At 42.1% G+C, this 121,896-nt stretch overlaps 4 protein-coding genes, 4 long non-coding RNA genes and 1 pseudogene across 12 annotated transcripts in view; 6 read left to right on the top strand and 3 right to left on the bottom strand.

The window, feature by feature from the left end:
* Window positions 1–11,872: 11,872 nt before the first annotated feature.
* Window positions 11,873–13,827, bottom strand: LOC310905259 (uncharacterized protein C6orf52). The gene is made up of 3 exons (XM_083851306.1): window positions 13,704–13,827; window positions 13,129–13,174; window positions 11,873–12,310 (listed from the first exon to the last, which is right to left on the bottom strand). Exons 1-3 carry the CDS (start codon window positions 13,761–13,763, stop codon window positions 12,174–12,176), a joined length of 243 nt encoding a protein of 80 aa, XP_083707432.1. The 5' UTR covers window positions 13,764–13,827; the 3' UTR covers window positions 11,873–12,173.
* Window positions 13,828–13,853: 26 nt separating this feature from the next.
* Window positions 13,854–42,748, bottom strand: LOC310905325 (nuclear pore complex protein Nup153-like; annotated as a pseudogene). The gene is made up of 10 exons: window positions 42,593–42,748; window positions 39,911–40,124; window positions 37,853–38,101; window positions 36,510–36,649; window positions 36,302–36,427; window positions 34,067–34,123; window positions 20,391–20,982; window positions 18,793–18,987; window positions 17,930–18,278; window positions 13,854–13,899 (listed from the first exon to the last, which is right to left on the bottom strand). The product of its transcript is annotated as a nuclear pore complex protein Nup153-like (transcript).
* Window positions 42,749–43,501: 753 nt separating this feature from the next.
* Window positions 43,502–58,226, top strand: LOC310905367. Its single transcript, XR_014588973.1, has 4 exons — window positions 43,502–43,624; window positions 53,092–53,144; window positions 56,368–56,438; window positions 57,766–58,226. It is a non-coding gene; the product is annotated as an uncharacterized lncRNA (long non-coding RNA).
* Window positions 48,172–50,045, bottom strand: LOC310905622 (uncharacterized protein C6orf52). Its single transcript, XM_083852144.1, has 3 exons — window positions 49,922–50,045; window positions 49,350–49,395; window positions 48,172–48,531 (listed from the first exon to the last, which is right to left on the bottom strand). The coding sequence occupies exons 1-3, from the start codon at window positions 49,979–49,981 to the stop codon at window positions 48,395–48,397; spliced, it is 243 nt and encodes an 80-aa protein (XP_083708270.1). The 5' UTR covers window positions 49,982–50,045; the 3' UTR covers window positions 48,172–48,394.
* A 1,271-nt stretch (window positions 58,227–59,497) lies between the features above and the next one.
* On the top strand, window positions 59,498–62,937 carry LOC310905369. 2 transcript variants are annotated; one of them, XR_014588975.1, is made up of 3 exons: window positions 59,498–59,583; window positions 59,819–59,909; window positions 61,907–62,937. It is a non-coding gene; the product is annotated as an uncharacterized lncRNA (long non-coding RNA). The 2 variants fall into 2 exon arrangements; XR_014588976.1 differs by lacking the exon at window positions 61,907–62,937 and adding an exon at window positions 60,251–60,307.
* An 870-nt stretch (window positions 62,938–63,807) lies between these two features.
* On the top strand, window positions 63,808–69,106 carry LOC310905368. The gene is made up of 3 exons (XR_014588974.1): window positions 63,808–64,119; window positions 67,885–67,946; window positions 69,026–69,106. It is a non-coding gene; the product is annotated as an uncharacterized lncRNA (long non-coding RNA).
* A 13,658-nt stretch (window positions 69,107–82,764) lies between these two features.
* LOC310905264 (nuclear pore complex protein Nup153-like) lies at window positions 82,765–94,917 on the top strand. Its single transcript, XM_083851311.1, has 8 exons — window positions 82,765–82,834; window positions 85,016–85,126; window positions 85,264–85,302; window positions 85,403–85,456; window positions 88,257–88,415; window positions 89,511–89,563; window positions 92,245–92,371; window positions 94,002–94,917. The coding sequence occupies exons 2-8, from the start codon at window positions 85,100–85,102 to the stop codon at window positions 94,569–94,571; spliced, it is 1,029 nt and encodes a 342-aa protein (XP_083707437.1). The 5' UTR covers window positions 82,765–82,834; window positions 85,016–85,099; the 3' UTR covers window positions 94,572–94,917.
* Window positions 94,918–100,139: 5,222 nt separating this feature from the next.
* On the top strand, window positions 100,140–105,807 carry LOC310879964. The gene is made up of 4 exons (XR_014571286.1): window positions 100,140–100,341; window positions 100,856–101,009; window positions 105,040–105,235; window positions 105,762–105,807. It is a non-coding gene; the product is annotated as an uncharacterized lncRNA (long non-coding RNA).
* A 14,451-nt stretch (window positions 105,808–120,258) lies between these two features.
* LOC310905266 (nuclear pore complex protein Nup153-like) overlaps window positions 120,259–121,896 on the top strand; it is a 13,660-nt gene continuing 12,022 nt past the window's right edge. For all 3 annotated transcript variants that reach the window (XM_083851314.1, XM_083851313.1, XM_083851315.1), the window contains exons 1-2: window positions 120,259–120,293; window positions 120,569–120,622. In XM_083851314.1, coding sequence (XP_083707440.1) covers window positions 120,267–120,293; window positions 120,569–120,622 — 81 coding nt within the window. In that variant the 5' untranslated portion in view covers window positions 120,259–120,266. The remainder of the gene's footprint in view (window positions 120,294–120,568; window positions 120,623–121,896) is intronic.

Genomic DNA, 121,896 nt, shown 5'->3' with positions numbered 1-121,896 from the left:
GCTGATTATCCTTAAACGTTATCTTTACTATCTTAAACATTGTCTTTGTCTTTATCTTGAAAGACAATTCTAGTCCCAGCCTTCTAATATACAAATTCCCAAAAGTTGGAGTTGTGAGGCTCAAAATTTTAGAGGACTAAATACCTCACTAAAATTAGTAGATCTAATAGCTTATTACACTTAGCTTAAAATACATTTTATTAGCCATTTCACGTGAAGTTTTTTTGCGTGCATGCCTCAGATTTGATACTTGGACTTACCAGGCTTTTATTTTCAGATCCACAGCTCTACTTGGATGTTGATGAAATGAACAGACAATTCACGGAGACAAGCGAAGAACTCTACGATTCACTCATGAATTGTCACTGGCAACCTCTGGATACGGTCACTTCTGAAATCCCCTCTGCTATTTAAGCGTCTTCTAGAGCATGACCGTTAGGACCAAAGTGCTAAAACTACATTTCTTCTACATTATTCTAGCTCATAAGTTTTAAAGCACAATGATAGGTTGGGTTTTTTTTGCTATGCTTTTGACAGTTTCTGTAATCTTTTTGTTCATCACTCTCTTGGAGCACCATGAAGTCATGTAAATATTCGAGAAATGTAAAGAGGTAAATGGGGTCTAAAGATAGACTTGCCTGTGTAAATAAAAAATTTGTTTCTGCAAACCTGCCAGCAAGGGATTTTACTTGTACCTGTGTGCAGCACGTTCTCTTCCGGCTTATGGAATTTAACAAGGTAGTAAGGGTATTTCATCTGTCTTTATTTTTATATGGGCATTAGGACACAAGCAAAATCTAGCTTCCCCTTGTTTTCCTGGTTCCTTAGGTAAGCGACAAGCCAAGCCTTTCATGTGCTTGCTTAGACTGGAAGTATGTATGGGAGACACTCACAGGCCTTGCTATGGAAACACCTGTGCCCACTTTTTCCTGCAGGCTGCTGGCTCTAACTGTACTACTGATACATGCTAGGTCAGCTAAAATCGGCTTATAAATAGGGTATGTTAAGCATATGGAAGTGTAGACTTCAACTGCCATAGCTACAAACATCCCGTGGAATGAGGATGATGTCTGCTGGCACTCTCTGCATCAGCATTCAGTTTTCCCTTGCCCTTCTTACTGTTAGACTTCTCAGCTGACGCTTTACAGCGAAGAAATTGCTACAACATAATCCGTGTTCTTAAACCTAAAAAAAAAAAATCTTGGAGAAAACAACTTGCTGGTTTTCCCTCCTTGCTGGCAAGGAGAAAAATAGTCCACCAGGAACAACAAAAAAATCCTAGTAACAGCTCCTTAAGTTATACCCTCTGCTACCCTCTCTAATTGCTCTGGTCTTCCTTCATTCGCGGTAATGAAGTTTTAAAGCTCTGGTAGAAGGATGACAGTACTCAAGTCAAAGGAGATGAGAGCAATGAGGAAAGCTTTGCTTTAAGCTAGAGCAGTCTTGCGAGTTGCTGCCTTTATGCTGTTCTTATCTTGAAGGGTACAGAGTCTTTTCCAGTCATAGGGACTCCATAACCCTATGAATATGGAGAAATAGTTGCTAATTAACAGTGTGTATAATAAGTAAGTGAGGCTGGAAACAAAAGAATATTCCTCCAAGAAAAAAAAGGAAGCAGAAATTACTGTACTTAATAGCTGGGGAAGCTGTTAAAGCTAGTTGACACAGTTCTGGTACTGCCGTGTGTGTTTTGGGGGCAACATAAACCATAATTGCTGTGATGGCAGGTAAGAATCCAGTTCTTTTTTATGGCTTAGTGTAGTCAGTGAAAGCAGTGGTCCTAAGCTGCATGCTGTTCTTAAATGTAATGCAAATTCTCTTTTGTGACTCCTCAGTACTTCCAGGTTACTTGTAGCTGATCACCAGCAACTGCTTCTGTTAGCTATTAGCTGTTGGGTTTTTGCTAGGAATACTTTCAGTCCTGAATTGAAATGATGACATCCTGAAACAGAAGAGGCTCTTGGAGTATTGTAGGAAGCACATTCTTCCTGGTTCTAGTGCAGGTGTACACGTAGGAGGAGACAGAAGGCAAAGAACCTCACATAGGTGGAGGGGGTGAGGTGGCATCACAGTTAGAGCTGTTGCAGTTAACTCTTCCCAAAGCATGAAAGCAACGTGGCTGGGAACGGGGATTTGTTGGGTTGCTTCTTTGTGTGAGCCAGGGAGTCTTTTGAGGGGCAGATTAATAAGAATATGACACAAGGTAGAGGTGGAATAGATGAAGCAAAGAATCTGGGTGGGAAAAGGGTTGCTTGTACGTGTCTATGGAATTGTTTCAGGGGACTGAGCTGGGGCAAATTCAAGATAATAGATGCAGCCTCCTTGAATTTGGATGGCAGTGCTGAAGCTTCAAAACCTTACAAGGTTTGATGCCACTTCAATTGCAGTGCATAGCTGTGGTACTTGAGCTCAGAAGTGCAAACTGCACAGGATTTTTTTATCTATTTTCTTCAACGTGAGCAGCAAAACATCTTCCAGGAATGTGCCTGGGTGCTACGCTGCTTTGACACGGCTTGCTTTGCATCACCAAACACAGTAGTTAGGTTGCATCGAGTACTTTGTGGAAACATTCATTGTGTTGTCACCCAGAAATGGGATGCTACAGATGTGTGTTGGCCCGGCAGTATCAGTGCTGGTTTTTGGCCTTTGAGAGGTTGGTCCATAACATGTGACCTGTGTAACGAGAGGCCCACATAGATTGGTGACTTCATTAAGTCTGATGCTGTGGTGGTGTGTGACCCAAGGCCCTGAACGTCAGAAAATCAGGCTGTGGCCACCTATTTTATGCAGACTTTGCCTATTAACAAGGTCTCTACACTGTACGTTAGAGACGTGCGCCTCCTTTTCCGGACTAGATAGCGAAAATACCAGTTTTGTAGTTCAGTGAATGAGATTGGTTGGGCTGTTTGTTCTCCAGAGCTGAAAAATGTTGGGAGTGTATTCTCTTGGAGTCCACAGAAATGAAAATGATGAGAGGAAGAGAACGTTGGTTGCAGCCCGCGTGCTGCTGTTATAAAGTAGTTCTCTGATGTCTTTTTCCCTCTGCTGAGACTTATCAGCCTATCGTCCTTTCCTGTTAGGAGCGCATACCTGGCTTGGGATGGTGTGCGCAGGGCAGATTCTTTACCGTAAGAGCACAGTGAATGCCAGACTTCTTCCTGTACTGCCGTGTTAACCGTGAGTCACAAATTCAGGAAGCAGTGATTGCATCGGAACTGCTAGAATGCTTTGCGGAGTCTTTTTACTGGGTAAACTTCACAGCTGCAGTTACAACTTCCAGCCTGTGTTAGCTGAACACATCGTACTGGTGCCCGCCATCAGTTTGACAAAGATGGGATTGCAGTAGGAACTTGCTTTTTTCCTTCTTTTTAATTAAACAAGTCTTTGAAGCAACTTTTCCAACACCACCAGACTTCACTTCTTCCAGTTATTTTCTGTTTTACTTAGCTGAAATGTTTTTTTTTCTTCCAAGCTTGAGGAAGTTTTCTACAAGAATGTCCCGTAATGATTTCATAAACTCTTTTCGTTGTACCTAGCTGCAATAGAGAGTGCTTTTATTCAAAAACCTGCTGGTTTTCTCTTCCAAGAAGTAGTGGGGTTTTTCCTATCTCTTCACTGATGGGAAAGGCTGTAGGACAGTAGCTTGAGGGGCTGCTAATGCTGTCATCAGTGAGCCGGGAAAAGGCAGGAGTCCGAAACGGGTAAAAAGTACTTAAAAGGATACCAAAAGAGTAAACGGTACTTAAGCCGTGGATGTTTCTTTTTGCAGGGATGCTCTGGACCAACCGCTTCTTTCTAGCGCTACCTCAAAGTAACTTGCAGATAGAACTCACAGGGAAGGTTGATCAAATGGTGATGATCGCTGTCATTCTGCTGGACACGCAGATACTTGCCTTTCGTTTTGGCTCATTTTTAATACCAATTAACTTCAGTGCCTCGCGTTAATAGACACCGTTTGACTGCATCGGCAAATGTTTCTGAGTCGTGAGTGTCGTTAAAGGCCTGTCACCTGTTGTGGTTTAACCCGGCTGGCAGCTAAACACCACACAGCCGTTCGCTCACCCTCCCCCCTCCCTCTCTGGGATGGGGGAGAGAAACGGGAAAGTGAAGCCGGTGAGTTGAGATAAAGACAGTTTATTAAGACAGGAATATAATAATAACAATAATAGTAATAATAGTGATAATGATAATAGTATTAATAATAATAATATGTAAGAAAACAAGTGATGCACAACGCAATTGCTCACCACCCGCTGACCGATGCCCAGCCTATCCCCGAGCAGCCGGCCCCCCACCCCAGCCAGCCACCCCTATGTATTGTTTAGCATGACGCCAGATGGTATGGAATACCCCTTTGGCCAGTTTGGGTCAGCTGTCCTGGGTCTGTCCCCTCCCAGCTCCTGCTGCACCCCCAGCCTGCTCGCTGGCAGGACAGAGCGAGAAGCCGAAAAGTCCTTGGCCTGGTGTAAACACTGCTCTGCAACAATTAAAACATCAGCATGTTATCAGCGCTCTTCTCATCCTAATCCAAAACATAGCACCCTACCAGCTACTATGAGGGAAAATTAACTCTGTCCTAACTGGAACCAGGACAAACTGCTTCAGCACTTTTGATCTTTTACAAACTCAGCTAAATTATTTAAGTTCTACTTTGGGCACCGTGTTCCTTCATCAGCCAGGATTTTGTGGATAGAGTTGAGTCTTCTTATCACGCGAGGCCAATAAAACAACTGAGTAATTTAAACCTTTGTGGCTGCTCCCACCCCCAACACTTTCCCATTCCCATGACGACTTCTCATCCCCCAAATGACTTCTCACCCCCAGGTCTCACTCGGGGACCCACCACCCGCAGCCGCTCCCCATCAGGAGCAGACATCCCCAAACCAATTGGCGACGCGGGCAGCGGCAGAGGGCTGCGTTCAGCCCCCACCCCCCCCACCCCCCCCCGCAGGAAATAAGTGCAGGCAGAGGCTTTGCAGGGTGGAACAGTTTGTAATTTATTCCCGGGGTAATTAATTGTGGCTGCCACCCCCAGCCCGTCCCCAGGTGAGGCCCGGCCGCCTGCTCAGGCGGGGGGCCCGGCCTGCCGGCCCGTGCGGTCTCCGGCCCCCGGCTCCTCCTGCCTGACCCTATGCAGCCAGGACGTGTCCCCGACGTCGTCGTCCTGCTGGGACCTTGGCAGTCTGCGCCCCACCTGCCCCGCGTGCCAGGAGAAGCTCCTGACGAGCTCTCCTGCCATGGAGGGGCTGCGCTCCCTGCGCCGGGGCGAGACGCTGCGGGAGCGGTAGCTGGAGGGGCTCGTCTGGCGCTGCTGCTGCTGCTGCCGCTGCCCCAGCCGTGCGTTGCGCTGGAACCTCCTGCGTGGTCGTCGGGCCAGGCGCACGATGCCAATGATGTGCCCGCGGCACAGCGGGCAGGTGTCTCTTTCGGCAGCCCAGACGTGGACACACTCCAGGCAGAAGATGTGCCTGCAGGGGTCGATGCGAGCCGCGCTGGACATGCGCTCCAAACAGATGGGGCACGTCTCCTCCTCGGGGGCCTCCTCTGGCTGCCGCCGTGGCCGCCAGCTCATGATGCCTGTGGCCGCCGCAACGTGGAGCTGGTTTTCGTCTGGGGGAGGCTGCCCTGGTGCCAGGCACTTAGCAGCAGCCTGGGGTCTTCAGCACCCCCCGGGTCGCCGGCAGGACCTCGATGCCTTGCGTGTCGCTGTCTGGATCTCGACGCTTGGCGTGACACCAGCAGGACTACTGCAGATAGGAGCAGGAAGAAAACATTGCAGCAGCAAAGAGACATCAGCTTTCTAGGTTCAACCAATTGTCTAGAGTACTGTAGCGGTAACTGTTCTGTGTATGGATTGCAGACATTGCCGTTAGAATGGCAAATCTGCTTGTGGTAGGTTATACATGGCAAGACCGCGCTTAGGACAGATGAGGCAGATAGATGTCTATAGATTTGAGAACATTACCGAAGGACCTCGATGGCTCGGGTGCAACAGCAATGGCTTCGCGTGTGCCTCTCGGCACACCTCCGCCTCTCTCTTTCCTTCCAGCCTTAGGACCTCGAGCTTTCGATACCGCCAGCTGGACTGGCCGCAGGCGCGCCGCTCAGGGCATTTATAGCCAGCCACCTCTTGTGAGGCAATAGGGTGACATCACCAGGGTCTCGGGGTGCCCATCAAGCACTGACTTGATGGGAGTCTCACGTATTTGAACGTATTTGAAGTGACACTTTATTCTTGATACCTTAGGGCCCACTCCTTGGCCCACTCTTGGGTTCGGTCTCTTCCGAGATGGCTTTTCTTAATTAGCCTAATACCGCTCTCCTTGCTTGGCTTCTGTCAGCATGGAGCAGCCATCTCACATCAGCATTTTCTCGCAACAGTCAGGTGATCTCTGTCAGTGCTGCCAACAGGGGCACCCCGAGACCCTGGTGATGTCACCCTATTGCCTCACAAGAGGTGGCTGGCTATAAATGCCCTGAGCGGCGCGCCTGCGGCCAGTCCAGCTGGCGGTATCGAAAGCTCGAGGTCCTAAGGCTGGAAGGAAAGAGAGAGGCGGAGGTGTGCCGAGAGGCACACGCGAAGCCATTGCTGTTGCACCCGAGCCATCGAGGTCCTTCGGTAATGTTCTCAAATCTATAGACATCTATCTGCCTCATCTGTCCTAAGCGCGGTCTTGCCATGTATAACCTACCACAAGCAGATTTGCCATTCTAACGGCATTGTCTGCAATCCATACACAGAACAGTTACCGCTACAGTACTCTAGACAATTGGTTGAACCTAGAAAGCTGATGTCTCTTTGCTGCTGCAATGTTTTCTTCCTGCTCCTATCTGCAGTAGTCCTGCTGGTGTCACGCCAAGCGTCGAGATCCAGACAGCGACACGCAAGGCATCGAGGTCCTGCCGGCGACCCGGGGGGTGCTGAAGACCCCAGGCTGCTGCTAAGTGCCTGGCACCAGGGCAGCCTCCCCCAGACGAAAACCAGCTCCACGTTGCGGCGGCCACAGGCATCATGAGCTGGCGGCCACGGCGGCAGCCAGAGGAGGCCCCCGAGGAGGAGACGTGCCCCATCTGTTTGGAGCGCATGTCCAGCGCGGCTCGCATCGACCCCTGCAGGCACATCTTCTGCCTGGAGTGTGTCCACGTCTGGGCTGCCGAAAGAGACACCTGCCCGCTGTGCCGCGGGCACATCATTGGCATCGTGCGCCTGGCCCGACGACCACGCAGGAGGTTCCAGCGCAACGCACGGCTGGGGCAGCGGCAGCAGCAGCAGCAGCGCCAGACGAGCCCCTCCAGCTACCGCTCCCGCAGCGTCTCGCCCCGGCGCAGGGAGCGCAGCCCCTCCATGGCAGGAGAGCTCGTCAGGAGCTTCTCCTGGCACGCGGGGCAGGTGGGGCGCAGACTGCCAAGGTCCCAGCAGGACGACGACGTCGGGGACACGTCCTGGCTGCATAGGGTCAGGCAGGAGGAGCCGGGGGCCGGAGACCGCACGGGCCGGCAGGCCGGGCCCCCCGCCTGAGCAGGCGGCCGGGCCTCACCTGGGGACGGGCTGGGGGTGGCAGCCACAATTAATTACCCCGGGAATAAATTACAAACTGTTCCACCCTGCAAAGCCTCTGCCTGCACTTATTTCCTGCGGGGGGGGGTGGGGGGGGTGGGGGCTGAACGCAGCCCTCTGCCGCTGCCCGCGTCGCCAATTGGTTTGGGGATGTCTGCTCCTGATGGGGAGCGGCTGCGGGTGGTGGGTCCCCGAGTGAGACCTGGGGGTGAGAAGTCATTTGGGGGATGAGAAGTCGTCATGGGAATGGGAAAGTGTTGGGGGTGGGAGCAGCCACAAAGGTTTAAATTACTCAGTTGTTTTATTGGCCTCGCGTGATAAGAAGACTCAACTCTATCCACAAAATCCTGGCTGATGAAGGAACACGGTGCCCAAAGTAGAACTTAAATAATTTAGCTGAGTTTGTAAAAGATCAAAAGTGCTGAAGCAGTTTGTCCTGGTTCCAGTTAGGACAGAGTTAATTTTCCCTCATAGTAGCTGGTAGGGTGCTATGTTTTGGATTAGGATGAGAAGAGCGCTGATAACATGCTGATGTTTTAATTGTTGCAGAGCAGTGTTTACACCAGGCCAAGGACTTTTCGGCTTCTCGCTCTGTCCTGCCAGCGAGCAGGCTGGGGGTGCAGCAGGAGCTGGGAGGGGACAGACCCAGGACAGCTGACCCAAACTGGCCAAAGGGGTATTCCATACCATCTGGCGTCATGCTAAACAATACATAGGGGTGGCTGGCTGGGGTGGGGGGCCGGCTGCTCGGGGATAGGCTGGGCATCGGTCAGCGGGTGGTGAGCAATTGCGTTGTGCATCACTTGTTTTCTTACATATTATTATTATTAATACTATTATCATTATCACTATTATTACTATTATTGTTATTATTATATTCCTGTCTTAATAAACTGTCTTTATCTCAACTCACCGGCTTCACTTTCCCGTTTCTCTCCCCCATCCCAGAGAGGGAGGGGGGAGGGTGAGCGAACGGCTGTGTGGTGTTTAGCTGCCAGCCGGGTTAAACCACAACAGGTGACAGGCCTTTAACGACACTCACGACTCAGAAACATTTGCCGATGCAGTCAAACGGTGTCTATTAACGCGAGGCACTGAAGTTAATTGGTATTAAAAATGAGCCAAAACGAAAGGCAAGTATCTGCGTGTCCAGCAGAATGACAGCGATCATCACCATTTGATCAACCTTCCCTGTGAGTTCTATCTGCAAGTTACTTTGAGGTAGCGCTAGAAAGAAGCGGTTGGTCCAGAGCATCCCTGCAAAAAGAAACATCCACGGCTTAAGTACCGTTTACTCTTTTGGTATCCTTTTAAGTACTTTTTACCCGTTTCGGACTCCTGCCTTTTCCCGGCTCACTGATGACAGCATTAGCAGCCCCTCAAGCTACTGTCCTACAGCCTTTCCCATCAGTGAAGAGATAGGAAAAACCCCACTACTTCTTGGAAGAGAAAACCAGCAGGTTTTTGAATAAAAGCACTCTCTATTGCAGCTAGGTACAACGAAAAGAGTTTATGAAATCATTACGGGACATTCTTGTAGAAAACTTCCTCAAGCTTGGAAGAAAAAAAAACATTTCAGCTAAGTAAAACAGAAAATAACTGGAAGAAGTGAAGTCTGGTGGTGTTGGAAAAGTTGCTTCAAAGACTTGTTTAATTAAAAAGAAGGAAAAAAGCAAGTTCCTACTGCAATCCCATCTTTGTCAAACTGATGGCGGGCACCAGTACGATGTGTTCAGCTAACACAGGCTGGAAGTTGTAACTGCAGCTGTGAAGTTTACCCAGTAAAAAGACTCCGCAAAGCATTCTAGCAGTTCCGATGCAATCACTGCTTCCTGAATTTGTGACTCACGGTTAACACGGCAGTACAGGAAGAAGTCTGGCATTCACTGTGCTCTTACGGTAAAGAATCTGCCCTGCGCACACCATCCCAAGCCAGGTATGCGCTCCTAACAGGAAAGGACGATAGGCTGATAAGTCTCAGCAGAGGGAAAAAGACATCAGAGAACTACTTTATAACAGCAGCACGCGGGCTGCAACCAACGTTCTCTTCCTCTCATCATTTTCATTTCTGTGGACTCCAAGAGAATACACTCCCAACATTTTTCAGCTCTGGAGAACAAACAGCCCAACCAATCTCATTCACTGAACTACAAAACTGGTATTTTCGCTATCTAGTCCGGAAAAGGAGGCGCACGTCTCTAACGTACAGTGTAGAGACCTTGTTAATAGGCAAAGTCTGCATAAAATAGGTGGCCACAGCCTGATTTTCTGACGTTCAGGGCCTTGGGTCACACACCACCACAGCATCAGACTTAATGAAGTCACCAATCTATGTGGGCCTCTCGTTACACAGGTCACATGTTATGGACCAACCTCTCAAAGGCCAAAAACCAGCACTGATACTGCCGGGCCAACACATATCTGTAGCATCCCATTTCTGGGTGACAACACAATGAATGTTTCCACAAAGTACTCGATGCAACCTAACTACTGTGTTTGGTGATGCAAAGCAAGCCGTGTCAAAGCAGCGTAGCACCCAGGCACATTCCTGGAAGATGTTTTGCTGCTCACGTTGAAGAAAATAGATAAAAAAATCCTGTGCAGTTTGCACTTCTGAGCTCAAGTACCACAGCTATGCACTACAATTGAAGTGGCATCAAACCTTGTAAGGTTTTGAAGCTTCAGCACTGCCATCCAAATTCAAGGAGGCTGCATCTATTATCTTGAATTTGCCCCAGCTCAGTCCCCTGAAACAATTCCATAGACACGTACAAGCAACCCTTTTCCCACCCAGATTCTTTGCTTCATCTATTCCACCTCTACCTTGTGTCATATTCTTATTAATCTGCCCCTCAAAAGACTCCCTGGCTCACACAAAGAAGCAACCCAACAAATCCCTGTTCCCAGCCACGTTGCTTTCATGCTTTGGGAAGAGTTAACTGCAACAGCTCTAACTGTGATGCCACCTCACCCCCTCCACCTATGTGAGGTTCTTTGCCTTCTGTCTCCTCCTACGTGTACACCTGCACTAGAACCAGGAAGAATGTGCTTCCTACAATACTCCAAGAGCCTCTTCTGTTTCAGGATGTCATCATTTCAATTCAGGACTGAAAGTATTCCTAGCAAAAACCCAACAGCTAATAGCTAACAGAAGCAGTTGCTGGTGATCAGCTACAAGTAACCTGGAAGTACTGAGGAGTCACAAAAGAGAATTTGCATTACATTTAAGAACAGCATGCAGCTTAGGACCACTGCTTTCACTGACTACACTAAGCCATAAAAAAGAACTGGATTCTTACCTGCCATCACAGCAATTATGGTTTATGTTGCCCCCAAAACACACACGGCAGTACCAGAACTGTGTCAACTAGCTTTAACAGCTTCCCCAACTATTAAGTACAGTAATTTCTGCTTCCTTTTTTTTCTTGGAGGAATATTCTTTTGTTTCCAGCCTCACTTACTTATTATACACACTGTTAATTAGCAACTATTTCTCCATATTCATAGGGTTATGGAGTCCCTATGACTGGAAAAGACTCTGTACCCTTCAAGATAAGAACAGCATAAAGGCAGCAACTCGCAAGACTGCTCTAGCTTAAAGCAAAGCTTTCCTCATTGCTCTCATCTCCTTTGACTTGAGTACTGTCATCCTTCTATCAGAGCTTTAAAACTTCATTACCGTGAATGAAGGAAGACCAGAGCAATCAGAGAGGGTAGCAGAGGGTATAACTTAAGGAGCTGTTACTAGGATTTTTTTGTTGTTCCTGGTGGACTATTTTTCTCCTTGCCAGCAAGGAGGGAAAACCAGCAAGTTGTTTTCTCCAAGATTTTTTTTTTTTAGGTTTAAGAACACGGATTATGTTGTAGCAATTTCTTCGCTGTAAAGCGTCAGCTGAGAAGTCTAACAGTAAGAAGGGCAAGGGAAAACTGAATGCTGATGCAGAGAGTGCCAGCAGACATCATCCTCATTCCACGGGATGTTTGTAGCTATGGCAGTTGAAGTCTACACTTCCATATGCTTAACATACCCTATTTATAAGCCGATTTTAGCTGACCTAGCATGTATCAGTAGTACAGTTAGAGCCAGCAGCCTGCAGGAAAAAGTGGGCACAGGTGTTTCCATAGCAAGGCCTGTGAGTGTCTCCCATACATACTTCCAGTCTAAGCAAGCACATGAAAGGCTTGGCTTGTCGCTTACCTAAGGAACCAGGAAAACAAGGGGAAGCTAGATTTTGCTTGTGTCCTAATGCCCATATAAAAATAAAGACAGATGAAATACCCTTACTACCTTGTTAAATTCCATAAGCCGGAAGAGAACGTGCTGCACACAGGTACAAGTAAAATCCCTTGCTGGCAGGTTTGCAGAAACAAATTTTTTATTTACACAGGCAAGTCTATCTTTAGACCCCATTTACCTCTTTACATTTCTCGAATATTTACATGACTTCATGGTGCTCCAAGAAGGGAGTGATGAACAAAAAGATTACAGAAACTGTCAAAAGCATAGCAAAAAAAACCCAACCTATCATTGTGCTTTAAAACTTATGAGCTAGAATAATGTAGAAGAAATGTAGTTTTAGCACTTTGGTCCTAACGGTCATGCTCTAGAAGACACTTAAATAGCAGAGGGGATTTCAGAAGTGACCGTATCCAGAGGTTGCCAGTGACAATTCATGAGTGAATCGTAGAGTTCTTCGCTTGTCTCCGTGAATTGTCTGTTCATTTCATCAACATCCAAGTAGAGCTGTGGATCTGAAAATAAAAGCCTGGTAAGTCCAAGTATCAAATCTGAGGCATGCGCACAAAAAAACTTCACGTGAAATGGCTAATAAAATGTATTTTAAGCTAAGTGTAATAAGCTATTAGATCTACTAATTTTAGTGAGGTATTTAGTCCTCTAAAATTTTGAGCCTCACAACTCCAACTTTTGGGAATTTGTATATTAGAAGGCTGGGACTAGAACTGTCTTTCAAGATAAAGACAAAGACAATGTTTAAGATAGTAAAGATAACGTTTACGGATAATCAGCCATGAAACCCTCCCAAGAGTCATTTAATTCACTTCTACGGCAATACACGTTACATAGGATAGTTTCTAAACACTAACACAAAATGCCTCCACGTGAGGAACTTTGCAAACCTTCCAGGACACAAATATGTTTTGTACCGTATTTGTAAGTGCAAGCTGAATCCTCCTTTTGGAATCTGCAACATAAGCTTTTACCTCAGGGTGGAGAACAAAGCTTTTGCATATTACTGAGCTTCTAATATAAAATCTGTTTAGCGGAACCAATACAAAGAACAAAATTCTGTCTTAGACCATTTTCAAATGGGAATGAAGGCACAGGTACAAGAAACCTGCTGCGAAGCATTGACAGTGTCCCGTTTTACTTGATGCGGTCAGTGTATGCTGTATCAGCTTTAAAACCCCAGCTGATTGCAGATCAACCCCACAGAGGTTTGACCTCAGCTGAATTTTCAAGATGTTCTTCATCCAGTAGAGGTTGGCTTGTATTGTTAAAAGGCACAAGGATGGCTAAACTCAAGTGACAATGATAGAACCCTTATTACCGTCAGTAATTAGGTCATCACCGATTGCAGTCATAACTGAAGATTCCTGAAAGACAGAAAAGGCTAAGTTTAATCATAACTCATTTCAGAAAGCATCACAGATTCAAAGTGCTGCAGTCTCAACCCATTCCTTCTTCCTACAACTACAAGGATAGATGGCATTTTATCTATTTATTTTTAGAAGAAAGCCAATATTACAGTACAGGTTGGAAGGGACCTCCGGAGGTCACAACTAATAAATTGACCACTTACATAAGACCACTTACAACAACTGTTTAATTTGCTTTAAGCAAAGCAAATCAGAAGAACAGGAACAGAAGAAGCGTACGCAATTATGCTGTCAAAACCATTCTTTGGTATGCGTGAACAAATAATGGTGTATAAATCACTAATTCTATGGATTTACTATTTAAGCACTTAAATACAAACACCTCTGAATGGAATCTGCTCTTTTAACTTCACACTAAGCAGAAAGCATGTTTTCAACTTCGGATTCTTTTTGCTGATTCACACAAATCTGTACAACGTATTATCTGTGAAATATTTTCTTTACAGCAAGCGTGCACTATCTTTACCTCAAAAACAGCTGGAGCCATTAAAGAATCTCCTAAAGAGCAGTCTCCAACAGCTTGCATGCTGTCACAGGGAGCATAGGAGCTGTAGTTGTAGTCAGCGTAAGCATCTTAACTCCTCTGCGAGTAGTAGTTCTGGTAATCTTGGCAATAATCATTATGGTTGTATGACTGGTACCGCTGCAATTCTGCTTTCAGTCTGAAACATGAGAAGTTGCATACAGTCAGAGAACAAGAGACTGTAAACCCAGTTCTGAACTTAAACAATTTGTCAGCTTACATACTTCAAAGCTTAAAAGGAAGCTTTCCTAAACAGTCACCTAAGTGACAGCTTAAGTCACAGCTCAAAACCTCATTTCTATAGAAGCAAGCATCCTCACCTTTGCCAATACCAGAAGGAATTGTTCTCATGGATTAACTCCAGAGCCTTGACATGGTTACCTGTACACATCAAGTATTTTTAGCGTTGGCATAAGCAAGCTGCTGCTATGTCTCTGTGCTTTGCTAAAGATTGATTTAAGACCAGAGACATTTATCAAGCACAGCTGCTTTAAAGATGCAGTCTTAACCCTTCTATCTTTTGTTTGGTTAATTACTAGATCTTATTTCCAGAAAGAAGTGAATGGAGTCAGATTATCCATTTCAAAGAAGCATCTGACGCTGCCTGTCAGTTTGCCATGTCTACCTCCACCTGCTCAGTTTTTTTGTTTGTTTAAAGTCCATTAAACATTCAACAGCTGCCAACTATACCACTCAGGTGAAGTCAGTCTTGCTTAACAACACAATCGCGATTCTTCAGCATGACGCCTTATTATTAGTGGGAGCATTACAAAATACACTGGTTCTTAAGAAGAAAGGGCCAGCTGATTAGCTTTCACTACTTTCCCTTTCAAGATTTTCTCAGGGGCAGCTTCAGACTAATGACAAGAACCAAGACAAGTGCTATCTGTACTAAAACTGAGGTACACTGCATAAAGAACATTCAGATAACCCAGCTGCATATTCAAAAAAATCCGCTGTTTAGACTTGTCTTCACTGATTCTGTACAGGCAGACCTCCTGTGGTTGCAGTGCCCAGTTTCTCTGACTTGAATTGGGGATGCAGAGAAGTGAGTTCTATGCTTTTGGGGAAGAATACAAGCTGAAGGCATTCTGAAATAGCTTCCAAACTAAGCAAACATGAGGGACAAACTAATCCAATGGCTGGGTATTTCAATGCTAAGAGAGCACGGTACTCAGCCATTCAGAAACGTATTACTGATGTGTATTTTAATACCTACATTTGTTTCAATACTGCAAAGCTACACAAGTTCTAATAAAGAGGTAATCCATTGTCTTGTTACTGTAGTAAACAAACAGAAGATACATCATCTTACGTCTTCTGCTTCCAACTGCACTCTTCCTACATACAGTTGTGTAGGGAAGGAAAATCTGAAAATACTGTTGACGTTCTTCTGGATAGCCGAAGCAAGAAAACATGTTTGTGGCTTATTCTTGTTTTCAAAATAAAACAATATTAATTTAATCAAAAAATTTTGGCAAAGAAGTTTGGACAGTGCTCTCTTGGAGAAGAGCATTTCCATTCTAAAGCAGAAGGAGGCAACATTTGCAGAATTATGCTAGGTAAACAGAAACAGAAGTGTCATTTTTTACTATTTAACAGAACACACAAGCTAACCTCATGAACATACTGAAATTGTTTATATGAAGTCCTGTTTTGTCAGTATCCTGGATCAAAGTTCATCAAATTTGGTATCAATTCTTTAACCGTTCAGAGACCTGAATTGCCTTAAATAAGTGATAGAACTGAGCCGGTAGAGTAAGAAACCCTCTCAGGAAGTGCTAAGCTTTAAACTCCCCATTGCCCTAAGCTCATGAAAAGCAAAAAATAGCATTCTAAACCTGTTCTAGTAATAACGCCTTTGGCTATCTCCCTGCGTTCCCATTTTTTCCCCCCACTTCTTTCCTGTCAACCCACTGTAAAACTAGTTATGTGCTTCTCTCAAACTAGAGGGAAAGCTCTAAGAACAAGAACTCCCTAGCATATAAAACCACTTGTTGTCCCTTCTACCTTATGCAGGCCCAAACCTGAAAATATTTACCAATGCATTCAGCTTTGCTACTGTTGAGAAACAAGGCTGGTTACAATGGCAGCTAAGCCCAAGCTGCGCTGTCTGGCTAGACTTAACAGTTGGATTCCCCCAGCCATCCTGAAGCAGGTTGATGAATCCAGGGAGTCAAAACATAGGACTTCTGCATTTCTGGTTTTGTAGACTGCATCCTGTGTGCAGCCACTACAGCAAGGGCCACAGACTTTCCAAAGGCAGAGCTACAAGAATCTGATTATTTAGAATAACTGTATCAATGCACAACTCCTTGGTTACCTTTTAGAAATTCCTATGCTCAGCCGGATTCCTTTTCCCCCCAGACCTGGTGCGTTCTGGCAGTCTTGCAGTGCCCTCATCTGATCACCTTGCTCACCAAATCTGACATAGGCATACCCTCTACTATTTTCAAAAGGGAGAAAACCAATTCTAGTATGCATAACAGTTACAAAGCTAACGAATTCAGTTTCTGTCTTCTACAAAAAACAGAAGATAGCAGCTACTATAGCTTCTATTACTTAAGCAACCTCTCTGGCATGTGCACGTGCACAGAAAAGGCTTTCACCAAATTAAAAAACTTGGGCCAGAAGCAAAAAGCTTATTCCTTGGTAGCATTAAGATGCAACTCACTGAGAGCCAGCAAAACAATACATTTTAAGTGCTCTCTGCATAAGTAATCAGATTCCATATTTCTGCATATACAGCAGTTAATCAGTTAGCACTAACCCACTCCTTTTGGAGCCACAAACTTTATTGGTCACAAACACCAAGAGCTGGCTGTAATTATCTGAACCAGTATTAACCGGTACCTCTGAACTCTTCAAACAAAAATATCTTTCAGGTGCTCTTAGAAGAACAACATCAATTGCCTGCAACAATTTGATGGCTTTGCTAAACGGAGCACTGAAAAGCACAGTGGTACAGTTTCTTTTGTAGCCTGTTCAGAAATTATAGCCCCATGCCTACAGCTTCAAATCAGGCCAAGCTTACCAGCCCAACTCTTACAGCTTAAGTTCACTGCACTCGAATGCCTTCAAGACGTGCTTTTAGGAGCCATGGAGAAGAACCCTCTGGTAAGACCACCATTATAAAGTACTGAGTGTTGTTTTACACTTAAAATAGAACTATCTGTTACAGTCATTCATCAGCTTTCCCTAGGCTGCTGCTCTCTCACTACTGAATGTGATCCTGCTCTCAGTTTCCCACTAACTTTTTCCCCCAGCGGTTATGGCCTCTTTTCATCTATGACACTTTTAAGGGACTACACCGTGTTGAAAAATGCTGGTTAACATTTCCTTTTACACAAGGTGCCTCATCGAATTTTCCTGACTAAACCAGACCCCAGAACCTTAACTAGAAGAGGAAGCACACAAACACACACGCCTCCCTGGCCACCATATCTCCCCAAAACATATCTGTTCAGTAACAGACCAACTGTAAGAATACTGCGATTAAAATCAGTATAGCTCTATACACTGCTTTTGTTCGGGATTACTAGCTAATGTCCTTCCCCTTACCCCTTCTGGAATTAATACTGAATTCTGTACTCCAAAACGCGGTTCTTAAGTCATACAAATGACATTTAACAATCAGAATTTTTCCACACAGTGATCCTCAATAAAAACTTCAATCCTCTACTGCAGTCTTTCAACAAATTAAAGGAATACAAAACTGGCTAATAACTGTTCAGTGATTTTTGGACCTTTGTAGCACTAGAGTAACAGCAGTACACTCTGCAGCATAGTTGCAAGTATGTGGGAATAATCTCTTTTTTTCTCTGAAAAGTGTGAGGCCTCTATTTCACCCTACTAAAGATTTTACCACCAACTGTACTGCTAGCATTGAGACACTGCAACTTCTGTGCTTGTATGAGATGCAGGACAGGTTCCTTAAGGTGTCGCAATTTTTTGTCTAAACCTAGTGTTGAGATCAAAAAAGGGATTGCTACTAATTTCGTACGTATCAATAACCAGGACAGAAGACATGCTGCATATAGGAATTAAACTTTTTCTAAAGCTCTAGTACATGAACATATCAAATCCCGCAGATTTTTTCTAGTATGGTTTCAGAGGTCTTACTTGATGGACATAAGCGCACAAGTGAAGACAAAAGATACTCTGTTTACCTGAAGTACTGGTTTGGACCCCAAATGAAAAAGCTGGCTTTGCTTGCTAAGGTTCCTTCTCTGATGGTTTAACGAAACTGAAGTTGAACATAGGTTTTGCTGTGCTCTCTTCTTTTGTACGCTCGGACTTCCCAACTGAAAAGATAGGCTGTGTCTTTGACTCTTCAGTGTCAGCTTTCTTTCCAAACACTAACGGAGCAGCAGTAGTGACAGAATCCTGCTTCTCTTCTGTCCTTCCCAAAATAAACTGTGAGGCAGCTGCAGACTCTGCACCTGAACACTCTGAGTGAACACCGAATGTAAATGATGGCAAGGCAGCATTTTGTGGACGCAGTCGCAGTACCAAAACCTGCAGAAATAAGTGAATGTCAAGTCCGTAACCCACGGTGTATCTGCAGTACGTGAAGGTTTGAACTACATTCTAGTCCTGATCTTTCCAGTCAAAACTGTTTAACAAACAACCAACCAAACAGTAAAACAAACAAGAAAACCCCATGCTTCCTCTCTACATAAAACTTTTCACAATTGTGTTTTCTGCCCACCACCTGGCTTTAAAAAGTATACGAACTTCTTTGAAAGATCATGTTTTTAGTCTGAACTCCAAATGAACAACGTGTAGGGCATGTAAAGAACAAGCACGTCATTAATGAAAGCTTTTCTCTAAAAAGGATAAACTTATTCTTGGGGAAAAGTGTGGAAACAGAAGTTATCTAGGCAATATTCCTACAGGAAAAACGAATAATTTTGCCACACCTCAAAGGAAAAAATAATTGTGCTTAACAGGTAAGAAAATAAAAAAAATCAGAGCAAACCAAAAAATAAATCACAGAATATGCATCCTCGTTTTAATCATTAAGTATTACCTCTGAGCTCTGCTTTGGTGCTTGGCTTTGCACTTTCACAGGCTACACACTTCGTGGCCTCTGCTTTGTTTTGAACCAAGCAGGTCTCCCAATCCCAGCTTCCTTCAGGCTTCTTAAATTTGTCTAAATCCAGAAATTCTCCAGAAGGAGCAGAAAATGCAGATGCACTGCTACTGGTCACAGGTGTTGGACCCTCTGTGAGACAAACAAGACAGTTAACCATCCTGTTTGAACATGAACTATAAAATGAGCATTAACTTTTAAATTTGATTTGTCAAATCCCACAGAAATGTTCAAAACTACTCCGCAACTCCCCCCCCCCCGCCCCTGAAAAAAATAAAAGCCACCAAAAACCCACAAAGAAACAAAGAAACAAACAAAAAAACCAGAGTGGAACTCAAAGCTTCCAAACAACACACAACTCTGTTCAGCACACAAGCTTCTGCTGCTGTTGACGACAGTGTAACCTCCATAAAGAGGCCTGACAGGTGCCTTTTAAAAAAAAAGGTGCCTTTTAAGAGAGAAGCAGAAGATAACGCTTCAAATTCAAAACCGGAAAGACAAGAATGGCTCTTCCCTTCCACGGCACACGCAGAAAACTTTTATCCTAGTATTACTTGCATCGCTCTTCCTCCTGACAAGTGCAACGTAACCGTGCAATTCACTGCACCATGGTCACAGTAAACCCCTCATTTCCAAAATTCCTCCTTGCAATGGCAAGAGCCTCAGACAAAGATGCCGACTGACCGCTCAGAGGTTGGAAGTCCAAGAGAATCAACTCTGTCTGAAATCCATTATCTTACCTCATGAAATTTCAGTCTTACCGCACAGGATGATTACAAAAGCCCGGTCTAGTCCACCTTAATTTGTTTCTTCCAGGATATATTTGCACAGGTGTTTTTCGATGTAATGGCATGTTAAATGACATTTAGAGTCAAAGTTAGAATTAGAATCGTATTTTAAAAACAATACAACCACGCTCAAAATCAATTACGGTCACACACAATGGGAAACAACCCAGTACTGCCCTGAAGAAGTTACCCAGCGGGTCACTCGCTTTCTTGAAGCCTACCACTGACCTTCATAGGCATCTCTCTGCTTTAGCTTAAGACTAGTTAAGACTACACTGTCTTGAAATCTGGCTTCACATCTCCCCTCAATTACATACAAACGGTGAGTAGAGGCATTTTGGACACATTCTGTAATTTTTTTTACTTATTTTTTGAAAGAGAAAAACGCAGTCATTTTTAACTCTTTCTATGGAGTTCTCATTTTCGCCAGTGAAAAATCACTATGTTGTTTTTAAATTAAGTCACTCACTTCAGCCACCTTCCCTCACCAGCTGCAAAGCCGGGGGTATCTGCATTGATCCAGCTCCGTACTAATACATTTCACAATCAGTTCAATTTATGCGACAGGCTGGAACCTGGGCTGAGACCTCTGAAGTGCCTGTAAACCAATCCTGCAGACAGCCGCTAACCCATCAACCGTACCTGGGAATCGTGTTGCTTAAAATATTCCATATATGCAACGTACTTTTATTCTGTACAAGATTCACAGAGGCTAGGATGGAAACAACAGGAAAAAAAGGACCATACCTGGTTTCTCAGACTGACAGGCTACACATTTGTTATCTTCCGTCTTATTTGGTACAAGGCATATTCCACAGTCCCAAGAGCCTTTCGCCTTCTTAAATTTGTCTCCAAAGCCCAGAGTGGCTGTTGTGTCAGTGCTGCTCGAGGAGGATGTCACTGTCACCGAGCTGTCTGTGACCACTGGTCATGTCAGAGCAGGCATTACTCCCGTTCCAGGTTTTGGTGTCTCACATGCTATACATTTTGTAGCTTCCGGTTTGTTTTGGACAAGACATGTATCACAATCCCACGTTCCAGGTACTGTTTTGAATTTGTCTCCAAAGCCCAGCATCCCTGCTGGGGGCGCTGCTGGCTTTGAGGTGTCGCATTGACTTGAACTTACTGTCTGTTTCATACTCTCAACTGTTGAGGCTTTAGTAGCTTGACAAGTTACACATTTGTCCTTTATGTCTTTGTTTTGCAGAAAAGGGTCACATGTATCAGATTGCCAGTACGATGCTTGTTTAGAAGTCTCTTTACCTGCAGAAAAAGTTGTTATTGCAGGCCTAGTATAAACCACTGTGCTTGTTGTAGGTTGTGCAGACGTAGAAGAGCGTGTTTTCAACAATCCAAAGTCTAGGAAGCAAGAAAAAAAAGTCTTCCTGTTAGCGCAGCACCTCACTACATGTAACTAAGTGACTTTACTAGAGGGCAAAAATTTCAGCTCAGGTGCCAATGGTTACAACTAGACATTCAGACCGAGCGCAACAGGAAGTCCCCAGAAATCTTATCTAAACGGATGAAATTTCATCTGCTGCACTGGGTCACAACAGAACATTTCGTTAAAGCTTCATTTAACTCTTTGTTTCCAAGCAAGCTTTAAATCAACATTTTCACTGGTCGATACAAGTACAAACAGACAGTAGCTGACTGAAATCTGACAGTCCAACGTGGAATGGAAATAATACAATTTGATTAAGACGCGATGCCCAATCGAATCAAATTTCTAAAGCTCCTCCTTCCGTAGCAGATGACTCAAATCTACTCCAGTAACTGTACAGAAGTTTGTACTCGGAGCAGCAATCCATGCGGTATTTTCCCACAGATGCTGAATATTAATTAAATAATAAAAACTCAAGACAATTGAACAACTGTCTAATTTTCTATAATCTTTTTCAAAATGCATCGGACACAGGACAACTCCTTATTTAAAAGGTGGCAATTTTAACAGGAAAGACAAGCTACTAATACAGAAAGACTAAAGGAAATGCATCTTAAACAGCAGCTCAAGTTGCTTGTAAATCTACCTTGAACATAGTTGTTTTGTGGTTTGTTTGTTGGTTTTTTTTTAGTCAAAAATGAAGTCTTTGAACAATGTGGATTTAGATTCTGCTTCTTTTAAACCGATAAAGAAAGTGAATGTCACTTCACTCAGAGGTCTTTCCTTAAACAAAATGCACAATGTATTTTCTCTCACTTAGCTCTTTCCAGTAGAGAAATGTGCTGCCTTCTTCACAAGTATGTAAGTTAGAAGAAGACTTTTGGGAAAAGATCAAATTCAATAAAGCCCTTTTTCTTAAAAGATATCTCTTCCACAGACACACTTTATGAAACTGTTGAAAACAATTGCAATTGCTTAAAAACAAAATTCAGAAAAGGGTTTTTAACGTAAAACACTCCACTTCTGTTTGCAGTTTAAATTTTAATCCACAGGAGCCATTGTAAGCTAAGGCCCAAAGATTCGCAGCTTTCGCCATGTATTTGGAACTGAAGCTCTTTCCTATTCTTTCTTCACCTGGGCTGAAGGTGGGACAGGAGTGTTGAGCTTTACAAACATTTCCTTTTCAATTCCACAAATTGTATTTACTTAAAATGAAACACCGATTATCTGGCTAATTCTCTTAGTACCTCATTTACAATTACATCCTAACACGTAAAGGAGATGCAACCCATCTGCTTTTCATCTTGCAGTTTTACTTCCAGCAACAAACACCACTTAGAATAGAAGGGGGCAGATGCACCCTAACAAACGCAGCGCTTAATGTAATGCTCTCCTACATTCATATTTATAGCAGATACTCTATTAACCATAAGTCGTGTGTTGGTTTTTTTTTAAATAAAAAATGCTAGCGTATTTTTTGCAGCATCTTTTTAAAAGGAGTTCATTATCTCTCCAGGATTTTTTAGAACGTCTAAGACGCTTCCTTCCTTTAATACGTGGGCAGTGGTGAAGGGACCACCAGCAAAATCTTTGACCTCCTCTTTCTGTGTGTTGATGTTGGTTGAGGTGGTGGTGTCTTTTGAAACAAAAGAAAACAAAAACAGCTTTCACAATGTGACCTAGTTAGAGCAGATTATACTCACTTTTGTTAGAAACAAGAATTTCCAGCTTTCATGCTTCTCACATAAGAATCTTCACAAATTCTACTTACTTTGCAATGCTTTATGATTACAAGCAAAACAAAAAGCAACAAAACAAAAAAAAAATATAAAAGCAGATCTGTCACTGGAAAAATACTGCAGAAGTCCAACACTGCCTGGAATTGCTAGCATGCGCAGACAGGACAGATTGAAGATTTAATAAAGAAAAAAAGGAAAATCAGCACTTCAGATCTGAAGTGCTAAAGTTTCAGTTACCTAGGGTAAGAAAGGGCGTCACTGGAGTACCACTGGGTCCAGAAAGTTCTGCCGATTTTACAACGGGAACACTAAATGTAAACCCAATCTGCTATGAACAAGAGAGGTTTTTCAGATTCTCAAGCCACAGGAACTCCAATCGAATGCACACACAAAACCAAATCTGAAAGCTGCTCTTCACATTTGTAGCACGCATGCTGAATGACAAATTATAAGCCAGAAGCCTACATACTTTTCTCCATCAAGGCAGATTCTGCTTTAGTGTTCTGCAACAGCCTACTAAATGCCTAAGAAAAAAAGTCAAGCTCCTTTATTATTTTACTTACAGAAGACGTAGGTAGCACTTCTGCCTCAGTAGATTTCACAACTGGAGATGAAAACGCGAACTCAGGACTGCTAACAGTACTTGTTGGTTGTATCTGTATTTTCAAAAGAATTAAAGGTTTATATTTAAGAGCAACAACTACCTGAATTCACTACCCAACAGAAGTCCCGCAGTGACGTCGAAAAACCTGATGTTTGAGTTATTTTGCAGATAAAAGTAATAATAAAACACAGGGAAGTTTCCAAGTGGGTATAGGACAATATCTTCAAAACCAAATTCCAGAAACTGAGAGGAAAAGCTGGAGATGCTACTTAGGTCTAAATGCACGGAAAAGCAAGCCAGGAAGCTGAAGAACGGCAAACTCAGCCCAATGATACTCCAAGAACTTCAGCAAACACCTCAACATGTTAAAGCAGCTGTCTACTTCAAACCGTACAAAAAATATTTCAAGTACTCTGGAACAGATTAATGTTTATTTTATTGCAATAATATGCCAATTATTGCACCCTAGGCTCATTCTATGTGAGGCTTATATGACCACGTTACCTCTAATTTAATAACTTAAATAAAGTTGTGGTTTAACCATTGCAGGCAACTAAGCACCACACAGCCACTCGCTCACTCCCTCCAAATGGAACAGGGAAAAGAACTGGAAGTAAAGAAGTAAAGTTGTTAAATTTGAGGTAGCATTAATGACTCATCGCATGTAATGGCTACCTGGAAAGACAAATGCCATAACCCTGTACATACTCCCCACTCCTTCCCCTTCTTTCCCCCAGCATTTATTGCTGAGCACGATGCTAAATGGTGTGGAATATCCCTTCGGTCCTCTGGGCTCCGCTGTCCTGGCTGAGTGCCCTCCCAGCCTCTTGTGCATCCCCGACCTCCTCGCTGGCAGGGCAGCGTGAGACACAGAAAAGGACTTGTCACTGTGTAAGCACTGCTCAGCAACAGCTAAAACACCAGTGCCTTACCAACACTGTTTTGCTCACAAATCTGCAACACAGCATCATCTACTACGAAGAAAATTAACTCTACCCCTGCCAAAACCACTATAAATAACTTGGCATAAAGTCCACACCCCCCTTCCCCCGCAGACTTCCACAGCATTTGAAGCAGTTATACAATCACGTTAAATGGGAGTTGGCAGGCTCTAAGACTGAGAGAAGCAGAATCAAAACATTTATGCCTTTTTCCCCAAACTGGCATACAACCCCAATTCATTCAGCTGCGTAGAAACTAATATTTGTTAGTTTCATGAGCACCACAGAAAAAGTCAACTCGCAATAAAGCAGTATACTCATTGTAAACATTATTTATAGCATAAAGATTTACCTTGCCCGCCGCCATCGCTGCTGCATCTGCCATGCCTGCCGCCTCCGTTGAATTTGCCACGCTTGTCGTTGCCGCTGTTGACCTTGATATGTCCTTTGTCATCAGCAGGTATGGCATGCCCGCCGCCATTATTGGACATGTCAAGCCTGAGGGCACTGTTGAACACGTTATGCCTGACGTCGCCGTTGTATAAATCATGTCCTCCACCTCCTCCTCTGATAGATCTGTCAAGTCCTCCACCTCCGATGGATCTGTCATGCCCTCCACCTCTGATGGATCTGTCATGCCCTCCACCTCTGATGGATTTGCCATGCCCGTCGCAGCTGCTGGAGTTGCCGTGCTCATTGCTGCTGTTGAAACAGCGCTCGGTGACGCTGAGACAGCGCTACTACCAATGAAACTAGAATTGAACTGAGGCAGCGATGCAGCACTGATGGGTAGGGGTATGTTCGGTAGCACTGGTTCCTCCACTTCCTAAAGTTGCAAATTTTAATTTTTCTTATACAAGACATACTACTTTCTCACCCCATCCCACCCAATTTATTAACAAAATTAAATAGAACAAAAATCCATACAAATTAAGAGAAAGCAAGTTTCCAGAAGAAATCCCGATCTCCCCACCTCTGTCTACCACGTCATTTTAATTTATGGCAGGCCTGCTTCCACATTATACTCTATTCAACAACTGTACAGCAAGAACACTGAAAGTTAACTCAAAACCTGTGCAGAACAGAGACGCACAGATCACATTTTTTTTCTTTCTTTTCTATACTTTAGTCATCAAAGCTCTGGAGAAGCATCATCCTTTCTAACTACCCTCGCATGGCTTCAATTAAGAGTACACTCTCAAGACAAGTGAGAAAGTGTTCCTCTTGCAAAATTAGGCGGGATAGCTGCCAAAGTTTCTAAAGTCACTACAGCAGTGAACGTGGAAAAAGGTAATGTTTAAAGAAGCAGGTAGGTTCAACAACCAAACTAAACACAAAAAGCACCAAAGAAAGTCAGACTAGCAGCACTGAAGATTGTGTTCTGGTAAATACAGTCTATACCATGTATCAGGATGCAAATATAAAAATCAGAAGAGAGCCTCTTAACAACTTCAATTTTCATCCCTGCCACTTACTTTATTTGATTACTAAGATTGGATGAGTTATGTTTTAAATGGCATAGGAAATCTGACCAAAATTTGTACAGTACTATCATGATCTACTTAGAAATGACTAGGAAGGGATGTAAGTTGGTACTACTGATATTCAGTGCATCCTGTAGCTTACATCTGTTTCACAGTTTTGATTTGAAAAGTTTATGGAACTTTTGATATTTGGACCATTATTTTATTTGCGTTACAGGAATAAACAACAGTGTTTATGATTTCTTTATATTGCATCATCTGGAAGTCCCATTTAATGATTTGAAACTTAAATTAACTTAAATACTTAATATTAACTTAATATTAATTAAATACTTAATGTTAACGTAAATACTTAAATTAACTTACAGGCAGCTTATATAACATCCAATAAAAGAAAAAATAATCTGAATATTCATGGTCATAGTTTTATGGAATAGATTTTTCCTATTAAAATGAGAAAAAAACTCTCTCACAATGAGTTTGGTGAGTATCAAAAACTGAGTCATCGTTAGCAGACATGCAGAATGCTCTCTTCTACTACTCTTTTTCACACTCTTGGCCTGTATCTTTCTGTATGACTTAAATATGAAACCAAAAATTAAGCTTTTTTTTTCTTTTTATACTTGGCACTCGTTTCAAGTATCATTCCTGTAGAAAAACTATACAAACCTTCACCAAAACATTACTTCTCTTCTTAGGACTCATTCATTCAATTGCTAACGAGAAATGTTATAGTTTGAAGAATCTCCAAGGTAAGAGAATTAAAAATTTCAAAATTACATAAGCAAAGTTCAGGTATTCAAACACAGGAAATCAATTGGAGCCTGCTCTGAAACCCACAAGAAAACAAAAACAATGCAAAAATAAAGCGGTATTGTTATAATTTACTATGATGCAATAAAACTGACACACTTAGCTAGTTACTTCAGTAAGCTCAGTGACAGCAATTAATTTAAGAGTCACTTACCTGTTCTTGTACAGCTCTTGATAAATAGTGTATTCCTCTTTCCCTTCTCATTTTGCCACCTCCGCTACTCACTCCTGAAGACAGACCATTGGACGCAGCAGTACTGAATTTGTAGCTGGTCACATTGCTAGCACACGACAGTACAGAAGTTGGGGGAAACAAGAGAAAAAAAAATTACCAGCCAAATTTTTTTTTCAAGATATTAGAGCTGTTATTAGTCCTAGAATTGAAACCTGCTGATCAGAAAAAAACTAAAGCTGTCTCACAAGTTGCTAAACGCTGGTAAATACTTGATGTTCTAAATAGGAAAAACTTTATTAACAGCAGCAATGAAAAGGACATACATAAGTGCACCGTTCACACGGGAACAATGACTAAGCCAGAAGACCTGAAATAGAAGAGCTGATTTAGATTGTTATTTTCCAGTGCTTCCTTTAAATAGGACTGGTTCTCTGATTCTGCGATGCACGTGTATCTTTTGCAGGGATATAAAAGAACAGCTCACAAAAATACAGAAAGAGTGCACATATGCACACATACACATGGGAAACACTGCCAACAGCTCTGATAGAATAGGGACGCCTTAGACTTGTGTGGCAAGGTAATATGGCCTAAGCTTCAGAAGCAGCTCTGGCTTTCATGTGGCCATCAGCAGGAACAGCAGAGGTGTTTGGGTATGCCAACATTCCAGAAGTCTTTTCAGACATGAATACAGATCCCTTTTGTAAGGCATACAAAGGCGTTTTTCTGGTACTTAAAAAAGCCTAGCTCAAAACCAGAAAGATATCCTAATCCAAGAGCAAATGGGGAAAAAATAACCCAAACCAGAAGTGGAATAGGGAATAACTCTAACAAAAGTACTATGGCAAGAAAATGAAGTATGCCTGGAAAAACCGTGACATCAAAGCTTATCTTGCAGCCAATCAGTCAGTCAGTACAGAAGTGCATTAGATCGCACTGGAAGACACCAGGTCAAACTCCCACAATACTGAGGAGGAGAACTGGTCTAAACTTGTCAAATACTTGACAACAGCCTGCTTAGCACTGTAACTGCATAGAGGAAGACAGATCCCTAAGGCAGATGCTCAGACTTTTCTCTAATCCAAACTGTCAATCCATTAGAATTCTGAAAAAAGTCTTACATCAAAATAGATCTTCATTCAGACAACTATCGCTTGCCCATAACAGCCCATATTCCTCTTTCTGTTAACACCTGTGAGCTTCAAGGGGGCAAAGACAATTGTCAGCCTTCAAGCAAGTCTAATCTACAATTGGACTCAGGTTTAAAATATATACACACACACACACACACATAGATATATAGCATTGGTGGGCCAGAGATTTACTGAGTATTCCAACTCAACTGTCCAAAGGGACTCTTGCCAGCAGATCAGTGTGGTGCTCCTGCTCCAGAACATGGCACCCAACAGAGACCAGCATCACAAAAAACACTACCACCACTACCTACTCTACAAACAAAAGGTAGGGCACTGCAATAAACTTTGTGAACGAAATCAAAAGCAGTATGAGTTTGCTCTATCTCCTTCCTAAATGGAGAAGTAGAAAGGAGTTCTAACAGAGACAATTTAGAACAGTTTGAAAAAAACATAATTACAACCCAGCACCTGATTGCACCTGTACCAGAACCTTAAAGCCAGTCGCTTCCACCCCTAAAAAGGTGGTTGTTGTGAAGTCCAACTTTTAGATGCCAAAACAAAGTGTTGAGTTCTTTCTGCAAGCCAAAGAATGCCCATGGTCACATAAGAATTGCTTGGCAGATGAGCATAGAGTCAACAAAATTCCCTGCTACTGTTCTTTGAAAAGAGCGACCCCCTAAAAACCGAGTGCAAAGTCTCTTAACTCAAGCATTATTACCCAAAACACCATTTGCCCAGAAGGAAGAGCCATCAATATTATCTGGAGGATAACTCATTTGACCTAAACCAAGAAAGCAGTATAACACAAAGCAGTCTCCTCAAGAAGAAATTCAATTAATTCTGCTGGATTTTTTTTATTTTAGAGATGAGTTAGCATTTGGCCTCAAATGATTCTAAAGAACACATGGTCTTCATGTGAACTCAAAGCAGACAATTAACTTCATCATGAAAGGAGTATTAAAAAAAAGAATAATAAATCATAAATCTTCCTCCATGTTTTTGCTTAAAAAATAAAGAAAAAAACACATCAATAAACATCCTCCTGAACTGTAACTCACTTCCCCTACTTCACCTTCTAAAGAATACTTCAGAAAGAATCATCCCATTAGGACAGAGCTTTCAAACTGCAAGCAATTAAATAGCTAAAACTAATAGCTTTTCCCCTAGGGAACATTAGGAGGGACAAATTATTTTGTTATAAGTAAACTGAGTTATAAACCATGAAATATCTGTCAAAGCAAAATTTGTAACGCTACAGATTTAGTTAAACTACAAAATGAGCCATATTTCCTGTAGAAGGAAAAAATTAGGCCTCCAATAGCAAAGATCCTTTCTGTGGATACAGAAAACGTGCCTCATTTCCCATCTTCGTATCCTACTCAGAAGATAAACTTGGGATAAAAAGTGGTGTATCAGTACTTTTATTCTTGCTCATCTTCCTTCCGTTCATAAAAACAACAATTTTCTCAAAGTTATATTGATCTTCAAACACAATCCAGACTTTGCAGCTCCCTCAAAATACAAAATTTTCATTGGATTTCCCATTCCTTTTACTGAGAACTGTCACCACCTTTCAGGTGCAGACTGTACTGAAAAAGGAGATGTCTTTCTTCCTTCAAGTAAGTTTTAAATTAATAGATGTCATACCTTTCAGATGGTTCTGCTCGCTGTTCTGCAGGCAAAGTCTTCTCTCTCATCCCCTGCAAGTTAAGTTTAGTTCAAGACTTAGCTGAATATGTACAGAATACACAAAGTACCAACAACCACTTCATGTGGTTTTTTGTGGTTTTTATTTTATTTATTTATTTTTAATTTTATAGCACTGAATACACCTCACCTACTTAACGTTGTTCCCTAATTCAGCATTGTGGGTACAGTTCAGTTAAATTTTGGGGCTAAAGTAAGCATCACTGCTTCACTCAGCATTGAGGACAAACTGATAGAACACTAAATCAAATTTGTCAAATCCTCTAACAAAGAAAGTAATTATTTTAAACAAAATGACAAAAATTGTGTGTGTGGGGGGGAGAGTTTTCATCAAAACTTGTGTTTACCAACCCCGTAAAAGGGACATACTTTTCTGTTTTCTGTCATTTATGAACAAACAAGGAAAAAAAAAACCTCTACCCCCCTAAAAACTAAGCAGTTGCTGCTACATTCATTTTAGAACTTTACCAAATGGAGATTGTGCTGGCTAAACAATACAGAGATTGAAAGAGTTAAAAGCAATAAGCAACCAGTATTACTGTCCACTTTGATTTCCAGCCTAAGAAGCCCATACACTTAACACGTGGTCATTTGTACACTCAGACTGATACTGGAAACACAGATGTTTTCGCAGAAAGAGATGCCCATTTAATTTTATGGAAAATTTATTAGACTCCATCTACTCCAAAGCAATCAAAACCGATAACTCAGCACATTGTCAGAACTCTCACTTGGAGCACATAGCTCACCTGGAATAGTTTACACAGAACACGAGCATGTTTCATCAGTGACAGCTTTGTGTACATGAGAATATAAAAGGAAAACATTTCTGTCTTTTAATATTCTTTCACTGAGAACAGGATGACTCAATAGCACATCATGACATCGTGAAAACAACCACAAGACACTGAGTGTTCCAAAAACAGAATTAAATCCATAAAAGCTCAATCTATTTCACAATGGTTCCCACTGCCTTAAAGCTCGCCTCAAACATACTATCAGTACTTTTTGCAAAGATAGGATAACAATTGGTTTGAGAAACATTCCAAGACTGGAAAAAAAAAACAGGCACATAAGGACTCAAAAATGTACTCACTTGGTACTTTGTGTCTACTCTCTGGCAAATTTTGCTGGACTGAGTAGTTGAAGTCGGTGATGGTTCAGAATACCGCGTATAACGCATCGGCTGACGGTTTACCGTTGGTGTCACAAGTCTCTTAACAGGTGGAGGCTGGAATGCATTCTGGGATTCCAGCTTTGAAAGGGAAACAGCAATCAATTTATCCTTACGTCCACCCAAATTAATTCCAATATTTATTGATGAAAACAAATTACAGAACTATAAACCTCCCCCCATCGGTCTTGGCACTCAGTGAATACGATTTGAAAATTCTGAAGACCGTTCAACTTGTAGAGGGAAATCACCAGAAAACCAGTAACGAAATCCATAAAGCTATATATAAGTAGCCAAAGTCTGACTGAATTCCATTTCAAAATTTGGCAGTTAGCTTCATAGACAAAATAATTCATGCTACCATAATTAAAATAACCCATGTTCCTAGAATATGCTCCTATCTTTTCCTCTGCCCACACTGTGATTTTTTTTTTTCAGTAGCTTAATTCATTAATTTAACATTCGAAGTGTTAAGCAACTAATTATACAGGCTTCTGGGCTTCACATCCCCTACATTTTCCCTCTTCAAAGTTACACAAACAATAGAACACACTCAAAAAAACCAACTTGTCAGTCTTACAATAATCTCATTCATTAAAATATGATCCAATGCTTTACATGTGCATTAGATGCACTTCACGTAGTGGGTTTGACTTCCCTTTTCAAAGCATTTTCACAGACCAGAGTTAATTTTTAACACAGACCACTGCGTGTTCTGCAAAACTGACTTAACTGAACTGTCAGACAGAAAACAAACCCTAAAGGCTACAAGATTTACCGATGGCTCCGCCTGCGGTCTTAAGGATCAGAAAATACAGTCTTAGGAAGCATGCTATTGTTCAAATCAATACCAACAGGAAATTTTTGTTTACGCTGCAGCTTTAATTTCACAGTATCTCCCAGCTCTTAGTAATAGAATTCACACTCTCTCTAAAGTATATAAAAATACATCTTTCTAAAAAATATTACATTCAGTTTGAAACCTTGAATAAGACATGTTTTATGTAAGTTCACAAATCTACTTCGAGTGAACGATGGTTCATTGCTGGTTTTAAAGGTAAAAAAGAAAAATATTAATTCCCCCAGTTAGGCATTCAATACACCAAGAGCTATTCTGCCTGGTACAGTTCCTTGAAATAAGAAAAATACCACATCACTGCTACCCACTGCAGAAGTTTAGCCTGAGTGCACAAGTGTTCCGTCAACCGCATGTTCACTTTAGCAGGAAAACACACGATCGTCTCCTCAGCAAATAATTGCTTCTCATCACGGGCTACCCTTCTCCCGCCACCATTATGAATTCTAGTATTATGAATAGACAATCTATCTCCTTTCACCCACTGACAGCTGCGTGCAACATTCATTTAGTGGCTGACAATTTCAGGCTCTCTGTTGCAAATCTGGCAGATCTTTCTTAATGCCTTATCACAGGTGTATTGCTATAATATAACTGAGAATTCACACCAGATTTGGTTTTAGTTATTTGGATAATATTTATGATATACTTCACTTCTCCATGCCCTTGTAATTTGGCAGATGGTGAAAAGATGGTCCAGGAAATCTGAGATGTTTGTAAACTCTGAAGTGATTGTAAACTTAATTATACATCCATCCAATCAAGGAATTAGCACAGAAACTTCTTGAGACACTGTCCCTTTGCTCATTAGAACAGAAGATGAAAAGTTTGCACATCTTGTTATTTCCTTCAGTCACCTGATCTTCAAGTGGTCATCTAAGGGTTTTGTAATTTAATAAGCCCAAGGATACCCCTAACTAAAGTCATCAAAAAAAGATGACTAGTTTTCATTTTTTAAAGAAAATGAAAGGAAATCATGCTTTACCACAGCATTATCACCAGTTCTGTGCTACCTCCAAATAGGAATTTAGGAGCGTAAGATTTATAGCGTCGGAAAAGAAAAAGAAAAAAAAAAACCTCTACCCCCCTAAAAACTAAGCAGTTGCTGCTACATTCATTTTAGAACTTTACCAAATGGAGATTGTGCTGGCTAAACAATACAGAGATTGAAAGAGTTAAAAGCAATAAGCAACCAGTATTACTGTCCACTTTGATTTCCAGCCTAAGAAGCCCATACACTTAACAAGTGGTCATTTGTACACTCAGACTGATACTGGAAACACAGATGTTTTCGCAGAAAGAGATGCCCATTTAATTTTATGGAAAATTTATCAGACTCCAACGATGGTTCATCGCTGGTTTTAAAGGTAAAAATGAAAAATATTAATTCCCCCAGTTAGGCATTTAATACACCAAGAGCTATTGTGCCTGGTACAGTTTTGCAATTTAATGATACCCCTAACTAAAGTCATCAAAAAAAGATGACTAGTTTTCATTTTTTAAACAAAATGAAAGGAAATCATGCTTTACCACAGCATTATCACCAGTTCTGTGCTACCTCCAAATAGGAATTTAGGAGCGTAAGATTTATAGCGTCGGAAATTAACAATTTTCCTCCTCTTTACTTTGAATGGTGATAAAAAGCACAAAAACTAGTTTTCTGTGCCCGAATGAACACGGAAGTCTGTACAAAGTCTATATGACCACTCAATCAGTATTTTTCTATTTGTGATCATTTCTTTAAGAGCAAACTTGCCTCAACAGGAATTTTAATATGCAGCTTCACCCCAAGTTGGGGGACAAGATAAAACGACTTGGTGTGTTCTAGAGTTGTTGCTCTCAACTTACAAAGATAACATAATTCTTAACCTGAGTAATCTTCACAGCCCATCATCTACTGTGGATACATGCCAATATTAACTTGATTTGATGTCTATGTTGTCACTGAGGTTTGAGAAAATTTTTCTAATAGTGATAAAGCATTGAAAAAGTTATCTACCTCAGCTTAAGACATTATTGGTTCTTACCTTTCTTCGTTTGGACTGGAAGTCAGTAATATCCAGTTTATCTATGTCCGGAGGCTGAGGAAAAAACAAAGCATAACTATTAGAGGGCAATTTTTTTCTCCTGAGAGAGAGGGTTCCCTGCAACAAAAATGTGGGGGTTCATGGTCAACTTACACAACACAGCAGCAAAACAGATGCCATTCTTTTAGCATCCTGTTGAAGAAACAGCGCAATAAATTAAACCGGCCACAACGTAAGGAAGAATAATTTTATCTTTATGCTTTGATGGCACATTTACTAAGTTTTATAAACACATGAAGCAAAAACAGATTAAAAGAAGTGCTATTTACCAACAAAGGGCTTGACAGCTTCTCCATTGCCTCCAAGATGCGCCGTGCTGAGGTACTTAAGGTAGCGTGGGACCACACAGTTTCTTGTCCAGCTTTCGCTCTCTTTTGTGCCTGAAAAATTAGCATTTTAAGTGTTACAATGGTCAATTCTGAGCTAAAGAGGCATGTATTTTACGTCCCAAGGCTACACTGATGATACAATCAATATATTCTGATGACAGAGAAAAATGCAGTCACTGGGATTTTAAGCCATAAAGAAGAGAATACATTCGGAGTTTAATGAAGTTTACCTTGGGCCTCAGTGCATCTTGCACGTGCTTGTTGCACGAGCAATAAAAGAACTCCGTACTTGTAAAAGGTCAAGACGGATGATGCTAGGACTGCTAAGGCCTCCGAAGCAGTAATCAGGGAAACAGAACTCAAGAAAAGGCTTGTGGTACAGAAAGCATTTTCAGTAACAACACAGACCTCAGAGTTTCACGATGGTCTAAGTGTACCATCTTAAAATCAGTGTATACAATCATAACCAGGAACTAGTTTTACTTCTCTCTTGCTTCCTCCCTTCCCCCAAGATTAAAGTTGGCTGCAAATCTTTGTCTTAAAAGATAAAGATCTGATTTAAACTGTAACAGATCTAAACATTACACTGAAAAAGTAAACTGTTTATTTGCACCACCCAACTTCAAATATCAGTCGAAAACTTCCTTTGGTGTGACTTTTTCTCTTCCCAGGTTAAACCCCTCATATAACCACACTGTGCTTATCACACGATGTGAAGACAGGAAGCAGACCACGCAGCATGTAAAAACACAAGTGAGACTCACAGAACCACAGAATGGTTAAGGTTGGAAGTGACCTCTAGAGATCGCCTGGTCTACCCCCCCGCTCAAGCAGGGCCACCCCGAGCAGGTTGCCCAGGACCATGTCAAGTCAGCTCTTGAAGACCTCCAAAGAGGGAGACTCCACAGCCTCTCCGGGCAACCCGTGCCAGGGCTCCATCAGCCGCACAGTGCAAAAGCATTTCCTGATGCTCAGACAGAGCCTCACGTTTCAGTTTGTGCCTGTTGCCTCTTGACCTGGCACTGGGCACCGCTGAAAACACAATGGCTCTCTATGCTCTTTGCACCATCCATTCAGGTATTTATATACACCAATAAGATCCCCCCTGAACCTCATCTCCTCCATGCTAAACAGGCCCAGCAGTCCCTGCCTCTCCTCAGAGGAGAGGTGCTCCCAGTCCCTTGATCTTCTTGGTGGCCCTTCGCTGGACTCTCTAGTACCTTGCTGTCATTCACAGCAAGCAGCAAGAAGCAAGCTACTCTCTCCTTTAAAAGCCTAGTATTTTGGTTCCTCTTTTTACCATAATGCAGTAATATTGTAAAAAACAAAAATAGCCGACCAAAGAGGGTTCCCAGCTTTGCACCACAAGGTTTCAAGGTTTCCCGTAAGTGAGGTACTTGTACTGCCCTTTTTCCGTTGCACAAATGGACTGTCAGAACAGAGCCAGCAAACCCGCGTTTTCATTTTCTTCAAATTCCTTTTGATTTATCGATAAAAGTCACTTTCATTTAAATACATTCCTACCAAACCTGATTTGACTTTCCTTTTCGATTCAGCTCTAGCTAATCAGAGTTGTCAGCAGTTTTTATTTGCTATTTCCAAGAACTCTTGGGGGCAAATAACTCTCTCCAAGAACTATATGAATCGTTCAAAACAGAAAGCATGTTACTGCTTATCTTGGGACTGCATTTAGTCCTGCATGCCTCTGTGTAACAGAAGAACAAAGGATCAGCAAAGTTGATTTTAGATATTTTCAAAGACTGCAGGTTTATACAACATATCCATAGCATGAATGTAGGCATGCTTGGAAAAGAAGATCCACAGATAAATATTAGCCAGGTTTGACTACTGTAGCTTTTGCTACCATAAACACAAGTTTTCAAAGTTATGCTGTCATTGGTTTTTTTGCATCAAGTTATTTTAACGTAATGTAGTCAGAGGCAGACAATGGCACTTGAATGGAATTTTTTGAAAGACCTAACAACAGAGGAAACCCCAACTACCAACAACTAGCCCAAACTGTCATTCTTGTTCTTTCTGACAAGTATTACCTGTGGTAAAAACTGTCATTAAAGAATTTAAACAGAAATCAATCTCGTCTATTTTTGTAGACCAAGAGGGCAGAAGAGCAACTGTTACCACATATTCAGCTCCCTGCTCAAAGCTCCTTTGGCAGTGCTGCTTTTTTTATTTCCATCACTATTTCCCACTACACTACTTTTCTCATACCTGATAAGGTTCCGTCTTTGGCTGCCTTGATCTTACAGCTGCACCACCGGCATAGGCCGTCTTTCCGGGGTAAAATGGAGAAAACCCAAGCTGGTTTTGCTTAAAAACAGACGTGCTTCCACGTACCTACGGAAACACAGTATGAGAAGTGGATAGAAAAACAGGTACACATTCAAACTGATTAAAAGAAATACTGTGCAGTACTTACAGGACACAGTCCTCCAAAAACAAATAAACTGAATGCAGGTTTCTTAGAGCTAGCTGCAGAATGCTGCGAGAGGGAATGAGTTCTTTCAGCTTCTGTGGGCCAGAGCAGTGACGATGAAGTATTTTTTAAAACTGCAACATCTGCCAAAATGACGTATGCTAGATGTAAATGCCTCTCGTACGTACAGAACTTTAACAATAAAGATCACACTAATTCAAGTTCTTCAATACAGAAAAATAAGCATGACTTCAGCTTCTTTAAATAGATCAACTTCACGTACAGACTGAAAACCAAGTATCACCTACAAACTTGAAAACTGTTCACAGAGCTGCAAGTAGTTTTCACCAATCTTACCAAGTTAATACTGTGCTTCCAATGCAGGTATTTTTTTCCTTCAGGCTAAGATAAAAGAGGACCGCATAAACATCAGTGCATTTGTACGGACAAAGCTTTTTTCTGTGTTGGTAAAAGGCTGGAGGCCAGCACAGATCATAATCGCACAGGTTTTAAACCTGGAAGATTCCCCAAAGGCTGCTCTAAGAGTTAACGATCTTCTGCCCATGTATGTTTTACGAAGACACACCAGAAAGTTCTAGTGCACTCAGGTTATATTGCTAAAGCCCAGCAACTCTACTCTCAGCTGTACAAAAGTTCTCTGGAAAACCTGCTGAGCACACGTCAGTCCCTGTCTATATGGGGGACTAGAAAAAGCTGCAAACCTGCTGTTCGCCCTTTCAGCGAGAAGACCTACGTACCAACCTACATCGACACGATGCTTATTTTTTATTTTAAAATGGTGTGCTTTCCTCAATGAATTTGGCAAAAGACATGAAAGTATTGACAGCTGAAGCCTTCTACCAAGAAAGGTCAAAAAACAGCCTATAGCTTATGTCAGAGTAGTTTCTTTATCTTCTCTTGCTGAAACACAGGAAAACATCTCGTGTTCCTATTTGTCACCTGCACTTATTCACATTTAACCAGCTGTCTGTTAGATATTCTGAGTCACTCTTCCTTCTAGACAATCAGCCTAGTTGTCAAGTTACGGCAAGTCAGCCTGATTTCCTACCGTCCCAGTTCAAAATTTACATATAACCTAGCTGAATGTGTATATTTCAGCATTGACTCTTTCTAACATCAGGGTATCATAAACGTATTCCAAAGCACGCTTCTATTAAAAAGGTGATAGGATTATATACTTCTAAAACACTAAAAATTCAATTTAATTCTCGCATCCAAAGTTGACATTCACCTATTTTATTTACTAAGGTGATGTGGAATATTAAAGAACGCAAGGTACTTCACATTAAAAAAAAAGTCAATTAAACAGAGAACACAAAAATCACCTTCATCAGATGCTCTAGAGGAGGAATCACTGGTTGTTGAGATGTTATCATCGTCTTGTTGAGAGGTAGAATCTTCTATTTCTTTTATCAAGGACAGCCTAGGACTGCCAATGCCAAATATAGAAGATGTCGAGGGCTGACAAGGTGGGACAGGAGAATCCAACGTGGTATAATTCAGACGGCTCCGATGAAGAGAGGGCCTTGTTAACACAACTGGGAAGTTCAGTGCTGATCTACTTGTGGATGGTTCTAGACAAGAACAGGGAGATAATTAGCTTTGCTATAGACAAGCTCACAGAAGCCAAAACCTGTTTCCTATCGACAGCCATGCTATTGCCAAGTTCTAAGCGCAAAAAGAGAGAAGCCAAATTTAACTTCTTCCTCACCCAGATACGGTTGCATCTAACTGTCTGGCTACAACAACAACACTGCTTGCGATACACAGTATTAATGTTGCATCCAGAAGTAGTTAACTATGAGGTTTTACAACACCACATTCTGACCCCGTGCTCAAATGCTCTAACGCTGACTTGGCCGTTCACTAAATCAAACATATATACTCCTTCTCCCATGTACAGCTTGCAATAAGCTTTACAAAATTTGAGATTACACGGTAAATTACAGATAACACTGCAGCTTCCATAATATTGGAACAAAGGTTATATTAATCTGAATACACAACATGAAAATGAACGTTTGCAGTACTTTTTTCCCAAGTTCTTCCATATCAGCTCACGTTAGAGGCAAAACATCATCTCCTACCCATTAACTATTGGGAATTTGACCCAAGGGACAAGGATGTTGACCCAAGTAACCAGATGAGCATTTTTCCCTCTTGAAGCAAAGGGTCTGCAAACAATGCCAGTGGCCTGGAATAGGTGGCCTTGAAGTCTATCTTGCTAAAAAAAATCTTATTCTTAAGCATAGTATTCGACACCCACGGACAGCAACATAAGCTGCAAAAGGTTCCAGGGTGTCCACCTGCTCCTGATCTCCTGGAGTTAGCAAGCTTGCAGTGCAGCTGTTCTTAATGAAAGCTCCTTTCACGCAGTTACATAGGAAAGCCAACATGTGTTCCTCAGTCACGAAGACCTTCTCTATTCTTTTCTCCAAACTCATTCCCAAGCTACAGCTACACAGAAAGCCATCAATCTCCTCGTTTACAATTAGATGAGATTGGAGGCAAAGATATTTCCTCCTTATTTTTTGATTCTGCCAACAACAGAAGCAACTGACTTTCCACATTATCTATGGTTACCTACGCACGCTCAGACAAAACTTCTTTACTTATTAAAAGCTGACTTCCCCAAAACAGCTAATTTAAGAGAAACTCAAATAAGAATAGATGCAAATTTATACAACAGGACTACAGGAACAGTGAGAGGCACTGGATATAAGACAAATTAATCTTTCATGAGGTAAAGGAGTTGCAAACCTCGTTGCCAACGGTCAAATACCTTTTCAAAGACACCCCCTCCCCCCGCGTAGACCTTAAAATTATTGAATATTTTAAGGATAATAATCTCATAAACCACATCCGTGCACAAGTTCCCCAGTTCACCATCAAGTTAACAAGGAACTTTACTAAATTGATCAAAGCCCAGAACAAAAAAAAACAAAACAAAACAAACAAACTCAGGACACGAGACGGAATTTTCCTCTGCCATTCTAGCATCTAGTCTTTTGTTTCGAAGACTGCAAAACAAATTAATTTTTTTAATTGCCTTAGGCAATTAGACAGATTTTCATTCCATATCTTTTAAAAGATGGAAAATGCAACCCAGCACACTTGCAAATGACTTATTTTCAGCATTTAGCACCTGGCTAATAGAGTACCTAAAGTTAACTGATGCCTTCCAAGAGCATAAGATGTATGCTTCGTAACTGTGTATACAGTTTAAAGCTAAGACGGTTTCACAAACAGTTGTTTTGACTTTTTTTGGGTTTTTTTCATTCTGTCAAAACCCTCATTCCAATTTCCTTTTGAAATTCAGATTCAAAACTAGAAATCTGTGAATAAATACAGATGGCCAGAATTCCAAATGATTTTTCACATACCTCGTCTACTAATTCCTGCTGGTTCAGGCGTGAATCTCTCATCGATTATGGTATCTTCATCTGAATAATCGTGGTGATAGTTTACCGGAGTCTCCTCCTGGTTTGCAGATTCATTTCTGTCTACACACTCCTCCTCACGCTTATTGAAATACTTCTGCAGCCAGGCCGGTACAATATTTTTCACAGTTTCTGTCATTCTGCTAATTAATCCCTGCTTGAAAGAAAAAACACTTGTTTAATTACAGAAACGCAGTCAACAGCATATGCTGGGATACCACCTTCCACGGACCTTGAAGACAGATATTATACAGCAAATATTCAGAAGACGACGACGAGGTTGATCCCTGGCATAGGATCGCTACACTTCTGGTAAACCTAAATTCACCTAAGATTGATTTACAACTACCTATCACTTTCTGCACTTCCAAGTGACCTTGGCAAGGTTCAAAGTTTTGAAACCTCTGCCAAAATTCACCAGCAGGTCGTCAATCTGCAAGGCTATCAGGAAACTCTACGCCTGAACAGCTCCTGACCTACAGACTTGTTCCAGGACTCTTCCTCTTCGCACCCTCCCGTGAAAACCAACTAAACCAGAAGTTCAGCAATTATCTACTGCGACAGTCAGGACCATACTACCCATTAAAATCAGTGAATCTAAATATTTTCAATTTTAGTAATGCTGAATTGCAGTGACTATACGCACAAAAACCAGTTCTGCTCTCAACAGTCAGGCTAACCCAGAAGATGTCCTGGAAGAAACACAGCTATAGCTATAGCACCAGCACCTCCTCTTGCAAGAGCCTTCTAAAGCTGTTGCTGTATTTTGTAGAAGACTGACTCTGCGGCATACATCGGGTACGATCGGAGAATTCCCACCTGACCAAAAGCCCCAGGAACTACGGTTAAATAAAAGATAAATTAATATAAATGAATATAATTAATAATAAAAATTAATAATAAAAATTAATATCCAGAAAGCTGACAATCATGAGCTAGGCATCCTGCTAATCATCCCTCCTGCAGGCAGGGGGAAAAAAAAAAGGTAAATTAGATCCAGGACTAGTTCCCAGGAACTTTGAAGCTGCTAACTATACTGCCTACAGTGCCCAGGCACCTTCAGAGCTTAATGGTAAGAGACAGAGGGTTTGGTGGGCTGTAATTATGATCACAAGCACACAAAACACATCTATTTAAGTATTTCTAAGAATCGACTTATCGACTAAAGTTGTAGGGGGAAGGATGAGAAAAACAGCGGGGTAGGGATCAGAACCAGAGGTATAACCTCACAAAATCGCATCGGTCGCTTTCGTGCCTCCCCAACTGCATCACTGAGAGACAATTAACATTAAGCCACAGAACCTTCTGCAGAGTGGACATGATATTGAAAATAAACTGAAATTAATTGACAAATGCTCTAAGCAAGCTATCTGCTCAAAGCTCGTCCTTTTACGTTATGAACATTTGCACGATTCGTCTGGTTACAAAGCTAACTGCTATAATAAATGCACACATGTAACACCTATCAGTTTGTCTATTTATCAAATCATTAAAACTCTTCCCCGATAAGTTACTGTTAATTTGATCTGCGCTGGATGTGCAGCAGCCATTCTCTGTGCAGAATCCCCCAGATATCCCCACGCACGTGTTTGCTCTGGCACACTCTTTAAATAAACCTACTGGAAAACACGCAGAGATAACAGACAATGGAAAAGTTAGAAAACCATCTCCACTGATTATTTTCAATCCACGTGTAAGGTTTATCAGTTAGCTACACAGTGTCGGCACACGCAAGCTATGGCACTTTCAACATTAATGCACTGTTCAAGCCAGAGGTTTCAACGGTTGCTCTGTAAGCGTGGGGAATGTTTGCATTGCCCTTCCAGGCCAGCTTTAGATGGACAAGATTGATTGTCAATATATGGTATAAGGGACTTGGCATTTCTGCAAGTGATAAAAACCTAATTGAGCAGCTATCCATGCGTAGCGCTCCCTTGGTTTTGCATATGATAATCAATCCCCTCAGCTACGTTGCTCATTTAATAGCGGAGAGGTTTTGGCTGAACAAACATGTGCAGAGGGCATCTCCAGAGCATCTCTCTGGGCGTCCTGACATTTCTTAGCAAAGAGCTGCTGGGAGGGATCTCGGCGCGTCCCCCCTCCAGCACGGGGATTTTCACACCCCGAATTGACGGACCGCTTTCACCGTCAACCTGCTGTACCCTACAGCACAAACGAGAAGCAAAGCCTGGCAGGTAACGTTCAGAGAATTGATGATGGGCTGAGGAGGGGTGCAGGGAGCGGGGAAAGCCCTGGGGGTGGCACTGGGGGTCCTGAGGGCAGCGGGCTGGGGGTGAAGGGGAGGGGGAGGAGGGGGGTAATGGGCTGGGTAGAGGGGTAAGGGGGTAAGTAAGGGGCTGAGGGGGTAACTGAGGGGGTTAGGAAGGGGCTGAGGGGGTAACTGAGGGGGTTAGTAAGGGGCTGAGGGGGTAACTAAGGGGGTAACTAAGCCGTTGAGGGGGTAACTAAGGGGGTAACTAAGCGGTCGAGGGGGTAACTAAGGGGGTAAGGAGGTGGGTAGGGGGTAACTAAGGGGATAAAGGGGCGGGTAAGGTAAGGGGGTAAGTAAGGGGGTAACTGGTGGGCTGAGGGGGAAGGGCCCGCTGTGGGGGGGCCGCTCCTCACCCGCTTGCTCCTGGCACAGGGGGGCTTCGCGGCGCCCAAACGGTGGCGCCGCCTCTTCACCTTGCCGCCGGCCGCTCCTCCTCCTCCTCCTCCTCCTCCTCCTCCTCCTCCTCCTCCTGCTCCTCCTCCTCCTGATCGGGCTCCTGGGCTGCCGCCCGGCGCCCCGCCGCCACCGGCCCTGCCACCGCCGGCCATGCCGCTGCCGGTCGCGCCGCTACCGGTCGCGCCGCCCGAGGCCATACCGCCCCCCCCCCGCGTTCGGTGCCGTCACGGGGCCCCCCCGCCCCCCGCCGCCACGCGCCGCGGGGCCTGCCCTGCCCCTCGTGGGAATAAAAATGTTGTTTTTGCAGAGTTACGTTGTTTAAAGGTAAGGAATGGGGTATCGAGGTGTGCTTGCAGCGATAAGAACGCTTAGCAGGCGACCTTGTAAAATGCAGACAACCAGACTCCGTAGAACAATTCGGGGAAAATCACGGTGTTGAGTCAAGTCAGGTAAGTGAAGAACCATTACCGCTTCAACCAGTAAAAAAGTCGAAAGAAATTCGAAATTTAACAGGCCGGCAACTGAAGGCCATGCATTGTCTGGGAAGCATCAGACAGATTGTGAGCCTGGATCACCCCCTCAGTGGGGAAACAGGGGAGGGTCCCGTCATCAAAAAGTATATAAACTGGGTTTTGGAACCAGCAGGGGCGCTCCTGCTCGTGGGACGCCCGCCACTGCGATCGCGAATAAATTCCTGCTTCGCTGAGCTCCTCGCCTGAGCCCAAGTTATTGGCTACGGAGTGTTTCTCACAATTTGGGGGCTCGTCCGGGAGCCAGTCGCCTACTGGGGAGCCCCACCGCCGCAGCAGCAGGAAGGCATGCCCCGCTGATTTCAGCGGTCCTGTGCATCGACGGCGGCGGTTCTGCGGAGAGCTGACAGAGGGCCCGAGACTGATGAAAGAGGCAGGATCCGTGAAGGAGTGGGGAAGGGAAGAAGGCAGGCACTCCGGCTTTGAGAATTGATCCGGTAACTCTGTGCACAGACCAAGGTAAGAAATAGGAAGTATTGCCTTGGGGGTCGGGTGAGACTCTGTGTGCCGTGTGATTGAGACGTACTTTTGTACGGAGCGAGTGTGGAGTCCTGATCCGCGGTTCCGCAGCTCCGCGAGGGGCGCGGCCGGAGACGGACGAAGCGTGAGATAAGGGAGAGAAAGGAAGAGTCTCGGGAAATGTGGTGTATGGTAAGCCCTTGCACGGGGAAGTGCTTGGCAATACACCAGGGAAATTTGGTGTGCGGTAGTCCTCGCACGGACGGGACGCCCGCCACTGCGATCGCGAATAAATTCCTGCTTCGCCGAGCTCCTCGCCTGAGCCCAAGTTATTGGCTACGGAGTGTTTCTCACACCCTCCCCCTCCCTCCCTCGCGCGCCCCCTCCCCTCACGGGAACGCGCGCCCCCCCCTCCCGCTGCCGCTCCCGTTCCTCGCCCCGCCCCGGTCCCGTCCCGGTCCCGCCGCCCTCCCGCTCCCGCCCTCAGGACCCGGCCGCCATAATGAACCCCGGCCCGGCCACCGTAAGCACGGGGCTAGGAGTCACCTCCAGAGCCTCCCCGCGCCGTGGCGCCGACCGCTGGTGTGCCGCAGCACCGCGCCGGGCGTGGGACGGCGCCCCGAGCCCACAGTGCTCGTCAGAAAAGCCCCGCACCGACAACCGATACCCCCGCACCGACAACCAACAGCCCCCACGCCGACAACCAACGCACAAGCAGTGTTTTAGGCCGGATTCGTGGCCCCGTTGGTCCGGGAGGCAGTCGTCACGCTAAATTCTACCCCACGGCAGGGGAACGATGGGCATCGTGACAGATCGCCGCCCCAGAAAATAAACACATAAATAAAGAATAAAAACGATAACGGGACATGAATCGTGCCCTTAATAACAGACATTGGGCAGTGAAATCACCGACTTCTGCAACAATACGTGCTCAGGGAACTGACTAAAACCCCTCCTGCATCGGCCATGTAATAGCTAGGCAAACATCACATAATACTTCCCTCCCTCATGTACACCAAACCTATTAAGGCAACCATAGTAGTGTGATAACGTGATTTTTCTCCTCCAGATCAGCGTCAAAGGCAGCTACGCTAGGTTTGCTCATAAGTTCAAACGCTGCTTTATTTATTTATTTGAATGCCATTTTTCTTATTTAGAAGGATTTCCATAGGGTGACAGGCCTTTAATGACACTCACGACTCAGAAACATTTGCCGATGCAGTCAAACGGTGTCTATTAACGCGAGGCACTGAAGTTAATTGGTATTAAAAATGAGCCAAAACGAAAGGCAAGTATCTGCGTGTCCAGCAGAATGACAGCGATCATCACCATTTGATCAACCTTCCCTGTGAGTTCTATCTGCAAGTTACTTTGAGGTAGTGCTAGAAAGAAGCGGTTAGTCCAGAGCATCCCTGCAAAAAGAAACATCCACGGCTTAAGTACCATTTACTCTTTTGGTATCCTTTTAAGTACTTTTTACCCGTTTCGGACTCCTGCCTTTTCCCGGCTCACTGATGACAGCATTAGTAGCCCCTCAAGCTACTGTCCTACAGCCTTTCCCATCAGTGAAGAGATAGGAAAAACCCCACTACTTCTTGGAAGAGAAAACCAGCAGGTTTTTGAATAAAAGCACTCTCTGTTGCAGCTAGGTACAACGAAAAGAGTTTATGAAATCATTACGGGACATTCTTGTAGAAAACTTCCTCAAGCTTGGAAGAAAAAAAAACATTTCAGCTAAGTAAAACAGAAAATAACTGGAAGAAGTGAAGTATGGCGGTGTTGGAAAAGTTGCTTCAAAGACTTGTTTAATTAAAAAGAAGGAAGAAAGCAAGTTCCTACTGCAATCCCATCTTTGTCAAACTGATGGCGGGCACCAGTACGATGTGTTCAGCTAACACAGGCTGGAAGTTGTAACTGCAGCTGTGAAGTTTACCCAGTAAAAAGACTCCGCAAAGCATTCTAGCAGTTCCGATGCAATCACTGCTTCCTGAATTTGTGACTCACGGTTAACACGGCAGTACAGGAAGAAGTCTGGCATTCACTGTGCTCTTACGGTAAAGAATCTGCACTGCGCACACCATCCCAAGCCAGGTATGCGCTCCTAACAGGAAAGGACGATAGGCTGATAAGTCTCAGCAGAGGGAAAAAGACATCAGAGAACTACTTTATAACAGCAGCACGCGGGCTGCAACCAACGTTCTCTTCCTCTCATCATTTTCATTTCTGTGGACTCCAAGAGAATACACTCCCAACATTTTTCAGCTCTGGAGAACAAACAGCCCAACCAATCTCATTCACTGAACTACAAAACTGGTATTTTCGCTATCTAGTCCGGAAAAGGAGGCGCACGTCTCTAACGTACAGTGTAGAGACCTTGTTAATAGGCAAAGTCTGCATAAAATAGGTGGCCACAGCCTGATTTTCTGACGTTCAGGGCCTTGGGTCACACACCACCACAGCATCAGACTTAATGAAGTCACCAATCTATGTGGGCCTCTCGTTACACAGGTCACATGTTATGGACCAACCTCTCAAAGGCCAAAAACCAGCACTGATACTGCCGGGCCAACACACATCTGTAGCATCCCATTTCTGGGTGACAACACAATGAATGTTTCCACAAAGTACTCGATGCAACCTAACTACTGTGTTTGGTGATGCAAAGCAAGCCGTGTCAAAGCAGCGTAGCACCCAGGCACATTCCTGGAAGATGTTTTGCTGCTCACGTTGAAGAAAATAGATAAAAAAATCCTGTGCAGTTTGCACTTCTGAGCTCAAGTACCACAGCTATGCACTACAATTGAAGTGGCATCAAACCTTGTAAGGTTTTGAAGCTTCAGCACTGCCATCCAAATTCAAGGAGGCTGCATCTATTATCTTGAATTTGCCCCAGCTCAGTCCCCTGAAACAATTCCATAGACACGTACAAGCAACCCTTTTCCCACCCAGATTCTTTGCTTCATCTATTCCACCTCTACCTTGTGTCATATTCTTATTAATCTGCCCCTCAAAAGACTCCCTGGCTCACACAAAGAAGCAACCCAACAAATCCCTGTTCCCAGCCACGTTGCTTTCATGCTTTGGGAAGAGTTAACTGCAACAGCTCTAACTGTGATGCCACCTCACCCCCTCCACCTATGTGAGGTTCTTTGCCTTCTGTCTCCTCCTACGTGTACACCTGCACTAGAACCAGGAAGAATGTGCTTCCTACAATACTCCAAGAGCCTCTTCTGTTTCAGGATGTCATCATTTCAATTCAGGACTGAAAGTATTCCTAGCAAAAACCCAACAGCTAATAGCTAACAGAAGCAGTTGCTGGTGATCAGCTACAAGTAACCTGGAAGTACTGAGGAGTCACAAAAGAGAATTTGCATTACATTTAAGAACAGCATGCAGCTTAGGACCACTGCTTTCACTGACTACACTAAGCCATAAAAAAGAATTGGATTCTTACCTGCCATCACAGCAATTATGGTTTATGTTGCCCCCAAAACACACACGGCAGTACCAGAACTGTGTCAACTAGCTTTAACAGCTTCCCCAGCTATTAAGTACAGTAATTTCTGCTTCCTTTTTTTTCTTGGAGGAATATTCTTTTGTTTCCAGCCTCACTTACTTATTATACACACTGTTAATTAGCAACTATTTCTCCATACTCATAGGGTTATGGAGTCCCTATGACTGGAAAAGACTCTGTACCCTTCAAGATAAGAACAGCATAAAGGCAGCAACTCGCAAGACTGCTCTAGCTTAAAGCAAAGCTTTCCTCATTGCTCTCATCTCCTTTGACTTGAGTGCTGTCATCCTTCTACCAGAGCTTTAAAAACTTCATTACCACGAATGAAGGAAGACCAGAGCAATCAGAGAGGGTAGCAGAGGGTATAACTTAAGGAGCTGTTACTAGGATTTTTTTGTTGTTCCTGGTGGACTATTTTTCTCCTTGCCAGCAAGGAGGGAAAACCAGCAAGTTGTTTTCTCCAAGATTTTTTTTTTTAGGTTTAAGAACACGGATTATGTTGTAGCAATTTCTTCGCTGTAAAGCGTCAGCTGAGAAGTCTAACAGTAAGAAGGGCAAGGGAAAACTGAATGCTGATGCAGAGAGTGCCAGCAGACATCATCCTCATTCCACGGGATGTTTGTAGCTATGGCAGTTGAAGTCTACACTTCCATATGCTTAACATACCCTATTTATAAGCCAATTTTAGCTGACCTAGCATGTATCAGTAGTACAGTTAGAGCCAGCAGCCTGCAGGAAAAAGTGGGCACAGGTGTTTCCATAGCAAGGCCTGTGAGTGTCTCCCATACATACTTCCAGTCTAAGCAAGCACATGAAAGGCTTGGCTTGTCGCTTACCTAAGGAACCAGGAAAACAAGGGGAAGCTAGATTTTGCTTGTGTCCTAATGCCCATATAAAAATAAAGACAGATGAAATACCCTTACTACCTTGTTAAATTCCATAAGCCGGAAGAGAACGTGCTGCACACAGGTACAAGTAAAATCCCTTGCTGGCAGGTTTGCAGAAACAAATCTTTTATTTACACAGGCAAGTCTATCTTTAGACCCCATTTACCTCTTTACATTTCTCGAATATTTACATGACTTCATGATGCTCCAAGAAGGGAGTGATGAACAAAAAGATTACAGAAACTGTCAAAAGCATAGCAAAAAAAACCCAACCTATCATTGTGCTTTAAAACTTATGAGCTAGAATAATGTAGAAGAAATGTAGTTTTAGCACTTTGGCCATAACGGTCATGCTCTAGAAGACACTTAAATAGCAGAGGGGATTTCAGAAGTGACCGTATCCAGAGGTTGCCAGTGACAATTCATGAGTGAATCGTAGAGTTCTTCGCTTGTCTCCGTGAATTGTCTGTTCATTTCATCAACATCCAAGTAGAGCTGTGGATCTGAAAATAAAAGCCTGGTAAGTCCAAGTATCAAATCTGAGGCATGCGCACAAAAAAACTTCACGTGAAATGGCTAATAAAATGTATTTTAAGCTAAGTGTAATAAGCTATTAGATCTACTAATTTTAGTGAGGTATTTAGTCCTCTAAAATTTTGAGCCTCACAACTCCAACTTTTGGGAATTTGTATATTAGAAGGCTGGGACTAGAACTGTCTTTCAAGATAAAGACAAAGACAATGTTTAAGATAGTAAAGATAACGTTTACGGATAATCAGCCATGAAACCCTCCCAAGAGTCATTTAATTCACTTCTACGGCAATACACGTTACATAGGATAGTTTCTAAACACTAACACAAAATGCCTCCACGTGAGGAACTTTGCAAACCTTCCAGGACACAAATATGTTTTGTACCGTATTTGTAAGTGCAAGCTGAATCCTCCTTTTGGAATCTGCAACATAAGCTTTTACCTCAGGGTGGAGAACAAAGCTTTTGCATATTACTGAGTTTCTAATATAAAATCTGTTTAGCGGAACCAATACAAAGAACAAAATTCTGTCTTAGACCATTTTCAAATGGGAATGAAGGCACAGGTACAAGAAACCTGCTGCGAAGCATTGACAGTGTCCCGTTTTACTTGATGCGGTCAGTGTATGCTGTATCAGCTTTAAAACCCCAGCTGATTGCAGATCAACCCCACAGAGGTTTGACCTCAGCTGAATTTTCAAGATGTTCTTCATCCAGTAGAGGTTGGCTTGTATTGTTAAAAGGCACAAGGATGGCTAAACTCAAGTGACAATGATAGAACCCTTATTACCGTCAGTAATTAGGTCATCACTGATTGCAGTCATAACTGAAGATTCCTGAAAGACAGAAAAGGCTAAGTTTAATCATAACTCATTTCAGAAAGCATCACAGATTCAAAGTGCTGCAGTCTCAACCCATTCCTTCTTCCTACAACTACAAGGATAGATGGCATTTTATCTACTTATTTTTAGAAGAAAGCCAATATTACAGTACAGGTTGGAAGGGACCTCCGGAGGTCACAACTAATACATTGACCACGATAAGACCACTTACAACAACTGTTTAATTTGCTTTAAGCAAAGCAAATCAGAAGAACAGGAACAGAAGAAGCGTACGCAATTATGCTGTCAAAACCATTCTTTGGTATGCGTGAACAAATAATGGTGTATAAATCACTAATTCTATGGATTTACTATTTAAGCACTTAAATACAAACACCTCTGAATGGAATCTGCTCTTTTAACTTCACACTAAGCAGAAAGCATGTTTTCAACTTCGGATTCTTTTTGCTGATTCACACAAATCTGTACAACGTATTATCTGTGAAATATTTTCTTTACAGCAAGCGTGCACTATCTTTACCTCAAAAACAGCTGGAGCCATTAAAGAATCTCCTAAAGAGCAGTCTCCAACAGCTTGCATGCTGTCATAGGGAGCATAGGAGCTGTAGTTGTAGTCAGCGTAAGCATCTTAACTCCTCTGCGAGTGGTAGTTCTGGTAATCTTGGCAATAATTATTATAGTTGCATGACTGGTACCGCTGCAATTCTGCTTTCAGTCTGAAACATGAGAAGTTGCATACAGTCAGAGAACAAGAGACTGTAAACCCAGTTCTGAACTTAAACAATTTGTCAGCTTACATACTTCAAAACTTAAAAGGAAGCTTTCCTAAACAGTCACCTAAGTGACAGCTTAAGTCACAGCTCAAAACCTCATTTCTATAGAAGCAAGCATCCTCACCTTTGCCAATACCAGAAGGAATTGTTGTCATGGATTAACTCCAGAGCCTTGACATGGTTACCTGTACACATCAAGTATTTTTAGCGTTGGCATAAGCAAGCTGCTGCTAAGTCTCTGTGCTTTGCTAAAGATTGATTTAAGACCAGAGACATTTATCAAGCACAGCTGCTTTAAAGATGCAGTCTTAACCCTTCTATCTTTTGTTTGGTTAATTACTAGATCTTATTTCCAGAAAGAAGTGAATGGAGTCAGATTATCCATTTCAAAGAAGCATCTGACGCCGCCTGTCAGTTTGCCATGTCTACCTCCACCTGCTCAGTTTTTTTGTTTGTTTAAAGTCCATTAAACATTCAACAGCTGCCAACTATACCGCTCAGGTGAAGTCAGTCTTGCTTAACAACACAATCGCGATTCTCCAGCATGACGCCTTATTATTAGTGGGAGAATTACAAAATACACTGGTTCTTAAGAAGAAAGGGCCAGCTGATTAGCTTTCACTACTTTCCCTTTCAAGATTTTCTCAGGGGCAGCTTCAGACTAATGACAAGAACCAAGACAAGTGCTATCTGTACTAAAACTGAGGTACACTGCATAAAGAACATTCAGATAACCCAGCTGCATATTCAAAAAAATCCGCTGTTTAGACTTGTCTTCACTGATTCTGTACAGGCAGACCTCCTGTGGTTGCAGTGCCCAGTTTCTCTGACTTGAATTGGGGATGCAGAGAAGTGAGTTCTATGCTTTTGGGGAAGAATACAAGCTGAAGGCATTCTGAAATAGCTTCCAAACTAAGCAAACATGAGGGACAAACTAATCCAATGGCTGGGTATTTCAATGCTAAGAGAGCACGGTACTCAGCCATTCAGAAACGTATTACTGATGTGTATTTTAATACCTACATTTGTTTCAATACTGCAAAGCTACACAAGTTCTAATAAAGAGGTAATCCATTGTCTTGTTACTGTAGTAAACAAACAGAAGATACATCATCTTAGGTCTTCTGCTTCCAACTGCACTCTTCCTACATACAGTTGTGTAGGGAAGGAAAATCTGAAAATACTGTTGACGTTCTTCTGGATAGCCGAAGCAAGAAAACATGTTTGTGGCTTATTCTTGTTTTCAAAATAAAACAATATTAATTTAATCAAAAAATTTTGGCAAAGAAGTTTGGACAGTGCTCTCTTGGAGAAGAGCATTTCCATTCTAAAGCAGAAGGAGGCAACATTTGCAGAATTATGCTAGGTAAACAGAAACAGAAGTGTCATTTTTTACTATTTAACAGAACACACAAGCTAACCTCATGAACATACTGAAATTGTTTATATGAAGTCCTGTTTTGTCAGTATCCTGGATCAAAGTTCATCAAATTTGGTATCAATTCTTTAACCGTTCAGAGACCTGAATTGCCTTAAATAAGTGATAGAACTGAGCCGGTAGAGTAAGAAACCCTCTCAGGAAGTGCTAAGCTTTAAACTCCCCATTGCCCTAAGCTCATGAAAAGCAAAGAATAGCATTCTAAACCTGTTCTAGTAATAACGCCTTTGGCTTTCTCCCTGCGTTCCCATTTTTCCCCCCCACTTCTTTCCTTTCAACCCACTGTAAAACTAGTTATGTGCTTCTCTCAAACTAGAGGGAAAGCTCTAAGAACAAGAACTCCCTAGCATATAAAACCACTTGTTGTCCCTTCTACCTTATGCAGGCCCAAACCTGAAAATATTTACCAATGCATTCAGCTTTGCTACTGTTGAGAAACAAGGCTGGTTACAATGGCAGCTAAGCCCAAGTTGCGCTGTCTGGCTAGACTTAACAGTTGGATTCCCCCAGCCATCCTGAAGCAGGTTGATGAATCCAGGGAGTCAAAACATAGGACTTCTGCATTTCTGGTTTTGTAGACTGCATCCTGTGTGCAGCCACTACAGCAAGGGCCACAGACTTTCCAAAGGCAGAGCTACAAGAATCTGATTATTTAGAATAACTGTATCAATGCACAACTCCTTGGTTACCTTTTAGAAATTCCTATGCTCAGCCGGATTCCTTTTCCCCCCAGACCTGGTGCGTTCTGGCAGTCTTGCAGTGCCCTCATCTGATCACCTTGCTCACCAAATCTGTCATAGGCATACCCTCTACTATTTTCAAAAGGGAGAAAACCAATTCTGGTATGCATAACAGTTACAAAGCTAACGAATTCAATTTCTGTCTTCTACAAAAAACAGAAGATAGCAGCTACTATAGCTTCTATTACTTAAGCAACCTCTCTGGCATGTGCACGTGCACAGAAAAGGCTTTCACCAAATTAAAAAACTTGGGCCAGAAACAAAAAGCTTTGCAGCAACTTTCTAGCAGCAACTGCTTAGTTTTTTGTGGGGGTAGAGTTTTTTTTTTTTTTCTTGTTTGTTGATAAATGATAGAAAACAGAAAAGTATGTCCCTTTTACGGGGTTGGCAAACACAAGTTTTGATGAAAACTCTCCCCCCCACACACAATTTTTGTCATTTTGTTTAAAGTAATTACTTTCTTTGTTAGAGGATTTGACAAATTTGATTTAGTGTTCTATCAGTTTGTCCTCAATGCTGAGTGAAGCAGTGATGCTTACTTTAGCCCCAAAATTTAACTGAACTGTACCCACAATGCTGAATTAGGGAACAACGTTAAGTAGGTGAGGTGTATTCAGTGCTATAAAATTAAAAATAAATAAATAAAATAAAAACCACAAAAAAACACATGAAGTGGTTGTTGGTACTTTGTGTATTCTGAACATATTCAGCTAAGTCTTGAACTAAACTTAACTTGCAGGGGATGAGAGAGAAGACTTTGCCTGCAGAACAGCGAGCAGAACCATCTGAAAGGTATGACATCTATTAATTTAAAACTTACTTGAAGGAAGAAAGAAATCTCCTTTTTCAGTACGGTCTGCACCTGAAAGGTGGTGACAGTTCTCAGTAAAAGGAATGGGAAATCCAATGAAAATTTTGTATTTTGAGGGAGCTGCAAAGTCTGGATTGTGTTTGAAGATCAATAGAACTTTGAGAAAATTGTTGTTTTTATGAACGGAAGGAAGATGAGCAAGAATAAAAGTACTGATAGACCACTTTTTATCCCAAGTTTATCTTCTGAGTAGGATACGAAGATGGGAAACGAGGCACGTTATAATGCTGTATCCACAGAAAGGATCTTTGCTATTGGAGGCCTAATTTTTTCCTTCTACAGGAAATATGGCTCATTTTGTAGTTTAACTAAATCTGTAGCGTTACAAATTTTGCTTTGACAGATATTTCATGGTTTATAACTCAGTTTACTTATAACAAAATAATTTGTCCCTCCTAATGTTCCCTAGGGGAAAAGCTATTAGTTTTAGCTATTTAATTGCTTGCAGTTTGAAAGCTCTGTCCTAATGGGATGATTCTTTCTGAAGCATTCTTTAGAAGGTGAAGTAGGGGAAGTGAGTTACAGTTCAGGAGGATGTTTATTGATGTGTTTTTTTCTTTATTTTTTAAGCAAAAACATGGAGGAAGATTTATGATTTATTATTCTTTTTTTTAATACTCCTTTCATGATTGTCCTGGTTCCAGTTAGGACAGAGTTAAGTAGCTCATAGTAGCTGGTAGGGTGCTATGTTTTGGATTAGGATGAGAAGAGCGCTGATAACATGCTGATGTTTTAATTGTTGCAGAGCAGTGTTTACACCAGGCCAAGGACTTTTCGGCTTCTTGCTCTGTCCTGCCAGCGAGCAGGCTGGGGGTGCAGCAGGAGCTGGGAGGGGACAGACCCAGGACAGCTGACCCAAACTGGCCAAAGGGGTATTCCATACCATCTGACGTCATGCTAAACAATATATAGGGGTGGCTGGCCGGGGTGGGGGGTGCCGGCTGCTCGGGAATAGGCTGGGCATCGGTCAGCGGGTGGTGAGCAATTGCATTGTGCATCACTTGTTTTCTTACACATTATTATTGTTAATACTATTACCATTATCACTATTATTATTATTATTGTTATTATTATTTTCCTGTCTTAATAAACCGTCTTTATCTCAACTCACAGGCTTCACTTTCCCGTTTCTCTCCCCCCATCCCAGAGAGGGAGGGGGGAGGGTGAGCGAACGGCTGTGTGGTGTTTAGCTGCCAGCCGGGTTAAACCACAACAATGATGAAGTTAATTGTCTGCTTTGAGTTCACATGAAGACCATGTGTTCTTTAGGATCATTTGAGGCCAAATGCTAACTCATCTCTAAAATAAAAAAAATCCAGCAGAATTAATTGAATTTCTTCTTGAGGAGACTGCTTTGTGTTATACTGCTTTCTTGGTTTAGGTCAAATGAGTTATCCTCCAGATAATATTGATGGCTTTTCCTTCTGGGCAAATGGTGTTTTGGGTAATAATGCTTGAGTTAAGGGACTTTGCACTCGGTTTTTAGGGGGTTGCTCTTTTCAAAGAACAGTAGCAGGGAATTTTGTCGACTCTATGCTCATCTGCCAAGCAATTCTTATGTGACCATGGGCATTCTTTGGCTTGCAGAAAGAACTCAACACTTTGTTTTGGCATCTAAAAGTTGGACTTCACAACAACCACCTTTTCAGGGGTGGAAGCGACTGGCTTTAAGGTTCTGGTACAGGTGCAATCAGGTGCTGGGTTTTAATTATGTTTTTTTCAAACTGTTCTAAATTGTCTCTGTTAGAACTCCTTTCTACTTCTCCATTTAGGAAGGAGATACAGCAAACTCATACTGCTTTTGATTTCGTTCACAAAGTTTATTGCAGTGCCCTACCTTTTGTTTGTAGAGTAGGTAGTGGTGGTAGTGTTTTTTGTGATGCTGGTCTCTGTTGGGTGCCATGTTCTGGAGCAGGAGCACCACACTGATCTGCTGGCAAGAGTCCCTTTGGACAGTTGAGTTGGAATACTCAGTAAATCTCTGGCCCACCAATGCTATATATCTATGTGTGTGTGTGTATATATATATATATTTTATATCCTGAGTCCAATTGTAGATTAGACTTGCTTGAAGGCTGACAACTGTCTTTGCCCCCTTGAAGCTCACAGGTGTTAACAGAAAGAGGAATATGGGCTGTTAGGGGCAAGCGATAGTTGTCTGAATGAAGATCTATTTTGATGTAAGACTTTTTTCAGAATTCTAATGGATTGACAGTTCGGATTAGAGAAAAGTCTGAGCATATGCCTTAGGGATCTGTCTTCCTCTATGCAGTTACAGTGCTAAGCAGGCTGTTGTCAAGTATTTGACAAGTTTAGACCAGTTCTCCTCCTCAGTATTGTGGGAGTTTGACCTGGTGTCTTCCAGTGCGATCTAATGCACTTTTGTACTGACTGACTGATTGGCTGCAAGATAAGCTTTGATGTCACGGTTTTTCCAGGCATACTTCATTTTCTTGCCATAGTACTTTTGTTAGAGTTATTCCCTATTCCACTTCTGGTTTGGGTTATTTTTTCCCCATTTGCTCTTGGATTAGGATATCTTTCTGGTTATGTGCTAGGCTTTTTTAAGTACCAGAAAAATGCCTTTGTATGCCTTACAAAAGGGATCTGTATTCATGTCTGAAAAGACTTCTGGAATGTTGGCATACCCAAACACCTCTGCTGTTCCTGCTGATGGCCACACGAAAGCCAGAGCTGCTTCTGAAGCTTAGGCCATATTACCTTGCCACACAAGTCTAAGGCGTCCCTATTCTATCAGAGCTGTTGGCAGTGTTTCCCATGTGTATGTGTGCATATGTGCACTCTTTCTGTATTTTTGTGAGCTGTTCTTTTATATCCCTGCAAAAGATACACGTGCATCGCAGAATCAGAGAACCAGTCCTATTTAAAGGAAGCACTGGAAAATAACAATCTAAATCAGCTCTTCTATTTCAGGTCTTCTGGCTTAGTCATTGTTCCCATGTGAACGGTGCACTTATGTATGTCCTTTTCATCATAGTAAATTATAACAATACCGCTTTATTTTTGCATTGTTTTTGTTTTCTTGTGGGTTTCAGAGCAGGCTCCAATTGATTTCCTGTGTTTGAATACCTGAACTTTGCTTATGTAATTTTGAAATTTTTAATTCTCTTACCTTCTCTTCAGATTCTTCAAACTATAACATTTCTCGTTAGCAATTGAATGAATGAGTCCTAGGAAGAGAAGTTTTGGTGAAGGTTTGTATAGTTTTTCTACAGGAATGATACTTGAAACGAGTGCCAAGTATAAAAAGAAAAAAAAAGCTTAATTTTTGGTTTCATATTTAAGTCATACAGAAAGATACAGGCCAAGAGTGTGAAAAAGAGTAGTAGAAGAGAGCATTCTGCATGTCTGCTAACGATGACTCAGTTTTTGATACTCACCAAACTCATTGTGAGAGAGTTTTTTTCTCATTTTAATAGGAAAAATCTATTCCATAAAACTATGACCATGAATATTCAGATTATTTTTTCTTTTATTGGATGTTATATAAGCTGCCTGTAAGTTAATTTAAGTATTTATGTTAACATTAAGTATTTAATTAATATTAAGTTAATATTAAGTATTTAAGTTAATTTAAGTTTCAAATCATTAAATGGGACTTCTGGATGATGCAATATAAAGAAATCGTAAACACTGTTGTTTATTCCTGTAACGCAAATAAAATAATGGTCCAAATATCAAAAGTTCCATAAACTTTTCAAATCAAAACTGTGAAACAGATGTAAGCTACAGGATGCACTGAATATCAGTAGTACCAACTTACATCCCTGCCTAGTCATTTCTAAGTAGATCATGATAGTACTGTACAAATTTCGGTCAGATTTTCTATGCCATTTAAAACATAACTCATCCAATCTTAGTAATCAAATAAAGTAAGTGGCAGGGATGAAAATTGAAGTTGTTAAGAGGCTCTCTTCTGATTTTTATATTTGCATCCTGATACATGGTATAGACTGTATTTACCAGAACACAATCTTCAGTGCTGCTAGTCTGACTTTCTTTGGTGCTTTTTGTGTTTAGTTTGGTTGTTGAACCTACCTGCTTCTTTAAACATTACCTTTTTCCACGTTCACTGCTGTAATGACTTTAGAAACTTTGGCAGCTATCCTGCCTAATTTTGCAAGAGGAACACTTTCTCACTTGTCTTGAGAGTGTACTCTTAATTGAAGCCATGCGAGGGTAGTTAGAAAGGATGATGCTTCTCTAGAGCTTTGATGACTAAAGTATAGAAAAGAAAGAAAAAAAATGTGATCTGTGCGTCTCTGTTCTGCACAGGTTTTGAGTTAACTTTCAGTGTTCTTGCTGTACAGTTGTTGAATAGAGTATAATGTGGAAGCAGGCCTGCCATAAATTAAAATGACGTGGTAGACAGAGGTGGGGAGATCGGGATTTCTTCTGGAAACTTGCTTTCTCTTAATTTGTATGGATTTTTGTTCTATTTAATTTTGTTAATAAATTGGGTGCGATGGGGTGAGAAAGTAGTATGTCTTGTATAAGAAAAATTAAAATTTGCAACTTTAGGAAGTGGAGGAACCAGTGCTACCGAACATACCCCTACCCATCAGTGCTGCATCGCTGCCTCAGTTCAATTCTAGTTTCGTTGGTAGTAGCGCTGTCTCAGCGTCACCGAGCGCTGTTTCAACAGCAGCAATGAGCACGGCAACTCCAGCAGCTGCGACGGGCATGGCAAATCCATCAGAGGTGGAGGGCATGACAGATCCATCAGAGGTGGAGGGCATGACAGATCCATCGGAGGTGGAGGACTTGACAGATCTATCAGAGGAGGAGGTGGAGGACATGATATATACAACGGCGACGTCAGGCATAACGTGTTCAACAGTGCCCTCAGGCTTGACATATCCAATAATGGCGGCGGGCATGCCATACCTGCTGATGAGAAAGGACATATCAAGGTCAACAGCGGCAACGACAAGCGTGGCAAATTCAACGGAGGCGGCAGGCATGGCAGATGCAGCAGCGACGGCGGCGGGCAAGGTAAATCTTTATGCTATAAATAATGTTTACAATGAGTATACTGCTTTATTGCGAGTTGACTTTTTCTGTGGTGCTCATGAAACTAACAAATATTAGTTTCTACGCAGCTGAATGAATTGGGGTTGTATGCCAGTTTGGGGAAAAAGGCATAAATGTTTTGATTCTGCTTCTCTCAGTCTTAGAGCCTGCCAACTCCCATTTAACGTGATTGTATAACTGCTTCAAATGCTGTGGAAGTCTGCGGGGGAAGGGGGGTGTGGACTTTATGCCACGTTATTTATAGTGGTTTTGGCAGGGGTAGAGTTAATTTTCTTCGTAGTAGATGATGCTAGATGATGCTGTGTTGCAGATTTGTGAGCAAAACAGTGTTGGTAAGGCACTGGTGATTTAGCTGTTGCTGAGCAGTGCTTACACAGTGACAAGTCCTTTTCTGTGTCTCACGCTGCCCTGCCAGCGAGGAGGTCGGGGATGCACAAGAGGCTGGGAGGGCACTCAGCCAGGACAGCGGAGCCCAGAGGACCGAAGGGATATTCCACACCATTTAGCATCGTGCTCAGCAATAAATGCTGGGGGAAAGAAGGGGAAGGAGTGGGGAGTATGTACAGGGTTATGGCATTTGTCTTTCCAGGTAGCCATTACATGCGATGAGTCATTAATGCTACCTCAAATTTAACAACTTTACTTCTTTATTTCCAGTTCTTTTCCCTGTTCCACTTGGAGGGAGTGAGCGAGTGGCTGTGTGGTGCTTAGTTGCCTGCAATGGTTAAACCACAACTTTATTTAAGTTATTAAATTAGAGGTAACGTGGTCATATAAGCCTCACATAGAATGAGCCTAGGGTGCAATAATTGGCATATTATTGCAATAAAATAAACATTAATCTGTTCCAGAGTACTTGAAATATTTTTTGTACGGTTTGAAGTAGACAGCTGCTTTAACATGTTGAGGTGTTTGCTGAAGTTCTTGGAGTATCATTGGGCTGAGTTTGCCGTTCTTCAGCTTCCTGGCTTGCTTTTCCGTGCATTTAGACCTAAGTAGCATCTCCAGCTTTTCCTCTCAGTTTCTGGAATTTGGTTTTGAAGATATTGTCCTATACCCACTTGGAAACTTCCCTGTGTTTTATTATTACTTTTATCTGCAAAATAACTCAAACATCAGGTTTTTCGACGTCACTGCGGGACTTCTGTTGGGTAGTGAATTCAAGTAGTTGTTGCTCTTAAATATAAACCTTTAATTCTTTTGAAAATACAGATACAATCAACAAGTACTGTTAGCAGTCCTGAGTTTGCGTTTTCATCTCCAGTTGTGAAATCTACTGAGGCAGAAGTGCTACCTACGTCTTCTGTAAGTAAAATAATAAAGGAGCTTGACTTTTTTTCTTAGGCATTTAGTAGGCTGTTGCAGAACACTAAAGCAGAATCTGCCTTGATGGAGAAAAGTATGTAGGCTTCTGGCTTATAATTTGTCATTCAGCATGCGTGCTACAAATGTGAAGAGCAGCTTTCAGATTTGGTTTTGTGTGTGCATTCGATTGAAGTTCCTGTGGCTTGAGAATCTGAAAAACCTCTCTTGTTCATAGCAGATTGGGTTTACATTTAGTGTTCCCGTTGTAAAATCGGCAGAACTTTCTGGACCCAGTGGTACTCCAGTGACGCCCTTTCTTACCCTAGGTAACTGAAACTTTAGCACTTCAGATCTGAAGTGCTGATTTTCCTTTTTTTCTTTATTAAATCTTCAATCTGTCCTGTCTGCGCATGCTAGCAATTCCAGGCAGTGTTGGACTTCTGCAGTATTTTTCCAGTGACAGATCTGCTTTTATAATTTTTGTTTTGTTTTGTTGCTTTTTGTTTTGCTTGTAATCATAAAGCATTGCAAAGTAAGTAGAATTTGTGAAGATTCTTATGTGAGAAGCATGAAAGCTGGAAATTCTTGTTTCTAACAAAAGTGAGTATAATCTGCTCTAACTAGGTCACATTGTGAAAGCTGGTTTTGTTTTCTTTTGTTTCAAAAGACACCACCACCTCAACCAACATCAACACACAGAAAGAGGAGGTCAAAGATTTTGCTGGTGGTCCCTTCACCACTGCCCACGTCTTAAAGGAAGGAAGCGTCTTAGACGTTCTAAAAAATCCTGGAGAGATAATGAACTCCTTTTAAAAAGATGCTGCAAAAAATACGCTAGCATTTTTTATTAAAAAAAAACCAACACACGACTTATGGTTAATAGAGTATCTGCTATAAATATGAATGTAGGAGAGCATTACATTAAGCGCTGCGTTTGTTAGGGTGCATCTGCCCCCTTCTATTCTAAGTGGTGTTTGTTGCTGGAAGTAAAACTGCAAGATGAAAAGCAGATGGGTTGCATCTCCTTTACGTGTTAGGATGTAATTGTAAATGAGGTACTAAGAGAATTAGCCAGATAATCGGTGTTTCATTTTAAGTAAATACAATTTGTGGAATTGAAAAGGAAATGTTTGTAAAGCTCAACACTCCTGTCCCACCTTCAGCCCAGGTGAAGAAAGAATAGGAAAGAGCTTCAGTTCCAAATACATGGCGAAAGCTGCGAATCTTTGGGCCTTAGCTTACAATGGCTCCTGTGGATTAAAATTTAAACTGCAAACAGAAGTGGAGTGTTTTACGTTAAAAACCCTTTTCTGAATTTTGTTTTTAAGCAATTGCAATTGTTTTCAACAGTTTCATAAAGTGTGTCTGTGGAAAAGATATCTTTTAAGAAAAAGGGCTTTATTGAGTTTGATCTTTTCCCAAAAGTCTTCTTCTAACTTACATACTTGTTAAGAAGGCAGCACATTTCTCTGTTGGAAAGAGCTAAGTGAGAGAAAATACATTGTGCATTTTGTTTAAGGAAAGACCTCTGAGTGAAGTGACATTCACTTTCTTTATCGGTTTAAAAGAAGCAGAATCTAAATCCACATTGTTCAAAGACTTCATTTTTGACTAAAAAAAAACCAACAAACCACAAAACAACTATGTTCAAGGTAGATTTACAAGCAACTTGAGCTGCTGTTTAAGATGCATTTCCTTTAGTCTTTCTGTATTAGTAGCTTGTCTTTTCTGTTAAAATTGCCACCTTTTAAATAAGGAGTTGTCCTGTGTCCGATGCATTTTGAAAAAGATTATAGAAAATTAGACAGTTGTTCAATTGTCTTGAGTTTTTATTATTTAATTAATATTCAGCATCTGTGGGAAAATACCGTACGGATTGCTGCTCCGAGTACAAACTTCTGTACAGTTACTGGAGTAGATTTGAGTCATCTGCTACGGAAGGAGGAGCTTTAGAAATTTGATTCGATTGGGCATCGCGTCTTAATCAAATTGTATTATTTCCATTCCACGTTGGACTGTCAGATTTCAGTCAGCTACTGTCTGTTTGTACTTGTATCGACCAGTGAAAATGTTGATTTAAAGCTTGCTTGGAAACAAAGAGTTAAATGAAGCTTTAACGAAATGTTCTGTTGTGACCCAGTGCAGCAGATGAAATTTCATCCGTTTAGATAAGATTTCTGGGGACTTCCTGTTGCGCTCGGTCTGAATGTCTAGTTGTAACCATTGGCACCTGAGTTGAAATTTTTGCCCTCTAGTAAAGTCACTTAGTTACATGTAGTGAGGTGCTGCGCTAACAGGAAGACTTTTTTTTCTTGCTTCCTAGACTTTGGATTGTTGAAAACACGCTCTTCTACGTCTGCACAACCTACAACAAGCACAGTGGTTTATACTAGGCCTGCAATAACAACTTTTTCTGCAGGTAAAGAGACTTCTAAACAAGCATCGTACTGGCAATCTGATACATGTGACCCTTTTCTGCAAAACAAAGACATAAAGGACAAATGTGTAACTTGTCAAGCTACTAAAGCCTCAACAGTTGAGAGTATGAAACAGACAGTAAGTTCAAGTCAATGCGACACCTCAAAGCCAGCAGCGCCCCCAGCAGGGATGCTGGGCTTTGGAGACAAATTCAAAACAGTACCTGGAACGTGGGATTGTGATACATGTCTTGTCCAAAACAAACCGGAAGCTACAAAATGTATAGCATGTGAGACACCAAAACCTGGAACGGGAGTAATGCCTGCTCTGACATGACCAGTGGTCACAGACAGCTCGGTGACAGTGACATCCTCCTCGAGCAGCACTGACACAACAGCCACTCTGGGCTTTGGAGACAAATTTAAGAAGGCGAAAGGCTCTTGGGACTGTGGAATATGCCTTGTACCAAATAAGACGGAAGATAACAAATGTGTAGCCTGTCAGTCTGAGAAACCAGGTATGGTCCTTTTTTTCCTGTTGTTTCCATCCTAGCCTCTGTGAATCTTGTACAGAATAAAAGTACGTTGCATATATGGAATATTTTAAGCAACACGATTCCCAGGTACGGTTGATGGATTAGCGGCTGTCTGCAGGATTGGTTTACAGGCACTTCAGAGGTCTCAGCCCAGGTTCCAGCCTGTCGCATAAATTGAACTGATTGTGAAATGTATTAGTACGGAGCTGGATCAATGCAGATACCCCCGGCTTTGCAGCTGGTGAGGGAAGATGGCTGAAGTGAGTGACTTAATTTAAAAACAACATAGTGATTTTTCACTGGCGAAAATGAGAACTCCATAGAAAGAGTTAAAAATGACTGCGTTTTTCTCTTTCAAAAAATAAGTAAAAAAAATTACAGAATGTGGCCAAAATGCCTCTACTCACCGTTTGTATGTAATTGAGGGGAGATGTGAAGCCAGATTTCAAGACAGTGTAGTCTTAACTAGTCTTAAGCTAAAGCAGAGAGATGCCTATGAAGGTCAGTGGTAGGCTTCAAGAAAGCGAGTGACCCGCTGGATAACTTCTTCAGGGCAGTACTGGGTTGTTTCCCATTGTGTGTGACCGTAATTGATTTTGAGCGTGGTTGTATTGTTTTTAAAATACGATTCTAATTCTAACTTTGACTCTAAATGTCATTTAACATGCCATTACATCGAAAAACACCTGTGCAAATATATCCTGGAAGAAACAAATTAAGATGGACTAGACCGGGCTTTTGTAATCATCCTGTGCGGTAAGACTGAAATTTCATGAGGTAAGATAATGGATTTCAGACAGAGTTGATTCTCTTGGACTTCCAACCTCTGAGCGGTCAGTCGGCATCTTTGTCTGAGGCTCTTGCCATTGCAAGGAGGAATTTTGGAAATGAGGGGTTTACTGTGACCATGGTGCAGTGAATTGCACGGTTACGTTGCACTTGTCAGGAGGAAGAGCGATGCAAGTAATACTAGGATAAAAGTTTTCTGCGTGTGCCGTGGAAGGGAAGAGCCATTCTTGTCTTTCCGGTTTTGAATTTGAAGCGTTATCTTCTGCTTCTCTCTTAAAAGGCACCTTTTTTTTTAAAAGGCACCTGTCAGGCCTCTTTATGGAGGTTACACTGTCGTCAACAGCAGCAGAAGCTTGTGTGCTGAACAGAGTTGTGTGTTGTTTGGAAGCTTTGAGTTCCACTCTGGTTTTTTTGTTTGTTTCTTTGTTTCTTTGTGGGTTTTTTGGTGGCTTTTATTTTCTTCAGGGGCGGGGGGGGGGGGGAGTTGCGGAGTAGTTTTGAACATTTCTGTGGGATTTGACAAATCAAATTTAAAAGTTAATGTTCATTTTATAGTTCATGTTCAAACAGGATGGTTAACTGTCTTGTTTGTCTCACAGAGGGTCCAACACCTGTGACCAGTAGCAGTGCATCTGCATTTTCTGCTCCTTCTGGAGAATTTCTGGATTTAGACAAATTCAAGAAGCCTGAAGGAAGCTGGGATTGGGAGACCTGCTTGGTTCAAAACAAAGCAGAGGCCACGAAGTGTGTAGCCTGTGAAAGTGCAAAGCCAAGCACCAAAGCAGAGCTCAAAGGTAATACTTAATGATTAAAACGAGGATGCATATTCTGTGATTTATTTTTTGGTTTGCTCTGATTTTTTTTATTTTCTTACCTGTTAAGCACAATTATTTTTTCCTTTGAGGTGTGGCAAAATTATTCGTTTTTCCTGTAGGAATATTGCCTAGATAACATCTGTTTCCACACTTTTCCCCAAGAATAAGTTTATCCTTTTTAGAGAAAAGCTTTCATTAATGACGTGCTTGTTCTTTACATGCCCTACACGTTGTTCATTTGGAGTTCAGACTAAAAACATGATCTTTCAAAGAAGTTCGTATACTTTTTAAAGCCAGGTGGTGGGCAGAAAACACAATTGTGAAAAGTTTTATGTAGAGAGGAAGCATGGGGTTTTCTTGTTTGTTTTACTGTTTGGTTGGTTGTTTGTTAAACAGTTTTGACTGGAAAGATCAGGACTAGAATGTAGTTCAAACCTTCACGTACTGCAGATACACCGTGGGTTACGGACTTGACATTCACTTATTTCTGCAGGTTTTGGTACTGTGACTGCGTCCACAAAATGCTGCCTTGCCATCATTTACATTCGGTGTTCACTCAGAGTGTTCAGGTGCAGAGTCTGCAGCTGCCTCACAGTTTATTTTGGGAAGGACAGAAGAGAAGCAGGATTCTGTCACTACTGCTGCTCCGTTAGTGTTTGGAAAGAAAGCTGACACTGAAGAGTCAAAGACACAGCCTAGCTTTTCAGTTGGGAAGTCCGAGCGTACAAAAGAAGAGAGCACAGCAAAACCTATGTTCAACTTCAGTTTCGTTAAACCATCAGAGAAGGAACCTGAGCAAGCAAAGCCAGCTTTTTCATTTGGGGTCCAAACCAGTACTTCAGGTAAACAGAGTATCTTTTGTCTTCACTTGTGCGCTTATGTCCATCAAGTAAGACCTCTGAAACCATACTAGAAAAAATCTGCGGGATTTGATATGTTCATGTACTAGAGCTTTAGAAAAAGTTTAATTCCTATATGCAGCATGTCTTCTGTCCTGGTTATTGATACGTACGCAATTAGTAGCAATCCCTTTTTTGATCTCAACACTAGGTTTAGACAAAAAATTGCGACACCTTAAGGAACCTGTCCTGCATCTCATACAAGCACAGAAGTTGCAGTGTCTCAATGCTAGCAGTACAGTTGGTGGTAAAATCTTTAGTAGGGTGAAATAGAGGCCTCACACTTTTCAGAGAAAAAAAGAGATGAGAGAGAGTATCTTATTCCCACGTACTTGCAACTATGCTGCAGAGTGTACTGCTGTTACTCTAGTGCTACAAAGGTCCAAAAATCACTGAACAGTTATTAGCCAGTTTTGTATTCCTTTAATTTGTTGAAAGACTGCAGTAGAGGATTGAAGTTTTTATTGAGGATCACTGTGTGGAAAAATTCTGATTGTTAAATGTCATTTGTATGACTTAAGAACCGCGTTTTGGAGTACAGAATTCAGTATTAATTCCAGAAGGGGTAAGGGGAAGGACATTAGCTAGTAATCCCGAACAAAAGCAGTGTATAGAGCTATACTGATTTTAATCGCAGTATTCTTACAGTTGGTCTGTTACTGAACAGATATGTTTTGGGGAGATATGGTGGCCAGGGAGGCGTGTGTGTTTGTGTGCTTCCTCTTCTAGTTAAGGTTCTGGGGTCTGGTTTAGTCAGGAAAATTCGATGAGGCACCTTGTGTAAAAGGAAATGTTAACCAGCATTTTTCAACACGGTGTAGTCCCTTAAAAGTGTCATAGATGAAAAGAGGCCATAAACGCTGGGGGAAAAAGTTAGTGGGAAACTGAGAGCAGGATCACATTCAGTAGTGAGAGAGCAGCAGCCTAGGGAAAGCTGATGAATGACTGTAACAGATAGTTCTATTTTAAGTGTAAAACAACACTCAGTACTTTATAATGGTGGTCTTACCAGAGGGTTCTTCTCCATGGCTCCTAAAAGCACGTCTTGAAGGCATTCGAGTGCAGTGAACTTAAGCTGTAAGAGTTGGGCTGGTAAGCTTGGCCTGATTTGAAGCTGTAGGCACGGGGCTATAATTTCTGAACAGGCTACAAAAGAAACTGTACCACTGTGCTTTTCAGTGCTCCGTTTAGCAAAGCCATCAAATTGTTGCAGGCAATTGATGTTGTTCTTCTAAGAGCACCTGAAAGATATTTTTGTTTGAAGAGTTCAGAGGTACCGGTTAATACTGGTTCAGATAATTACAGCCAGCTCTTGGTGTTTGTGACCAATAAAGTTTGTGGCTCCAAAAGGAGTGGGTTAGTGCTAACTGATTAACTGCTGTATATGCAGAAATATGGAATCTGATTACTTACGCAGAGAGCACTTAAAATGTATTGTTTTGCTGGCTCTCAGTGAGTTGCATCTTAATGCTACCAAGGAATAAGCTTTTTGCTTCTGGCCCAAGTTTTTTAATTTGGTGAAAGCCTTTTCTGTGCACGTGCACATGCCAGAGAGGTTGCTTAAGTAATAGAAGCTATAGTAGCTGCTATCTTCTGTTTTTTGTAGAAGACAGAAATTGAATTCGTTAGCTTTGTAACTGTTATGCATACTAGAATTGGTTTTCTCCCTTTTGAAAATAGTAGAGGGTATGCCTATGTCAGATTTGGTGAGCAAGGTGATCAGATGAGGGCACTGCAAGACTGCCAGAACGCACCAGGCCTGGGGGGAAAAGGAATCCGGCTGAGCATAGGAATTTCTAAAAGGTAACCAAGGAGTTGTGCATTGATACAGTTATTCTAAATAATCAGATTCTTGTAGCTCTGCCTTTGGAAAGTCTGTGGCCCTTGCTGTAGTGGCTGTACACACGATGCAGTCTACAAAACCAGAAATGCAGAAGTCCTATGTTTTGACTCCCTGGATTCATCAACCTGCTTCAGGATGGCTGGGGGAATCCAACTGTTAAGTCTAGCCAGACAGCGCAACTTGGGCTTAGCTGCCATTGTAACCAGCCTTGTTTCTCAACAGCAGCAAAGCTGAATGCATTGGTAAATATTTTCAGGTTTGGGCCTGCATAAGGTAGAAGGGACAAGAAGTGGTTTTATATGCTAGGGAGTTCTTGTTCTTAGAGCTTTCCCTCTAGTTTGAGAGAAGCACATAACTAGTTTTATAGTGGGTTGACAGGAAAGAAGTGGGGGGGAAAAATGGGAACGCAGGGAGATAGCCAAAGGCGTTATTACTAGAACAGGTTTAGAATGCTATTCTTTGCTTTTCATGAGCTTAGGGCAATGGGGAGTTTAAAGCTTAGCACTTCCTGAGAGGGTTTCTTACTCTACCGGCTCAGTTCTATCACTTATTTAAGGCAATTCAGGTCTCTGAACGGTTAAAGAATTGATACCAAATTTGATGAACTCTGATCCAGGATACTGACAAAACAGGACTTCATATAAACAATTTCAGTATGTTCATGAGGTTAGCTTGTGTGTTCTGTTAAATAGTAAAAAATGACACTTCTGTTTCTGTTTACCTAGCATAATTCTGCAAATGTTGCCTCCTTCTGCTTTAGAATGGAAATGCTCTTCTCCAAGAGAGCACTGTCCAAACTTCTTTGCCAAAATTTTTTGATTAAATTAATATTGTTTTATTTTGAAAACAAGAATAAGCCACAAACATGTTTTCTTGCTTCGGCTATCCAGAAGAACGTCAACAGTATTTTCAGATTTTCCTTCCCTACACAACTGTATGTAGGAAGAGTGCAGTTGGAAGCAGAAGACCTAAGATGATGTATCTTCTGTTTGTTTACTACAGTAACAAGACAATGGATTACCTCTTTATTAGAACTTGTGTAGCTTTGCAGTATTGAAACAAATGTAGGTATTAAAATACACATCAGTAATACGTTTCTGAATGGCTGAGTACCGTGCTCTCTTAGCATTGAAATACCCAGCCATTGGATTAGTTTGTCCCTCATGTTTGCTTAGTTTGGAAGCTATTTCAGAATGCCTTCAGCTTGTATTCTTCCCCAAAAGCATAGAACTCACTTGTCTGCATCCCCAATTCAAGTCAGAGAAACTGGGCACTGCAACCACAGGAGGTCTGCCTGTACAGAATCAGTGAAGACAAGTCTAAACAGCGGATTTTTTTGAATATGCAGCTGGGTTATCTGAATGTTCTTTATGCAGTGTACCTCAGTTTTAGTACAGATAGCACTTGTCTTGGTTCTTGTCATTAGTCTGAAGCTGCCCCTGAGAAAATCTTGAAAGGGAAAGTAGTGAAAGCTAATCAGCTGGCCCTTTCTTCTTAAGAACCAGTGTATTTTGTAATTCTCCCACTAATAATAAGGCGTCATGCTGAAGAATCGCGATTGTGTTGTTAAGCAAGACTGACTTCACCTGAGCGGTATAGTTGGCAGCTGTTGAATGTTTAATGGACTTTAAACAAACAAAAAAACTGAGCAGGTGGAGGTAGACATGGCAAACTGACAGGCAGCGTCAGATGCTTCTTTGAAATGGATAATCTGACTCCATTCACTTCTTTCTGGAAATAAGATCTAGTAATTAACCAAACAAAAGATAGAAGGGTTAAGACTGCATCTTTAAAGCAGCTGTGCTTGATAAATGTCTCTGGTCTTAAATCAATCTTTAGCAAAGCACAGAGACTTAGCAGCAGCTTGCTTATGCCAACGCTAAAAATACTTGATGTGTACAGGTAACCATGTCAAGGCTCTGGAGTTAATCCATGAGAACAATTCCTTCTGGTATTGGCAAAGGTGAGGATGCTTGCTTCTATAGAAATGAGGTTTTGAGCTGTGACTTAAGCTGTCACTTAGGTGACTGTTTAGGAAAGCTTCCTTTTAAGTTTTGAAGTATGTAAGCTGACAAATTGTTTAAGTTCAGAACTGGGTTTACAGTTTCTGTTCTCTGACTGTATGCAACTTCTCATGTTTCAGACTGAAAGCAGAATTGCAGCGGTACCAGTCATACAACTATAATGATTATTGCCAAGATTACCAGAACTACCACTCGCAGAGGAGTTAAGATGCTCACGCTGACTACAACTACAGCTCCTATGCTCCCTGTGACAGCATGCAAGCTGTTGGAGACTGCTCTTTAGGAGATTCTTTAATGGCTCCAGCTGTTTTTGAGGTAAAGATACTGCACGCTTGCTGTAAAGAAAATATTTCACAGATAATATGTTGTACAGATTTGTGTGAATCAGCAAAAAGAATCCGAAGTTGAAAACATGCTTTCTGCTTAGTGTGAAGTTAAAAGAGCAGATTCCATTCAGAGGTGTTTGTATTTAAGTGCTTAAATAGTAAATCCATAGAATTAGTGATTTATACACCATTATTTGTTCACGCATACCAAAGAATGGTTTTGACAGCATAATTGCGTACGCTTCTTCTGTTCCTGTTCTTCTGATTTGCTTTGCTTAAAGCAAATTAAACAGTTGTTGTAAGTGGTCTTATCGTGGTCAATGTATTAGTTGTGACCTCCGGAGGTCCCTTCCAACCTGTACTGTAATATTGGCTTTCTTCTAAAAATAAGTAGATAAAATGCCATCTATCCTTGTAGTTGTAGGAAGAAGGAATGGGTTGAGACTGCAGCACTTTGAATCTGTGATGCTTTCTGAAATGAGTTATGATTAAACTTAGCCTTTTCTGTCTTTCAGGAATCTTCAGTTATGACTGCAATCGGTGATGACCTAATTACTGACGGTAATAAGGGTTCTATCATTGTCACTTGAGTTTAGCCATCCTTGTGCCTTTTAACAATACAAGCCAACCTCTACTGGATGAAGAACATCTTGAAAATTCAGCTGAGGTCAAACCTCTGTGGGGTTGATCTGCAATCAGCTGGGGTTTTAAAGCTGATACAGCATACACTGACCGCATCAAGTAAAACGGGACACTGTCAATGCTTCGCAGCAGGTTTCTTGTACCTGTGCCTTCATTCCCATTTGAAAATGGTCTAATACAGAATTTTGTTCTTTGTATTGGTTCCGCTAAACAGATTTTATATTAGAAACTCAGTAATATGCAAAAGCTTTGTTCTCCACCCTGAGGTAAAAGCTTATGTTGCAGATTCCAAAAGGAGGATTCAGCTTGCACTTACAAATACGGTACAAAACATATTTGTGTCCTGGAAGGTTTGCAAAGGTCCTCACGTGGAGGCATTTTGTGTTAGTGTTTAGAAACTATCCTATGTAACGTGTATTGCCGTAGAAGTGAATTAAATGACTCTTGGGAGGGTTTCATGGCTGATTATCCGTAAACGTTATCTTTACTATCTTAAACATTGTCTTTGTCTTTATCTTGAAAGACAGTTCTAGTCCCAGCCTTCTAATATAAAAATTCCCAAAAGTTGGAGCTGTGAGGCTCAAAATTTTAGAGGACTAAATACCTCACTAAAATTAGTAGATCTAATAGCTTATTACACTTAGCTTAAAATACATTTTATTAGCCATTTCACGTGAAGTTTTTTTGTGCGCATGCCTCAGATTTGATACTTGGACTTACCAGGCTTTTATTTTCAGATCCACAGCTCTACTTGGATGTTGATGAAATGAACAGACAATTCACGGAGACAAGCGAAGAACTCTACGATTCACTCATGAATTGTCACTGGCAACCTCTGGATACGGTCACTTCTGAAATCCCCTCTGCTATTTAAGCGTCTTCTAGAGCATGACCGTTAGGACCAAAGTGCTAAAACTACATTTCTTCTACATTATTCTAGCTCATAAGTTTTAAAGCACAATGATAGGTTGGGTTTTTTTTGCTATGCTTTTGACAGTTTCTGTAATCTTTTTGTTCATCACTCTCTTCTTGGAGCATCATGAAGTCATGTAAATATTCGAGAAATGTAAAGAGGTAAATGGGGTCTTATCTTAAAGATAAGACTTGCCTGTGTAAATAAAAAATTTGTATCTGCAAACCTGCCAGCAAGGGATTTTACTTGTACCTGTGTGCAGCACGTTCTCTTCCGGCTTATGGAATTTAACAAGGTAGTAAGGGTATTTCATCTGTCTTTATTTTTATATGGGCATTAGGACACAAGCAAAATCTAGCTTCCCCTTGTTTTCCTGGTTCCTTAGGTAAGCGACAAGCCAAGCCTTTCATGTGCTTGCTTAGACTGGAAGTATGTATGGGAGACACTCACAGGCCTTGCTATGGAAACACCTGTGCCCACTTTTTCCTGCAGGCTGCTGGCTCTAACTGTACTACTGATACATGCTAGGTCAGCTAAAATTGGCTTATAAATAGGGTATGTTAAGCATATGGAAGTGTAGACTTCAACTGCCATAGCTACAAACATCCCGTGGAATGAGGATGATGTCTGCTGGCACTCTCTGCATCAGCATTCAGTTTTCCCTTGCCCTTCTTACTGTTAGACTTCTCAGCTGACGCTTTACAGCGAAGAAATTGCTACAACATAATCCGTGTTCTTAAACCTAAAAAAAAAAAATCTTGGAGAAAACAACTTGCTGGTTTTCCCTCCTTGCTGGCAAGGAGAAAAGTAGTCCACCAGGAACAACAAAAAAATCCTAGTAACAGCTCCTTAAGTTATACCCTCTGCTACCCTCTCTGATTGCTCTGGTCTTCCTTCATTCGTGGTAATGAAGTTTTTAAAGCTCTGGTAGAAGGATGACAGCACTCAAGTCAAAGGAGATGAGAGCAATGAGGAAAGCTTTGCTTTAAGCTAGAGCAGTCTTGCGAGTTGCTGCCTTTATGCTGTTCTTATCTTGAAGGGTACAGAGTCTTTTCCAGTCATAGGGACTCCATAACCCTATGAGTATGGAGAAATAGTTGCTAATTAACAGTGTGTATAATAAGTAAGTGAGGCTGGAAACAAAAGAATATTCCTCCAAGAAAAAAAAGGAAGCAGAAATTACTGTACTTAATAGCTGGGGAAGCTGTTAAAGCTAGTTGACACAGTTCTGGTACTGCCGTGTGTGTTTTGGGGGCAACATAAACCATAATTGCTGTGATGGCAGGTAAGAATCCAATTCTTTTTTATGGCTTAGTGTAGTCAGTGAAAGCAGTGGTCCTAAGCTGCATGCTGTTCTTAAATGTAATGCAAATTCTCTTTTGTGACTCCTCAGTACTTCCAGGTTACTTGTAGCTGATCACCAGCAACTGCTTCTGTTAGCTATTAGCTGTTGGGTTTTTGCTAGGAATACTTTCAGTCCTGAATTGAAATGATGACATCCTGAAACAGAAGAGGCTCTTGGAGTATTGTAGGAAGCACATTCTTCCTGGTTCTAGTGCAGGTGTACACGTAGGAGGAGACAGAAGGCAAAGAACCTCACATAGGTGGAGGGGGTGAGGTGGCATCACAGTTAGAGCTGTTGCAGTTAACTCTTCCCAAAGCATGAAAGCAACGTGGCTGGGAACAGGGATTTGTTGGGTTGCTTCTTTGTGTGAGCCAGGGAGTCTTTTGAGGGGCAGATTAATAAGAATATGACACAAGGTAGAGGTGGAATAGATGAAGCAAAGAATCTGGGTGGGAAAAGGGTTGCTTGTACGTGTCTATGGAATTGTTTCAGGGGACTGAGCTGGGGCAAATTCAAGATAATAGATGCAGCCTCCTTGAATTTGGATGGCAGTGCTGAAGCTTCAAAACCTTACAAGGTTTGATGCCACTGCAATTGTAGTGCATAGCTGTGGTACTTGAGCTCAGAAGTGCAAACTGCACAGGATTTTTTTATCTATTTTCTTCAACGTGAGCAGCAAAACATCTTCCAGGAATGTGCCTGGGTGCTACGCTGCTTTGACACGGCTTGCTTTGCATCACCAAACACAGTAGTTAGGTTGCATCGAGTACTTTGTGGAAACATTCATTGTGTTGTCACCCAGAAATGGGATGCTACAGATATGTGTTGGCCCGGCAGTATCAGTGCTGGTTTTTGGCCTTTGAGAGGTTGGTCCATAACATGTGACCTGTGTAACGAGAGGCCCACATAGATTGGTGACTTCATTAAGTCTGATGCTGTGGTGGTGTGTGACCCAAGGCCCTGAACGTCAGAAAATCAGGCTGTGGCCACCTATTTTATGCAGACTTTGCCTATTAACAAGGTCTCTACACTGTACGTTAGAGACGTGCGCCTCCTTTTCCGGACTAGATAGTGAAAATACCAGTTTTGTAGTTCAGTGAATGAGATTGGTTGGGCTGTTTGTTCTCCAGAGCTGAAAAATGTTGGGAGTGTATTCTCTTGGAGTCCACAGAAATGAAAATGATGAGAGGAAGAGAACGTTGGTTGCAGCCCGCGTGCTGCTGTTATAAAGTAGTTCTCTGATGTCTTTTTCCCTCTGCTGAGACTTATCAGCCTATCGTCCTTTCCTGTTAGGAGCGCATACCTGGCTTGGGATGGTGTGCGCAGGGCAGATTCTTTACCGTAAGAGCACAGTGAATGCCAGACTTCTTCCTGTACTGCCGTGTTAACCGTGAGTCACAAATTCAGGAAGCAGTGATTGCATCGGAACTGCTAGAATGCTTTGCGGAGTCTTTTTACTGGGTAAACTTCACAGCTGCAGTTACAACTTCCAGCCTGTGTTAGCTGAACACATCGTACTGGTGCCCGCCATCAGTTTGACAAAGATGGGATTGCAGTAGGAACTTGCTTTCTTCCTTCTTTTTAATTAAACAAGTCTTTGAAGCAACTTTTCCAACACCGCCATACTTCACTTCTTCCAGTTATTTTCTGTTTTACTTAGCTGAAATGTTTTTTTTTCTTCCAAGCTTGAGGAAGTTTTCTACAAGAATGTCCCGTAATGATTTCATAAACTCTTTTCGTTGTACCTAGCTGCAACAGAGAGTGCTTTTATTCAAAAACCTGCTGGTTTTCTTTTCCAAGAAGTAGTGGGGTTTTTCCTATCTCTTCACTGATGGGAAAGGCTGTAGGACAGTAGCTTGAGGGGCTACTAATGCTGTCATCAGTGAGCCGGGAAAAGGCAGGAGTCCGAAACGGGTAAAAAGTACTTAAAAGGATACCAAAAGAGTAAACGGTACTTAAGCCGTGGATGTTTCTTTTTGCAGGGATGCTCTGAACCAACCGCTTCTTTCTAGCGCTACCTCAAAGTAACTTGCAGATAGACCTCACAGGGAAGGTTGATCAAATGGTGATGATCGCTGTCATTCTGCTGGACACGCAGATACTTGCCTTTCGTTTTGGCTCATTTTTAATACCAATTAACTTCAGTGCCTCGCGTTAATAGACACCGTTTGACTGCATCGGCAAATGTTTCTGAGTCGTGAGTGTCATTAAAGGCCTGTCACCCTATGGAAATCCTTCTAAATAAGAAAAATGGCATTCAAATAAATAAATAAAGCAGCGTTTGAACTTATGAGCAAACCTAGCGTAGCTGCCTTTGACGCTGATCTGGAGGAGAAAAATCACGTTATCACACTACTATGGTTGCCTTAATAGGTTTGGTGTACATGAGGGAGGGAAGTATTATGTGATGTTTGCCTAGCTATTACATGGCCGATGCAGGAGGGGTTTTAGTCAGTTCCCTGAGCACGTATTGTTGCAGAAGTCGGTGATTTCACTGCCCAATGTCTGTTATTAAGGGCACGATTCAAGTCCCGTTATCGTTTTTATTCTTTATTTATGTGTTTATTTTCTGGGGCGGCGATCTGTCACGATGCCCATCGTTCCCCTGCCGTGGGGTAGAATTTAGCGTGACGACTGCCTCCCGGACCAACGGGGCCACGAATCCGGCCTAAAACACTGCTTGTGCGTTGGTTGTCGGCGTGGGGGCTGTTGGTTGTCGGTGCGGGGGTATCGGTTGTCGGTGCGGGGCTTTTCTGACGAGCACTGTGGGCTCGGGGCGCCGTCCCACGCCCGGCGCGGTGCTGCGGCACACCAGCGGTCGGCGCCACGGCGCGGGGAGGCTCTGGAGGTGACTCCTAGCCCCGTGCTTACGGTGGCCGGGCCGGGGTTCATTATGGCGGCCGGGTCCTGAGGGCGGGAGCGGGAGGGCGGCGGGACCGGGACGGGACCGGGGCGGGGCGAGGAACGGGAGCGGCAGCGGGAGGGGGGGGCGCGCGTTCCCGTGAGGGGAGGGGGCGCGCGAGGGAGGGAGGGGGAGGGTGTGAGAAACACTCCGTAGCCAATAACTTGGGCTCAGGCGAGGAGCTCGGCGAAGCAGGAATTTATTCGCGATCGCAGTGGCGGGCGTCCCGTCCGTGCGAGGACTACCGCACACCAAATTTCCCTGGTGTATTGCCAAGCACTTCCCCGTGCAAGGGCTTACCATACACCACATTTCCCGAGACTCTTCCTTTCTCTCCCTTATCTCACGCTTCGTCCGTCTCCGGCCGCGCCCCTCGCGGAGCTGCGGAACCGCGGATCAGGACTCCACACTCGCTCCGTACAAAAGTACGTCTCAATCACACGGCACACAGAGTCTCACCCGACCCCCAAGGCAATACTTCCTATTTCTTACCTTGGTCTGTGCACAGAGTTACCGGATCAATTCTCAAAGCCGGAGTGCCTGCCTTCTTCCCTTCCCCACTCCTTCACGGATCCTGCCTCTTTCATCAGTCTCGGGCCCTCTGTCAGCTCTCCGCAGAACCGCCGCCGTCGATGCACAGGACCGCTGAAATCAGCGGGGCATGCCTTCCTGCTGCTGCGGCGGTGGGGCTCCCCAGTAGGCGACTGGCTCCCGGACGAGCCCCCAAATTGTGAGAAACACTCCGTAGCCAATAACTTGGGCTCAGGCGAGGAGCTCAGCGAAGCAGGAATTTATTCGCGATCGCAGTGGCGGGCGTCCCACGAGCAGGAGCGCCCCTGCTGGTTCCAAAACCCAGTTTATATACTTTTTGATGACGGGACCCTCCCCTGTTTCCCCACTGAGGGGGTGATCCAGGCTCACAATCTGTCTGATGCTTCCCAGACAATGCATGGCCTTCAGTTGCCGGCCTGTTAAATTTCGAATTTCTTTCGACTTTTTTACTGGTTGAAGCGGTAATGGTTCTTCACTTACCTGACTTGACTCAACACCGTGATTTTCCCCGAATTGTTCTACGGAGTCTGGTTGTCTGCATTTTACAAGGTCGCCTGCTAAGCGTTCTTATCGCTGCAAGCACACCTCGATACCCCATTCCTTACCTTTAAACAACGTAACTCTGCAAAAACAACATTTTTATTCCCACGAGGGGCAGGGCAGGCCCCGCGGCGCGTGGCGGCGGGGGGCGGGGGGCGGGGGGGCCCCGTGACGGCACCGAACGCGGGGGGGGGGCGGTATGGCCTCGGGCGGCGCGACCGGTAGCGGCGCGACCGGCAGCGGCATGGCCGGCGGTGGCAGGGCCGGTGGCGGCGGGGCGCCGGGCGGCAGCCCAGGAGCCCGATCAGGAGGAGGAGGAGCAGGAGGAGGAGGAGGAGGAGGAGGAGGAGGAGGAGGAGGAGGAGCGGCCGGCGGCAAGGTGAAGAGGCGGCGCCACCGTTTGGGCGCCGCGAAGCCCCCCTGTGCCAGGAGCAAGCGGGTGAGGAGCGGCCCCCCCACAGCGGGCCCTTCCCCCTCAGCCCACCAGTTACCCCCTTACTTACCCCCTTACCTTACCCGCCCCTTTATCCCCTTAGTTACCCCCTACCCACCTCCTTACCCCCTTAGTTACCCCCTCGACCGCTTAGTTACCCCCTTAGTTACCCCCTCAGCCCCTTCCTAACCCCCTCAGTTACCCCCTCAGCCCCTTCCTAACCCCCTCAGTTACCCCCTCAGCCCCTTACTTACCCCCTTACCCCTCTACCCAGCCCATTACCCCCCTCCTCCCCCTCCCCTTCACCCCCAGCCCGCTGCCCTCAGGACCCCCAGTGCCACCCCCAGGGCTTTCCCCGCTCCCTGCACCCCTCCTCAGCCCATCATCAATTCTCTGAACGTTACCTGCCAGGCTTTGCTTCTCGTTTGTGCTGTAGGGTACAGCAGGTTGATGGTGAAAGCGGTCCGTCAATTCGGGGTGTGAAAATCCCCGTGCTGGAGGGGGGACGCGCCGAGATCCCTCCCAGCAGCTCTTTGCTAAGAAATGTCAGGACGCCCAGAGAGATGCTCTGGAGATGCCCTCTGCACATGTTTGTTCAGCCAAAACCTCTCCGCTATTAAATGAGCAACGTAGCTGAGGGGATTGATTATCATATGCAAAACCAAGGGAGCGCTACGCATGGATAGCTGCTCAATTAGGTTTTTATCACTTGCAGAAATGCCAAGTCCCTTATACCACATATTGACAATCAATCTTGTCCATCTAAAGCTGGCCTGGAAGGGCAATGCAAACATTCCCCACGCTTACAGAGCAACCGTTGAAACCTCTGGCTTGAACAGTGCATTAATGTTGAAAGTGCCATAGCTTGCGTGTGCCGACACTGTGTAGCTAACTGATAAACCTTACACGTGGATTGAAAATAATCAGTGGAGATGGTTTTCTAACTTTTCCATTGTCTGTTATCTCTGCGTGTTTTCCAGTAGGTTTATTTAAAGAGTGTGCCAGAGCAAACACGTGCGTGGGGATATCTGGGGGATTCTGCACAGAGAATGGCTGCTGCACATCCAGCGCAGATCAAATTAACAGTAACTTATCGGGGAAGAGTTTTAATGATTTGATAAATAGACAAACTGATAGGTGTTACATGTGTGCATTTATTATAGCAGTTAGCTTTGTAACCAGACGAATCGTGCAAATGTTCATAACGTAAAAGGACGAGCTTTGAGCAGATAGCTTGCTTAGAGCATTTGTCAATTAATTTCAGTTTATTTTCAATATCATGTCCACTCTGCAGAAGGTTCTGTGGCTTAATGTTAATTGTCTCTCAGTGATGCAGTTGGGGAGGCACGAAAGCGACCGATGCGATTTTGTGAGGTTATACCTCTGGTTCTGATCCCTACCCCGCTGTTTTTCTCATCCTTCCCCCTACAACTTTAGTCGATAAGTCGATTCTTAGAAATACTTAAATAGATGTGTTTTGTGTGCTTGTGATCATAATTACAGCCCACCAAACCCTCTGTCTCTTACCATTAAGCTCTGAAGGTGCCTGGGCACTGTAGGCAGTATAGTTAGCAGCTTCAAAGTTCCTGGGAACTAGTCCTGGATCTAATTTACCTTTTTTTTTTCCCCCTGCCTGCAGGAGGGATGATTAGCAGGATGCCTAGCTCATGATTGTCAGCTTTCTGGATATTAATTTTTATTATTAATTTTTATTATTAATTATATTCATTTATATTAATTTATCTTTTATTTAACCGTAGTTCCTGGGGCTTTCGGTCAGGCGGGAATTCTCCGATCGTACCCGATGTATGCCGCAGAGTCAGTCTTCTACAAAATACAGCAACAGCTTTAGAAGGCTCTTGCAAGAGGAGGTGCTGGTGCTATAGCTATAGCTGTGTTTCTTCCAGGACATCTTCTGGGTTAGCCTGACTGTTGAGAGCAGAACTGTTTTTTGTGCGTATAGTCACTGCAATTCAGCATTACTAAAATTGAAAATATTTAGATTCACTGATTTTAATGGGTAGTATGGTCCTGACTGTCGCAGTAGATAATTGCTGAACTTCTGGTTTAGTTGGTTTTCACGGGAGGGTGCGAAGAGGAAGAGTCCTGGAACAAGTCTGTAGGTCAGGAGCTGTTCAGGCGTAGAGTTTCCTGATAGCCTTGCAGATTGACGACCTGCTGGTGAATTTTGGCAGAGGTTTCAAAACTTTGAACCTTGCCAAGGTCACTTGGAAGTGCAGAAAGTGATAGGTAGTTGTAAATCAATCTTAGGTGAATTTTAGGTTTACCAGAAGTGTAGCGATCCTATGCCAGGGATCAACCTCGTCGTCATCTTCTGAATATTTGCTGTATAATATCTGTCTTCAAGGTCCGTGGAAGGTGGTATCGCAGCATATGCTGTTGACTGCGTTTCTGTAATTAAACAAGTGTTTTTTCTTTCAAGCAGGGAATAATTAGCAGAATGACAGAAACTGTGAAAAATATTGTACCGGCCTGGCTGCAGAAGTATTTCAATAAGCGTGAGGAGGAGTGTGTAGACAGAAATGAATCTGCAAACCAGGAGGAGACTCCGGTAAACTATCATCACGATTATTCAGATGAAGATACCATAATCGATGAGAGATTCACGCCTGAACCAGCAGGAATTAGTAGACGAGGTATGTGAAAAATCATTTGGAATTCTGGCCATCTGTATTTATTCACAGATTTCTAGTTTTGAATCTGAATTTCAAAAGGAAATTGGAATGAGGGTTTTGACAGAATGAAAAAAAAAACAAACAATCAAAAAAGTCGAAACAACTGTTTGTGAAACCGTCTTAGCTTTAAACTGTATACACAGTTACGAAGCATACATCTTATGCTCTTGGAAGGCATCAGTTAACTTTAGGTACTCTATTAGCCAGGTGCTAAATGCTGAAAATAAGTCATTTGCAAGTGTGCTGGGTTGCATTTTCCATCTTTTAAAAGATATGGAATGAAAATCTGTCTAATTGCCTAAGGCAATTAAAAAAATTAATTTGTTTTGCAGTCTTCGAAACAAAAGACTAGATGCTAGAATGGCAGAGGAAAATTCCGTCTCGTGTCCCGACTTTGTTTGTTTTGTTTTGTTTTTTTTTTGTTTTGGGCTTTGATCAATTTAGTAAAGTTCCTCGTTAACTTGATGGTGAACTGGGGAACTTGTGCACGGATGTGGTTTATGAGATTATTATCCTTAAAATATTCAATAACTTTAAGGTCTACGCGGGGGGAGGGGGTGTCTTTGAAAAGGTATTTGACCGTTGGCAACGAGGTTTGCAACTCCTTTACCTCATGAAAGATTAATTTGTCTTATATCCAGTGCCTCTCACTGTTCCTGTAGTCCTGTTGTATAAATTTGCATCTATTCTTATTTGAGTTTCTCTTAAATTAGCTGTTTTGGGGAAGTCAGCTTTTAATAAGTAAAGAAGTTTTGTCTGAGCGTGCGTAGGTAACCATAGATAATGTGGAAAGTCAGTTGCTTCTGTTGTTGGCAGAATCAAAAAATAAGGAGGAAATATCTTTGCCTCCAATCTCATCTAATTGTAAACAAGGAGATTGATGGCTTTCTGTGTAGCTGTAGCTTGGGAATGAGTTTGGAGAAAAGAATAGAGAAGGTCTTCGTGACTGAGGAACACATGTTGGCTTTCCTATGTAACTGCGTGAAAGGAGCTTTCAGTAAGAACAGCTGCACTGCAAGCTTGCTAACTCCAGGAGATCAGGAGCAGGTGGACACCCTGGAACCTTTTGCAGCTTATGTTGCTGTCCGTGGGTGTCGCTTACTATGCTTAAGAATAAGATTTTTTTTAGCAAGATAGACTTCAAGGCCACCTATTCCAGGCCACTGGCATTGTTTGCAGACCCTTTGCTTCAAGAGGGAAAAATGCTCATCTGGTTACTTGGGTCAACATCCTTGTCCCTTGGGTCAAAATCCCAATAGTTAATGGGTAGGAGATGATGTTTTGCCTCTAACGTGAGCTGATATGGAAGAACTTGGGAAAAAAGTACTGCAAACGTTCATTTTCATGTTGTGTATTCAGATTAATATAACCTTTGTTCCAATATTATGGAAGCTGCAGTGTTATCTGTAATTTACCGTGTAATCTCAAATTTTGTAAAGCTTATTGCAAGCTGTACATGGGAGAAGGAGTATATATGTTTGATTTAGTGAACGGCCAAGTCAGCGTTAGAGCATTTGAGCACGGGGTCAGAATGTGGTGTTGTAAAACCTCATAGTTAACTACTTCTGGATGCAACATTAATACTGTGTATCGCAAGCAGTGTTGTTGTTGTAGCCAGACAGTTAGATGCAACCGTATCTGGGTGAGGAAGAAGTTAAATTTGGCTTCTCTCTTTTTGCGCTTAGAACTTGGCAATAGCATGGCTGTCGATAGGAAACAGGTTTTGGCTTCTGTGAGCTTGTCTATAGCAAAGCTAATTATCTCCCTGTTCTTGTCTAGAACCATCCACAAGTAGATCAGCACTGAACTTCCCAGTTGTGTTAACAAGGCCCTCTCTTCATCGGAGCCGTCTGAATTATACCATGCTGGATTCTCCTGTCCCACCTTGTCAGCCCTCGACATCTTCTATATTTGGCATTGGCAGTCCTAGGCTGTCCTTCATAAAAGAAATAGAAGATTCTACCTCTCAACAAGACGATGATAACATCTCAACAACCAGTGATTCCTCCTCTAGAGCATCTGATGAAGGTGATTTTTGTGTTCTCTGTTTAATTGACTTTTTTTTTAATGTGAAGTACCTTGCATTCTTTAATATTCCACATCACCTTAGTAAATAAAATAGGTGAATGTCAACTTTGGATGCGAGAATTAAATTGAATTTTTAGTGTTTTAGAAGTATATAATCCTATCACCTTTTTAATAGAAGCGTGCTTTGGAATACGTTTATGATACCCTGATGTTAGAAAGAGTCAATGCTGAAATATACGCATTCAGCTAGGTTATATGTAAATTTTGAACTGGGACGGTAGGAAATCAGGCTGACTTGCCGTAACTTGACAACTAGGCTGATTGTCTAGAAGGAAGAGTGACTCAGAATATCTAACAGACAGCTGGTTAAATGTGAATAAGTGCAGGTGACAAATAGGAACACGAGATGTTTTCCTGTGTTTCAGCAAGAGAAGATAAAGAAACTACTCTGACATAAGCTATAGGCTGTTTTTTGACCTTTCTTGGTAGAAGGCTTCAGCTGTCAATACTTTCATGTCTTTTGCCAAATTCATTGAGGAAAGCACACCATTTTAAAATAAAAAATAAGCATCGTGTCGATGTAGGTTGGTACGTAGGTCTTCTCGCTGAAAGGGCGAACAGCAGGTTTGCAGCTTTTTCTAGTCCCCCATATAGACAGGGACTGACGTGTGCTCAGCAGGTTTTGCAGAGAACTTTTGTACAGCTGAGAGTAGAGTTGCTGGGCTTTAGCAATATAACCTGAGTGCACTAGAACTTTCTGGTGTGTCTTCGTAAAACATACATGGGCAGAAGATCGTTAACTCTTAGAGCAGCCTTTGGGGAATCTTCCAGGTTTAAAACCTGTGCGATTATGATCTGTGCTGGCCTCCAGCCTTTTACCAACACAGAAAAAAGCTTTGTCCGTACAAATGCACTGATGTTTATGCGGTCCTCTTTTATCTTAGCCTGAAGGAAAAAAATACCTGCATTGGAAGCACAGTATTAACTTGGTAAGATTGGTGAAAACTACTTGCAGCTCTGTGAACAGTTTTCAAGTTTGTAGGTGATACTTGGTTTTCAGTCTGTACGTGAAGTTGATCTATTTAAAGAAGCTGAAGTCATGCTTATTTTTCTGTATTGAAGAACTTGAATTAGTGTGATCTTTATTGTTAAAGTTCTGTACGTACGAGAGGCATTTACATCTAGCATACGTCATTTTGGCAGATGTTGCAGTTTTAAAAAATACTTCATCGTCACTGCTCTGGCCCACAGAAGCTGAAAGAACTCATTCCCTCTCGCAGCATTCTGCAGCTAGCTCTAAGAAACCTGCATTCAGTTTATTTGTTTTTGGAGGACTGTGTCCTGTAAGTACTGCACAGTATTTCTTTTAATCAGTTTGAATGTGTACCTGTTTTTCTATCCACTTCTCATACTGTGTTTCCGTAGGTACGTGGAAGCACGTCTGTTTTTAAGCAAAACCAGCTTGGGTTTTCTCCATTTTACCCCGGAAAGACGGCCTATGCCGGTGGTGCAGCTGTAAGATCAAGGCAGCCAAAGACGGAACCTTATCAGGTATGAGAAAAGTAGTGTAGTGGGAAATAGTGATGGAAATAAAAAAAGCAGCACTGCCAAAGGAGCTTTGAGCAGGGAGCTGAATATGTGGTAACAGTTGCTCTTCTGCCCTCTTGGTCTACAAAAATAGACGTCTGAGATTGATTTCTGTTTAAATTCTTTAATGACAGTTTTTACCACAGGTAACACTTGTCAGAAAGAACAAGAATGACAGTTTGGGCTAGTTGTTGGTAGTTGGGGTTTCCTCTGTTGTTAGGTCTTTCAAAAAATTCCATTTAAGTGCCATTGTCTGCCTCTGACTACATTACGTTAAAATAACTTGATGCAAAAAAGCCAATGACAGCATAACTTTGAAAACTTGTGTTTATGGTAGCAAAAGCTACAGTAGTCAAACCTGGCTAATATTTATCTGTGGATCTTCTTTTCCAAGCATGCCTACATTCATGCTATGGATATGTTGTATAAACCTGCAGTCTTTGAAAATATCTAAAATCAACTTTGCTGATCCTTTGTTCTTCTGTTACACAGAGGCATGCAGGACTAAATGCAGTCCCAAGATAAGCAGTAACATGCTTTCTGTTTTGAACGATTCATATAGTTCTTGGAGAGAGTTATTTGCCCCCAAGAGTTCTTGGAAATAGCAAATAAAAACTGCTGACAACTCTGATTAGCTAGAGCTGAATCGAAAAGGAAAGTCAAATCAGGTTTGGTAGGAATGTATTTAAATGAAAGTGACTTTTATCGATAAATCAAAAGGAATTTGAAGAAAATGAAAACGCGGGTTTGCTGGCTCTGTTCTGACAGTCCATTTGTGCAACGGAAAAAGGGCAGTACAAGTACCTCACTTACGGGAAACCTTGAAACCTTGTGGTGCAAAGCTGGGAACCCTCTTTGGTCGGCTATTTTTGTTTTTTACAATATTACCGCATTATGGTAAAAAGAGGAACCAAAATACTAGGCTTTTAAAGGAGAGAGTAGCTTGCTTCTTGCTGCTTGCTGTGAATGACAGCAAGGTACTAGAGAGTCCAGCGAAGGGCCACCAAGAAGATCAAGGGACTGGGAGCACCTCTCCTCTGAGGAGAGGCAGGGACTGCTGGGCCTGTTTAGCATGGAGGAGAGGAGGTTTGGGGGGATCTTATTGGTGTATATAAATACCTGAATGGATGGTGCAAAGAGCATAGAGAGCCATTGTGTTTTCAGCGGTGCCCAGTGCCAGGTCAAGAGGCAACAGGCACAAACTGAAACGTGAGGCTCTGTCTGAGCATCAGGAAATGCTTTTGCACTGTGCGGGTGATGGAGCCCTGGCACAGGTTGCCCGGAGAGGCTGTGGAGTCTCCCTCTTTGGAGGTCTTCAAGAGCTGACTTGACATGGTCCTGGGCAACCTGCTCGGGGTGGCCCTGCTTGAGCGGGGGGGTAGACCAGGCGATCTCTAGAGGTCACTTCCAACCTTAACCATTCTGTGGTTCTGTGAGTCTCACTTGTGTTTTTACATGCTGCGTGGTCTGCTTCCTGTCTTCACATCGTGTGATAAGCACAGTGTGGTTATTTGAGGGGTTTAACCTGGGAAGAAAAAAAGTCACACCAAAGGAAGTTTTCGACTGATATTTGAAGTTGGGTGGTGCAAATAAACAGTTTACTTTTTCAGTGTAATGTTTAGATCTGTTACAGTTTAAATCAGATCTTTATCTTTTAAGACAAAGATTTGCAGCCAACTTTAATCTTGGGGGAAGGGAGGAAGCAAGAGAGAAGTAAAACTAGTTCCTGGTTATGATTGTATACACTGATTTTAAGATGGTACACTTAGACCATCGTGAAACTCTGAGGTCTGTGTTGTTACTGAAAATGCTTTCTGTACCACAAGCCTTTTCTTGAGTTCTGTTTCCCTGATTACTGCTTCGGAGGCCTTAGCAGTCCTAGCATCATCCGTCTTGACCTTTTACAAGTACGGAGTTCTTTTATTGCTCGTGCAACAAGCACGTGCAAGATGCACTGAGGCCCAAGGTAAACTTCATTAAACTCCGAATGTATTCTCTTCTTTATGGCTTGAACTCCCAGTGACTGCATGTTTCTCTGTCATCAGAATATATTGATTGTATCATCAGTGTAGCCTTGGGACGTAAAAAACATGCCTCCTTAGCTGAGAATTGACCATTGTAACACTTAAAATGCTAATTTTTCAGGCACAAAAGAGAGCGAAAGCTAGAGAAGAAACTGTGCGGTCCCACGGTACCTTGAGTACCTCAGCGTGGTGCATCTTGGAGGCAATGGAGAAGCTGTCAAGCCCTTTGTTGGTAAATAGCACTTCTTTTAATCTGTTTTTGCTTCATGTGTTTATAAAACTTAGTAAATGTGCCATCAAAGGATAAAGATAAAACTATTCTTCCTTACGTTGTGGCCGGTTTAATTTATTGCGCTGTTTTTTCAACAGGATGCTAAAAGAATGACATCTCTTTTGCCGCTGTGTTGTGTAAGTTGACCATGAACCCCCACATTTTTGTTGCAGGGAACCCTCTCTCTCAGGAGAAAAAAATTGCCCTCTAATATTTATGCTTTGTTTTTTCCCTCAGCCTCCGGACATAGATAAACCGGATATTACTGACTTCCAGTCCAAACGAAGAAAGGTAAGAACCAATAATGTCTTAAGCTGAGGTAGATAACTTTTTCAATGCTTTATCACTATTAGAAAAATTTTCTCAAACCTCAGTGACAACATAGACATCAAATCAAGTTAATATTGGCATGTATCCACAATAGATGATGGGCTGTGAAGATTACTCAGGTTAAGAATTATGTTATCTTTGTAAGTTGAGAGCAACAGCTCTAGAACACACCAAGTCGTTTTATCTTGTCCCCCAACTTGGGGTGAAGCTGCATATTAAAATTCCTCTTGAGGCAAGTTTTCTCTTGAAGAAATGATCACAAATAGAAAAATACTGCTTGAGTGGTCATATAGACTTTGTACAGACTTCCGTGTTCATTCGGGCACAGAAAACTAATTTTTCTGCTTTTTATCACCATTCAAAGTAAAGAGGAGGAAAATTGTTAATTTCCGACGCTATAAATCTTACGCTCCTAAATTCCTATTTGGAGGTAGCACAGAACTGGTGATAATGCTGTGGTAAAGCATGATTTCCTTTCATTTTGTTTAAAAAATGAAAACTAGTCATCTTTTTTTGATGACTTTAGTTAGGGGTATCATTAAATTGCAAAACTGTACCAGGCACAATAGCTCTTGGTGTATTAAATGCCTAACTGGGGGAATTAATATTTTTCATTTTTACCTTTAAAACCAGCGATGAACCATCGTTGGAGTCTGATAAATTTTCCATAAAATTAAATGGGCATCTCTTTCTGCGAAAACATCTGTGTTTCCAGTATCAGTCTGAGTGTACAAATGACCACTTGTTAAGTGTATGGGCTTCTTAGGCTGGAAATCAAAGTGGACAGTAATACTGGTTGCTTATTGCTTTTAACTCTTTCAATCTCTGTATTGTTTAGCCAGCACAATCTCCATTTGGTAAAGTTCTAAAATGAATGTAGCAGCAACTGCTTAGTTTTTAGGGGGGTAGAGGTTTTTTTTTTTCTTTTTCTTTTCTGACGCTATAAATCTTAACGCTCCTAAATTCCGATTTGGAGGTAGCACAGAACTGGTGATAATGCTGTGGTAAAGCATGATTTCCTTTCATTTTCTTTAAAAAATGAAAACCAGTCATCTTTTTTTGATGACTTTAGTTAGGGGTATTCTTGGGCTTATTAAATTGCAAAACCCTTAAATGACCACTTGAAGATCAGGTGACTGAAGGAAATAACAAGATGTGCAAACTTTTCATCTTCTGTTCTAATGAGAAAAGGGACAGTGTCTCAAGAAGTTTCTGTGCTAATTCCTTGACTGGATGGATGTATAATTAAGTTTACAATCACTTCAGAGTTTACAAACATCTCAGATTTCCTGGACCATCTTTTCACCATCTGCCAAATTACAAGGGCATGGAGAAGTGAAGTATATCATAAATATTATCCAAATAACTAAAACCAAATCTGGTGTGAATTCTCAGTTATATTATAGCAATACACCTGTGATAAGGCATTAAGAAAGATCTGCCAGATTTGCAACAGAGAGCCTGAAATTGTCAGCCACTAAATGAATGTTGCACGCAGCTGTCAGTGGGTGAAAGGAGATAGATTGTCTATTCATAATACTAGAATTCATAATGGTGGCGGGAGAAGGGTAGCCCGTGATGAGAAGCAATTATTTGCTGAGGAGACGATCGTGTGTTTTCCTGCTAAAGTGAACATGCGGTTGACGGAACACTTGTGCACTCAGGCTAAACTTCTGCAGTGGGTAGCAGTGATGTGGTATTTTTCTTATTTCAAGGAACTGTACCAGGCAGAATAGCTCTTGGTGTATTGAATGCCTAACTGGGGGAATTAATATTTTTCTTTTTTACCTTTAAAACCAGCAATGAACCGTCGTTCACTCGAAGTAGATTTGTGAACTTACATAAAACATGTCTTATTCAAGGTTTCAAACTGAATGTAATATTTTTTAGAAAGATGTATTTTTGTATACTTTAGAGAGAGTGTGAATCCTATTACTAAGAGCTGGGAGATACTGTGAAATTAAAGCTGCGGTGTAAACGATTTCCTGTTGGTATTGATTTGAACAATAGCATGCTTCCTAAGACTGTATTTTCTGATCCTTAAGACCGCAGGCGGAGCCATCGGTAAATCTTGTAGCCTTTAGGGTTTGTTTTCTGTCTGACAGTTCAGTTAAGTCAGTTTTGCAGAACACGCAGTGGTCTGTGTTAAAAATTAACTCTGGTCTGTGAAAATGCTTTGAAAAGGGAAGTCAAACCCACTACTTGAAGTGCATCTAATGCACATGTAAAGCATTGGATCATATTTTAATGAATGAGATTATTGTAAGACTGACAAGTTGTTTTTTTTGAGTGTGTTCTATTGTTTGTGTAACTTTGAAGGGGGAAAATGTAGGGGATGTGAAGCCCAGAAGCCTGTATAATTAGTTGCTTAACACTTCAAATGTTAAATTAATGAATTAAGCTACTAAAAAAAAAAAATCACAGTGTGGGCAGAGGAAAAGATAGGAGCATATTCTAGGAACATGGATTATTTTAATTATGGTAGCATGAATTATTTTGTCTATGAAGCTAACTGCCAAATTTTGAAACGGAATTCAGTCAGACTTTGGCTACTTATATATAGCTTTATGGATTTCGTTACTGGTTTTCTGGTGATTTCCCTCTACAAGTTGAACGGTCTTCAGAATTTTCAAATTGTATTCACTGAGTGCCAAGACCGATGGGGGGAGGTTTATAGTTCTGTAATTTGTTTTCATCAATAAATATTGGAATTAATTTGGGTGGACATAAGGATAAATTGATTGCTGTTTCCCTTTCAAAGCTGGAATCCCAGAATGCATTCCAGCCTCCACCTGTTAAGAGACTTGTGACACCAACAGTAAACCGTCAGCCGATGCGTTATACGCGGTATTCTGAACCATCACCGACTTCAACTACTCAGTCCAGCAAAATTTGCCAGAGAGGAGACACAAAGTTCCAAGTGAGTACATTTTTGAGTCCTTATGTGCCTGTTTTTTTTTTCCAGTCTTGGAATGTTTCTCAAACCAATTGTTATCCTATCTTTGCAAAAAGTACTGATAGTATGTTTGAGGCGAGCTTTAAGGCAGTGGGAACCATTGTGAAATAGATTGAGCTTTTATGGATTTAATTCTGTTTTTGGAACACTCAGTGTCTTGTGGTTGTTTTCACGATGTCATGATGTGCTATTGAGTCATCCTGTTGTCAGTGAAAGAATATTAAAAGACAGAAATGTTTTCCTTTTATATTCTCATGTACACAAAGCTGTCACTGATGAAACATGCTCGTGTTCTGTGTAAACTATTCCAGGTGAGCTATGTGCTCCAAGTGAGAGTTCTGACAATGTGCTGAGTTATCGGTTTTGATTGCTTTAGAGTAGATGGAGTCTGATAAATTTTCCATAAAATTAAATGGGCATCTCTTTCTGCGAAAACATCTGTGTTTCCAGTATCAGTCTGAGTGTACAAATGACCACGTGTTAAGTGTATGGGCTTCTTAGGCTGGAAATCAAAGTGGACAGTAATACTGGTTGCTTATTGCTTTTAACTCTTTCAATCTCTGTATTGTTTAGCCAGCACAATCTCCATTTGGTAAAGTTCTAAAATGAATGTAGCAGCAACTGCTTAGTTTTTAGGGGGGTAGAGTTTTTTTTTTTCTTGTTTGTTGATAAATGACAGAAAACAGAAAAGTATGTCCCTTTTACGGGGTTGGCAAACACAAGTTTTGATGAAAACTCTCCCCCACACACACAATTTTTGTCATTTTGTTTAAAGTAATTACTTTCTTTGTTAGAGGATTTGACAAATTTGATTTAGTGTTCTATCAGTTTGTCCTCAATGCTGAGTGAAGCAGTGATGCTTACTTTAGCCCCAAAATTTAACTGAACTGTACCCACAATGCTGAATTAGGGAACAACGTTAAGTAGGTGAGGTGTATTCAGTGCTATAAAATTAAATATAAATAAATAAAAACCACAAAAAACCACATGAAGTGGTTGTTGGTACTTTGTGTATTCTGAACATATTCAGCTAAGTCTTGAACTAAACTTAACTTGCAGGGGATGAGAGAGAAGACTTTGCCTGCAGAACAGCGAGCAGAACCATCTGAAAGGTATGACATCTATTAATTTAAAACTTACTTGAAGGAAGAAAGACATCTCCTTTTTCAGTACAGTCTGCACCTGAAAGGTGGTGACAGTTCTCAGTAAAAGGAATGGGAAATCCAATGAAAATTTTGTATTTTGAGGGAGCTGCAAAGTCTGGATTGTGTTTGAAGATCAATAGAACTTTGAGAAAATTGTTGTTTTTATGAAAGGAAGGAAGATGAGCAAGAATAAAAGTACTGATAGACCACTTTTTATCCCAAGTTTATCTTCTGAGTAGGATACGAAGATGGGAAACAAGGCACGTTATAATGCTGTATCCACAGAAAGGATCTTTGCTATTGGAGGCCTAATTTTTTCCTTCTACAGGAAATATGGCTCATTTTGTAGTTTGACTAAATCTGTAGCGTTACAAATTTTGCTTTGACAGATATTTCATGGTTTATAACTCAGTTTACTTATAACAAAATAATTTGTCCCTCCTAATGTTCCCTAGGGGAAAAGCTATTAGTTTTAGCTATTTAATTGCTTGCAGTTTGAAAGCTCTGTCCTAATGGGATGATTCTTTCTGAAGTATTCTTTAGAAGGTGAAGTAGGGGAAGTGAGTTACAGTTCAGGAGGATGTTTATTGATGTGTTTTTTTCTTTATTTTTTAAGCAAAAACATGGAGGAAGATTTATGATTTATTATTCTTTTTTTTAATACTCCTTTCATGATGAAGTTAATTGTCTGCTTTGAGTTCACATGAAGACCATGTGTTCTTTAGAATCATTTGAGGCCAAATGCTAACTCATCTCTAAAATAAAAAAAATCCAGCAGAATTAATTGAATTTCTTCTTGAGGAGACTGCTTTGTGTTACACTGCTTTCTTGGATTAGGTCAAATGAGTTATCCTCCAGATAATATTGATGGCTTTTCCTTCTGGGCAAATGGTGTTTTGGGTAATAATGCTTGAGTTAAGGGACTTTGCACTCGGTTTTTAGGGGGTCGCTCTTTTCAAAGAACAGTAGCAGGGAATTTTGTTGACTCTATGCTCATCTGCCAAGCAATTCTTATGTGACCATGGGCATTCTTTGGCTTGCAGAAAGAACTCAACACTTTGTTTTGGCATCTAAAAGTTGGACTTCACAACAACCACCTTTTTAGGGGTGGAAGCGACTGGCTTTAAGGTTCTGGTACAGGTGCAATCAGGTGCTGGGTTTTAATTATGTTTTTTTCAAACTGTTCTAAATTGTCTCTGTTAGAACTCCTTTCTACTTCTCCATTTAGGAAGGAGATACAGCAAACTCATACTGCTTTTGATTTCGTTCACAAAGTTTATTGCAGTGCCCTACCTTTTGTTTGTAGAGTAGGTAGTGGTGGTAGTGTTTTTTGTGATGCTGGTCTCTGTTGGGTGCCATGTTCTGGAGCAGGAGCACCACACTGATCTGCTGGCAAGAGTCCCTTTGGACAGTTGAGTTGGAATACTCAGTAAATCTCTGGCCCACCAATGCTATATATCTATGTGTGTGTGTGTGTGTGTATATATTTTAAACCTGAGTCCAATTGTAGATTAGACTTGCTTGAAGGCTGACAATTGTCTTTGCCCCCTTGAAGCTCACAGGTGTTAACAGAAAGAGGAATATGGGCTGTTATGGGCAAGCGATAGTTGTCTGAATGAAGATCTATTTTGATGTAAGACTTTTTTCAGAATTCTAATGGATTGACAGTTCGGATTAGAGAAAAGTCTGAGCATCTGCCTTAGGGATCTGTCTTCCTCTATGCAGTTACAGTGCTAAGCAGGCTGTTGTCAAGTATTTGACAAGTTTAGACCAGTTCTCCTCCTCAGTATTGTGGGAGTTTGACCTGGTGTCTTCCAGTGCGATCTAATGCACTTCTGTACTGACTGACTGATTGGCTGCAAGATAAGCTTTGATGTCACGGTTTTTCCAGGCATACTTCATTTTCTTGCCATAGTACTTTTGTTAGAGTTATTCCCTATTCCACTTCTGGTTTGGGTTATTTTTTCCCCATTTGCTCTTGGATTAGGATATCTTTCTGGTTTTGAGCTAGGCTTTTTTAAGTACCAGAAAAACGCCTTTGTATGCCTTACAAAAGGGATCTGTATTCATGTCTGAAAAGACTTCTGGAATGTTGGCATACCCAAACACCTCTGCTGTTCCTGCTGATGGCCACATGAAAGCCAGAGCTGCTTCTGAAGCTTAGGCCATATTACCTTGCCACACAAGTCTAAGGCGTCCCTATTCTATCAGAGCTGTTGGCAGTGTTTCCCATGTGTATGTGTGCATATGTGCACTCTTTCTGTATTTTTGTGAGCTGTTCTTTTATATCCCTGCAAAAGATACACGTGCATCGCAGAATCAGAGAACCAGTCCTATTTAAAGGAAGCACTGGAAAATAACAATCTAAATCAGCTCTTCTATTTCAGGTCTTCTGGCTTAGTCATTGTTCCCGTGTGAACGGTGCACTTATGTATGTCCTTTTCATTGCTGCTGTTAATAAAGTTTTTCCTATTTAGAACATCAAGTATTTACCAGCGTTTAGCAACTTGTGAGACAGCTTTAGTTTTTTTCTGATCAGCAGGTTTCAATTCTAGGACTAATAACAGCTCTAATATCTTGAAAAAAAAATTTGGCTGGTAATTTTTTTTTCTCTTGTTTCCCCCAACTTCTGTACTGTCGTGTGCTAGCAATGTGACCAGCTACAAATTCAGTACTGCTGCGTCCAGTGGTCTGTCTTCAGGAGTGAGTAGCGGAGGTGGCAAAATGAGAAGGGAAAGAGGAATACACTATTTATCAAGAGCTGTACAAGAACAGGTAAGTGACTCTTAAATTAATTGCTGTCACTGAGCTTACTGAAGTAACTAGCTAAGTGTGTCAGTTTTATTGCATCATAGTAAATTATAACAATACCGCTTTATTTTTGCATTGTTTTTGTTTTCTTGTGGGTTTCAGAGCAGGCTCCAATTGATTTCCTGTGTTTGAATACCTTGAATACCTTTGCTTATGTAATTTTGAAATTTTTAATTCTGTTACCTTGGAGATTCTTCAAACTATAACATTTCTCGTTAGCAATTGAATGAATGAGTCCTAAGAAGAGAAGTAATGTTTTGGTGAAGGTTTGTATAGTTTTTCTACAGGAATGATACTTGAAACGAGTGCCAAGTATAAAAAGAAAAAAAAAAGCTTAATTTTTGGTTTCATATTTAAGTCGTACAGAAAGATACAGGCCAAGAGTGTGAAAAAGAGTAGTAGAAGACAGCATTCTGCATGTCTGCTAACGATGACTCAGTTTTTGATACTCACCAAACTCATTGTGAGAGAGTTTTTTTCTCATTTTAATAGGAAAAATCTATTCCATAAAACTATGACCATGAATATTCAGATTATTTTTTCTTTTATTGGATGTTATATAAGCTGCCTGTAAGTTAATTTAAGTATTTACGTTAACATTAAGTATTTAATTAATATTAAGTTAATATTAAGTATTTAAGTTAATTTAAGTTTCAAATCATTAAATGGGACTTCTGGATGATGCAATATAAAGAAATCGTAAACACTGTTGTTTATTCCTGTAACGCAAATAAAATAATGGTCCAAATATCAAAAGTTCCATAAACTTTTCAAATCAAAACTGTGAAACAGATGTAAGCTACAGGATGCACTGAATATCAGTAGCACCAACTTACATCCCTGCCTAGTCATTTCTAAGTAGATCATGATAGTACTGTACAAATTTTGGTCAGATTTTCTATGCCATTTAAAACATAACTCATCCAATCTTAGTAATCAAATAAAGTAAGTGGCAGGGATGAAAATTGAAGTTGTTAAGAGGCTCTCTTCTGATTTTTATATTTGCATCCTGATACATGGTATAGACTGTATTTGCCAGAACACAATCTTCAGTGCTGTTAGTCTGACTTTCTTTGGTGCTTTTTGTGTTTAGTTTGGTTGTTGAACCTACCTGCTTCTTTAAACATTACCTTTTTCCACGTTCCCTGCTGTAATGACTTTAGAAACTTTGGCAGCTATCCTGCCTAATTTTGCAAGAGGAACACTTTCTCACTTGTCTTGAGAGTGTACTCTTAATTGAAGCCATGCGAGGGTAGTTAGAAAGGATGATGCTTCTCCAGAGCTTTGATGACTAAAGTATAGAAAAGAAAGAAAAAAAATGTGATCTGTGCGTCTCTGTTCTGCACAGGTTTTGAGTTAACTTTCAGTGTTCTTGCTGTACAGTTGTTGAATAGAGTATAATGTGGAAGCAGGCCTGCCATAAATTAAAATGACGTGGTAGACAGAGGTGGGGAGATCGGGATTTCTTCTGGAAACTTGCTTTCTCTTAATTTGTATGGATTTTTGTTCTATTTAATTTTGTTAATAAATTGGGTGGGATGGGGTGAGAAAGTAGTATGTCTTGTATAAGAAAAATTAAAATTTGCAACTTTAGGAAGTGGAGGAACCAGTGCTACCGAACATACCCCTACCCATCAGTGCTGCATCGCTGCCTCAGTTCAATTCTAGTTTCGTTGGTAGTAGCGCTGTCTCAGCGTCACCGAGCGCTGTTTCAACAGCAGCAATGAGCACGGCAACTCCAGCAGCTGCGACGGGCATGGCAAATCCATCAGAGGTGGAGGGCATGACAGATCCATCAGAGGTGGAGGGCATGATAGATCCATCGGAGGTGGAGGACTTGACAGATCTATCAGAGGAGGAGGTGGAGGACATCATATATACAACGGCGACGTCGGGCATAACATGTTCAACAGTGCCCTCAGGCTTGACATGTCCAATAATGGCGGCGGGCATGCCATACCTGCTGATGACAAAGGACAAGGCAAAGTCAACAGTGGCAACGACAAGCGTGGCAAATTCAACGGAGGCGGCAGGCATGGCAGATGCAGCAGCGACGGCGGCGGGCAAGGTAAATCTTTATGCTATAAATAATGTTTACAATGAGTATACTGCTTTATTGCGAGTTGACTTTTTCTGTGGTGCTCATGAAACTAACAAATATTAGTTTCTACGCAGCTGAATGAATTGGGGTTGTATGCCAGTTTGGGGAAAAAGGCATAAATGTTTTGATTCTGCTTCTCTCAGTCTTAGAGCCTGCCAACTCCCATTTAACGTGATTGTATAACTGCTTCAAATGCTGTGGAAGTCTGCGGGGGAAGGGGGGTGTGGACTTTATGCCAAGTTATTTATAGTGGTTTGGGCAGGGGTAGAGTTAATTTTCTTCGTAGTAGATGATGCTGTGTTGCAGATTTGTGAGCAAAACAGTGTTGGTAAGGCACTGGTGTTTTAGCTGTTGCTGAGCAGTGCTTACACAGTGACAAGTCCTTTTCTGTGTCTCACGCTGCCCTGCCAGCGAGGAGGTCGGGGATGCACAAGAGGCTGGGAGGGCACTCAGCCAGGACAGCGGAGCCCAGAGGACCGAAGGGATATTCCACACCATTTAGCATCGTGCTCAGCAATAAATGCTGGGGGAAAGAAGGGGAAGGAGTGGGGAGTATGTACAGGGTTATGGCATTTGTCTTTCCAGGTAGCCATTACATGCGATGAGTCATTAATGCTACCTCAAATTTAACAACTTTACTTCTTTATTTCCAGTTCTTTTCCCTGTTCCACTTGGAGGGAGTGAGCGAGTGGCTGTGTGGTGCTTAGTTGCCTGCAATGGTTAAACCACAACTTTATTTAAGTTATTAAATTAGAGGTAACGTGGTCATATAAGCCTCACATAGAATGAGCCTAGGGTGCAATAATTGGCATATTATTGCAATAAAATAAACATTAATCTGTTCCAGAGTACTTGAAATATTTTTTGTACGGTTTGAAGTAGACAGCTGCTTTAACATGTTGAGGTGTTTGCTGAAGTTCTTGGAGTATCATTGGGCTGAGTTTGCCGTTCTTCAGCTTCCTGGCTTGCTTTTCCGTGCATTTAGACCTAAGTAGCATCTCCAGCTTTTCCTCTCAGTTTCTGGAATTTGGTTTTGAAGATATTGTCCTATACCCACTTGGAAACTTCCCTGTGTTTTATTATTACTTTTATCTGCAAAATAACTCAAACATCAGGTTTTTCGACGTCACTGCGGGACTTCTGTTGGGTAGTGAATTCAGGTAGTTGTTGCTCTTCAATATAAACCTTTAATTCTTTTGAAAATACAGATACAACCAACAAGTACTGTTAGCAGTCCTGAGTTCGCATTTTCATCTCCAGTTGTGAAATCTACTGAGGCAGAAGTGCTACCTACGTCTTCTGTAAGTAAAATAATAAAGGAGCTTGACTTTTTTTCTTAGGCATTTAGTAGGCTGTTGCAGAACACTAAAGCAGAATCTGCCTTGATGGAGAAAAGTATGTAGGCTTCTGGCTTATAATTTGTCATTCAGCATGCGTGCTACAAATGTGAAGAGCAGCTTTCAGATTTGGTTTTGTGTGTGCATTCGATTGAAGTTCCTGTGGCTTGAGAATCTGAAAAACCTCTCTTGTTCATAGCAGATTGGGTTTACATTTAGTGTTCCCGTTGTAAAATCGGCAGAACTTTCTGGACCCAGTGGTACTCCAGTGACGCCCTTTCTTACCCTAGGTAACTGAAACTTTAGCACTTCAGATCTGAAGTGCTGATTTTCCTTTTTTTCTTTATTAAATCTTCAATCTGTCCTGTCTGCGCATGCTAGCAATTCCAGGCAGTGTTGGACTTCTGCAGTATTTTTCCAGTGACAGATCTGCTTTTATATTTTTTTTTTGTTTTGTTGCTTTTTGTTTTGCTTGTAATCATAAAGCATTGCAAAGTAAGTAGAATTTGTGAAGATTCTTATGTGAGAAGCATGAAAGCTGGAAATTCTTGTTTCTAACAAAAGTGAGTATAATCTGCTCTAACTAGGTCACATTGTGAAAGCTGTTTTTGTTTTCTTTTGTTTCAAAAGACACCACCACCTCAACCAACATCAACACACAGAAAGAAGAGGTCAAAGATTTTGCTGGTGGTCCCTTCACCACTGCCCACGTATTAAAGGAAGGAAGCGTCTTAGACGTTCTAAAAAATCCTGGAGAGATAATGAACTCCTTTTAAAAAGATGCTGCAAAAAATACGCTAGCATTTTTTATTAAAAAAAAAAACCAACACACGACTTATGGTTAATAGAGTATCTGCTATAAATATGAATGTAGGAGAGCATTACATTAAGCGCTGCGTTTGTTAGGGTGCATCTGCCCCCTTCTATTCTAAGTGGTGTTTGTTGCTGGAAGTAAAACTGCAAGATGAAAAGCAGATGGGTTGCATCTCCTTTACGTGTTAGGATGTAATTGTAAATGAGGTACTAAGAGAATTAGCCAGATAATCGGTGTTTCATTTTAAGTAAATACAATTTGTGGAATTGAAAAGGAAATGTTTGTAAAACTCAACACTCCTGTCCCACCTTCAGCCCAGGTGAAGAAAGAATAGGAAAGAGCTTCAGTTCCAAATACATGGCGAAAGCTGCGAATCTTTGGGTCTTAGCTTACAATGGCTCCTGTGGATTAAAACTTAAACTGCAAACAGAAGTGGAGTGTTTTACGTTAAAAACCCTTTTCTGAATTTTGTTTTTAAGCAATTGCAATTGTTTTCAACAGTTTCATAAAGTGTGTCTGTGGAAAAGATATCTTTTAAGAAAAAGGGCTTTATTGAGTTTGATCTTTTCCCAAAAGTCTTCTTCTAACTTACATACTTGTTAAGAAGGCAGCACATTTCTCTGTTGGAAAGAGCTAAGTGAGAGAAAATACATTGTGCATTTTGTTTAAGGAAAGACCTCTGAGTGAAGTGACATTCACTTTCTTTATCGGTTTAAAAGAAGCAGAATCTAAATCCACATTGTTCAAAGACTTCATTTTTGACTAAAAAAAACCCAACAAACAAACCACAAAACAACTATGTTCAAGGTAGATTTACAAGCAACTTGAGCTGCTGTTTAAGATGCATTTCCTTTAGTCTTTCTGTATTAGTAGCTTGTCTTTCCTGTTAAAATTGCCACCTTTTAAATAAGGAGTTGTCCTGTGTCCGATGCATTTTGAAAAAGATTATAGAAAATTAGACAGTTGTTCAATTGTCTTGAGTTTTTATTATTTAATTAATATTCAGCATCTGTGGGAAAATACCGCATGGATTGCTGCTCCGAGTACAAACTTCTGTACAGTTACTGGAGTAGATTTGAGTCATCTGCTACGGAAGGAGGAGCTTTAGAAATTTGATTCGATTGGGCATCGCGTCTTAATCAAATTGTATTATTTCCATTCCACGTTGGACTGTCAGATTTCAGTCAGCTACTGTCTGTACTTGTATCGACCAGTGAAAATGTTGATTTAAAGCTTGCTTGGAAACAAAGAGTTAAATGAAGCTTTAACGAAATGTTCTGTTGTGACCCAGTGCAGCAGATGAAATTTCATCCGTTTAGATAAGATTTCTGGGGACTTCCTGTTGCGCTCGGTCTGAATGTCTAGTTGTAACCATTGGCACCTGGGTTGAAATTTTTGCCCTCTAGTAAAGTCACTTAGTTACATGTAGTGAGGTGCTGCGCTAACAGGAAGACTTTTTTTTCTTGCTTCCTAGACTTTGGATTGTTGAAAACACGCTCTTCTACGTCTGCACAACCTACAACAAGCACAGTGGTTTATACTAGGCCTGCAATAACAACTTTTTCTGCAGGTAAAGAGACTTCTAAACAAGCATCGTACTGGCAATCTGATACATGTGACCCTTTTCTGCAAAACAAAGACATAAAGGACAAATGTGTAACTTGTCAAGCTACTAAAGCCTCAACAGTTGAGAGTATGAAACAGACAGTAAGTTCAAGTCAATGCGACACCTCAAAGCCAGCAGCGCCCCCAGCAGGGATGCTGGGCTTTGGAGACAAATTCAAAACAGTACCTGGAACGTGGGATTGTGATACATGTCTTGTCCAAAACAAACCGGAAGCTACAAAATGTATAGCATGTGAGACACCAAAACCTGGAACGGGAGTAATGCCTGCTCTGACATGACCAGTGGTCACAGACAGCTCGGTGACAGTGACATCCTCCTCGAGCAGCACTGACACAACAGCCACTCTGGGCTTTGGAGACAAATTTAAGAAGGCGAAAGGCTCTTGGGACTGTGGAATATGCCTTGTACCAAATAAGACGGAAGATAACAAATGTGTAGCCTGTCAGTCTGAGAAACCAGGTATGGTCCTTTTTTTCCTGTTGTTTCCATCCTAGCCTCTGTGAATCTTGTACAGAATAAAAGTACGTTGCATATATGGAATATTTTAAGCAACACGATTCCCAGGTACGGTTGATGGGTTAGCGGCTGTCTGCAGGATTGGTTTACAGGCACTTCAGAGGTCTCAGCCCAGGTTCCAGCCTGTCGCATAAATTGAACTGATTGTGAAATGTATTAGTACGGAGCTGGATCAATGCAGATACCCCCGGCTTTGCAGCTGGTGAGGGAAGATGGCTGAAGTGGGTGACTTAATTTAAAAACAACATAGTGATTTTTCACTGGCGAAAATGAGAACTCCATAGAAAGAGTTAAAAATGACTGCGTTTTTCTCTTTCAAAAAATAAGTAAAAAAAATTACAGAATGTGTCCAAAATGCCTCTACTCACCGTTTGTATGTAATTGAGGGGAGATGTGAAGCCAGATTTCAAGACAGTGTAGTCTTAACTAGTCTTAAGCTAAAGCAGAGAGATGCCTATGAAGGTCAGTGGTAGGCTTCAAGAAAGCGAGTGACCCGCTGGGTAACTTCTTCAGGGCAGTACTGGGTTGTTTCCCATTGTGTGTGACCGTAATTGATTTTGAGCGTGGTTGTATTGTTTTTAAAATACGATTCTAATTCTAACTTTGACTCTAAATGTCATTTAACATGCCATTACATCGAAAAACACCTGTGCAAATATATCCTGGAAGAAACAAATTAAGATGGACTAGACCGGGCTTTTGTATTCATCCTGTGCGGTAAGACTGAAATTTCATGAGGTAAGATAATGGATTTCAGACAGAGTTGATTCTCTTGGACTTCCAACCTCTGAGCGGTCAGTCGGCATCTTTGTCTGAGGCTCTTGCCATTGCAAGGAGGAATTTTGGAAATGAGGGGTTTACTGTGACCATGGTGCAGTGAATTGCACGGTTACGTTGCACTTGTCAGGAGGAAGAGCGATGCAAGTAATACTAGGATAAAAGTTTTCTGCGTGTGCCGTGGAAGGGAAGAGCCATTCTTGTCTTTCCGGTTTTGAATTTGAAGCGTTATCTTCTGCTTCTCTCTTAAAAGGCACCTTTTTTTTAAAAGGCACCTGTCAGGCCTCTTTATGGAGGTTACACTGTCGTCAACAGCAGCAGAAGCTTGTGTGCTGAACAGAGTTGTGTGTTGTTTGGAAGCTTTGAGTTCCACTCTGGTTTTTTTGTTTGTTTGTTTGTTTCTTTGTGGGTTTTTGGTGGCTTTTATTTTTTTCAGGGGCGGGGGGGGGGAGTTGTGGAGTAATTTTGAACATTTCTGTGGGATTTGACAAATCAAATTTAAAAGTTAATGTTCATTTTATAGTTCATGTTCAAACAGGATGGTTAACTGTCTTGTTTGTCTCACAGAGGGTCCAACACCTGTGACCAGTAGCAGTGCATCTGCATTTTCTGCTCCTTCTGGAGAATTTCTGGATTTAGACAAATTCAAGAAGCCCGAAGGAAGCTGGGATTGGGAGACCTGCTTGGTTCAAAACAAAGCAGAGGCCATGAAGTGTGTAGCCTGTGAAAGTGCAAAGCCAAGCACCAAAGCAGAGCTCAGAGGTAATACTTAATGATTAAAATGAGGATGCATATTCTGTGATTTATTTTTTGGTTTGCTCTGATTTTTTTTATTTTCTTACCTGTTAAGCACAATTATTTTTTCCTTTGAGGTGTGGCAAAATTATTCGTTTTTCCTGTAGGAATATTGCCTAGATAACTTCTGTTTCCACACTTTTCCCCAAGAATAAGTTTATCCTTTTTAGAGAAAAGCTTTCATTAATGACGTGCTTGTTCTTTACATGCCCTACACGTTGTTCATTTGGAGTTCAGACTAAAAACATGATCTGTCAAAGAAGTTCGTATACTTTTTAAAGCCAGGTGGTGGGCAGAAAACACAGTTGTGAAAAGTTTTATGTAGAGAGGAAGCATGGGGTTTTCTTGTTTGTTTTACTGTTTGGTGGGTTGTTTGTTAAACAGTTTTGACTGGAAAGATCAGGACTAGAATGTAGTTCAAACCTTCACGTACTGCAGATACACCGTGGGTTACGGACTTGACATTCACTTATTTCTGCAGGTTTTGGTGCTGCGGCTGCGTCCACAAAATGCTGCCTTGCCATCATTTACATTCGGTGTTCACTCAGAGTGTTCAGGTGCAGAGTCTGCAGCTGCCTCACAGTTTATTTTGGGAAGGACAGAAGAGAAGCAGTACTTGCAAACCAGTACTTCAGGTAAACAGAGTATCTTTTGTCTTCACTTGTGCGCTTATGTCCATCAAGTAAGACCTCTGAAACCATACTAGAAAAAATCTGCGGGATTTGATATGTTCATGTACTAGAGCTTTAGAAAAAGTTTAATTCCTATATGCAGCATGTCTTCTGTCCTGGTTATTGATACGTACGCAATTAGTAGCAATCCCTTTTTTGATCTCAACACTAGGTTTAGACAAAAAATTGCGACACCTTAAGGAACCTGTCCTGCATCTCATACAAGCACAGAAGTTGCAGTGTCTCAATGCTAGCAGTACAGTTGGTGGTAAAATCTTTAGTAGGGTGAAATAGAGGCCTCACACCTTTCAGAGAAAAAAAGAGATTATTCCCACGTACTTGCAACTATGCTGCAGAGTGTACTGCTGTTACTCTAGTGCTACAAAGGTCCAAAAATCACTGAACAGTTATTAGCCAGTTTTGTATTCCTTTAATTTGTTGAAAGACTGCAGTAGAGGATTGAAGTTTTTATTGAGGATCACTGTGTGGAAAAATTCTGATTGTTAAATGTCATTTGTATGACTTAAGAACCGCGTTTTGGAGTACAGAATTCAGTATTAATTCCAGAAGGGGTAAGGGAAAGGACATTAGCTAGTAATCCCGAACAAAAGCAGTGTATAGAGCTATACTGATTTTAATCGCAGTATTCTTACAGTTGGTCTGTTACTGAACAGATATGTTTTGGGGAGATATGGTGGCCAGGGAGGCGTGTGTGTTTGTGTGCTTCCTCTTCTAGTTAAGGTTCTGGGGTTTGGTTTAGTCAGGAAAATTCGATGAGACACCTTGTGTAAAAGGAAATGTTAACCAGCATTTTTCAACACGGTGTAGTCCCTTAAAAGTGTCGTAGATGAAAAGAGGCCATAAACGCTGGGGGAAAAAGTTAGTGGGAAACTGAAAGCAGGATCACATTCAGTAGTGAGAGAGCAGCAGCCTAGGGAAAGCTGATGAATGACTGTAACAGATAGTTCTATTTTAAGTGTAAAACAACACTCAGTACTTTATAATGGTGGTCTTACCAGAGGGTTCTTCTCCATGGCTCCTAAAAGCACGTCTTGAAGGCATTCGAGTGCAGTGAACTTAAGCTGTAAGAGTTGGGCTGGTAAGCTTGGCCTGATTTGAAGCTGTAGGCATGGGGCTATAATTTCTGAACAGGCTACAAAAGAAACTGTACCACTGTGCTTTTCAGTGCTCCGTTTAGCAAAGCCATCAAATTGTTGCAGGCAATTGATGTTGTTCTTCTAAGAGCACCTGAAAGATATTTTTGTTTGAAGAGTTCAGAGGTACCGGTTAATACTGGTTCAGATAATTACAGCCAGCTCTTGGTGTTTGTGACCAATAAAGTTTGTGGCTCCAAAAGGAGTGGGTTAGTGCTAACTGATTAACTGCTGTATATGCAGAAATATGGAATCTGATTACTTACGCAGAGAGCACTTAAAATGTATTGTTTTGCTGGCTCTCAGTGAGTTGCATCTTAATGCTACCAAGGAATAAGCTTTTTGCTTCTGGCCCAAGTTTTTTAATTTGGTGAAAGCCTTTTCTGTGCACGTGCACATGCCAGAGAGGTTGCTTAAGTAATAGAAGCTATAGTAGCTGCTATCTTCTGTTTTTTGTAGAAGACAGAAACTGAATTCGTTAGCTTTGTAACTGTTATGCATACCAGAATTGGTTTTCTCCCTTTTGAAAATAGTAGAGGGTATGCCTATGTCAGATTTGGTGAGCAAGGTGATCAGATGAGGGCACTGCAAGACTGCCAGAACGCACCAGGTCTGGGGGGAAAAGGAATCCGGCTGAGCATAGGAATTTCTAAAAGGTAACCAAGGAGTTGTGCATTGATACAGTTATTCTAAATAATCAGATTCTTGTAGCTCTGCCTTTGGAAAGTCTGTGGCCCTTGCTGTAGTGGCTGTACACACGATGCAGTCTACAAAACCAGAAATGCAGAAGTCCTATGTTTTGACTCCCTGGATTCATCAACCTGCTTCAGGATGGCTGGGGGAATCCAACTGTTAAGTCTAGCCAGACAGCGCAACTTGGGCTTAGCTGCCATTGTAACCAGCCTTGTTTCTCAACAGTAGCAAAGCTGAATGCATTGGTAAATATTTTCAGGTTTGGGCCTGCATAAGGTAGAAGGGACAAGAAGTGGTTTTATATGCTAGGGAGTTCTTGTTCTTAGAGCTTTCCCTCTAGTTTGAGAGAAGCACATAACTAGTTTTATAGTGGGTTGACAGGAAAGAAGTGGGGGGGAAAAATGGGAACGCAGGGAGATAGCCAAAGGCGTTATTACTAGAACAGGTTTAGAATGCTATTCTTTGCTTTTCATGAGCTTAGGGCAATGGGGAGTTTAAAGCTTAGCACTTCCTGAGAGGGTTTCTTACTCTACTGGCTCAGTTCTATCACTTATTTAAGGCAATTCAGGTCTCTGAACGGTTAAAGAATTGATACCAAATTTGATGAACTCTGATCCAGGATACTGACAAAACAGGACTTCATATAAACAATTTCAGTATGTTCATGAGGTTAGCTTGTGTGTTCTGTTAAATAGTAAAAAATGACACTTCTGTTTCTGTTTACCTAGCATAATTCTGCAAATGTTGCCTCCTTCTGCTTTAGAATGGAAATGCTCTTCTCCAAGAGAGCACTGTCCAAAATTCTTTGCCAAAATTTTTTGATTAAATTAATATTGTTTTATTTTGAAAACAAGAATAAGCCACAAACATGTTTTCTTGCTTCGGCTATCCAGAAGAACGTCAACAGTATTTTCAGATTTTCCTTCCCTACACAACTGTATGTAGGAAGAGTGCAGTTGGAAGCAGAAGACCTAAGATGATGTATCTTCTGTTTGTTTACTACAGTAACAAGACAATGGATTACCTCTTTATTAGAACTTGTGTAGCTTTGCAGTATTGAAACAAATGTAGGTATTAAAATACACATCAGTAATACGTTTCTGAATGGCTGAGTACCGTGCTCTCTTAGCATTGAAATACCCAGCCATTGGATTAGTTTGTCCCTCATGTTTGCTGAGTTTGGAAGCTATTTCAGAATGCCTTCAGCTTGTATTCTTCCCCAAAAGCATAGAACTCACTTCTCTGCATCCCCAATTCAAGTCAGAGAAACTGGGCACTGCAACCACAGGAGGTCTGCCTGTACAGAATCAGTGAAGACAAGTCTAAACAGCGGATTTTTTTGAATATGCAGCTGGGTTATCTGAATGTTCTTTATGCAGTGTACCTCAGTTTTAGTACAGATAGCACTTGTCTTGGTTCTTGTCATTAGTCTGAAGCTGCCCCTGAGAAAATCTTGAAAGGGAAAGTAGTGAAAGCTAATCAGCTGGCCCTTTCTTCTTAAGAACCAGTGTATTTTGTAATTCTCCCACTAATAATAAGGCGTCATGCTGGAGAATCGCGATTGTGTTGTTAAGCAAGACTGACTTCACCTGAGCGGTATAGTTGGCAGCTGTTGAATGTTTAATGGACTTTAAACAAACAAAAAAACTGAGCAGGTGGAGGTAGACATGGCAAACTGACAGGCGGCGTCAGATGCTTCTTTGAAATGGATAATCTGACTCTATTCACTTCTTTCTGGAAATAAGATCTAGTAATTAACCAAACAAAAGATAGAAGGGTTAAGACTGCATCTTTAAAGCAGCTGTGCTTGATAAATGTCTCTGGTCTTAAATCAATCTTTAGCAAAGCACAGAGACTTAGCAGCAGCTTGCTTATGCCAACGCTAAAAATACTTGATGTGTACAGGTAACCATGTCAAGGCTCTGGAGTTAATCCATGACAACAATTCCTTCTGGTATTGGCAAAGGTGAGGATGCTTGCTTCTATAGAAATGAGGTTTTGAGCTGTGACTTAAGCTGTCACTTAGGTGACTGTTTAGGAAAGCTTCCTTTTAAGCTTTGAAGTACGTAAGCTGACAAATTGTTTAAGTTCAGAACTGGGTTTACAGTCTCTTGTTCTCTGACTGTATGCAACTTCTCATGTTTCAGACTGAAAGCAGAATTGCAGCGGTACCAGTCATACAACTATAATGCTTATTGCCAAGATTACCAGAACTACCACTCGCAGAGGAGTTAAGATGCTTACGCTGACTACAACTACAGCTCCTATGCTCCCTATGACAGCATGCAAGCTGTTGGAGACTGCTCTTTAGGAGATTCTTTAATGGCTCCAGCTGTTTTTGAGGTAAAGATAGTGCACGCTTGCTGTAAAGAAAATATTTCACAGATAATACGTTGTACAGATTTGTGTGAATCAGCAAAAAGAATCCGAAGTTGAAAACATGCTTTCTGCTTAGTGTGAAGTTAAAAGAGCAGATTCCATTCAGAGGTGTTTGTATTTAAGTGCTTAAATAGTAAATCCATAGAATTAGTGATTTATACACCATTATTTGTTCACACATACCAAAGAATGGTTTTGACAGCATAATTGCGTACGCTTCTTCTGTTCCTGTTCTTCTGATTTGCTTTGCTTAAAGCAAATTAAACAGTTGTTGTAAGTGGTCTTATCGTGGTCAATGTATTAGTTGTGACCTCCGGAGGTCCCTTCCAACCTGTACTGTAATATTGGCTTTCTTCTAAAAATAAGTAGATAAAATGCCATCTATCCTTGTAGTTGTAGGAAGAAGGAATGGGTTGAGACTGCAGCACTTTGAATCTGTGATGCTTTCTGAAATGAGTTATGATTAAACTTAGCCTTTTCTGTCTTTCAGGAATCTTCAGTTATGACTGCAATCGGTGATGACCTAATTACTGACGGTAATAAGGGTTCTATCATTGTCACTTGAGTTTAGCCATCCTTGTGCCTTTTAACAATACAAGCCAACCTCTACTGGATGAAGAACATCTTGAAAATTCAGCTGAGGTCAAACCTCTGTGGGGTTGATCTGCAATCAGCTGGGGTTTTAAAGCTGATACAGCATACACTGACCGCATCAAGTAAAACGGGACACTGTCAATGCTTCGCAGCAGGTTTCTTGTACCTGTGCCTTCATTCCCATTTGAAAATGGTCTAAGACAGAATTTTGTTCTTTGTATTGGTTCCGCTAAACAGATTTTATATTAGAAACTCAGTAATATGCAAAAGCTTTGTTCTCCACCCTGAGGTAAAAGCTTATGTTGCAGATTCCAAAAGGAGGATTCAGCTTGCACTTACAAATACGGTACAAAACATATTTGTGTCCTGGAAGGTTTGCAAAGTTCCTCACGTGGAGGCATTTTGTGTTAGTGTTTAGAAACTATCCTATGTAACGTGTATTGCCGTAGAAGTGAATTAAATGACTCTTGGGAGGGTTTCATGGCTGATTATCCGTAAACGTTATCTTTACTATCTTAAACATTGTCTTTGTCTTTATCTTGAAAGACAGTTCTAGTCCCAGCCTTCTAATATACAAATTCCCAAAAGTTGGAGTTGTGAGGCTCAAAATTTTAGAGGACTAAATACCTCACTAAAATTAGTAGATCTAATAGCTTATTACACTTAGCTTAAAATACATTTTATTAGCCATTTCACGTGAAGTTTTTTTGTGCGCATGCCTCAGATTTGATACTTGGACTTACCAGGCTTTTATTTTCAGATCCACAGCTCTACTTGGATGTTGATGAAATGAACAGACAATTCACGGAGACAAGCGAAGAACTCTACGATTCACTCATGAATTGTCACTGGCAACCTCTGGATACGGTCACTTCTGAAATCCCCTCTGCTATTTAAGTGTCTTCTAGAGCATGACCGTTAGGACCAAAGTGCTAAAACTACATTTCTTCTACATTATTCTAGCTCATAAGTTTTAAAGCACAATGATAGGTTGGGTTTTTTTTGCTATGCTTTTGACAGTTTCTGTAATCTTTTTGTTCATCACTCCCTTCTTGGAGCATCATGAAGTCATGTAAATATTCGAGAAATGTAAAGAGGTAAATGGGGTCTAAAGATAGACTTGCCTGTGTAAATAAAAGATTTGTTTCTGCAAACCTGCCAGCAAGGGATTTTACTTGTACCTGTGTGCAGCACGTTCTCTTCCGGCTTATGGAATTTAACAAGGTAGTAAGGGTATTTCATCTGTCTTTATTTTTATATGGGCATTAGGACACAAGCAAAATCTAGCTTCCCCTTGTTTTCCTGGTTCCTTAGGTAAGCGACATGTTGGGGGCAACATAAACCATAATTGCTGTGATGGCAGGTAAGAATCCAATTCTTTTTTATGGCTTAGTGTAGTCAGTGAAAGCAGTGGTCCTAAGCTGCATGCTGTTCTTAAATGTAATGCAAATTCTCTTTTGTGACTCCTCAGTACTTCCAGGTTACTTGTAGCTGATCACCAGCAACTGCTTCTGTTAGCTATTAGCTGTTGGGTTTTTGCTAGGAATACTTTCAGTCCTGAATTGAAATGATGACATCCTGAAACAGAAGAGGCTCTTGGAGTATTGTAGGAAGCACATTCTTCCTGGTTCTAGTGCAGGTGTAGACGTAGGAGGAGACAGAAGGCAAAGAACCTCACATAGGTGGAGGGGGTGAGGTGGCATCACAGTTAGAGCTGTTGCAGTTAACTCTTCCCAAAGCATGAAAGCAACGTGGCTGGGAACAGGGATTTGTTGGGTTGCTTCTTTGTGTGAGCCAGGGAGTCTTTTGAGGGGCAGATTAATAAGAATATGACACAAGGTAGAGGTGGAATAGATGAAGCAAAGAATTTGGGTGGGAAAAGGGTTGCTTGTACGTGTCTATGGAATTGTTTCAGGGGACTGAGCTGGGGCAAATTCAAGATAATAGATGCAGCCTCCTTGAATTTGGATGGCAGTGCTGAAGCTTCAAAACCTTACAAGCTTTGATGCCACTTCAATTGTAGTGCATAGCTGTGGTACTTGAGCTCAGAAGTGCAAACCGCACAGGATTTTTTTATCTATTTTCTTCAACGTGAGCAGCAAAACATCTTCCAGGAATGTGCCTGGGTGCTACGCTGCTTTGACACGGCTTGCTTTGCATCACCAAACACAGTAGTTAGGTTGCATCGAGTACTTTGTGGAAACATTCATTGTGTTGTCACCCAGAAATGGGATGCTACAGATATGTGTTGGCCCGGCAGTATCAGTGCTGGTTTTTGGCCTTTGAGAGGTTGGTCCATAACATGTGACCTGTGTAACGAGAGGCCCACATAGATTGGTGACTTCATTAAGTCTGATGCTGTGGTGGTGTGTGACCCAAGGCCCTGAACGTCAGAAAATCAGGCTGTGGCCACCTATTTTATGCAGACTTTGCCTATTAACAAGGTCTCTACACTGTACGTTAGAGACGTGCGCCTCCTTTTCCGGACTAGATAGCGAAAATACCAGTTTTGTAGTTCAGTGAATGAGATTGGTTGGGCTGTTTGTTCTCCAGAGCTGAAAAATGTTGGGAGTGTATTCTCTTGGAGTCCACAGAAATGAAAATGATGAGAGGAAGAGAACGTTGGTTGCAGCCCGCGTGCTGCTGTTATAAAGTAGTTCTCTGATGTCTTTTTCCCTCTGCTGAGACTTATCAGCCTATCGTCCTTTCCTGTTAGGAGCGCATACCTGGCTTGGGATGGTGTGCGCAGGGCAGATTCTTTACCGTAAGAGCGCAGTGAATGCCAGACTTCTTCCTGTACTGCCGTGTTAACCATGAGTCACAAATTCAGGAAGCAGTGATTGCATCGGAACTGCTAGAATGCTTTGCGGAGTCTTTTTACTGGGTAAACTTCACAGCTGCAGTTACAACTTCCAGCCTGTGTTAGCTGAACACATCGTACTGGTGCCCGCCATCAGTTTGACAAAGATGGGATTGCAGTAGGAACTTGCTTTTTTCCTTCTTTTTAATTAAACAAGTCTTTGAAGCAACTTTTCCAACACCGCCAGACTTCACTTCTTCCAGTTATTTTCTGTTTTACTTAGCTGAAATGTTTTTTTTTCTTCCAAGCTTGAGGAAGTTTTCTACAAGAATGTCCCGTAATGATTTCATAAACTCTTTTCGTTGTACCTAGCTGCAACAGAGAGTGGGGGGAAGATTGATCAAATGGTGATGATCGCTGTCATTCTGCTGGACACGCAGATACTTGCCTTTTGTTTTGGCTCATTTCTAATACCAATTAACTTCAGTGCCTCGCGTTAATAGACACCGTTTGACTGCATCGGCAAATGTTTCTGAGTCGTGAGTGTCATTAAAGGCCTGTCACCCTATGGAAATCCTTCTAAATAAGAAAAATGGCATTCAAATAAATAAATAAAGCAGCGTTTGAACTTATGAGCAAACCTAGCGTAGCTGCCTTTGACGCTGATCTGGAGGAGAAAAATCACGTTATCACACTACTATGGTTGCCTTAATAGGTTTGGTGTACATGAGGGAGGGAAGTATTATGTGATGTTTGCCTAGCTATTACATGGCCGATGCAGGAGGGGTTTTAGTCAGTTCCCTGAGCACGTATTGTTGCAGAAGTCGGTGATTTCACTGCCCAATGTCTGTTATTAAGGGCACGATTCATGTCCCGTTATCGTTTTTATTCTTTATTTATGTGTTTATTTTCTGGGGCGGCGATCTGTCACGATGCCCATCGTTCCCCTGCCGTGGGGTAGAATTTAGCGTGACGACTGCTTCCCGGACCAACGGGGCCACGAATCCGGCCTAAAACACTGCTTGTGCGTTGGTTGTCGGCGTGGGGGCTGTTGGTTGTCGGTGCGGGGGTATCGGTTGTCGGTGCGGGGCTTTTCTGACGAGCACTGTGGGCTCGGGGCGCCGTCCCACGCCCGGCGCGGTGCTGCGGCACACCAGCGGTCGGCGCCACGGCGCGGGGAGGCTCTGGAGGTGACTCCTAGCCCCGTGCTTACGGTGGCCGGGCCGGGGTTCATTATGGCGGCCGGGTCCTGAGGGCGGGAGCGGGAGGGCGGCGGGACCGGGACGGGACCGGGGCGGGGCGAGGAACGGGAGCGGCAGCGGGAGGGGGGGGCGCGCGTTCCCGTGAGGGGAGGGGGCGCGCGAGGGAGGGAGGGGGAGGGTGTGAGAAACACTCCGTAGCCAATAACTTGGGCTCAGGCGAGGAGCTCGGCGAAGCAGGAATTTATTCGCGATCGCAGTGGCGGGCGTCCCGTCCGTGCGAGGACTACCGCACACCAAATTTCCCTGGTGTATTGCCAAGCACTTCCCCGTGCAAGGGCTTACCATACACCACATTTCCCGAGACTCTTCCTTTCTCTCCCTTATCTCACGCTTCGTCCGTCTCCGGCCGCGCCCCTCGCGGAGCTGCGGAACCGCGGATCAGGACTCCACACTCGCTCCGTACAAAAGTACGTCTCAATCACACGGCACACAGAGTCTCACCCGACCCCCAAGGCAATACTTCCTATTTCTTACCTTGGTCTGTGCACAGAGTTACCGGATCAATTCTCAAAGCCGGAGTGCCTGCCTTCTTCCCTTCCCCACTCCTTCACGGATCCTGCCTCTTTCATCAGTCTCGGGCCCTCTGTCAGCTCTCCGCAGAACCGCCGCCGTCGATGCACAGGACCGCTGAAATCAGCGGGGCATGCCTTCCTGCTGCTGCGGCGGTGGGGCTCCCCAGTAGGCGACTGGCTCCCGGACGAGCCCCCAAATTGTGAGAAACACTCCGTAGCCAATAACTTGGGCTCAGGCGAGGAGCTCAGCGAAGCAGGAATTTATTCGCGATCGCAGTGGCGGGCGTCCCACGAGCAGGAGCGCCCCTGCTGGTTCCAAAACCCAGTTTATATACTTTTTGATGACGGGACCCTCCCCTGTTTCCCCACTGAGGGGGTGATCCAGGCTCACAATCTGTCTGATGCTTCCCAGACAATGCATGGCCTTCAGTTGCCGGCCTGTTAAATTTCGAATTTCTTTCGACTTTTTTACTGGTTGAAGCGGTAATGGTTCTTCACTTACCTGACTTGACTCAACACCGTGATTTTCCCCGAATTGTTCTACGGAGTCTGGTTGTCTGCATTTTACAAGGTCGCCTGCTAAGCGTTCTTATCGCTGCAAGCACACCTCGATACCCCATTCCTTACCTTTAAACAACGTAACTCTGCAAAAACAACATTTTTATTCCCACGAGGGGCAGGGCAGGCCCCGCGGCGCGTGGCGGCGGGGGGCGGGGGGGCCCCGTGACGGCACCGAACGCGGGGGGGGGGCGGTATGGCCTCGGGCGGCGCGACCGGTAGCGGCGCGACCGGCAGCGGCATGGCCGGCGGTGGCAGGGCCGGTGGCGGCGGGGCGCCGGGCGGCAGCCCAGGAGCCCGATCAGGAGGAGGAGGAGCAGGAGGAGGAGGAGGAGGAGGAGGAGGAGGAGGAGGAGCGGCCGGCGGCAAGGTGAAGAGGCGGCGCCACCGTTTGGGCGCCGCGAAGCCCCCCTGTGCCAGGAGCAAGCGGGTGAGGAGCGGCCCCCCCACAGCGGGCCCTTCCCCCTCAGCCCGCCAGTTACCCCCTTACTTACCCCCTTACCTTACCCGCCCCTTTATCCCCTTAGTTACCCCCTACCCACCTCCTTACCCCCTTAGTTACCCCCTCAACGGCTTAGTTACCCCCTTAGTTACCCCCTCAGCCCCTTCCTAACCCCCTCAGTTACCCCCTCAGCCCCTTCCTAACCCCCTCAGTTACCCCCTCAGCCCCTTACTTACCCCCTTACCCCTCTACCCAGCCCATTACCCCCCTCCTCCCCCTCCCCTTCACCCCCAGCCCGCTGCCCTCAGGACCCCCAGTGCCACCCCCAGGGCTTTCCCCGCTCCCTGCACCCCTCCTCAGCCCATCATCAATTCTCTGAACGTTACCTGCCAGGCTTTGCTTCTCGTTTGTGCTGTAGGGTACAGCAGGTTGATGGTGAAAGCGGTCCGTCAATTCGGGGTGTGAAAATCCCCGTGCTGGAGGGGGGACGCGCCGAGATCCCTCCCAGCAGCTCTTTGCTAAGAAATGTCAGGACGCCCAGAGAGATGCTCTGGAGATGCCCTCTGCACATGTTTGTTCAGCCAAAACCTCTCCGCTATTAAATGAGCAACGTAGCTGAGGGGACTGATTATCATATGCAAAACCAAGGGAGCGCTACGCATGGATAGCTGCTCAATTAGGTTTTTATCACTTGCAGAAATGCCAAGTCCCTTATACCACATATTGACAATCAATCTTGTCCATCTAAAGCTGGCCTGGAAGGGCAATGCAAACATTCCCCACGCTTACAGAGCAACCGTTGAAACCTCTGGCTTGAACAGTGCATTAATGTTGAAAGTGCCATAGCTTGCGTGTGCCGACACTGTGTAGCTAACTGATAAACCTTACACGTGGATTGAAAATAATCAGTGGAGATGGTTTTCTAACTTTTCCATTGTCTGTTATCTCTGCGTGTTTTCCAGTAGGTTTATTTAAAGAGTGTGCCAGAGCAAACACGTGCGTGGGGATATCTGGGGGATTCTGCACAGAGAATGGCTGCTGCACATCCAGCGCAGATCAAATTAACAGTAACTTATCGGGGAAGAATTTTAATGATTTGATAAATAGACAAACTGATAGATGTTACATGTGTGCATTTATTATAGCAGTTAGCTTTGTAACCAGACGAATCGTGCAAATGTTCATAACGTAAAAGGACGAGCTTTGAGCAGATAGCTTGCTTAGAGCATTTGTCAATTAATTTCAGTTTATTTTCAATATCATGTCCACTCTGCAGAAGGTTCTGTGGCTTAATGTTAATTGTCTCTCAGTGATGCAGTTGGGGAGGCACGAAAGCGACCGATGCGATTTTGTGAGGTTATACCTCTGGTTCTGATCCCTACCCCGCTGTTTTTCTCATCCTTCCCCCTACAACTTTAGTCGATAAGTCGATTCTTAGAAATACTTAAATAGATGTGTTTTGTGTGCTTGTGATCGTAATTACAGCCCACGAAACCCTCTGTCTCTTACCATTAAGCTCTGAAGGTGCCTGGGCACTGTAGGCAGTATAGTTAGCAGCTTCAAAGTTCCTGGGAACTAGTCCTGGATCTAATTTACCTTTTTTTTTTCCCCCTGCCTGCAGGAGGGATGATTAGCAGGATGCCTAGCTCATGATTGTCAGCTTTCTGGATATTAATTTTTATTATTAATTTTTATTATTAATTATATTCATTTATATTAATTTATCTTTTATTTAACCGTAGTTCCTGGGGCTTTCGGTCAGGTGGGAATTCTCCGATCGTACCCGATGTATGCCGCAGAGTCAGTCTTCTACAAAATACAGCAACAGCTTTAGAAGGCTCTTGCAAGAGGAGGTGCTGGTGCTATAGCTATAGCTGTGTTTCTTGCAGGACATCTTCTGGGTTAGCCTGACTGTTGAGAGCAGAACTGTTTTTTGTGCGTATAGTCACTGCAATTCAGCATTACTAAAATTGAAAATATTTAGATTCACTGATTTTAATGGGTAGTATGGTCCTGACTGTCGCAGTAGATAATTGCTGAACTTCTGGTTTAGTTGGTTTTCACGGGAGGGTGCGAAGAGGAAGAGTCCTGGAACAAGTCTGTAGGTCAGGAGCTGTTCAGGCGTAGAGTTTCCTGATAGCCTTGCAGATTGACGACCTGCTGGTGAATTTTGGCAGAGGTTTCAAAACTTTGAACCTTGCCAAGGTCACTTGGAAGTGCAGAAAGTGATAGGTAGTTGTAAATCAATCTTAGGTGAATTTTAGGTTTACCAGAAGTGTAGCGATCCTATGCCAGGGATCAACCTCGTCGTCGTCTTCTGAATATTTGCTGTATAATATCTGTCTTCAAGGTCCGTGGAAGGTGGTATCGCAGCATATGCTGTTGACTGTGTTTCTGTAATTAAACAAGTGTTTTTTCTTTCAAGCAGGGAATAATTAGCAGAATGACAGAAACGGTGAAAAATATTGTACCGGCCTGGCTGCAGAAGTATTTCAATAAGCGTGAGGAGGAGTGTGTAGACAGAAATGAATCTGCAAACCAGGAGGAGACTCCGGTAAACTATCATCACGATTATTCAGATGAAGATACCATAATCGATGAGAGATTCACGCCTGAACCAGCAGGAATTAGTAGACGAGGTATGTGAAAAATCATTTGGAATTCTGGCCATCTGTATTTATTCACAGATTTCTAGTTTTGAATCTGAATTTCAAAAGGAAATTGGAATGAGGGTTTTGACAGAATGAAAAAAAAACAAAAAAAGTCAAAACAACTGTTTGTGAAACCGTCTTAGCTTTAAACTGTATACACAGTTACGAAGCATACATCTTATGCTCTTGGAAGGCATCAGTTAACTTTAGGTACTCTATTAGCCAGGTGCTAAATGCTGAAAATAAGTCATTTGCAAGTGTGCTGGGTTGCATTTTCCATCTTTTAAAAGATATGGAATGAAAATCTGTCTAATTGCCTAAGGCAATTAAAAAAATTAATTTGTTTTGCAGTCTTCGAAACAAAAGACTAGATGCTAGAATGGCAGAGGAAAATTCCGTCTCGTGTCCCGACTTTGTTTGTTTTGTTTTGTTTTTTTTTTGTTTTGGGCTTTGATCAATTTAGTAAAGTTCCTCGTTAACTTGATGGTGAACTGGGGAACTTGTGCACGGATGTGGTTTATGAGATTATTATCCTTAAAATATTCAATAACTTTAAGGTCTACGCGGGGGGAGGGGGTGTCTTTGAGAAGGTATTTGGACCGTTGGCAACGAGGTTTGCAACTCCTTTACCTCATGAAAGATTAATTTGTCTTATATCCAGTGCCTCTCACTGTTCCTGTAGTCCTGTTGTATAAATTTGCATCTATTCTTATTTGAGTTTCTCTTAAATTAGCTGTTTTGGGGAAGTCAGCTTTTAATAAGTGAAGAAGTTTTGTCTGAGCGTGCGTAGGTAACCATAGATAATGTGGAAAGTCAGTTGCTTCTGTTGTTGGCAGAATCAAAAAATAAGGAGGAAATATCTTTGCCTCCAATCTCATCTAATTGTAAACAAGGAGATTGATGGCTTTCTGTGTAGCTGTAGCTTGGGAATGAGTTTGGAGAAAAGAATAGAGAAGGTCTTCGTGACTGAGGAACACATGTTGGCTTTCCTATGTAACTGCGTGAAAGGAGCTTTCAGTAAGAACAGCTGCACTGCAAGCTTGCTAACTCCAGGAGATCAGGAGCAGGTGGACACCCTGGAACCTTTTGCAGCTTATGTTGCTGTCCGTGGGTGTCGCTTACTATGCTTAAGAATAAGATTTTTTTTTTTAATTATTACTACATTTTGAAACCAATGTGTTTCTTCAGTTCTGAGGTATCAGTGTGCTGGAGCCTATATTGGGTGGCCTTCCGCCTGAATACCTTTCTGTATCTCAAACGGTGCTGTCCTAAAAATCTGCTCATGGTTTGGAGAGCTAATTAGTGGTACTGCAGTGGTTATGAAGATTGAACTAACTAGTTTAAGCTTCAGTTCAAGTATCAAGAGGATAGTGGCTCAAAGTCATTTGAATTGCCCAGATTCCTGGGAGAGACAGTAGGCTTTCATCAGGCAAAATACCCATGAATAGTTCCATTCATTTAGCAAGATAGACTTCAAGGCTACCTATTCCAGGCCACTAGCATTGTTTGCAGACCCTTTGCTTCAAGAGGGAAAAATGCTCGTCTGGTTACTTGGGTCAACATCCTTGTCCCTTGGGTCAAAATCCCAATAGTTAATGGGTAGGAGATGATGTTTTGCCTCTAACGTGAGCTGATATGGAAGAACTTGGGAAAAAAGTACTGCAAACGTTCATTTTCATGTTGTGTATTCAGATTAATGTAACCTTTGTTCCAATATTATGGAAGCTGCAGTGTTATCTGTAATTTACCGTGTAATCTCAAATTTTGTAAAGCTTATTGCAAGCTGTACATGGGAGAAGGAGTATATATGTTTGATTTAGTGAATGGCCAAGTCAGCGTTAGAGCATTTGAGCACGGGGTCAGAATGTGGTGTTGTAAAACCTCATAGTTAACTACTTCTGGATGCAACATTAATACTGTGTATCGCAAGCAGTGTTGTTGTTGTAGCCAGACAGTTAGATGCAACCGTATCTGGGTGAGGAAGAAGTTAAATTTGGCTTCTCTCTTTTTGCGCTTAGAACTTGGCAATAGCATGGCTGTCGATAGGAAACAGGTTTTGGCTTCTGTGAGCTTGTCTATAGCAAAGCTAATTATCTCCCTGTTCTTGTCTAGAACCATCCACAAGTAGATCAGCACTGAACTTCCCAGTTGTGTTAACAAGGCCCTCTCTTCATCGGAGCCGTCTGAATTATACCACGCTGGATTCTCCTGTCCCACCTTGTCAGCCCTCGACATCTTCTGTATTTGGCATTGGCAGTCCTAGGCTGTCCTTGATAAAAGAAATAGAAGATTCTACCTCTCAACAAGACGATGATAACATCTCAACAACCAGTGATTCCTCCTCTAGAGCATCTGATGAAGGTGATTTTTGTGTTCTCTGTTTAATTGACTTTTTTTTTAATGTGAAGTACCTTGCGTTCTTTAATATTCCACATCACCTTAGTAAATAAAATAGGTGAATGTCAACTTTGGATGCGAGAATTAAATTGAATTTTTAGTGTTTTAGAAGTATATAATCCTATCACCTTTTTAATAGAAGCGTGCTTTGGAATACGTTTATGATACCCTGATGTTAGAAAGAGTCAATGCTGAAATATACGCATTCAGCTAGGTTATATGTAAATTTTGAACTGGGACGGTAGGAAATCAGGCTGACTTGCCGTAGCTTGACAACTAGGCTGATTGTCTAGAAGGAAGAGTGACTCAGAATATCTAACAGACAGCTGGTTAAATGTGAATAAGTGCAGGTGACAAATAGGAACACGAGATGTTTTCCTGTGTTTCAGCAAGAGAAGATAAAGAAACTACTCTGTCATAAGCTATAGGCTGTTTTTTGACCTTTCTTGGTAGAAGGCTTCAGCTGTCAATACTTTCATGTCTTTTGCCAAATTCATTGAGGAAAGCACACCATTTTAAAATAAAAAATAAGCATCGTGTCGATGTAGGTTGGTACGTAGGTCTTCTCGCTGAAAGGGCGAACAGCAGGTTTGCAGCTTTTTCTAGTCCCCCATATAGACAGGGACTGACGTGTGCTCAGCAGGTTTTGCAGAGAACTTTTGTACAGCTGAGAGTAGAGTTGCTGGGCTTTAGCAATATAACCTGAGTGCACTAGAACTTTCTGGTGTGTCTTCGTAAAACATACATGGGCAGAAGATCGTTAACTCTTAGAGCAGCCTTTGGGGAATCTTCCAGGTTTAAAACCTGTGCGATTATGATCTGTGCTGGCCTCCAGCCTTTTACCAACACAGAAAAAAGCTTTGTCCGTACAAATGCACTGATGTTTATGCGGTCCTCTTTTATCTTAGCCTGAAGGAAAAAAATATCTGCATTGGAAGCACAGTATTAACTTGGTAAGATTGCTGAAAACTACTTGCAGCTCTGTGAACAGTTTTCAAGTTTGTAGGTGATACTTGGTTTTCAGTCTGTACGTGAAGTTGATCTATTTAAAGAAGCTGAAGTCATGCTTATTTTTCTGTATTGAAGAACTTGAATTAGTGTGATCTTTATTGTTAAAGTTCTGTACGTACGAGAGGCATTTACATCTAGCATACGTCATTTTGGCAGATGTTGCAGTTTTAAAAAATACTTCATCGTCACTGCTCTGGCCCACACAAGATGAAAGAACTCATTCCCTCTCGCAGCATTCTGCAGCTAGCTCTAAGAAACCTGCATTCAGTTTATTTGTTTTTGGAGGACTGTGTCCTGTAAGTACTGCACAGTATTTCTTTTAATCAGTTTGAATGTGTACCTGCTTTTCTATCCACTTCTCATACTGTGTTTCCGTAGGTACGTGGAAGCACGTCTGTTTTTAAGCAAAACCAGCTTGGGTTTTCTCCATTTTACCCCGGAAAGACGGCCTATGCCGGTGGTGCAGCTGTAAGATCAAGGCAGCCAAAGACGGAACCTTATCAGGTATGAGAAAAGTAGTGTAGTGGGAAATAGTGATGGAAATAAAAAAAGCAGCACTGCCAAAGGAGCTTTGAGCAGGGAGCTGAATATGTGGTAACAGTTGCTCTTCTGCCCTCTTGGTCTACAAAAATAGACGTCTGAGATTGATTTCTGTTTAAATTCTTTAATGACAGTTTTTACCACAGGTAATACTTGTCAGAAAGAACAAGAATGACAGTTTGGGCTAGTTGTTGGTAGTTGGGGTTTCCTCTGTTGTTAGGTCTTTCAAAAAATTCCATTTAAGTGCCATTGTCTGCCTCTGACTACATTACGTTAAAATAACTTGATGCAAAAAAGCCAATGACAGCATAACTTTGAAAACTTGTGTTTATGGTAGCAAAAGCTACAGTAGATAAACCTGGCTAATATTTATCTGTGGATCTTCTTTTCCAAGCATGCCTACATTCATGCTATGGATATGTTGTATAAACCTGCAGTCTTTGAAAATATCTAAAATCAACTTTGCTGATCCTTTGTTCTTCTGTTACACAGAGGCATGCAGGACTAAATGCAGTCCCAAGATAAGCAGTAACATGCTTTCTGTTTTGAACGATTCATATAGTTCTTGGAGAGAGTTATTTGCCCCCAAGAGTTCTTGGAAATAGCAAATAAAAACTGCTGACAACTCTGATTAGCTAGAGCTGAATCGAAAAGGAAAGTCAAATCAGGTTTGGTAGGAATGTATTTAAATGAAAGTGACTTTTATCGATAAATCAAAAGGAATTTGAAGAAAATGAAAACGCGGGTTTGCTGGCTCTGTTCTGACAGTCCATTTGTGCAACGGAAAAAGGGCAGTACAAGTACCTCACTTACGGGAAACCTTGAAACCTTGTGGTGCAAAGCTGGGAACCCTCTTTGGTCGGCTATTTTTGTTTTTTACAATATTACTGCATTATGGTAAAAAGAGGAACCAAAATACTAGGCTTTTAAAGGAGAGAGTAGCTTGCTTCTTGCTGCTTGCTGTGAATGACAGCAAGGTACTAGAGAGTCCAGCGAAGGGCCACCAAGAAGATCAAGGGACTGGGAGCACCTCTCCTCTGAGGAGAGGCAGGGACTGCTGGGCCTGTTTAGCATGGAGGAGAGGAGGTTTGGGGGGATCTTATTGGTGTATATAAATACCTGAATGGATGGTGCAAAGAGCATAGAGAGCCATTGTGTTTTCAGCGGTGCCCAGTGCCAGGTCAAGAGGCAACAGGCACAAACTGAAACGTGAGGCTCTGTCTGAGCATCAGGAAATGCTTTTGCACTGTGCGGGTGATGGAGCCCTGGCACGCTTGCCCAGAGAGGCTGTGGAGTCTCCCTCTTTGGAGGTCTTCAAGAGCTGACTTGACATGGTCCTGGGCAGCCTGCTCGGGGTGGCCCTGCTTGAGCGGGGGGGTAGACCAGGCGATCTCTAGAGGTCACTTCCAACCTTAACCATTCTGTGGTTCTGTGAGTCTCACTTGTGTTTTTACATGCTGCGTGGTCTGCTTCCTGTCTTCACATCGTGTGATAAGCACAGTGTGGTTATATGAGGGGTTTAACCTGGGAAGAAAAAAAGTCACACCAAAGGAAGTTTTCGACTGATATTTGAAGTTGGGTGGTGCAAATAAACAGTTTACTTTTTCAGTGTAATGTTTAGATCTGTTACAGTTTAAATCAGATCTTTATCTTTTAAGACAAAGATTTGCAGCCAACTTTAATCTTGGGGGAAGGGAGGAAGCAAGAGAGAAGTAAAACTAGTTCCTGGTTATGATTGTATACACTGATTTTAAGATGGTACACTTAGACCATCGTGAAACTCTGAGGTCTGTGTTGTTACTGAAAATGCTTTCTGTACCACAAGCCTTTTCTTGAGTTCTGTTTCCCTGATTACTGCTTCGGAGGCCTTAGCAGTCCTAGCATCATCCGTCTTGACCTTTTACAAGTACGGAGTTCTTTTATTGCTCGTGCAACAAGCACGTGCAAGATGCACTGAGGCCCAAGGTAAACTTCATTAAACTCCGAATGTATTCTCTTCTTTATGGCTTGAACTCCCAGTGACTGCATGTTTCTCTGTCATCAGAATATATTGATTGTATCATCAGTGTAGCCTTGGGACGTAAAATACATGCCTCTTTAGCTCAGAATTGACCATTGTAACACTTAAAATGCTAATTTTTCAGGCACAAAGGAGAGCGAAAGCTAGACAAGAAACTGTGTGGTCCCGCGCTACGTTAAGTACCTCAGCACGGCGCATCTTGGAGGCAATGGAGAAGCTGTCAAGCCCTTTGTTGGTAAATAGCACTTCTTTTAATCTGTTTTTGCTTCATGTGTTTATAAAACTTAGTAAATGTGCCATCAAAGGATAAAGATAAAACTATTCTTCCTTACGTTGTGGCCGGTTTAATTTATTGCGCTGTTTTTTCAACAGGATGCTAAAAGAATGGCATCTGTTTTGCTGCTGTGTTGTGTAAGTTGACCATGAACCCCCACATTTTTGTTGCAGGGAACCCTCTCTCTCAGGAGAAAAAAATTGCCCTCTAATAGTTATGCTTTGTTTTTTCCTCAGCCTCCGGACATAGATAAACCGGATATTACTGACTTCCAGTCCAAACGAAGAAAGGTAAGAACCAATAATGTCTTAAGCTGAGGTAGATAACTTTTTCAATGCTTTATCACTATTAGAAAAATTTTCTCAAACCTCAGTGACAACATAGACATCAAATCAAGTTAATATTGGCATGTATCCACAGTAGATGATGGGCTGTGAAGATTACTCAGGTTAAGAATTATGTTATCTTTGTAAGTTGAGAGCACCAACTCTAGAACACACCAAGTCGTTTTATCTTGTCCCCCAACTTGGGGTGAAGCTGCATATTAAAATTCCTGTTGAGGCAAGTTTGCTCTTGAAGAAATGATCACAAATAGAAAAATACTGCTTGAGTGGTCATATAGACTTTGTACAGACTTCCGTGTTCATTCGGGCACAGAAAACTAATTTTTCTGCTTTTTATCACCATTCAAAGTAAAGAGGAGGAAAATTGTTAATTTCCGACGCTATAAATCTTACGCTCCTAAATTCCTATTTGGAGGTAGCACAGAACTGGTGATAATGCTGTGGTAAAGCATGATTTCCTTTCATTTTCTTTAAAAAATGAAAACTAGTCATCTTTTTTTGATGAATTAGTTAGGGGTATCATTAAATTGCAAAACTGTACCAGGCACAATAGCTCTTGGTGTATTAAATGCCTAACTGGGGGAATTAATATTTTTCATTTTTACCTTTAAAACCAGCGATGAACCATCGTTGGAGTCTGATAAATTTTCCATAAAATTAAATGGGCATCTCTTTCTGCGAAAACATCTGTGTTTCCAGTATCAGTCTGAGTGTACAAATGACCACTTGTTAAGTGTATGGGCTTCTTAGGCTGGAAATCAAAGTGGACAGTAATACTGGTTGCTTATTGCTTTTAACTCTTTCAATCTCTGTATTGTTTAGCCAGCACAATCTCCATTTGGTAAAGTTCTAAAATGAATGTAGCAGCAACTGCTTAGTTTTTAGGGGGGTAGAGGTTTTTTTTTTTCTTTTTCTTTTCCGACGCTATAAATCTTACGCTCCTAAATTCCTATTTGGAGGTAGCACAGAACTGGTGATAATGGTGTGGTAAAGCATGATTTCCTTTCATTTTCTTTAAAAAATGAAAACTAGTCATCTTTTTTTGACGACTTTAGTTAGGGGTATCCTTGGGCTTATTAAATTACAAAACCCTTAAATGACCACTTGAAGATCAGGTGACTGAAGGAAATAACAAGATGTGCAAACTTTTCATCTTCTGTTCTAATGAGAAAAGGGACAGTGTCTCAAGAAGTTTCTGTGCTAATTCCTTGATTGGATGG

This window comes from Anser anser (assembly GCF_964211835.1).
Source record: "Anser anser genome assembly, chromosome: 11".
NCBI classification, from domain to species: domain Eukaryota; kingdom Metazoa; phylum Chordata; class Aves; order Anseriformes; family Anatidae; genus Anser; species Anser anser.
Note: the sequence above shows the minus strand (reverse complement) of the source record. Positions and strands in the feature narration are given on the sequence as shown.

Excerpts from the sequence above, each read along its gene's own strand:
- LOC310905622 (XM_083852144.1), bottom strand. The coding sequence starts at position 49,981 with ATGCAAGCTGTTGGAGACTGCTCTTTAGGAGATTCTTTAATGGCTCCA. Across the intron at positions 49,396-49,921 it reads TGGCTCCAGCTGTTTTTGAG|GAATCTTCAGTTATGACTGC; the intron begins GTAAAGATAGTG and ends TCTGTCTTTCAG. Across the intron at positions 48,532-49,349 it reads TGATGACCTAATTACTGACG|ATCCACAGCTCTACTTGGAT; the intron begins GTAATAAGGGTT and ends TTTTATTTTCAG.
- LOC310905259 (XM_083851306.1), bottom strand. The coding sequence starts at position 13,763 with ATGCAAGCTGTTGGAGACTGCTCTTTAGGAGATTCTTTAATGGCTCCA. Across the intron at positions 13,175-13,703 it reads TGGCTCCAGCTGTTTTTGAG|GAATCTTCAGTTATGACTGC; the intron begins GTAAAGATAGTG and ends TCTGTCTTTCAG. Across the intron at positions 12,311-13,128 it reads TGATGACCTAATTACTGACG|ATCCACAGCTCTACTTGGAT; the intron begins GTAATAAGGGTT and ends TTTTATTTTCAG.
- LOC310905264 (XM_083851311.1), top strand. The coding sequence starts at position 85,100 with ATGGAGAAGCTGTCAAGCCCTTTGTTG. Across the intron at positions 85,303-85,402 it reads CTCTTTTGCCGCTGTGTTGT|CCTCCGGACATAGATAAACC; the intron begins GTAAGTTGACCA and ends TTTTTCCCTCAG. Across the intron at positions 85,457-88,256 it reads TCCAGTCCAAACGAAGAAAG|CTGGAATCCCAGAATGCATT; the intron begins GTAAGAACCAAT and ends TCCCTTTCAAAG.